Source organism: Daldinia vernicosa (assembly GCF_022497035.1).
Source record: "Daldinia vernicosa strain CBS 139.73 unplaced genomic scaffold F5Y00scaffold_9, whole genome shotgun sequence".
Lineage (NCBI taxonomy): Eukaryota > Fungi > Ascomycota > Sordariomycetes > Xylariales > Hypoxylaceae > Daldinia > Daldinia vernicosa.
In genome coordinates this window covers 585,498-704,111 of record NW_025953925.1, presented here as the reverse complement: position 1 = coordinate 704,111, position 118,614 = coordinate 585,498, and the positions used below count along the sequence as shown (strand labels likewise).

The 118,614-nt window shown below is 47.6% G+C and overlaps 31 protein-coding genes across 31 annotated transcripts; 12 read left to right on the top strand and 19 right to left on the bottom strand.

The window, feature by feature from the left end:
- Positions 1-9,075: 9,075 nt before the first annotated feature.
- Positions 9,076-13,327, top strand: F5Y00DRAFT_218267 (ras GEF). Its single transcript, XM_048005614.1, has 5 exons — positions 9,076-10,183; positions 10,242-12,551; positions 12,610-12,826; positions 12,883-13,153; positions 13,212-13,327. The coding sequence occupies exons 1-5, from the start codon at positions 9,353-9,355 to the stop codon at positions 13,237-13,239; spliced, it is 3,657 nt and encodes a 1,218-aa protein (XP_047867766.1). The 5' UTR covers positions 9,076-9,352; the 3' UTR covers positions 13,240-13,327.
- A 4,212-nt stretch (positions 13,328-17,539) lies between these two features.
- Positions 17,540-21,352, bottom strand: F5Y00DRAFT_229376 (DUF1740-domain-containing protein). The gene is made up of 3 exons (XM_048006762.1): positions 21,149-21,352; positions 18,278-21,096; positions 17,540-18,221 (listed from the first exon to the last, which is right to left on the bottom strand). The coding sequence occupies exons 2-3, from the start codon at positions 20,947-20,949 to the stop codon at positions 17,666-17,668; spliced, it is 3,228 nt and encodes a 1,075-aa protein (XP_047867765.1). The 5' UTR covers positions 20,950-21,096; positions 21,149-21,352; the 3' UTR covers positions 17,540-17,665.
- A 1,454-nt stretch (positions 21,353-22,806) lies between these two features.
- F5Y00DRAFT_259324 (chloride channel) lies at positions 22,807-25,284 on the top strand (the record flags this gene model as incomplete). The annotated part of the gene is made up of 3 exons (XM_048010854.1): positions 22,807-23,103; positions 23,200-25,164; positions 25,219-25,284. The coding sequence occupies 3 exons, from the start codon at positions 22,807-22,809 to the stop codon at positions 25,282-25,284; spliced, it is 2,328 nt and encodes a 775-aa protein (XP_047867764.1).
- A 643-nt stretch (positions 25,285-25,927) lies between these two features.
- On the bottom strand, positions 25,928-27,823 carry F5Y00DRAFT_229370 (uncharacterized protein). Its single transcript, XM_048006761.1, has 3 exons — positions 27,190-27,823; positions 26,986-27,019; positions 25,928-26,929 (listed from the first exon to the last, which is right to left on the bottom strand). Exons 1-3 carry the CDS (start codon positions 27,418-27,420, stop codon positions 26,289-26,291), a joined length of 906 nt encoding a protein of 301 aa, XP_047867763.1. The 5' UTR covers positions 27,421-27,823; the 3' UTR covers positions 25,928-26,288.
- Positions 27,824-28,380: 557 nt separating this feature from the next.
- Positions 28,381-30,310, top strand: F5Y00DRAFT_218188 (glycosyltransferase family 25 protein). The gene is made up of 3 exons (XM_048005613.1): positions 28,381-28,781; positions 28,835-29,049; positions 29,114-30,310. Exons 1-3 carry the CDS (start codon positions 28,584-28,586, stop codon positions 29,904-29,906), a joined length of 1,206 nt encoding a protein of 401 aa, XP_047867762.1. The 5' UTR covers positions 28,381-28,583; the 3' UTR covers positions 29,907-30,310.
- A 1,536-nt stretch (positions 30,311-31,846) lies between these two features.
- On the bottom strand, positions 31,847-33,364 carry F5Y00DRAFT_218164 (uncharacterized protein). The gene is made up of 2 exons (XM_048005612.1): positions 33,353-33,364; positions 31,847-33,289 (listed from the first exon to the last, which is right to left on the bottom strand). The coding sequence occupies exon 2, from the start codon at positions 33,106-33,108 to the stop codon at positions 31,987-31,989; it is 1,122 nt and encodes a 373-aa protein (XP_047867761.1). The 5' UTR covers positions 33,109-33,289; positions 33,353-33,364; the 3' UTR covers positions 31,847-31,986.
- Positions 33,365-35,239: 1,875 nt separating this feature from the next.
- Positions 35,240-39,921, bottom strand: F5Y00DRAFT_218152 (Urb2/Npa2 family-domain-containing protein). The gene is made up of 5 exons (XM_048005611.1): positions 39,800-39,921; positions 37,251-39,725; positions 37,101-37,201; positions 36,367-37,046; positions 35,240-36,310 (listed from the first exon to the last, which is right to left on the bottom strand). The coding sequence occupies exons 1-5, from the start codon at positions 39,821-39,823 to the stop codon at positions 35,511-35,513; spliced, it is 4,080 nt and encodes a 1,359-aa protein (XP_047867760.1). The 5' UTR covers positions 39,824-39,921; the 3' UTR covers positions 35,240-35,510.
- Positions 39,922-40,254: 333 nt separating this feature from the next.
- F5Y00DRAFT_259319 (uncharacterized protein) lies at positions 40,255-40,604 on the top strand (the record flags this gene model as incomplete). The annotated part of the gene is made up of 2 exons (XM_048010853.1): positions 40,255-40,335; positions 40,410-40,604. The coding sequence occupies 2 exons, from the start codon at positions 40,255-40,257 to the stop codon at positions 40,602-40,604; spliced, it is 276 nt and encodes a 91-aa protein (XP_047867759.1).
- A 221-nt stretch (positions 40,605-40,825) lies between these two features.
- F5Y00DRAFT_218119 (uncharacterized protein) lies at positions 40,826-41,928 on the bottom strand. Its single transcript, XM_048005610.1, has one exon. The coding sequence runs from the start codon at positions 41,755-41,757 to the stop codon at positions 41,047-41,049; it is 711 nt and encodes a 236-aa protein (XP_047867758.1). The 5' UTR covers positions 41,758-41,928; the 3' UTR covers positions 40,826-41,046.
- A 528-nt stretch (positions 41,929-42,456) lies between these two features.
- F5Y00DRAFT_274670 (Cryptochrome/photolyase FAD-binding domain-containing protein) lies at positions 42,457-44,951 on the bottom strand (the record flags this gene model as incomplete). Its single annotated transcript, XM_048013402.1, has 3 exons — positions 44,304-44,951; positions 43,407-44,248; positions 42,457-43,337 (listed from the first exon to the last, which is right to left on the bottom strand). The coding sequence occupies exons 1-3, from the start codon at positions 44,471-44,473 to the stop codon at positions 42,457-42,459; spliced, it is 1,893 nt and encodes a 630-aa protein (XP_047867757.1). The 5' UTR covers positions 44,474-44,951.
- A 1,769-nt stretch (positions 44,952-46,720) lies between these two features.
- F5Y00DRAFT_274667 (uncharacterized protein) lies at positions 46,721-50,231 on the top strand (the record flags this gene model as incomplete). The annotated part of the gene is made up of 6 exons (XM_048013401.1): positions 46,721-46,748; positions 46,956-47,558; positions 47,670-48,098; positions 48,154-48,227; positions 48,283-49,986; positions 50,070-50,231. The coding sequence occupies 6 exons, from the start codon at positions 46,721-46,723 to the stop codon at positions 50,130-50,132; spliced, it is 2,901 nt and encodes a 966-aa protein (XP_047867756.1). The 3' UTR covers positions 50,133-50,231.
- A 1,075-nt stretch (positions 50,232-51,306) lies between these two features.
- On the bottom strand, positions 51,307-52,432 carry F5Y00DRAFT_218068 (uncharacterized protein). The gene is made up of 3 exons (XM_048005609.1): positions 52,428-52,432; positions 51,672-52,338; positions 51,307-51,536 (listed from the first exon to the last, which is right to left on the bottom strand). Exons 2-3 carry the CDS (start codon positions 51,831-51,833, stop codon positions 51,471-51,473), a joined length of 228 nt encoding a protein of 75 aa, XP_047867755.1. The 5' UTR covers positions 51,834-52,338; positions 52,428-52,432; the 3' UTR covers positions 51,307-51,470.
- Positions 52,308-57,040, bottom strand: F5Y00DRAFT_218055 (TPR-like protein). Its single transcript, XM_048005608.1, has 7 exons — positions 55,081-57,040; positions 54,100-55,030; positions 53,826-54,050; positions 53,430-53,774; positions 52,812-53,362; positions 52,428-52,738; positions 52,308-52,338 (listed from the first exon to the last, which is right to left on the bottom strand). The coding sequence occupies exons 1-5, from the start codon at positions 56,737-56,739 to the stop codon at positions 52,944-52,946; spliced, it is 3,579 nt and encodes a 1,192-aa protein (XP_047867754.1). The 5' UTR covers positions 56,740-57,040; the 3' UTR covers positions 52,308-52,338; positions 52,428-52,738; positions 52,812-52,943.
- Positions 57,041-57,669: 629 nt separating this feature from the next.
- On the bottom strand, positions 57,670-59,892 carry F5Y00DRAFT_218049 (protein VTS1). The gene is made up of 3 exons (XM_048005607.1): positions 59,144-59,892; positions 57,771-59,078; positions 57,670-57,715 (listed from the first exon to the last, which is right to left on the bottom strand). Exons 1-3 carry the CDS (start codon positions 59,628-59,630, stop codon positions 57,687-57,689), a joined length of 1,824 nt encoding a protein of 607 aa, XP_047867753.1. The 5' UTR covers positions 59,631-59,892; the 3' UTR covers positions 57,670-57,686.
- A 1,906-nt stretch (positions 59,893-61,798) lies between these two features.
- F5Y00DRAFT_229348 (ribosomal L29e protein family-domain-containing protein) lies at positions 61,799-62,891 on the bottom strand. The gene is made up of 4 exons (XM_048006760.1): positions 62,743-62,891; positions 62,630-62,681; positions 62,433-62,535; positions 61,799-62,352 (listed from the first exon to the last, which is right to left on the bottom strand). Exons 1-4 carry the CDS (start codon positions 62,747-62,749, stop codon positions 62,317-62,319), a joined length of 198 nt encoding a protein of 65 aa, XP_047867752.1. The 5' UTR covers positions 62,750-62,891; the 3' UTR covers positions 61,799-62,316.
- A 187-nt stretch (positions 62,892-63,078) lies between these two features.
- Positions 63,079-65,019, bottom strand: F5Y00DRAFT_229346 (mitochondrial carrier). Its single transcript, XM_048006759.1, has 4 exons — positions 64,405-65,019; positions 63,802-64,346; positions 63,513-63,750; positions 63,079-63,439 (listed from the first exon to the last, which is right to left on the bottom strand). The coding sequence occupies exons 1-4, from the start codon at positions 64,506-64,508 to the stop codon at positions 63,307-63,309; spliced, it is 1,020 nt and encodes a 339-aa protein (XP_047867751.1). The 5' UTR covers positions 64,509-65,019; the 3' UTR covers positions 63,079-63,306.
- Positions 65,020-65,510: 491 nt separating this feature from the next.
- Positions 65,511-68,963, top strand: F5Y00DRAFT_217892 (cysteine proteinase). The gene is made up of 2 exons (XM_048005606.1): positions 65,511-65,767; positions 65,816-68,963. Exons 1-2 carry the CDS (start codon positions 65,750-65,752, stop codon positions 68,441-68,443), a joined length of 2,646 nt encoding a protein of 881 aa, XP_047867750.1. The 5' UTR covers positions 65,511-65,749; the 3' UTR covers positions 68,444-68,963.
- A 782-nt stretch (positions 68,964-69,745) lies between these two features.
- On the bottom strand, positions 69,746-71,413 carry F5Y00DRAFT_259309 (uncharacterized protein; the record flags this gene model as incomplete). Its single annotated transcript, XM_048010852.1, has 2 exons — positions 69,746-69,860; positions 69,921-71,413. The coding sequence occupies 2 exons, from the start codon at positions 71,411-71,413 to the stop codon at positions 69,746-69,748; spliced, it is 1,608 nt and encodes a 535-aa protein (XP_047867749.1).
- A 4,199-nt stretch (positions 71,414-75,612) lies between these two features.
- F5Y00DRAFT_229341 (uncharacterized protein) lies at positions 75,613-77,084 on the bottom strand. The gene is made up of 2 exons (XM_048006758.1): positions 76,206-77,084; positions 75,613-76,149 (listed from the first exon to the last, which is right to left on the bottom strand). The coding sequence occupies exons 1-2, from the start codon at positions 76,291-76,293 to the stop codon at positions 75,773-75,775; spliced, it is 465 nt and encodes a 154-aa protein (XP_047867748.1). The 5' UTR covers positions 76,294-77,084; the 3' UTR covers positions 75,613-75,772.
- A 1,138-nt stretch (positions 77,085-78,222) lies between these two features.
- On the top strand, positions 78,223-79,859 carry F5Y00DRAFT_217844 (putative alcohol dehydrogenase). Its single transcript, XM_048005604.1, has 7 exons — positions 78,223-78,375; positions 78,440-78,601; positions 78,666-78,812; positions 78,869-79,430; positions 79,488-79,516; positions 79,571-79,663; positions 79,732-79,859. The coding sequence occupies exons 2-7, from the start codon at positions 78,465-78,467 to the stop codon at positions 79,826-79,828; spliced, it is 1,065 nt and encodes a 354-aa protein (XP_047867747.1). The 5' UTR covers positions 78,223-78,375; positions 78,440-78,464; the 3' UTR covers positions 79,829-79,859.
- Positions 79,665-80,435, bottom strand: F5Y00DRAFT_217840 (tRNA-splicing endonuclease subunit Sen15). The gene has a single exon (XM_048005603.1). It carries the CDS (start codon positions 80,322-80,324, stop codon positions 79,890-79,892), a length of 435 nt encoding a protein of 144 aa, XP_047867746.1. The 5' UTR covers positions 80,325-80,435; the 3' UTR covers positions 79,665-79,889.
- An 869-nt stretch (positions 80,436-81,304) lies between these two features.
- F5Y00DRAFT_229335 (uncharacterized protein) lies at positions 81,305-83,484 on the top strand. The gene has a single exon (XM_048006757.1). It carries the CDS (start codon positions 81,823-81,825, stop codon positions 82,966-82,968), a length of 1,146 nt encoding a protein of 381 aa, XP_047867745.1. The 5' UTR covers positions 81,305-81,822; the 3' UTR covers positions 82,969-83,484.
- Positions 83,485-83,580: 96 nt separating this feature from the next.
- On the top strand, positions 83,581-85,526 carry F5Y00DRAFT_217813 (uncharacterized protein). Its single transcript, XM_048005602.1, has 3 exons — positions 83,581-83,832; positions 83,909-84,828; positions 84,887-85,526. The coding sequence occupies exons 1-3, from the start codon at positions 83,749-83,751 to the stop codon at positions 85,152-85,154; spliced, it is 1,272 nt and encodes a 423-aa protein (XP_047867744.1). The 5' UTR covers positions 83,581-83,748; the 3' UTR covers positions 85,155-85,526.
- Positions 85,527-85,733: 207 nt separating this feature from the next.
- F5Y00DRAFT_229332 (yippee) lies at positions 85,734-87,486 on the bottom strand. The gene is made up of 3 exons (XM_048006756.1): positions 87,348-87,486; positions 86,656-87,279; positions 85,734-86,437 (listed from the first exon to the last, which is right to left on the bottom strand). Exons 2-3 carry the CDS (start codon positions 86,752-86,754, stop codon positions 86,204-86,206), a joined length of 333 nt encoding a protein of 110 aa, XP_047867743.1. The 5' UTR covers positions 86,755-87,279; positions 87,348-87,486; the 3' UTR covers positions 85,734-86,203.
- A 789-nt stretch (positions 87,487-88,275) lies between these two features.
- Positions 88,276-90,082, bottom strand: F5Y00DRAFT_259303 (FAD-binding domain-containing protein; the record flags this gene model as incomplete). Its single annotated transcript, XM_048010851.1, has 2 exons — positions 88,276-89,337; positions 89,390-90,082. The coding sequence occupies 2 exons, from the start codon at positions 90,080-90,082 to the stop codon at positions 88,276-88,278; spliced, it is 1,755 nt and encodes a 584-aa protein (XP_047867742.1).
- Positions 90,083-92,923: 2,841 nt separating this feature from the next.
- Positions 92,924-95,425, bottom strand: F5Y00DRAFT_259302 (uncharacterized protein; the record flags this gene model as incomplete). The annotated part of the gene is made up of 1 exon (XM_048010850.1): positions 92,924-95,425. The coding sequence occupies one exon, from the start codon at positions 95,423-95,425 to the stop codon at positions 92,924-92,926; it is 2,502 nt and encodes an 833-aa protein (XP_047867741.1).
- Positions 95,426-96,197: 772 nt separating this feature from the next.
- On the top strand, positions 96,198-101,313 carry F5Y00DRAFT_229323 (clustered mitochondria-domain-containing protein). Its single transcript, XM_048006755.1, has 4 exons — positions 96,198-96,571; positions 96,664-96,771; positions 96,836-96,891; positions 96,970-101,313. Exons 1-4 carry the CDS (start codon positions 96,547-96,549, stop codon positions 100,687-100,689), a joined length of 3,909 nt encoding a protein of 1,302 aa, XP_047867740.1. The 5' UTR covers positions 96,198-96,546; the 3' UTR covers positions 100,690-101,313.
- Positions 101,314-102,267: 954 nt separating this feature from the next.
- F5Y00DRAFT_217720 (fork head domain-containing protein) lies at positions 102,268-104,933 on the bottom strand. Its single transcript, XM_048005601.1, has 4 exons — positions 104,559-104,933; positions 103,473-104,489; positions 102,571-103,415; positions 102,268-102,513 (listed from the first exon to the last, which is right to left on the bottom strand). Exons 1-4 carry the CDS (start codon positions 104,670-104,672, stop codon positions 102,429-102,431), a joined length of 2,061 nt encoding a protein of 686 aa, XP_047867739.1. The 5' UTR covers positions 104,673-104,933; the 3' UTR covers positions 102,268-102,428.
- A 4,311-nt stretch (positions 104,934-109,244) lies between these two features.
- F5Y00DRAFT_217698 (aminotransferase, class III) lies at positions 109,245-111,548 on the top strand. The gene is made up of 3 exons (XM_048005600.1): positions 109,245-109,679; positions 109,812-109,980; positions 110,042-111,548. The coding sequence occupies exons 1-3, from the start codon at positions 109,419-109,421 to the stop codon at positions 111,112-111,114; spliced, it is 1,503 nt and encodes a 500-aa protein (XP_047867738.1). The 5' UTR covers positions 109,245-109,418; the 3' UTR covers positions 111,115-111,548.
- Positions 111,549-112,804: 1,256 nt separating this feature from the next.
- F5Y00DRAFT_259298 (tubulin nucleotide-binding domain-like protein) lies at positions 112,805-114,574 on the bottom strand (the record flags this gene model as incomplete). The annotated part of the gene is made up of 3 exons (XM_048010849.1): positions 112,805-113,075; positions 113,164-113,807; positions 113,861-114,574. 3 exons carry the CDS (start codon positions 114,572-114,574, stop codon positions 112,805-112,807), a joined length of 1,629 nt encoding a protein of 542 aa, XP_047867737.1.
- A 278-nt stretch (positions 114,575-114,852) lies between these two features.
- Positions 114,853-116,076, top strand: F5Y00DRAFT_229314 (uncharacterized protein). The gene is made up of 2 exons (XM_048006754.1): positions 114,853-115,186; positions 115,267-116,076. Exons 1-2 carry the CDS (start codon positions 115,027-115,029, stop codon positions 115,722-115,724), a joined length of 618 nt encoding a protein of 205 aa, XP_047867736.1. The 5' UTR covers positions 114,853-115,026; the 3' UTR covers positions 115,725-116,076.
- Positions 116,077-118,614: the final 2,538 nt, after the last annotated feature.

The window sequence follows — 118,614 nt, the reverse complement described above, 5'->3', positions numbered from 1 at the left end:
GACGGGAGGAAAATGTTGAAGTTTGGGAATTTTAGAAGAAGGAGGGGGGGAAAGGGACGAGGGAGCGAGGAGGGACAATGCCGGGTCAAAATGAGGGAGGGAAAATTGGATGCGCTGTGCGGGAAGTTCTGCTCTTCTTTGCAGCGCTGCGTTGTGCTGTGCTATGCAAAAGTGGCTAGTGCAGCCAGGGAGGGGGAAACAGGAGCAGCTGGGTACCTAAGGTTAGGTACATGTAGGGTAGTTTGGCTGGAATTGAATTCTTGGAGACAAGACCCCACCTGATTGAGCGAAACAAAACAGTACGTACCTAATACCGCGTACCGACACGCTAAAATTTAGGCGGCTGGGTACGAGGAGATAGCTGGATGTCTAAGCTGATGATGCTGCGATGCTGCGATGCTAAGACGTTGCTAACGGGCGGGACCAGAAGCACGAGCCCCGATAGACTGCAAGGACCAGTCGGATTGGCAACAAGAATGTGGGTAGGGTTGGGGGGGGTGGTTACTAGGAAGGTGAGGCGGTTGTGGCTTTTTTTGTCAAAGTGGTGAGTTGCGAGTTGCGCCGTAGGCAAAGTAGGAATGAATATGGCCCGATCGAGTTAAACAAGTGGATGCGGGCCGGCTGCACGGGTTGCTAGGAGGTGGGTGCTCTGGTGTTGTAATTAGCGGTGTTATGCAGGGCTTTACGGGTACCTTGGCGGTGGGATTGCAGCAGCTCAGCAGCTTCACAGGGCAACCGGGGATGCGACTTTCTAGTGGGGATTTAACAGCTTTTTCGGAGTACCTTAACCTAGGCTCTTAGGACGCTATGTATGTACGTTTGTATTCTTTCTTTCTTTTATGACCTTTTTGGTAGGTACTTGTAAATCGATGCGGTGTGTAAACAAGGTTATTTATTCACACCGCTAATATACTATATGCTAGTTCTGCATTGAAGCGGTTCTTATGTGTTATGCGTTAGAAATATTAGACGTGTTCATGATGGCTCTAAATATGGGAGGTTGCCAATTCTGCGCTGCTTTTTCTACAGGCGTCGCCGGTGTCGAGAGGGGCATATTAATTAAAAAAAAAAAAAAAAAAAGTTCAAAGGTCTGGCAGAACAAAAAGAAAAGCAGGTGGGATGTTTTGGCGGGGGAGATGTACAAAGTTACAAAAGTTATAAAAGTTACACAAGATTACCAAGATTATCCAGGTTAAGCTTGAAATTCGAATGCAAAATCTCCAGCCACAAAAGGGGGGGCGGGGAATGAAAGGAACATTAGAAGAATGAAAGAATACATAGCGATGGAGCAATGGAAATCATGCATCGCCGAGGGGTCCGTGGACAGGGAAACCCGGACGTGTCTCCATCCATAAATCCATAAATCCATCCACATTTCCAGTTTCGTCTTGGCGTGCCACGTTCAATTTTGTGACCCGTGACCCGTTCGTGTCGTGTCAAAAAGAAGCATTCGCAGATTAGTTACATAATGCTCTACATAATGCTCCGTACCTAAGATGGTCAAAACTCCTAGGCCTGTTTCTTCCGTATGTACGGATTACTCGCTTGCTGCTCGGCAAAAGTAGCAAAAGCAGCAACATGTAGACATCCCTAATTTAGCTTAGCAAGCTATCTGGGTAAAGGTATCGCCATATTGTCTCTTTAGTATCGCTATTAGATATTTATTGCTTGCTAGTACCGGGGAAGAAATTAGCAATGTCTTACTTCTCATTCAGTCCATTATCTAGATGTAAGTAGACATACGGATTGCTACGTACTTAGGTATATATACCATATATAAGTGAAAAATAACAGCTACTCCTCCTTTTGCCCTTCTTTGCCCCTCCATCTATCACGGGTTTACTAATGCATTGCAGCGAATCAGTGCCGCCCTGGAGGTCACGGATCATGGGAAAGAATCCTTGATCTGATGGATCTGACCACTTCATTTCCGCATCGTTCCAACAAAAATTTAAGATTGGATGCTTTAAACGAGACTTATTACCTACTGAAAGGCTTGCATCTCATGGATTTTAAGTATCGCTATGTTTACATCAGTCTTATCAGCTATTCGTTTCTTCAGAGTTTGATATGATCTGCTCATCTTAAAGGTTAGGTACATTTCATGTGAGGTATCTATGTAACTAAGTAATATTTAGAATATGTAAAATAGTAAAATTTAACCCCTCCATCCCACTTTATCGCAATCAGCCTCCAAAGTTTCGCCATAAGCCCCTCCACAATGCCACTCAGTCATCTCAGTCCTTCTTATTAATCCAAGTTTACAGTTACACTATAGACCAACATCATCGTAATACGTGTCATCAGTTACGATCCGTAGTCCTTAAAACATCTTGGTAGTGTGCGATTGATAAAAAAATGGCCTGTGAAGGATCTAACATATTTTATTATAGCTGCCAATGCTGACGATGCACACACGGTAACTAAGATCCAGTTCAGATACGACGCGAAGCTATGCTGTCACGCATACATTAGGTAGATTCCCCAACATGAAAAGTAGGTGTGTGCAACAATATATTCAACGGCGGCTATGTTGATCAGCAAAGCAAACGCCGTCCTAAAATAGTGTCAACAAGCCTGAACGACTCGACGTATGTAGAGTAGTCAGCCGACTGTAAGCTGACCATCCGCCTCGCTTCCGATATGCACGAAACTGGAGTACCTAGCGAGGCTACATATGTAGTGTGCAGCGTGCTGCCGAAAAAAGGACCTCTTAAGTTTATAACCCTAAACTTACTACTGTGTATGTACAGCTTCGAAGGGTGTATATAGTGTAGATAACGACATACATATCGCATGTTTGTTAATGATCATGAATGAAACGTGGTAGAAGGCTGCTGGTAAGTTACGAGGACTTGTCCTTTGATGATTTATCCTTCTCATCATAATGACCTTACTGGACAAAAAGTCATCGTGATCATGAACATTTTCTACCATGTAGAGCCTCCAATATCGGATGCGTCTCCACGAAGGTGGTCCCAATTATCCTTTCATTGTGGTTTGCCGAATGCGAAATCCTACCTCACCGGTCCCTCTCACAAATGGTGAGGGGTTGAAAGTTGAGAGCGGGGCAGCCGACGGCTTTCATGAGGGGCTTGGGCTCGTCTGATAACGCAAATAGTTTAATGTATTTCGTACCTAGCGTAGGGAGGGGCCGAGGGCTAGATACATACATAGACACGAATCATGTACCTGGCGGAATGTATGTATGAGATGAATATGTGAGTATGTGAGTATGTATCGAGGTAAGTATGTGAGCAATCCTTTTCTTCCTTCTTATTCGTAATTATTTTTGCTGTCGCAAATGGTGCCCTACAACTTTAGTTCAGTAGTATATTGATAGGTATAGTACCTGTTATCAATATTTATTTTTGGCCTTTTCAACGTCGTAAGAAACCCTCTTATCTCGGCAATGCCCGATGTCACCTCTTAAAAGAACACTTCCCCTTTTTGTCACTAAATTTATGTAAGTTGCAGAAGTTCCCCGTAAATTGCCCTAACAAGACGGCCGCCCTTGCGAATTCCTGTAAAGCCGGAAGTCCGTTGGTCCACAAGCCCCACGGCGCTGGAAGGTTCCCCGATGCTGGATACCCTCGATATCACGGGACAAGTGTGAAGCCCCTAAGGCTTCTAGACGGAAATCTGCTCCGTTCGTCTTGATCGCGTGGCAGTTCATGAGAGGTCTATCGAGCACATCATGTCTGGATAGCGGAGATATAGAAGACAGCTTTGTTCTTTAATAAATCCATACTTCGCAAATAACCGAACCATCCAACATATTGACGAGTACTTATGGCCTGCCAAACTACACAAGCAGACAAGTCACAACAAAATTTCCTAACAGAAGCTCCGACGTTACACTCGACCTCAACCCCTGGGAATACGTAGGATTGGAAACCCGGCTTCGAGAATAAAGACTGACGATAGCCGACGGGTGGTTGACCATTGTGTTGGCGTCTTAGCATTTTCTAGACGGTATCGGCTGTTCTAGTGTAGCAGAAACGAGACGGGTAACAGGTTTGACACACTAGGAACATGAGTGGAGTTATATACCTATAAACTATCCACATCTACAACACTAAGGCACCGGGATGAAATAGTCCACCTGAGGTACATCTTTACTTTACATATTCTGGAGTACAGCAGATCTTCCGTACTTCGACGTCTTGATTAGCTCCCGCTCATGTAAACATGAAGTTGGAGAATGCGGCTGGTGCCGTTAATAGCAGCACCGCATTATCTAGAGATCTGCTGACCTGATCGATAAAGGAATATGGGGCAGCTGGAACCGAATGATATGCACCAGTCTTTGCACGGGCTTGGAGTTTAACAAAACTTATGACCCCTTGGAGTCTGGACTCATATAATACCTAATACGTCTTATATACATACACTACCTAGAGCAAGAATCGGAATACCTGGTCGAAACTAGAAAAGACGAGGTTCTGGGGGCTCGCGGGACTCTTCCGGTGATCTCCACGTGTGCTAACCTACATCGATCGTCAGGCCCAAGTAAGCCTAGTGTAGGTAATACCCGCCCTACAATTGTCAATAGGAGAGAACTAATTTCTTCCAGGATCCACTTGACGCGATTCCCGGGTCTCATATTTCATCATAAATGATACCTTCAAGGTCATTGCTTAGGAACAACATACTAACCTAGACAAATATGAGACAGGGACGATAATAGCAGCCCTTTAATGCTTCGGAAACAGGGGCGAGAGAAAATTCTTTAATGATTGGCGTCCCAATGATCTGGGAGAGTGACGGGCATTTTGAGGCACAAGCAGGAGAAAGACGGCAGTCTGTTCGCTATCTTGCCGCATCCATCGATCTCACCCCCTGAAGATCATTCGTGTGCGCTTCGCGCCGCATTTCATACCTCGGTTTATGCCCACGATGATACGACTTAGGTACTGGGTACCGGAACGTCTACATAACGTGAGAATACACGTAAGAATAATCATCTTACTCCTTGTACTAAGCGATATAAAACTTTTCCCTCGCGGTTGACATTACATGCCCGAAATATCTGTCAAGCCCCACCTGGGGAAGACATTTTTGTGGTATCATAAGTTCCAGATTTCTGCATTTGAAGTTGCTTGTTAATATGTATTTCGAGGGTAACCCCTCCCTTCCGACTGTCGCAAACAAGACGGACCGTTCACTAAAAGTGACTGAGCGGGTGGACGGGTAAACAAATCCATCCGGGTGGGCAAACCAGCAGAACATCCTGTCATTTGTCACAAGATGTGATGCTCCCTAAGCCGACAAATATACCCTAACAAGATTATGATAATTCGAGCACCTGAAAGTATTGTCCTCGGTGTTAGCTGATAGATAAGGTCGGAACCATGCCGTCGGTTCATAAGACGAGAACTCGCGGTTCACCCTTTGAGGTTTCGTCGAGGCCAGCGTGAATCTTGATATATCACTTGCGCTGTCGATGCGTTGAAAGGATAGTTCCGCAGTTTCCGCCGCCTGAACCCGAACTATTCTACGTTCCACGACCTGATTGTGCTACACAGTCCAGAAGTCAGAGGCTGACGTACACGAATACGTACAAGTACAACCGATGCGGTGCATAGTTAATCGCATAGACTATCTCGTAGGATTGCAGAGGCAATCCCATGTACAGCTACGGGAGACCAATTGGGGGCAACAAGTCTTAGAATTGTAAGAGCTCGCCCTCCCCAATCTTGTGTGGCAAGGGTTGCAGGATCGGACAGATGACAATGGTTTGACGACTATTTTCGTTCGTCATAGGGGAAAAGAGACTTGGAGGATTTTTGGGGGCAATAAATGCCTGCCCTTCTCGGCCAGCGTGGGGGTTGGCTGATGCTTTGCGACCTTATACTTGTACTTGGAAGACACTACTATACTAGACTCATGATGGGATCAAGGGCCTCTTCGTTTGCGCTCTCGGCCTGCTGTATAACTTGTCTGTCTCGCGACTGAATGTTGCTGGGAAGTTTGGCCGTCTAAGGGAAAGTACTTCAGTCCGTAGGAGTGAATGAGTGAGTGAGTGAGATGGGATTAACGGTTAGCAATAAGAGTGAATCTGCCCCTCATCATTCAATACACTATATTACATATTTTGCAACATGTCGCAACACCAATATGTAGTATCCAGGAATTTTCTACTATAAGTTGGACTTCCGCATTCCGACTAGTTTGAGATGCGGTAAAGGGAGTCCCCTTGAGGATTTAACCCCCTACCGTTTCTCTCCTAACGGTAGGACGAAAGGTTGTTGATTACTGTATTTGAAAATACTCATTTATGCCCTTATGCTCCCACGCCGATCGATAGGAACGTGATTTCTTCTATGGTCATTCTGATCGGATAGATCAGTCCCGCCTGGACTCTGGAGGGGCTACAAGGATACTCTTTATCTGGTAGATCTGTTCACCGTAGACATGGGCATGAGAAGTCGCCGAATCCAACTCGCTAGGTAGCGTAATTTAACGGGAGGGCCTGTCTAGCAAGTTTAGGTATTCTATCCTCAAATTTAGACACGGCAGGGCCGTGTAATTCAGGGATAAGTTCGGTGGTTGCTGCTGCTGGCATTAATATGAAAAGAGCAGGTCTCCGACTCGAGCCTGCAGTAGCGTCAATGCTCGGTGTTTCTTGAATAGTGTCTGTGGGCGAAAGCTTCCATCCATGGAAGTCTTCCATGCGTCTTCGAAATATTCCGACGGCTACTCCCAAGCTCCAAGCCACGCCATAAGGCGTAGGGACACATGAATCCTAGCATGCGATAGAGGTCCCATGTCTTCAGGGCCATTGCGAATGAACACGACTCCACGTGTATTTGATGCACGAGAGGAAACGTAGTGTACCTAATGTTATATAAAGGCAGTAATACCGCATCCGTAAATCATCGTTCTATACATACTAACGTACCTTAACTCTTCACCGAGACCCAACCTCTGGCGTTGTGTACATACTATACTGTATTCCGTATACGCAGTAGGTATTGCAACGTCGGTTCGCCAAGCGGTATGAGCACGAGGTTGCTGCAGCTTGCATGCATATACTCTACATTTCGTGAAAGCTATGTTACCCCCTCCTCCGCATGGAGTCCTATCATATACAGTCGTAGAGACGAATCAAGTTTCGGACTTAAGTACTTAAGATAACTACCTGTCATTTTAGCATCTTCTCTTCGATATAACCGATATGATCTTGTAACATGTGTCTTGGCTATTGGTTTACGTTCCGTCCCGGGACAAGGTGACTCTCGTGGTTGTTAGTCGGTTGATTCCATACTAGGGGATTTATCCGTCCTCGCAGACTGTCTAGGTATATATTAATACTTAACTTACCTTAGGTACCTAGGTATATGATATTGGAGCGTTGCAAAATCTCAAACAGATAATAGAGTAACATATTCAATCATAAGCGTTACCTACCTACGTGTAGCTCATTTCCGTGTAAGTACCTACCTATAAGCAAGCTTAATAACTTAATAATCTTAAAATAACTCTTAAAAATATGTACCTTTAAAGTATGTACCTACTCTCACAGTAATTATCGCATATCCGACACGGAGACCCTGTGAGAAATACAGTACTAATAGGAATATGCGGACTGTCATCTGGCCACTCTCGAAAGAACCCTTGCTCGATTCCTAGTCGACTCCCTCTGACCAAATTTCGCCAGATTTATTTTGTTTTCCTTTCCCTTGGGTCCGGCATATCAACCTGAATGAGCGGTCGGCCGAGACACTCACAAAAATTATTTACCTTGTGCATTTTGTATTGTGCATTGTACATTGTAGTACGAAGTATGGTAGTCGATATGTATTAGTTAGATGTCGAGTCAGCAAAAAATAATACAGTTTGACTTGGGAGGGGAAATTACATAGATTACACACTGAAGCATCTAATCGATAATCCTTCCCCGGCTGCATATATCCTAACTAATATGACATATTTCTTCTGTTCGTAGAAGGTATCGAGATCCGATACGTGATTATAGATGTAGATTTAAATTTTACGGCACATTCGTTAGGCACGCCAGCGGGGTGTCTTCATATCAACGTGCGTGTACGGTAGTATTGCCATTATCGTACTACCGTAAAATACGTTTGTACTACATTCAGATATGCATATTGATGCTATGTTTATACACATACATAAGACATCTACATGTGTACGCAAACAATCGAAAAGGGCATGACTAATGCATCAGCTAATTTACATCTAGAAGTCTAGGACGACAACTTGCGATTGCTCTTGGCAGGCGGGAAATTTTAAAAGGGGTCCAGTTCAAAAGAAGAAAGAGGGGTTTTTTACCTACTTTCCTTACAGACGCTAGGGTCATATACCATTGCTGTATAAGGATTAGCTCAATGTTATTAACCTTCCATAACGGTTACCTAAAGCGTATTACGACTAACTAGGTAGTGATTAATGCTACCTCTATGTACGAGGTACAGAGTACATTAAGTAGGTACTACCTACTTACACTATTACTACCATGAACGGCGGCAGGCGAATGGGGGGAAGATCAGAAAATTGATACGGTGGGAAACGAGCAGACCCCGACTCAGATCTCTAACCTAACTCACTCAGCCTACCAACCTACCCTACCTGCCTACCTACTACCTTACCTTAATTCCGGTCCTGTATGTATTATCGGCTGGGTGTCCAAAACCACACCCCCCCCTTTCGCCGATTAACCACCACAACTTCAACCACCCTCAAAGCAGCTCTGAATCCCATAGGCTGTAACCCAACTCGACCCTCGACATTCAATTGTCTAGGTCTGACTCTCGCTCAGCCTTCAGCTTAGCCTGGGCACACACCCCACGAACCCAGTACTGAGGTGACCCGACTAGCCCTTCTCGTCAGCGAATTGAACTCCTTACCTCACTTTCTTTACCCGCCCAACGAGAAGGTCTTCCACCATTCACATCTTTTCTAACCTTGGTCTACTCCAGCAGCAAGACCCTTAGCGCTTGTAGGCAAATTGAAACGAGAGCAAACAAGTTGCGATTGAGATTGAGAGATTGGGAGGACGGAAAATTCACTGCACCTAAATCTTCTACCTTTGTTTCATTATTTCTACTTCTCTTCTGAGTCTATCGTTCTAAACACGCGATCCTTCTTATCGTAACTGATTCCGACCACGGTAGCGACGACAGCCTCGGTATCAATCAACGCGTGCGTTTCTACTTTGGCCTTCATCTACTCTTAATCGCGAAGCGACTTTTAGCAGGCTACCTCCGCGGATTTGACCCCCCTGGTCTCGTTCGACTTCGCTTCCCCCTTTCCGTATAGGCACGGGCATGATTTAATAACCGTTTTCGAATTCTCTGTAATTACGCTTGGCGCTTCGCACGTCACGATGCTCATGACACAGTCCGCAGTGTCGGCAATAGTAACAAACCAAAAAGATAACACGTACAATTCGCGGAATAGGTCTCGATCTAACACCCTCGATAAGAATCCCGATTCTGCTATTGAGCTTAGGAACCCGGCATCGTTGGATCGTTCCAGCGGTGACCGTGCTTACTCATACAACATGAACGGCATACTAGGTACCGCGCCTCCTGGCACGTTATATGTACGAGCGCTCTACGATTACGAGGCCGATGATCGAACGAGCTTAAGTTTTCACGAGGGCGACATAATTCAGGTCATTACCCAGTTAGAAAGCGGATGGTGGGACGGTGTGATCAACGGGGTCCGCGGTTGGTTTCCAAGTAACTATTGTCAGATCATCGAGAACCCCGAAGAGATTCCCGAGCATATGCAGAATGTTGATGGAGACAATGGAGATGACGAGCTGGAGGACCAGGTAGCATATGACGAAGAGCTTGAGGATGATTTGGAGTCGGATCAAGATGAATTTAACGGGTTGCCCCTCGAAGGCACGAGGACTTCGGGAAAATCTGGCGCCGACTTTTGGATACCTCAAGCTACGCCCGACGGTAGACTATTCTATTATAACACTATGACCGGAGAGAGTAGCATGGAGCTTCCGTTAGAATCGCCAACTTCTTTCAATGAAAATGGGCCGCGGGATCGAATGAACGTAAATATGGTAGAGAAGACGCGGCTACCCCCAGAGGTAATGGCCAGGGGTTTAATGCAGGATGAAGATGAGGACTCGGAAGCAACATCCGCTTCAGAGCTCGAAGGTGAATTGCTCAGTAAAAGCTCTATGAGTTCTTTGGTAAGTACATTCCTATCACATACGTATGTTTATCGCAAACTCACACAGGGTTATGTAGCCTTCGCGACGTCGCGGCTACGACAGCGTCGGGGTCTCTCCTTCGCCATCCATGGACTCCATGAATGGTTCTCAGGGGGGGATACGATCACGGACTGATACCTACATCAACACCAACGTCCCAATGTCTACAGTAGGCGGTTTAGCACCGACATTGGCTTCTGCGACGTCTTTTACTGGCGCTAGTTTTAACCTACCTCAAGCAGCTACGATACCTCGTTCTTTCTTTGACGATGGCACCGCGCAGCCTTTATCGTGGAACCTCCTCATAGCAAATATGAAGCGCGCTATCGACCGCTATCGAGATGCGATCACGAGTAACAATCGGTCAGAATATGTTGCTCGTGCAGAGGATATATCTGATCATTTGCGATTGCTCTTGGCTGCTGGTTCTGGTACCACTGACAACCACTCTGGTCAGCCTTCTATTATTTCGACGAACAAGGCGCTTTATCCTCATTTCCGAGACATGATGTCCAAGTTTTCCAAACTTGTCATCTCTTCTCACATAGCCGCAGCTGATTGGCCGAACGCCGAGTCTGTGCAGAAGTGTATGCAAGAAGCCGATGGTGTACTAGGGGGAGTTTTCAGCTTTGTCGAAGTCGCGAGACAGCAGAGAGGCGAGGAAATCCCGCGATTGTTTCCCGGGTTCGTCATAGGCAGCACCACCGGAGGAAGTTGGCAAAACAATGGACTTGGTCCCCGTGACCCCATTACATCGAATTTCTTGGAGGATGATGAGGGTTATGCCGAGCCGACCGCAAATTTGGACGGGAAACATCTCGAAAGGCTCGATGAATATAAGAGGATGCTAGTTTCTAGCATTAGGGAGCTGGAAAAATACCTCGGTTTATCTGACAAGATAGTGTCACCATATAAGCATGAGCTCATCGGCAACAATGTCTGCATTGCAGGCGCGAAAGTTCTGGAGATGTTCAAGCCTTGGATTGCGATGATTGAGTCTATTGACCTTTCATCTCTAGAAAATACCTTTCAGACGCCCCAACTTGCCGACTTCAGCACCTATAAGCAAAGTCTCTACGACAATATATCCGACCTTATATTAGGATGTCAGGCAGTTGCTGGTCCTTTAGGTGATGAATGGTCTGAGGTTCGCGGCGAGTCATTAGAAGGCAGGCTTGAGTATGTCAAGCAATGCGCAAGGACTCTGGAAACGAATTCTTCCCATATCGGCTTTTCTCTTCAGCTCCTCTCTGAACAGGTTCAATTTAACCTACAGCAGCAGCATGAAGTTCGCATGCAGGAAGACGGCCTACAGAGAGGTCCACCTAGAAGAGATCCGTTATTCTCTTCCAACTCGATGCATATGCGCTCGGACTCGAACTACTTAGCAAATATCAGACCTCCTCTAATAACTTCAGCATCCTATTCCGACGAACCCACCAGTTTCCCCCGGAAGGCCGGTAACATGTCCAAAGCTGCGAAGCTCTTGGGAGAGAATTCTATTGCTGTAACTGCCCAACCAGTTGAGGAAACGCCACCATTCTTACGGCTTGACCTCGAGAATGACTTGTCCTGGGATCTCAAGGCAGCACAGCCAGCAGTCAAGGGTGGCTCATTGTTGGCGTTAGTCGAGCAACTCACAAGACACGACAAGTCTGACTTCAGCTTTAACAACACATTCCTTCTGACATACAGGTCTTTCACTACGGCACGAGAACTGTTCGAACTTTTGGTCAAACGCTTCAATATACAACCGCCAGAGGGATTGAGCAACAATGACTACGACATGTGGAGGGATCGAAAGCAGAAGCTGATCAGATTCCGTGTGGTGAACATTATTAAGAGTTGGTTCGAAAATTTCTGGATGGAGGAGCCGACCGACGAAACGAGGCAACTAATCCGCGACGTGTACGCATTCGCAAGGGACACCGTCAAATCCACAGAGACGCCCGGCGCCAATAATCTCATGGCTGTCTTAGATCAACGACTTAGCGGCAAAGAAATATCATCCAAACGCATGATACAGACATTTAACAACAATGTTCCGCCGCCAATCATGCCTAAGAATATGAAGAAGCTAAAATTCCTCGACATCGACGTTACCGAATTTGCCCGCCAGTTAACAATCATCGAGTCGAAGCTATATGGCAAGATCAAGCCAACAGAATGTCTCAACAAGACATGGCAGAAGAAGGTTGGCGAAAATGAACCGGAACCTGCACCAAATGTGAAAGCACTGATCCTGCACTCTAATCAAATGACAAACTGGGTTGCCGAGATGATTTTGGCTCAGATGGACATTAAGAAGCGAGTAATTGTCATAAAACATTTCGTCTCAGTCGCCGATGTAAGTTTGATACCCAAGTCTAAGTCTTTGCTGTAGTTTGCGATGCTAATGATTTTAGAAATGTCGGAGTCTTAATAACTTTTCCACGTTAACGTCAATCATCTCAGCCCTGGGCACCGCCCCTATTGCTCGCCTAAAGCGAACCTGGGATCAGGTACCAGCCCGAACTCAAGCCGTCCTCGAGACAATGCGACGCCTAATGGCGAGCACGAAGAATTTTGGCGAGTATAGAGAGGCTTTGCATGCCGCAAATCCGCCATGCATTCCTTTCTTTGGTATGCTCTTATACTCGCGTATTCCCTTCCATATATATATGCTAACTCACTTCTAGGCGTATATCTTACTGATCTTACCTTTATTGAGGACGGTATTCCTTCGATTATCAAAAAGACGAATATGATTAATTTCGCCAAGCGTGCGAAAACGGCGGAAGTCATCCGCGACATTCAGCAATACCAGAATGCGCCTTACTCACTTCAGCCCGTTCCAGAACTACAAGATTATATCTTAAGCAATATGCAAGCAGCCGGGGATGTGCATGAGATGTATGACAAGAGTTTAACCGTAGAACCACGTGAGCGTGAAGACGAAAAGATTGTGAGGTATGTCGATGACACAAACCTAGTATGAGTTATGCAGAGGCTTACGTTAATATCACAGGGTACTGGCCGAGTCTGGTTTCCTATGAGCCAGCTTGTCCCATGACAGGCTGTGCTCGGCAAATCCCCGTTTGACCTCTCAAACTGAGCTGTGTATAAAATAGCAGAAAGGCTTTCTCAAGCTACTTAGTTTACGGCATGGGCAAGGGAAGAGCATCTACCACGATGCTTTAGTTTACCTTTCTCGAGGATACATGAACCAATATGTCCGAGATTAAATTTGCGATCTGCTTGAGCACCCTCAAAGCACTTTCGCGTGGACGGGTTTTAAGCTCTAGGGAATCGTGGTCAACGCCAAAAAAAGATTTTGACAAGGCAAAAGGGTTGGTTGGTAAAAGGGGTCCTACATGGGAGCTGGCGAGCTGAGAACGTAATGAGGGGTAAATTACACAGTATCTTGACCTCGCTCTGCTCAACGCCAATCGTGGGATGAATACGGGACCAACATATACACATCTGGGAGTGCCTTCAGGCCGTGCTGAGTGCCCACGGGTAGATCAAGCAGAAGAGCCTATTAGCGGTGAAACTAAAATTGCCGCCGGGGTTTAGATGGCGGAAAACTATCGCAAAGGCAACAGTGACGAAGTATGTGATGACGAGAAACAAACAGAAAAAAGAAAAATACCAGAAGGACATAGGATACCCGTTAAGGAGTACGACGGGAGACCAAAAAAGGCAATCATTCGAGATGGCCCATGGTTTGAGACAAGATGCATCAGTGCCGCATAGGTAGACTTCATTCGCTGTTCAGACAAGTATTTAATCGGTTTCTTTATTTTTCTGTGCGCGGAAGGATGTACTTTACAAGATTCACGGGGAATATAGGGGCCTTTTACAGGGACGGCTTGCATAATGTCGAATCTACAGGCCTATTCAGGCGGTTGTTCTTTTGTTGCGGGCTATATACATAGATGGGTCAGTCGTAAGCGACACTCCCTATTGGGGCATATGGGGACATATGGGACATAAGAGACATAATTTGCATCATAAATTTTATCAAGTTTGCTATTTATGATGTTATTGTTGTTGTTGTTGATACGCTCAAGAGTGTCGATGTTGTCAGCCCCCTTTTTACTCCAGTGTGCTACAACCGGCATATACATGGATCAAGAAAAGTCCAGGTCAGTGAGCGAATAGAGAGTAACAAATTTCATCACATACTTGTACGCGTATTATTTTCTTATTCCCGAGGCTTTAGAGTTCCAGTCTACTCCAGAGGATATCACTTACCTACTCCAACCTGACTTGGTGTCAGCCCAACGCTGATTGATATACGGTTAGAATTGCCTACTCTAGTAGTTGAAGATATCGGCCAGACACGTGTTACCAATAACGTTTCTTTTGACGTCTTTATAATAAACTTGGACCCCCGGACCCCTGAGGCTCAAAGGCCACGCGATATGAGCGTCATGAACTGCTTAGGTTAGGTAGATATATACCTATAGTCGTTCTAGACCGTGGACTGGAACTAAATACAAACTGTATTGGGCTGTACCTAGTACTCGTATATACCTACGGTAGAGGTATGGTAGGTATGAGGTAGGGTACGGAATATTGCGTAGGTAGGTGGATATGTATGTGCAACATCCCGTCGCACAGCGATTCGGCCCGCCAGCGCGGAAGGATTTGGGTATGAGGTGCATTAGAGACGAATCCACCCGCCCGCATTACAGCTGGCTACGTAGGTGGTAGGTAGGTATGTATGTACATAAGCTGCGCGTGGCTACCTGCCGACAGCATAGCACATTGCATTGGGCTGGCTGGTTGGCTGGTTGGATGGCCGGTTTCTTTTTTCTTTTTTTTCTTTTTTTATAAGAGCATTAAGTATGATACGGTAAGGAATATTTTGTGTAGTGGCCCCGTTTCATAAAACAAAAGGTTTAATTTTTGCAAAGTTAAGTTTTGTTTTATATAAAACCCGAGGGTATTTTTAATACTTGACGTATAGTTACTTATATCGCGATGGACAACCCACATCAGATTAACCTAGATTTATGTCCCTCTTTTTTACTTTTTCGGATTTTATTTTACGGTATTATACCTTAAGTAGGTAAGTATATAGCATCTTTATGCGGTTTATATTAACAATTTACTTGACTATACTTTTTTATAACTAACCATCATTCAAATCCTTCACCCAGCTTCTCTCTCCTCGCAATCGCTATCGTTAACTACTACTCTACTCGAGATTATTCCGGCACCCAAACCCAACGTCCTCGTGGTATCCTCCCCCGTTTAGGACACACGACCCGTGCGTGCGTTGAGTAGGTCCCCAACTCCTTCGCATGCAAGCTCCAAACTCCCGCCAGTCGGGCGACTGCGCACTACACCCATTCGCTATGACTTACATGCATACATACCTACCTACCTACATACACTAGGTATGTATGTATACACAGAACCAGATCCAGGCGACCGGTGGGTCTACGGCACGTTTTAAAATGTCTCTAGCTCTGCGATCACCGTATGGGGTGCATAAGGTCGGGTCCGTTCTGTCAATATATAAGGCACACTACGTGATATACCTACCGGTACCTTATATATTACGGAGGAAGTACGAAATACTTGATCTCTCGCATGTGAATGCAAATGCATGTCTCACCGGTCCCGTGCTACCCCAGAAACATATGGTCGACCGCATGCCGAGCCCCCGCGCGATTGGCTGCTATACGCGGGTTGGCTTCCGTGCATGGTATCTATATATAATATAAATAATATAAGTATCGGGATAAAGAGAAGAGGGCGATGGCAGAACACATATCTTACGGCCGCAGCCGCCACCACTCGGTTCTCTTCTTGTTGCTGTTGCTGTTGCTAGCCCCTGAAAGATAGACAGAAAAGGATATTTCGTCTAGAAGACAGAATATAGTATATATAGGTTAGGTACTTGAGGGAATGGAGGATCGAGCTGCGATACCAAGGTTACATGATACCTACCTACCTACCTACCTAAAGTACCTACCTGTTTACTTACCCACGGCGCGGGAGTGGAATGCTTAAAGTAGATGCATAAAGTATACCTAGTACCTAATATACAACCACACCCTCCAATGACACAGACACTCGCACAGAAATGTCTTAGATTTGACGCTCCGTGCCGCGTGGTCGTACGTTACACGTCTACACATCCACACATCCATACCTCATCTATCTAATCTACCTACCTAAGTCGTATCGGGTAGGTAGGTATACCAGAAAAATCTCCCATATCTCGTGAACGGGGGGCGCGGGAACATTTGAGACGAGGGCTTTAGGGTACGGATGGGAGGAGGAGGGGTGTTCGTGATGCGACTCACAAAAGCAAAGTGGGCTTTTCTCACACCTGCGCGCCATATGTATGCCGTGGCCAGGGCGAGCCGCACGCTTGGGATGGATCATCTGGCTGGCTATCCGGGGGCTGGGCTGGGCTGGATTAGGTATTGTACTTTCGCGCGTTTTGGCCCCCCTCTGACGAGCAATATATGCGGTTGCTATGTATGCGTGTTTTGCTTTCCATCTAACTACGTAGTAGACCACTGAATTAGGCTATTTCTTTTCTGGGACGAGGCGGGTTTCTTTAATTGGTCTACCTACCTATCTATATGGCTGCTTCTTAGGTGCCATATATTACTGTAGAGATATACTTTATTAATTATTCGATTGGTGTGTCCTATTCCCAGAAGATGGACATCGGGATTCTCTCTGGGACCTTGGCGTTGGTCTATACATATATTGTTATGTTACTGTGGCATGCATATGTAAGGTGGTTCCCAACTATCTGAGAGTAACACTGGCTGGTAGGTATGTGCGAAGAACGCCGTAAGCTATCTGGCGCATTGGAGGTATCGAGATGTCTCTGGAGAAAGGAGGTGAAGTAACAAAATTAAGTGACTATCTCGATGTTTAATACGTACTCTTTTGTTCTATTTTAGCTCTGATGCTTATGATATGACAACAGCCGTTATGATTTAACGGAATTGCTATGGTGAAGTATCACGACTAACCTGTGCTAAGTTTAGCGATAGGTGGAATGAAATAGTAGACAGGGCACTATGATGAGGTTATGCCTGCGGTCCCTATATTTTAGATAACATATATGATATTGGCCGATCAACGTGGCACATCCTTGATGTTACTAAGACAGTGTTCTCTTCTCAATTAGATCTAGATTAGGCTGTTAGGACTGCAGTAGTTGGCGTATATCTACCTAGATGTACCGTGAACACAGAGACTTGCACAAAATATCTCTACAATCTTGAGATAAATCTTAGAAGCACGCAGGTAGGAGAGCTTCAATATTGGTAGGGTATAGATTATTGAATCTACAGTGAACGATAATCTAGGGGTGGTAAAATAAAGAATAGATGGCAGGCGCCTGGTTTAGGGATTATGTGCCTTTCACTTAGAGACTATTTAGTATTAAGGAATAACTAGGTATTATATTCGTATATATTAGTTCCAAGGACTTTGCACCTGTTACCGTCTTGCCTCGTCCTTCTCCTTCTGGTCCCTCCGCCATCCGTCCACGAACTCCTCCATTTCAACGTGGACACGCAGCCTCTTCTCGCACATCGTATTATACACCGACCTAAGCTCAGAGGAATCCATATCTCTAACCAGCGTGACGAACGCCTCCATGAACACTTCTTTCGACCAGGGACAGCACTGGAGTGCTCGATAGAACACGCTCTTGGCCTTGGCTCTCAGTTCCTTTCTGCCGTGACAGAACCTGATATACGATATCCAGAGACCCGGGTGGTTTCTGCACGTCTCGCTTTCCAAGGCGTGCTCGAATGCTGCCCGCGTAGAGTGCACGTTCCCTGTGCGGGACTCGTATTGAATGGCGAACATGCGGCTGCTGATGCAGTCATGTGGTTCGACGAGAACGACCTCGTCGAGGATTGAACGTACCCTATCGTCTATACTAAGGCGCGCTTCTCTCCATGCGTAAAGGCTGAGGAAGATCGTGTTCTGGGGGAAGAAATTGATGTACTTCGTTAGCTGCTCACGAAGGAACCCGGGTCTGAATGGCCTAAGGGCGAATTAGTCGGTGCGTAGGGACCTTGTATTTAGATGTGATTTACTTACCCTTGGCTAGCATGATAGTAAAGTAAACGAGCAGCAAACTGTAGCAATCTCTCATGATGTGGACTACTCCTAAGATCTCGAGATACCAGCTCATCAGAACAGGTAGAGATACTAGATATTGCGGACCAAATATCCCCTTGGCTTCCGCTAGAGGGTTCCTTATTACTCTGCCGTGTTAAATATTCAAGCAGCGCTAGACCCTCAGCATATATGATGGCATTCTCGGCATCGCCTGACGACAACAAATAGTCTCGGTTCGATGAGAGAAAATGTCTCGTCTTCAGTATCTGGGCCGTGGAAGCTGGCGGGTTTTCCGATATTGATCTCGTAGAAGAGGGGTCATCTGACAATATACATAATTGTAGGGTTGCCTTAACCAAGTTGCAATCTTCAAGCTCCATCCATGCGGCAGCAATGTTCAAGGAGAGCTTGCTATGAACTGTTATGGCTGGCAAGCTCATCGCAGCAGGGATCGTAATGCGAACGATATCCTTGTTGCCTTTTTTCCATTCGAGTATACAGTAACCCAAGTATAAGTCGACGTTTGTAGAATCTTGTTTCAGGAGTGCTTTTGCCGTTTTCTTTTCATGCCCGGGCTCGTTCATCGATTCAAAGGCGAGATAATATGGGCCTAGCTCACATATGCCAAATGTACGAACGAGCTGCTTTAATGTAGTCGAAATCCACATGTATTGATCCGTGGGAACGTCACCTCGAATTTTCTTCATACTTCTAAACCAATTAGGTACCGGAAAGAGAACCTCTGGTGTGATTTGCATTCGCTCGTAGTCATGTGAGAACTCCGGCGGTCTTTTGTTTTGCTCCTCAGTATTTATAATCAGATTAGACGAGCTCTCTACGGTGATTGGGTCCGCTGGACTACGAACGAGAAAACTATCCTGAAGCATATCCCGGACAATTTCGCTAGAAGCGAACGCTGGAGGTAGTTGGCAGAATATTAAAAATGCATCTAGCAGTTGACGTTGAAGACTAGGAATGGCCTCGTTCGGAAGATGTAAGAGTATATCCTGGATATCTGCGTACATGACGACACGGAATGGATCGTCCTCTTCTCCAACATCCATAGTACGAGCGGGATTTGCCGCCACCCGAGCTCGGTGTTGCTCCATGATTGACCAAGCTTTATAGCCATCCCGAGTACTTGGAGATACAAACTCATCTGGAGTTTTGGGGGGCTCGGGAAGTTCCGGTTCTCGGTCGCCTTGTTCGAAAGTCATCCACCCCAAAGCCCCATCCTCTCCTATCCGCGGTACCTCGCTTTCCCAAAAATCCAGGAAGCCAGATGGCGGAGCAATAGATATTTTCTCGGGAAAATTGGGTGGGCGCGCAAATGTTAATTCTAAGGCGGCCTGCCATGCTGCTATGCCAAGTTCTTTATACCCGGAATCTGCGATGAAACGTGTAGCTCTTAAGAAGACATATATCATTTGTTCGTAGATTCGAAAGACTCGAAGGTTTCGAAATTTTTTCGACTCGTCTTGTTTTATCAAAGCCTCCCTCGCTAACCGGTTCAAACGATTGGCATAGTGTTGTAGGAGTTCCTCATATTGAAATGTCGATAATCTTGTTTGCCGGAAGTTTGTATACTCTTTCCACAATTCAAAACTGGCCCCGTGCTCCTTTAGAGCCGATTCCCATCGTTTTGACATAGTTATGCTGTCCCATATCTTCGAACCTTCTTGCATGATTCTTAACTGTAGCCTCTCTCGCTGCGAGTCAGTGGTCGCATGAGAGTAGGCTTGCTCGAGCAAGGACAGTTTAATATCAGCAAAACTCTTAATCTCTGCTGCGGTGGGATGGCGACTGTCTTGCCCACTTATTCGCAGAAGAGTATCTTGATGTTTGACAAGCTCTAGCCAAGCATCAACGTCTTGCGGATGGTCACGGACTCTCCTAGACAGCTCAATCGTCTTTAAGCTCGTGGGCTCATCCGCACCTCGGTCCCTTGCGCCTGTAGATGTCTCACTGTCGTAGTCAACATCACTATCGGAATGCTCATGGCTTTTGCTTTTGCCATGAATTGACCTATAGGCTTGTCCTTCGTCGCTCGACGAATCTCCTGGTTCGGATCCATCCCGCTTTCGCTTTCTTGATGTCTTTAGGGATACAAAATCCTCTGAACCGGCCACAGTTTGGGACTGTTCTTGTCGAACCCTAATAGCCTGCGATTTAAAATGACCGCCCTTGGCTAGAAGGCTCTTCCTATCACTACCGAGTAGGGAACCGCTTTCACGGAAGCCTAGAAGAAAGAACTCATCACGGCTACCTGTATGGTCAATTCTCATGTAGCCATTGGCCCCTAAGATACGGCCGGACCCAAAACGGCGGTAGTTAGGGACATCACGGCGATCGTTACCGCCATATCTCCGAATCAAGGAGTCGCCTCGCTTATCGTATACGAAGAAAGTGTCTCTATCTTGTTCTTGTGAGGAAGGTCGCTGTGAGAGCTTATGATGACGGGCCTTCTCCGTATGACGTGATATAACTCCTGAAGAATCTTGGTGTTCGCGCCTTGAGATAGAAAGCGTACCGCGTTGTTTTAGTTCCTCAAGGTTGGTCTTGGTCTCATTTTGGGGTTGAGGCTTCTCAAGTGGAGGCTTAAATGAGGAAAACTTGGGCACGGTGGATGGTTTATCCTGTTTCGATGACATGATGGAGAAGTATATCTTACGGTATACTCATTCTGTTTGCACGTTTGGTGCAATAACGCAATCTTCCGCTCTGTGCCCCCCACATGCAGACTACTCAAGGATGCTATGCCGTTGACCATTCAGGGCGGGTATGCTAGATGGATCTACCTAGCTGCTAGGTTACCCTTGAGACTGAATCTCCTTGGGACCGAATATTTACCATATGTTAGATATCAAGTGAGTACTCCATATTAGAGCTTATCAAGCACTACAGCGTCAAATCCCAATGGTACCTACTAGGGCCTCTCCGGAAGCCGTATTCAGTAGTAATAGTTGAGATGAGTAATGCCCGACTTTTAGGAGGGTTATTATTCAAGATGGTTGGAAGTTTGGAAAAGGTTGTTCGGATGAAGTTGAATGGTGGCTTCATGTCGTGGCTTATGGCTAATAGATGCATGCAGAAAACACGTTTTGTGGACCTTGGTGATGTAATCTCTCACCTAAGGGACCTAAGTTTATTGGTCCTTTCATTAGCCGGGAATTTAGGGGATTTCTTTAGCTGCTGTTTCACACAGTTACAGCGGACTGTTACACCAACGATTATAGTTAAGCATCGCCTGTACTTTGCAGATCTCCTCCATACAGGTACCTACCCCTACCTACCTACACCTACCTAGGTACCTCCTAACGATGAGATAGTTCCACGTGCTTTCGGTTTCTCCAATGCGAACGAGCAATTAATGGATGGAGAAGCTTCCAAAACTGCAAGGCAGGTCCTTGTATTTGATCACACACCATCTCCGATCCCCCCACTAACATCTCCTTCTGACCTTTACTAGTAGCATACCATTACACTACGGCAGTACGGTAACTTCCAGATACTACGGTTTACTAGAAAGCGAAACTTGCTCTTCATTGGCTTGTCTGTCCTTGGCGAATCTGCAGAAAGACAGAAAGGCAAGAAAGAGCGAAATTGTATGACAATGAGGTGGAAGATAAGATAGTTCTTACTCGGTAGGTTACTCGGTAGGAGCGGAATTATTAGTTGCTGACGCTCTCGACGCCCCTCAGTGTTATTAGGTTAGGTATGTTAGAGGTATGTTAGGTAGGTGGTGTATACCCGTAACCAGGGTATGGGGACATACTACGCTATTAACAGTATCAACTATCGACTATCAACTAACTATCAACTATCACACAATACAACTTCCAACTTGGCAATTCCACTCGAACTTACTTACCCAACTTACCCAACTTGTCCGGTTTCATCTAAACCATCGTCCCTCTACTTGCTCACTATGAATTCACTATGAATTGTGCTCCATTCAAATCACCCTATAACCTCCGCGCGTAATCCTTGCTGAATACTTCACGCGCCTCATGTTGCTCCAGCTCAAGACGTAGTTCCCTGAGCTAGCTACTATCCACCTCCGATATCCTACACCACGTTGTACTACCTTTTACTACCTAAGGCTCTAACGCGCTCCTATTGCTTCGATACGCCATACTAGGCATGAGTACGTACGATACCTTACATCCCTCGCAGGACTCCTACGGGTCGGTTCCTACTTCTCCTACACATCACCGCCAGCATTCGAGAAGATCCAGGCCACCTTCGATATCGATAGACGAAGCCCCCGACGAAAATACCGCCCTCCTGCGATCCTCACGCTCTCGAGTGCGCATTCATAGTCCCGCTCTATCAAGGGCTCATAGCTTTGCCGGTTTGTTTACTGAAGCATCCCTCTCATCGAAAGTCGTTGCGTACTGATTTAATCCCTCTCTATATTAGCAACACCTCATGGGGCGCGATATCATAACCGGCATGAATCATGGGGACAGCGGCTAATACAAGCGCTTTCGGATCGGACCGATCCCATGTCCGAATCTAAGAGTTCTCTTCTTGCTGACGAACGTATCTGGTATGATCAATTTACTTCGACCGACTGGGTCCGCGATAGTATCGCCGATTCCTACCGAGTTAAACAGTTGCGGGGGAGAAAAGGCTTTTGGGGTAGACTCGTCGTCTTATTTGATGGCGCCCAAGGCTGGATACTGAGTGCTCTTGTTGGCGTTCTAGTCGCGCTAGTTGCTTATTGCGTGGATGTGGCTGAGACAACTATCTTTGACTACAAGGATGGCTATTGCGCGCGAGCATGGTATTTAAGAGAAAAGGTAACGACTACTCAGCCCTATATATACATTATTATTATTATTTTTACGATGGCGTCTTGTTTAGCTGAATGTGCGGGGAGCTGACAATGCGAACAGAGGTGTTGTCCCCACGGTCCATGTACCGATTGGCGATCTTGGTCCGAAGTTCTTGGAGGCCATCCCTTCGGCGAGGTTTGGACTCAATTTGGAATTTACGTCATCGCCGTCCTGTTACTCGCGGTGCTCTCATGTCTGCTCACCTTAACGACTAAGACGGTGGTTCCTTCAGCCTACCGAATGTCAACACTAGATGAGAACTTAGCTGCTGATTATTATCAGCAACAGGAAGATAACCATAACCATAACGATGAGAACGGAAGTATTAGTCCTAGGGCGGTACGGCCACCGCAAGCCGACCCGCCACCACCCATGGTGTACTATTCCGCAGCTGGCAGTGGCGTCGCCGAAGTTCGTGTCATTCTTAGCGGATTCGTTTTGCATGGCTTTCTCGGTTTCAAGACTCTCGTCGTCAAATCTGTGGGATTGATCTTGAGTGTGGCCTCTGGCCTAAGCTTAGGTAAAGAAGGTCCCTACGTCCATATTGCGGCTTGTATTGGCAATATTTGCTGTCGAATTTTCTCTAAGTACGATCATAACGACGGTAAGAGGCGCGAAGTATTATCTGCTGCAGCCGCGGCAGGTATAGTTGTTGCGTTTGGAGCTCCTCTCGGTGGCGTTCTATTCGGTCTCGAGGAGGTTGCCTATTACTTCCCAGCCAAGACGCTTTTTCGTACCTTCTTTTGCTGTATTGTCGCAGCTCTGTCCTTGAAGTTTCTTAACCCGTATGGCACTCACAAGATCGTCATGTTCGAAATCCGGTACAAAATCGACTGGGAGTGGTTTGAATTATTCGGCTTCATCTTAGTAGGAATTCTAGGCGGTGCTATCGGTGCTTTTTTTATCAAGGCTTCGCGTCGTTGGGCTCTATCCTTCCGTAAGATTCCAGTCATCAAGAAATACCCACTGTTCGAAGTTGTGCTGGTGGCGCTGGTAACAGGACTCATAGGATATTGGAACACCTTAACTAAGCTTCCGGTAGCGAAGCTCTTGCTGAATCTTGCTGCACCGTGCCAAGACGACAGCAGGGATTCTGAGTTAGGGCTATGTCCATCGAATATTGATGATATACCCGGGATTATTCGAAACATCCTTGCCGCTTTTATCATCAAGACGTTTTTGACAACCATCACGTTTGGTATTAAGGTTCCTGCCGGTATCTATGTCCCTTCTATGGTTATCGGTGGCCTCATGGGGAGGGTTGTAGGTCATCTTGTTCAATGGATAGTACTTCGGTTTCCACACTGGAGTATCTGGGGGACCTGCCCGCTTCTTCAAGAGTCTACGTGTGTTCAGCCCGGCGTGTATGCGCTCATTGCTGCGGGTTCAACAATGTGTGGCGTAACGAGACTATCCGTCACCCTCGCGGTCATCCTCTTCGAACTTACCGGAAGCTTGGACTACGTCCTGCCTTTCTCCTTAGCTATTCTCGTCGCTAAATGGACAGCGGATGCCCTGGAGCCGCTCAGTATCTACGACCTCCTTACTAACATGAATGCTTATCCATATCTGGATAACAAACATAAACCGGTCTTCACCTCTGAGTTCGCTGCTATAGTCCCCCGCGTTCGCCGGGAACGTGTCATTGACATAAGTGACTCACCGCTAGTCCCGGCCACACAACTCCGTGACCAACTCGAACTGCTTCATCTGGCCGGTGAGTTGGACGGAGGATTACCAATTGTTAGGGATGACATCCTTGTCGGCCTGATCCCGGCCCCTGACTTGGAATATGCCCTGGATAACCTCGATGACGAGAGCTCCAGCCTCTGTCTCATGGCGAATATACCAAGCATCGACGAAAATGAGTCTCCAGAGCGGGATCCTACCGATTTCACCCCCTACATAGACCCAGCTCCCTTTGCTCTAGATATTAATTCCCCCATGGACTTGGTGTACGAATGCTTTGCGAAGCTCGGCTTGCGATATATCTGCGCGTTAAGAGACGGATGCTATGCCGGAATGGTAAGTCTCTATGTCCATCACTATCTTGATAATATTAAATGCTGACCGGCACAGACTCACAAGAAGAGATTTGTGAAGTATATGCGCGAATTGGAGGAGAGGGAGTACAGTCACTATTAATTTGGGGACCATAGTTTCTTGGGAGTAATAGGTATATATCGCAGCGACACTACTTGAGGAGAGGGTATATAGGGGGTTACATTATCGCATCGTCATGGAATTATGACAGAATCTTTTCCTTTCGGCATTGTTGCATGAGCCTAGCGTTTGGAATGAATGGCATCGTCTCATTTTTTGATCAAAAATTTTTTTTTTTTTGATAATGCCGAAGGTACTTTGAACGTTTTTATGAACGGGTACGTGAAGTCTGCTATGTGACTAGAGTCGGAAGCTATACGAGATTTTATATGATGCTGCCCTTGGAAGGTATGTAGGTAGGTAGATATGCTAAAGTTTGGTTATGGCTTGGTTTGCCTAACGGTGAGTTAAAGCTCTTATAGAATTAATGGTCCCCATCTATTTGTTATAATATTTTCTATAGCTGCTTATGCCAAATACGACATTTCGAAAGAACCTCGCTGTCTACCCAAACGGCATTATTTATCTTAGCTATACCCCCCCGAGCCAGCCACATTGGAAACCGCATATATTTCTCGCCTCATCTTGACTTATACCTTAGGTAAGGATTCTGACCTGTGTCATCTATTAAACGTAATTCTTGGTAGCTGACGCGGAAGTCACGTGTCGCGAAGAGGAAGGGTATGAACAGTATATATGCGTTAGGTATGTAATCTTATATTGTATGTACATCATCCATAAATCAACTTCGAACCCGGATATCATAAAGTCAAGTAGATGTCTTAAATACAACCCAACCACTGGAAACCGCCTTGCCTGCAGATAGAAATGATAAGATTCCATAACAACATTTAGGGTATATAAAAGGGGGTATTGTAGAATCTGTAAATATTTACATTAGTATTCCAATCCGCTAATACATCGTCGCGTCTAGTCCGCACCATCTAGGATTACATTGTTGGTTCCAAGAACTTCTATCATACAACCCTTCGATTTTCGTTTTCGTGTTGCTAGTAAATTAACCAACCCAGCACGTAAAAGAGATTTTAGTTGCCTCCGTCGAGTTCAGAACGGCGGGTTCCGTCAAGTTCAACCCTCTCGGGTCTTTCGGGGTGGTAGTACTGGTACTGAGGGGGATATCCGCCACTTTCCAGTTCCACGGGGTACAACGGCGGTTTCTGCTGCGTTGAAAGTTGCGTCACCTCTGGCATCTCTGGCAGATCGTCGTTGTGATTAGGGCCCGTAGCAGCGGCGGCGGCTGCGGGCGTTTGGTAATTGTTACTATTCCTCCTCCGTCTCCTCCACAAAAAGAAGCCGCCTGCCACAAGGGCGATGACTGCAAAGGCGGCGCCGACACCGATACCAGCTGAAGCACCGGCACTTAAGCCATCGTCGGGGTTTGCCGTTGGTGACACCACAGCGGGTGATGAGGTGGTACTTTGAGTGGCGCTGCTGGATGGCGGACTAATAGTACTAGATGAACCAGAGGCACTAGTGCTAGATGAAGACGTGGTCGTACTAGCGGGCGCTCTTGTGATGTTAAAGTAACGCGAGGTGACGGACAGCGGGTTCGGGTCATCCGATTGTAAAGGGGACAGCCAAAGGAAAAATACGTCGAAATCCGATAAGTCAAACTCGAATGCCTGGACCGACCAGTCAAATTGAGTTACGGCACCAGACCGCGTCTCTGCTCAAGTCAGTCGTCACATGTTAGAAAAGGTTTTATTATGATATTTTCCTTACGAAATATGCTTGGTCCAGCTGTTGCAGAGCCACCCTGCAGCGACTGGAGTTAGCGATCATGCTTAACTACAAGAGATTTTTATAGATTTGAGACACGATTCAGGAAGAACTCGTCAATAAGCTTGGTTAGGAAGTTTACTATGTATGTACTTCTAACATGGGCCGAGACAGGAAACAGAAATGGGCCTTAACGTCGTGACTTACATCTCGGCTCTCTTGCCATAGATCAATGGTGTAATTCGAATATGTAGTAGTGTACTTGATGGTTTGGATCTCGCCCAGCGTCCAAACCGGGTTTGTCGAATAATCGGTTGGCCCGTCGAGAGCATTGGGAGGGTTGAAGAACTTGCCGACCTTGAGCGACTCTTGCTGCGCTCGTACGGTCGAGGTAGCGAACGCCGCTACGAAGGTGACGAGCGATGATAGTTTAATCATCTTTCTAGAGCCAAAGGGGGGAGGTTCGCGATGTTGACCCTTATAAACCCATAGCTTTTACGGTGTGGGATAAACAGAAGAAATTCCTACCTATCCCAGAGATCAGGGAGAGACGAACGAAGACGGGAGTTACTTGGGAGCGGAATGCCCACAAGCTTTTGTCAGCAAAAGGTCCAGGCTTGGGTGGGAAGGGTAGGTATGCGGGTAGCAGCAGGGAGAACATTATTCTGTAATCCGTAGGGCTTCGAGAACTCCGGCCACGTTCCTCATGGGTTAAAACATGTGCCGCAGTACTACATATGTAGAGAAGAAAAGTAATTTTGAAACGTGGAACTGAATCCTGGCGGCTATGTTGTAAATACTACTACCTAGTAGTAAATACATACAACCAACACTGGTTCGCGCGTATGTATGGAGTCTAGGACTATTCGGACTGGATCATCATCCAATGCACAGCATCGGGGCTTTTACACAACGACTTTTATTTTCGGCATTTTTAATTTTTAATAGTTTTTAATTTTCGTCTCGACCTTTTGAAATATTTCCATCTTGTTTAATCATATGAGTTTGAAGAATTGAGGCCGCGTTTGTTATACCATGACATACGGATGTGTTATCACATAGTACATCGTCTGATAGTATAATAATTTCGGCTAGTTATAGGTTAAGGTATCTAGGATGTAAAAGTGGCCACCATCGTACAGAAGCACAACAACAAAGTACCTAAAGGTTTAAAATGTGTTGATATGGTGGCTTCCACGCGAGTTCAATCCCGTCTATATCTACAAGAGGTAGTTACGATCGTACCGGCAGGCCCACAACTAGGCTACAAAGCGGCAAAGCAAAGTGCGCTAAACCCTTCCCAATTTTCGTTTACTCCCAATGTTACCAACATGCATAAAGAGAACAGCCAAGCAACTGCGGGCTGAGCGATTCATCATTTAACAGGTCGCCCTATTCGTCGAATGATCGCCCCCCTGAGTTTAAGTTTATTTTAAATTCTTTGCATGTATCTACCTAGGTACAATACCGTCGCACATACACTAGGTGCAGCAGCAGCAACTTACAGTTTTCGGGAAGCTGTAACTAACTGATTTCGCATTTAACTTTTTTTTTTTTTCTCATACTGATTAAAGACATAGGATGCTAACCTACCCTTTCCAATGTCTTTCCTCATGTCGTCGGCACGCCGACTTTCATATCCCGTCCTCATCGCCGTAAGCGCTCTTTTGGTCATTTCGGTATACCTTCTCTCCACCAGGGGAGAGGGAGTACCATACCTCAACTCCCCCGGAAGCACAACAACAACCCCACAGCCCGAGCTAGCAGATATCGATGATATTCGCAACAATACTCTTGGCGTTAGTTGAAGCCCAATTACCTACTGACTAATAAATCTAACATCACTGCGCAGTTCGAAAAGATATTCGTCATTGGTCTGCCGTCTCGCACAGATCGCCGCGATGGAATGATACTCCAGACAGCCCTCAGTAACTTCGAGTTCGAGTTCATAGACGGCGTCGATGGCAAAGATATACCTGACAAGGCCATCCCGACCAGTCATGAACTTAACCGTTTAGATAATCCCACCTTGGGAGCCTGGCGGGCGCACATTAATGCAATTCAAGAGTTCGTAAACGCCATCTTCCGAGTTGAGTTCGGGGACCCTCGTGTCTTATTGACTTTCCCTTAGAGTTGTTCGGAGAAATCTGTCGTCGGCGTTAATCATGGAAGACGATGCCGACTGGGATGTCAGGATTAGAGAGCAGATGCACGACTTCGCCTTGTCGGCACATGCTCTGACGCAGCCTTTAACAGGCTCGTCCAAGTTTACCGACCCAACCTTCCCCGAAGCCAAGAACGGTCCTTCGGCCGTTCCGGACCTTATATTCGGTAAATTACCCGCCACGGCGGCTCCGAAGAAATCCCCGTATGGTGATAATTGGGACGTGCTCTGGCTTGGCCACTGCGGAATGCATTTCCCATTCCCGGATAAGAAAATCGTACCCAAGGGCCGGGTGGTGCGCCCCAACGACGTTACCGTCCCTCAGCACAAGCATCTATGGTCTATCTACGAGCCAAGTGACCTAAGACAACAGTATCCGAGCCACACAAGGGTTGTCCACCACGTGCAAGACGGCGTCTGCTCTCTGGCATACGCGGTCACGCAACAAGGTGCGCGGAAACTTCTATACGAGCTCGGGTTGAAGGATATGAACTCGGCCTTCGATATCGAGCTGAGGTGGTTCTGTGAAGGGACTGGGGAGCCCGATCGAGGTCACCACAACTGCTTAACTGTAGAACCGTCACTGTTCCAGATTCATCTCCCAGCCGGCCCGAAGAAGAGCAACAGCGATATCTCAGATCACGGCGAGGGTCTCCAAGAGAAAATGACCAAGGTGCTAAGATATAGCGTGCGGATGAATGCCGAGGCGTTAATGGATGGACGGTTAGACCAGCTCGTGGACCAGTGGCCAGATTCATGAGCCCGCCAGATTACATTACTACAACTTACAAATCTCATCTGGTAAACTTCTAGATATGCCTCGTCGCGGCGAATAAACGAGAAAGGGGAAGCCACGCATCGACTTGAGTCCCCATTAGCCTTCAGGCTTCCGATACAATGGAAACTAGAATTCGCAACCCGCCCACGCCTCCGGAAGCCCACCTCTGGCGGTTCCTGCACGATAGCAACGACTCTTGAGAAACGGCAGTGCCCATAAGGTACTACTACACGGGTCGTTAAGATACCTGATAGAGTCGAACATCGGTTCTATGTTCTCGTCTTCTACATTTGTCACTGCGAATCTATTTAGATGGCAATTGTTGGCGACGGCGTCAGGCGGGGTGGAGAAAAGGGCATCAGAGAAAGTTTTACGTATACTTGGGCGGCGGCTGGATTAATCGTCGTCTGGAAAATATAGTGTTCCTCCGAAGAGCTTACTTCTTTCTATGCTTGCCATATCTGACTACCCAGAACCCTACATTCTGTAGGACGATTCCAGCGGTCGGCCAAGAAAGATACAACGCGTTAACGACCCCTTTTAGTTTAATCTAAGCCTATCATGAAATTGAAATGACAAAATGATCTAGCAGCTCCAATCAAAATTAGTATAAGATGATTACCGACGGGAACAAGGCGTGATTTAGGGGGTCTGGACGTAGGTAAATCTTGTTTGTTATAGCGCTTTTACCCCTTAAAGCGTAAGGTGTCGTTAGATTGTGCCCGTTAGCAAAGTACCTAATATAATCTAACCTAAGGGATGATGTGAAGCCCCATGTGATATTGTAAGTTAAGAGTTTATCCCCTTCCCCACCACCGAGGCTGGGATTTTTAATCGATATATTGATGCTTTCCCCTTTTTTCTATCTAAAGCCTATCGAGGACTCAGCGCATCTTTGACTCTTGCGAGAATGAGTTAGGAGAAGGCAGTCTTGCTTGCTAAGAGGGACTCAGCCGGGCAAGATGTCAAGTTGAATTTTCGGATTAATCAGCGTTCAATACGTGTCTCGAGAATATGACTAGTTAGTCCAGATAGATTCGTAGTTGAGCTCTCTTCTTGAAAGTCCTCCCTCGAAGCCTCTCGATTATCTAGCTCGGTATTAATTTATGAATACATATCACGTACTACGAAGATCTATCTATGTGAAAGATATTAGAAAACCCGCGTACATATTAGGGATTGTTGGTCAATAGACCATACAGCTTCAGGAGCTTTATTATGTAGGTACCTATGGTGACGCACAGCCTCATCAAAAAAGTATATGTACATATATATCCAAGTGAGAAGGCATCGTAGCCTATATACAACATCGCGCCATGCTTATCAGGGTCGAAGCCCGGCTTCGACAGGACTCCCCCGGAAAGCCGAGAGCTCCGTCATCTAGGTAAGTATCCACTCCCTATCTGACCATTAAGTCCGGCCGTCGTGTAGCTAGCTAGCTAGGTAGCTAGCTATACGACGCCCACGCTCACGGCGGCGTCGCCTCTTGGTATATATAGAAAGTATCGTACCCCACGATATCTTTGCTAGGCTCTAGGTAGTTAGGATATTTTGGCAAAACCCCGACTGACAAAGCCAGGACCAGTATCCTGCAAATATTGGATCGACGCAATAATAGGTAGATAGCAAGTCTATGCCACGTCCACCTCCACCTCCACCGTGAGCGAAGCGGGGAAGAGCACCGAGTGCATACATACTCCGCGTTATCCACCTACGACAAATAGAGACTTCGGCCCGATAGCCACGACCATCCCTCACAAGTCCGAGTATTTGATCAGACATAAATGAACCCGAGAGTTAGCCCGGCGGCTCGCGGTCGTAGAGAGTCCAACTCCAACTCCTATGTACATAGCTTCGCGGACGGGTTACGATTATACTATAAGAAAAGGGTTAGTTATTCCGTTCTTGGCCCGGTTCATGCGAAAAAAGTGGATGATGTTAGGTAGTCTCTTAATTCTCTCAAGGCATATACGAGGTTTATAACTTACCATTAGTTATACGTAGTAGTAGTAGATACTACCATATCCCCTAGCCCCCTAGGTAGCAGGGTCGTGGTGTCATGTCATGTCTTATACATAAACCATCCGACTTCGGGCTGTATCGTATCATTTCCGGCACTCCGGCGCATCTGCGGTTTGCCACCCGCGCCCGCGTTGTTGCTGATTACATCTTTGCACCGAAATGCTCGTATCGCCATCGACCCGGCCACCATCTCGGTCGGGATCTCGACGCCGTCCTTCAGCAGCGTCACCGGCACTCTGCTGAACCCGCTCGGCATCTGGCTCCTCGTCAATCTAACCTCCTGCCCCGGTTTTGCTCCGTGTAGACATCTGCCGCTCTCGTCCCAGAAGCAGAACGATGTAATCCATCCCGAGTAAGTCGTAGTGCCGCTGCCGTTAGGTACCTGTTCGTTGCAGATGCCCTGCCAGAACCTTCTTGTGGCCGAGCTCTCCGGGTCTCCGAAACTGGCAACAAAACCATCCAAGATAGGTCTAAGTAGTCGGAGCCACCGGGACGGTTCCGAGCCTAAAGTCTCCAGCCGTTCAACACGCTCCCGGATCTTGATCCAATCGCTCTCCTCACCAAGTAAGGTTACGGACGGTATTCCGCATCGCGTTCCCCAACTGTACGTGAAATACTTCTGCATCGTGCCCATGAAGATGATGCTGGCGACAGCCTGGTCTATCTTAGTCGTAGTCGTGAAAGCCGGGAGGATCCATTGTTGCAGGTTCTCGTCCCGCAGTCTTTCGCCTAACACTTTGGTCATTATATACGCCAATTTACCATGGTCGGCGCCGTCTAGATCGGCGTCGATATGTAACTCCTGTTGGCCCTCGTGGGTGCAGAATCGCTTGCGCAGCTCCTCCGCATGCCCGTTAACGTAGGAGCAAAACTGCGTTAGGATGGCGAACCAGACATCCTCCGGCCTTATCACCAGGCAGTGATGCTCATTATACGCATCCACGCACGCATGAACAAATCCATTCTTGGTAGCGAAGACGTTATCCTTCCTCTCAAGCCCCGCAAACGAACTCTGTACCAACTGTCTAGCCCGCGGCGGGCTGGTGCGCGTGTCGTCGGTCAGCGTGTAATGCAGCAAGATCTCGGGCGACGATGCGAGTCGATATTGGCGACCTGCCCAGGATGTCGACCCATGATTTGATGGCCTGACTGTGACGGGCATGTCAGGCAAAAAAGGCGTAGCTACATCTGAAATCTACACAATTAAAAAGAAAAAAAAAGAGGGAAAAGAAAGGGAAAAATATCAAAGCTGATATTTAGAACAGCAATAAATGACAACAGTTCATTATGCCCCCCCAAAAAAAGAAAAAAAAGGAGCAAATATACTGGCTGTTATACCAGGACTATCACCGAACCTCTAGTTAGTAGGTTTTTTTTTTCTTTCTTTCGTCAACACCTCTACATACGTTTCTAGGGAGAAATATCCCGATTAGGCAGCCGGTGGGAATAATGTGCAATCAGGGACTGGATGTATAATTGGCCCACATGCGATGTTCTGGTGACGCCAAGTAACGGCCTAAGCCGTCTAGGGCGACCGAGATGTGATGTGGGCTACACTGTAAACGGCACGGATTTGCCGCGGCATTGCCCCGAAGGCACCTCTCATGTCCACTCAAGCCACTCTCATCTGGTAGTCTTCTCTAGTCGACATTCGAGACAACTCGAACACCGAGGCAACCCGGAGCGACTTTCTCACGTCCGGGGGACGGAGGAGGGAACGAACGTAGGGCTCGGTAAAGGCCATGTTTACGCATCTTACGTTTTGATTTGTCCACTTCCTCATTGCCGACTACTACCAATCTGACGATGGCTGGATGGCTGGATGGGTCGACGAGGTAGCCGGCACTGGCGCAAAATCCAATAACTATACTATGTAAAATAACTGGTCGGAGTGCCGGGCTGATATCATCTGCTACTATGTTGACGCGGCCAACGTTAATGAACTGAGGAAACTTGCCGATCCTATCCTCAAACTAGTAGGTCCCGCGAGCTTTCTCGCCATCGACCAAGGATCTCGGTATATAGGTCTGCAACGTTTCTTCAAACCTAGACTCGGTTGGGCTATCCACCACGTGTCGACGAGACCCGCGAACGTTAGCTGCTATACTGCATTGGGCATATCAAGTTCGTCAAGTTCTCCCTTCGGAAGACTCGTCGCCGAAAAGAGGATCCCGCTTTAGCAACGATATAGTAAAATCAATCTTAAGCCTTCGCGATGCAGGCCCGATAATATCACCTTTGCCACGCGGCGGCATCGTCTCTTGGCCCGTCCGGACAATACGAATCGGGCCGGCTCTTATAAAAAGTCGAAGCTAGTACCTATAGTTCGGCCTATGCAAGCGAGTTTTCGGCGCGTCGCGAGACAGGTAGGTAGAGAGAAACTACAAATGACAAGACAGGGTCCTCCCCTGGACATCGCGCCCTTGGCGATCGCTCTAGTTCGTCATGGCCTCGGCGAGCTTTCCGGAACTCTTGGGATCTCGCAATGGGTTTTGAGCATTTATTTAATTGAGTCGGGCAACTTAACCCGAGTATAATTTGCAAGCCCTCGGGAACAGCATTTAATTGGTCCCGAGCTGTCGTCTCTAATAAAAACGCCCTGGCTTACTTCAAATTGGGCCATGGAGCTGGCTGCTGACGATGAACCATGCTAGGACTGACAGCTAGGTATGTATTCCAGTTCTTTTCTCCACGGACTAAGCGGCTGCCCGAGTACAATACGAAGAAAGAAATGACTCGGGATTTGACAAATGGAGATGTGCGTCCATCTTGACTAATTGAAATGCTAGTTTCGTTAATAGATTGGTCGGCGTAGGTAATTACGATGCGATGGCGGAGCAGCGGAGTGAGATGCCTGCAAGACAGAGCTATAAGCTGCTATAAGGCTGGAAAAATCGATCCACTAAGAGGCCGCCGGTCCGCCTCGGCTTGGTGCAGTAGTCCCGTTCCGGATCTCGGTGTAGACGTCTCCAGATCAGGTGTTTCAACTACGAGTTATCGAGTTATCCCTATAGCGCAATGATAAGCCGCATTGCACCAACATCATCATGTCTCGGCGGAACTCTCGTGCTTCGTCACTCGTGGTTGATAACTAAACTATGACCAACGTTGCGTCGTTGCCAAGCGGACAGTTGCCCGCAGCAATGGCGTTACGTACCGATTCTTAGGTTGTGGTACGTATTACGACCGACTAAAAGAATTAGAAAAACAGACCTCCGTTATAGCATCTCCGAGGATGTTGATGGTAAACTTGTACGAGTCCTGAACTGAACTGAACTTCCCCCAGGACTTTAAGATTATATGCTTACGCGGCGAATGTTATGCCGCAGCGTTATAACAGCCATTCTATAACAGCCATTCTCTTGACATGGCTGGATATGTTCAATAATATAGGTTAGGTAGGTAAGCAGATTAGTCTACGGTTGCGGTGTGTTTCCCGGTATCTTACTCCACCTGCGGGCACATCTCTTGGCTATTTGATTCTATATTCGGGCTGATGGTGTGAAGGGGGTATCTATAGTAACTGGCCACACCAATTATATCCTAAGGAGGGCGAGACTGGATTTAGACACCAGTCCACTTCCCAAACTTTTTGTAATTCGCAAACATCTCCCTAAAGATGGCGCGCCCGTTCGCATCTAGGGACTCATTTAATACCCTCCTGCATCCCTGTGGCGTGATGTCGAGGATTGAGTAGACGCCCGGCTCGAGAGCCTTTCTGATGTCTCGTGGCACATTCACCTCAAGCTGCAGTTTGATATATAACTCCAGTATAGTGAACATGTCCTGCCCCGCTGTCCGTTTTGCAATGTCTGTTGAGGAATCTAATTCGCTTGACCGCGTGCGGGCCACCGATGCCGCACTTGGCTCGCATATAAGCGTGAGGAGGCGAGTGAACCGTTCTGCGTGTCTCGACTGCAGGCGAGATCTAAGCCATGGTGGACGAGCTTGTGAGCATGTTGCATCTGCTTTATCGAGACCTGCATCAGCCAGTAAAGTAGCAAGGAGTGCTCGCAATGCGGCAAGCAGGATCGGGAAATGCCCCGTCAAGCGAAGTCGGTGTCGTTTGAGTATAAGGGCCACTAATCGGTATAACTTATCGTAAATATCTCCTGCTGCTTTATGATCCTGTATTCTAGGGCCTGCCTGTGAGCATACATGAACAACACTGCTTAGTGTTGCCTCGATATTGAACTGGGCCATAGAGTTAGCATGCTTATCAAGAAGCAGCAGTAAGACCTCAGACAACTGTTTGAAGTGTCGGAGAGATTCCACCCGGCTTAGTAGAGAGGCAAGCCGCTCATGTACGACGCCAAGGTCAATAGCATCTTGGGTCTCACCACCAGAGGATGAGGTAGCAGGTCCTAAAATGACGTTAGACGCAGCTCTGTTTGATAGTACTAATTGTAGGAAAACTCACCGTGACGCAGCTCGACAAGCCTCCTAACAGCTAGGAGAGGCCCAATAGCGCCACCGGCCAGCTTCCCACTGCCGATTAATTCACCAAGCAGCCGATCCCTTACGGGCTGACCGCGATTCTTCACAAAGGCATCGACCAAATCATATACTAAATCCTCATCAACCGCCGTAGATGCTTGTTCTAGCTGCGTAAATAAGCCTAACAAATCGTATCGATCCGGGTTGTTTCTAAAAAGGAACGCCCGCAGCTTCCAGCCAATGTGAAGTTTCTTAGACATGTATGATGTACTTATACTTTCCAATCGGTGGATAGTCTTCTCTGTGAGCTCAATTCGCCTCTCTTCATAAGCATCAGCAATACATGCCGCCCCGCTTAGCGTTATAGAAAGTGAGAGTATAGTGGACTCATCGTCCGCGGCTAAGTCCGTTTGTTTGTTCTCGGACGCAAATCTAGTCAAGCTAGTTTGTACCTGTCGTTCTAGTTTGCGTACGATTTCATCCACATTGATACTTGAGCTATATGACTTGCTAGAGGAATTGTGCAGTGCGGAAACTATGCTCTTTACCAGAAGTATTTGAGCAGCTGTGTTCTTCGATGCCTTTGGCTCAAGCCTCTTCACAAAGTTCGAGGCCTCGGTCAAGTAGGCTAGGGAAGGCCCATCGGCACTGGTAACCATTTGCCTAGAGTAAAGTTAGCTTCGCAAGAGATATACGTGAATGTACATTGCTGCTAACCGTAACGTCAGGTCGATGAGCTTCTCAATTAGAGCAACGATGTTTTTGTCATCCTGCCACATGTTGGAAGATATGTAAACAAGATCGTCAAATTCCATATCCTAATAAAATCATTAGTATTCGTGCTTCGACTTAAAAGCAGCTACTTACTTCGTAAAATGTTGGTTGCTGCATTACTTTGACCAACAACCTAAGCACAGTTACTGCGAATAGTGAATCCTGTGATGCACGATTGGCTATTTTCGATCTCCAAATTTTCCATGAAGACATGATGCGCTTTCGCCGCCCTTTCGTCAAGGCTTCGCGTGGAAAGTCTAAGAGAACCGAAAGCGTCGAGAGGCCCCGCGGTTGCGTCCAGCCTGATTCATTTTTCGTATCATCAAGGCTATTAAGTGACTTTGATATGAGAGATTCAATTAACGCTTCATCATCTTCGCAATCGAAGTTACGTAGGAGGGGCCGGAGAGCGTCGCTAAGTAGCGTGCCCTTCTCAACTATGAAATGCTGTTCGGTCTGCCAAAACATATCCGCAATGAGATCTCTGAGGTCAGCAACTTCTCTTTTCGGTATATCGGCAAGCCTTGGTAGGAATCGAAACACATAGTCTATGTAAGGCCGTGATACGGAGGGATCGATGTTGGTTTTCATTTCAGAGATGACTCTTCCAAGAAATGAATGTGCGAGTTTAGCCAGATCCGCGTGATGCTTGCCTCCAGGGTAGTTAGCCAGCCAGACATTGTAAGAATAGCCAAATGCTTCAAAGGTCTCAGGATCAGATAAAAGACCCTTCTTTAGAATGCGTTTAAGAGCCGATTTTAACTCAACCCAAAGCCGATCAACCTCTTCTGACGTCTCCCAAGAAGCCATACGGCCGGCTATACGCCATCTCAATGATAGGATCGAAGACGGAATATCCTTGCAATTCTTGTCTTCAAAAAGCGCGGCAAAAATCTTCGAATCAGCACTCATAGTGAAATCCTCTTCGGTGATTCCCGCTGAGATCCCATCAAGGACAACTAAGAGCGCCCCGCTAGGAGCGTCTGATGAGTCCAGGCGCTCTAAGACACGGAGAAGTTGTGTGCTAGTCAACGTGCTTTGCAAAATCCTAGCCAAATGTTGTCGAATTTCGGCATCAGCCCATATCGATTGGCCCAGCGAGTCGGCATCACTCTCACTAAGACATTCATACCATTTCTGGATAAAGCCTGAGAAGTTTCGCGCTTTTGCGAAGGCGTCTTCTAAGGGAAGGATAACCTCCTTGACAACAGTTTCTCTTGTGATAAGATCATGGCTTGAAATAGAACTTATCCTGTTGAAAACATTTTCGATTAGAGAATCATCTGTGAGGAACACATCGGCATCACAGGCGAGGGCCTTAGAAATTAGTTTCCAGTCAGTTTCATCCGTTCCAAGTGCATGTTCTCGACACACGGTCCGCAGAGCTGTAGTGTTTGGAACCGAGTTTGTCCGGATAGCCGTATCTAATAGTTGAATGATGACTTGATTCCGAACTAAAGGCTCCAAAGATTGGATAGCTTTGAGTAGGACAGTAAAGACGTTTTGAGCCCATAAGGTATGTTCAGCTTTCGATTTCGGATTACTCAAATCTCGGGGCGTCCTCGCTGCTACGTCCCATGTAACAATGGCAGAGCCGCCTAAGTTTCTATTTGCAAGGTCCAGAGCGGTCTCTAGTACCTCAACATTTTCATCTATCGCGAACGTATGCCTTACAGGGCGAACGAAGTATACATTCAAGAACCGCTCGAGCTGTCGAATCCAGAGTCTCCTAACTCCATCACTGGCCACTGTCACAGGCGTTGCCCCAACAAGGCCACGTAACCTCGTCAGAATAGAACTCATAGGCACATATATATGTCGGGCAAACTCAAGGCTGTCGTCCTTATTATGAAGGCGGAGATTCCAGAGAGTAGTAATAATACTGATCCATGATTCTTGATCTCCGGAAAGGCCATGTTCGAGAACGCTTAGTGAGCGGTCGCAGGTCAGAAGTAACCCTGCAGCGATATCCCTAGTTTCTTCGTTAGATGAAGAGAAGAGCGATTTGATATGCTCGGCTCCGACTCTTCGTTCTGAAGCATCAGATCCTATGCGATGAGCCCCCTGGTCAAGGAGACCACCCAAAGCCCTAAACAATTCGGTAGCCGACTTTATGCAACCTTTTGGAGTACGAAGCTCCTCTATATCGGAAAGGAACCCATCATCTCTCTTCCTCTTTTTCGTTTTATCTGAGGCAATTCCATTCGTCTGGGGTGGAGATAAAGGAGATGGTTTTCGAGCCGTGGTGATGTCGTTTATGGTTTGATGTAGGATAGAGACGAATCGAAGAGAGGCGAGCGACCTTCCTAGTGTCTGCGGCGGGATTTTGGAAAATACATGGCTCAAAAGGGACCAAGTGAGAGGGTACCGTCGAACCTGTTCAGCATCCTCGATCTTGCCGTTCATATTCTTAAATAGCCATCGTAATATATTTTCTTCTACACCATGGAATCTCGTACCCTTTGCTGCCGAAAGTAAAACCCAAAGTCTGCGGATTTTGTCGGGTAGCGCAATTGTTCCATCTTCGTCAAGAGATCTTACAGCTTTGATTAAAGCAAGCCGGCGCGACTAGATGTTCTGTATTAGTTCCAATTGTATTATGATTCTTGGATAAAAGCGCACGGCGTATGGATCCAGCTTACCCCTAAGTCACTATCCACCTCCATCTTGTAATTGAACCACTACTAGCATTGCCAGGTGCTTGAATGCTATATTATAAGCTGTTGCGACACTCGAGGTACGCAGTAAAGTTGAATTGAAGCTTCCAACTTTTTTTTGTGGAACTCCCCGCGAAATACAAAATATTATGAATTCTGCCGCTACAGATATTCGTACTAACCTAAAAAGGAATTCTACGTATTCACCGCTTTCGGGTACCAGGGAACACAAGCCGACAGGCTGATCAAGCAGCTGCGTCAATGACCTGATTGCTTTTGTGCCGAAAGAGAATATTTCTTGAAATAATAATTATAGTCCAGCCGTCACCTCTAAGAAACACCCAAGAAATCCTCAATTTCGAACGTATGAGCTCCCAAACTTTTCAATCTCATAATTGCATAATTGAAGCTAATTATTTCTTATCGTAGTCCTTGACACTATGTCAGACAGCTCGGCCCCCGTCCCCGCGCCGCCTAGCACGGTCTCTAGGCCTGTGAGCGAGGCACTTTTGAACGAGAAGGTATAATATTATTACTACTCCTAGTCTCAGTCTACCGTCGTCGCATAAGGGTCGCTAATACGAGGGTATCATAGTGGGACCGTTGCATTTCCAACATGCTCATAAAGTCATCGCTCGGTCTCGGATTCGGTGTCGTCTTCTCAGTTCTCTTATTCCGACGAAGAGCGTGGCCCGCATTTGTGGGAGTGGGTTTCGGTGCTGGTAGGGCCTACGAGGAATGCAATTGGAGCTTAAAGCAGGCATCACAAGAGCTAAAGAGGAAAGCATGAAGGGAAGCTAGATGATAGCTTTAGAGGGGATCATCTCGACGAAAGACACATTCGCGAGCATTACTACACCTGTACAACAGAAACAACACCAATAGACGGCCTGACTACCTTGAGACGGACGTAGTTGGAACGAGCTCGTTCGTCGAAAAAAAAAAGACTTACTTATTACGCATTTGTAAAGCAGGGGGCTAAACACGATTTTCGGGACTCTCTATACTCATATCAAACGCTTTTAAGGGGGGACGCATATAATGAATGATTGGAAACCCTGGCAGGCCGTAGGAGCGCTATTCTTCAACCAAGCCCCCGTCCTATGCATCCAAGATTTACTCATCGATATTACTAGCAGTGCTCGTCCCTCACAGCTCTTCAACATCCACCGACCGCTGAAACAGGCGTAGGATCCTACGATTTGTCCTACGTCGGACCTTCAGTTCCTCCTCTAGACAGACAGCACATCCGCTGTCCGGCATGTTTTGCGTAAAAAAGAACCACTACCCTTAGTTCCACTGCTTTCCACATTACCAAGAGCCGCCTCCTCGTCCAATCTGTGTCGGGGGTGCGTTGTCCTCCTAAGCTCGCATGCATCCCTCTCAATGCTAGTAGCAAGATCTGTGGTCTTGTGCCAGGCCGATTTGATGAGATCTTCCGCCGATACTTTTCTCAACTTAGATAAGAGCGATCTATCTTCTTTTAGGGGTCGTTCCTTCGGTATGTGGCAGCACTCTAGGTCCATATTATGGGTTGTCTTGCCTCCTTTCGTAGCTAAGGACCTAATGCCAAGTCGTATACCTACCAAGAGAAGCCATCCCATAAGCAAGACTAGGAAACATATTCCTAAAGCCAGGCCATAAATCTCGTTGAGAGAGGCAGGTCGTACGCCAGAGGGGTAAGAGAATGTAGTATGTTGGAAGGTATGTGACAGCGCTGGGATCTGAGGGAGCATCGTCTGCTGCAAGACCCGTGCAGGACCATCATCATAGTTCGAGTAATACGCCATAGTGGAGGCCGGGACCGATATATCGTCCCTTTCCTTTTGATATCGCCGGCTATGGCTAATAACTCTACGATAAAAGGTGCTAGTAGTTGTGTTTCGTCTTTTGGCTTGGCGACAAAACGCGCTGCGAAGTTGCCTAGATTGTTTAGTTGTCATCACGAGATGCCACCGCTATTAAAGGGTACTTTACTGTGGATGGGGTTTTCAATAACAATATCAAGAGGATATTTGCAGCAGAGCATCAGCTTTGTACAAATAGCCAAATGGATAAGACATTAATTTCTGCTTGGTTCGAGGCTAGGACAATGTCCAAAATACCCAAGTACGTCAGTAACAGCGTACGTCAGTAACAGCCTGTTTGTGGAAGTGTGACGATATTTTGACAACGGATGTTAATAAAATATTGCTCATTAGCTGACTATGCCGCAGGAGGTTGAACAAAAGTCAAACATACATAGTCATCGATCATTAACCTTCCTTACCTATTTTAGCAATTGCTAGGACAAACTCCCGTGTAAGCAGGACCTTACGTGGAAGGTAGAAAGGAAGAGCAACAATGCAGAGGTGTTAGTGGAACTTTCGGTCTGAACCGCAACTTACAGCACAACACATTTTCTATAACTAAGACTTTTAATTAGTTACCGCCTACAAGGAAACAACTAGGCAGCCAACGATATATTCATCATAAAAATCGATATATCAAACAATATTCTTACTCTACCCATCATGTAACCTTGGTAGTTAAATATAATCTATCTTATAAAACGTCTTACTAAATTGACGTACCTAATCCTAATATGAAGGCTTATACGATAATATGCGAAAAGTGACTTGAAAAAGAAGCTTCCGATAATTTCACCTCTTCAGTTTCTTAGCAAACCTGTCCATTGGTCCTTCCTTAACTACTACATCCTGATTTGTGTGCTTCAGCCCGCCCTTTCCACTTCCATCTTGGATGTCAGCATGGCGTGTATGCCTCCTATCGTTGCTACCGCCACTAAAACCTTCCATCTCTGTTTCACCAACCTTCTCAAATAATTCCTTCCATGTTCCATTCTTGACTTTATCATCGTTCCCATATAGCCCAATAGAATAGGCGCTCTTCATCGCAGAAATACACGCGCTTCTCCTTTGTCCGAAGTCAAACATCGCAGTTGGATAGTTTCCATCCGTTCTCTTATTGAGTCCATCTCCTTTAATTCCCACACCGGCTTCGTCCAGTGTTGCTCTACTAGCCTTCCACGGCTCATATATATACTTTTCGTCTAAGTTCTTCAGCTCGGGTACCCATTTTCTGATAAATTCACCTTTTTTATCCCACTTCTGCCCGAATGCCACTGGGCTATAGCAACGAAAGTACTGGGAGTAGAATGCAGTACAGCTCATCCATTGCCAGTTACCAGCATTGCTGGCCGGTTCGTGGTCGATCAGCCACTCTTCAAAAACGTCGGCTCCACGCTCCCAATGTACATAACATCCACCTCTAGTGAGGAAACACGCTACCATGTGACGCCCTAGGTGATGAATCCAGCCCTCAACGCGTAGCTGACGCATCAAAGCATCAACGAACGGAAACCCAGTCACGCCTTCTTTCCAACGTAGAAACCATTCCTCTGCTTGTGGAGAGTCAATATGATACTCGCCACTAATTGCGTTACTGCCAGTCTCAGTTCCCCCTACCTTTGAGGGCAAGTGCCAAGGAATAAACCGACAGTATGCATTATTCATAGTTTGGGCTATAACACTAGAGTCAGAAGCCTGCACGCATTTTGATGGGGTCAAGAGCTGCTTGGAAACATACTCACCGAAAGGAGATCCGATTGCTGCCTGAGCCGCGAAGTACATGTCCCGAAACAACAGCTGGCCGGTCAGACTTTCGGGCGGTGTGGATGCCCCCTTGCCGTACCTTTGAACCAGATCTTGCGCCCGCCAATAGAAAAGGCGTGGTGAGAGTGCACCGAAGTGTAGCATCGGTGATAAGAGGGTCGTTGATTGAGGCTCGAAAGCCGCAGGACTAGTCTTCGGTTTCTGGAAAGTGGCCGCATATTTCTCGTCTGAGAAGATTTCTTCCAGCTGCTTTAAAGCAATTGTCTCACCACCGCGGTGCGGCGTGGTGGCTGGGTCTGAGAACCCAAGCTCCCTAAGAGTTACAATAGCATAATCTCCATTAGGTCCTGCAATGTGTGAGTAGGTCTTATCAATCTCACTCCGGTGTGGGGCATTAAGATCCGGCTCCGGCTTCGGTTTCTCTTGTTTAAAGTCTAGGGACATATCTCCTGGATCTGGAAGATACTCTGGTGTGGGTACGGGCCGAGGTATCTCCCCAACTTTCCTCCCGGCAGCTTGAAGTTGGGTAATAGACATAGTTGGCTTTCCTCCATGTTTGGCAACAACCTCGTCACTATCCCAAAGCGTACGTCCATACCGATAGATTACTTTAACACCAGCCTTTTCTGCCAACGCCACTACGATTCCATCTCTTTCTCGGGCATAGACATCTGTATCCTTTTCAAATACTAAGTGCGTTACATTCCATGCTTTAAAAAGTTTAGGGAAGAGTGTTTGCGGTGCTTCGCGCAAAACAAAAAGCTTGGACTTTGGATTGAGGTTTTGAATGGACTTTGAAAGGTCAGTCTGACAGTCGAGTCTAGTAACATTAGTGATTGATTTCACGGATTCAACATTCGAAGCCTGAAGCTCACAAGAATTGCCACCTGTTCACCCCTCCTTTGACTCGATATACATAGTGAGGATCCCACGTAAAGATAGGCCACAAGATAACAGGATCTAAGTCAAGAGCGGCTCTTAAAGCAGGAGAATCGTGGAGCCGAAGGTCTGTTCGAAACCAGTATATTACGCGCGGCTTCCCCATTGTGAGGTTCCGGCTTTTATGACTGGCTTAGAGCTGGACTATAAGACCTATCCTTAACAGACAGATGCTTGCTAAAGCTTGAATTTGTTTCGTGGGTTTGAGTGAGTCCATGATGTCAAGACATCAGCCACAACCGGACTCTTTGGCGTAGGCCGGCCCGTGGCTACGGGAAAAGGATACTAAAAGCCAATATGTAAACTCTGTAATATCGAATGGATACCTGCTTTCAAACACAAGGTGTTGTCATAGTCATTTACGTCTTAGAGATGTCCCTTGATGCTATTACACGGCAAAGCCGACAATTGCCAACGAACTTGTTCGAAAACGTGGAATAACTGACAAATACCTTCATTTTTAATTCCATTTCTTTATAAACTTTATTGCATCTTTCTGCCAAATAAGGAAGAAAGTGTTTAACGAGATATGGTCGAGGATTCATTTATGCCTACGAAGCGTATTCCGTTCATACATGACCAAGTTGACGAAGCTTCGTAATAAAATGGGGCTTGTCTACGAGTTGTCTCCTATTTGGGAAACTCTTGGTCGCCGATTCGGCCTTCTCCACGATATAGGCCCATGCTCTGCACTAACGCAGGAACCGCTAAGCTATACCATAGTAGGTAGTGCTTTGGGACAGGGGCAAGAAGGTTGGAATATCTATATAGTAAGCAGAGACAGCGACATTACATAGGTGGTTGGCTGTCTATCGTATGGAGTAGACCTGTAGGCCTATTGTTTCACTCGTATGTAGCGAACGAATAGCTCATTGGAATGGATTGTCTAGTTTGCTGCTGGTAATAGCGTAATGATATGCATATGATCAAATTCACATGCCAGCATTACACTATTAGCGTACGGGAAAGACATACCTAACAAACAGTTCGGGTATGGTAAACCTGGTATTTGAAGCTTCAGCAGGGAGAGATATTAGACTATGTATAAGCATACCTTACCGCATTTTGGTTTTTAAAGTTGCAGGTAGTTCAAGATCTGCATTTATAAGTCACTTTATAAATAAGGAAAAAAAAAAACCAAAAAACTTAAAGTTGTGCATTAAGGTTAACTAATAGATTGCAGATCGTCTAATCATAGCTCTTCCTAGGCGTCTCTATGACGACTTCGAAGAAGTTAAGAGTGTATAGACATAAAAAACGGCTATAAAAATTCCAATACTAATATTCTTAGTCATGCTCACAAAGTATGAAGGCAATGACATGGCGAATGGTGGGGAGTGAAGCAAATGGGGCTATGACTGGCGTACCAGTTATGGATCTATGGAGTGACGTTTGCATGTTGAGTATCTTATGTATCTCATGCAGTTCATGGTAACGCGAATATGCAGGTATGGGGAATAAACTTATATTTAGCCCTCACGTCGACGATGTGGGGAGGACGGGAAGAGGACAAAGCTACTATTATTGTACTGTCTACTTGGGAATTAAGGAATACGCTAGGCCCTGTATTAGGTAGCCAGTACCTATCTCGGTTGTGTAGCCCCACCAAGTTACTAACTGTAAAAGCAGTGTAAAAGTATTTGTCGCCCTCATCTCAACGTCCGCCACACCTATTCGTTCAGAACCCCCCCCTTGCGGGGCCCTTGTCCAGTACCTTGTTTCAAACCAACCTGAATTGGACCGCAATCTGCAAGGCCTCCTTTCGCATTTTCGTTGTATCTGATCAGCGATTCCCCGAGTCTACCTAGTAAGTCAGACCTTACGTACTGATAACCAATATTTTTTTTTTCTCAATGGCATATGTAATCCGTAATACTCCCCATTTCATCTCACCACATCCGTTCATTTATGCCCCTTCAATGGTCATTACCATCTATTCTTAGAATCGAACACACGACACAATTCGACACAATTGGCCCGAGATTTGCATCAAATTCAATCCATCGCATGCCGATCTTTGTACTGATCTTTGTATATTAGGTACTGTCGACTTTGTAGGAAATAAAGTTAATAGGTGGGCACTGGATTGGTCTGTGGTCAAGGCGTTAAGGCGTTCCCGACCAGCTCTGACCCCCCCAACCCCTTGCGACAATCCACCACTTCGGCGCAAGACTTGTGGAAGAGGCTAGGGAAGAGGGAGACAAGGCAGTACAAGGCAGCACAAGGTTGGAATAAAAATTTAGGATAAGGCATTATCGATTGCTGTTATGAAAGGGCGGACCCATATCAAAGTTCATTTAACATTGATGATCCGTGGGAATTGATTCCGCGGACTCTTGGAAAAATAACAGCCATGACCAGACCCCAGATGATTCGCGCAGGTGAGTCGGATCTACATATCTACATACAAGCCTGCCTGCCCAGCTGCCTCTAAATGGGCTAAGGGGAGAAGGGGGAAATTTTGGGAAGATTATTACAATGCAACACCCAACTGACCCCTTGTCTACGGAATACTAAAAAAAAAAAATTATGAATTGTTTGTTCCTTGTGCTATTATGCTAATACTTTGGTCCTTTCGAATTCTACAGACACTATTGATCTACAAAGTCAAGACACGCCTTCTGCTAAAAAACACAAATCTCCTTCGTCGAACGCAGCGCCGAACGGGTCACTCGCGCCGCACCAGGCTGAGACTTTGCGCGAAGTTGAAGACGATAGGGCTGGCGAGGAAGCTCGAAGTCCTAGGATCTCGTGGACCGATGGTGATAACAGTAGCGATTTGCAGCAATACGCCGAACAACTCGCCAACTCCTTGAATGGCAACAAGATGCAATCAGAAGATGCGCTCGCAATCGCGCAGAATGGAGGAGCCGTAGCGAATGGCTCCGACGATGGCGACATGGACGCCGACGCGGATGATGGCATGGATGATGACATGATGGATAAGATTTCAAGCTCTCCTTCAATTGAAGATGGTGGGTACACCCTTCCGCCTCCTGCTTGGCCACGGCGCGTCGACTCGCTACGTCCTCTGGCTTTGCATTCCATTTTCCTCAGACTTTCAGCACCCAGCGAGATGAGACTACCTTCACCGTGTCTCGGATCCGTTGAACACCAATCTATACAACCCCCAGATCAGCAGGCAAGCAAGGCTTCTGCTTATAAGTCAAATCGTCATCATCCTTTTCCTGGTGAGTATAACGGATCGACCGACCGCACGAACCATAACGAAGACCCGGACGACCTGTCACTACCCGAATCCGAATCGAGCATGTAGGAAATATCTACGACGGCTCTGGTAGATGAAACAGGATGCTATATCGAAAAAGGGGGCATCGACCAACGCGTTGCCTCCGAGTCGCAATCAAAGACCGTGAATTTCTCTTTGAAACGTCAATCGGGTGCACAAACTATCGAGACCGAGCTAGACGAGGAGGAATTCGCCATTTCGCCATATTATCTACTACCTTACGATGCCTCCGAAGAGGATGATGATGATGATTACGACAATATTTCCTTAGCCACTGACCCTAGATTCCTTGATGTTGGTTGGGGTGGTAAAGACTTACAAGACTTAGAGGACATTGATTTCGAGTTCGTTTACGCTCTTCACACTTTCGTCGCTACGGTCGAAGGTCAGGCCAATGCTACGAAAGGCGACACCATGGTGCTACTAGACGATAGTAATAGTTACTGGTGGCTTGTAAGGGTGGTCAAGGATAGTAGCATAGGTACGAGCTATTGGTATATTCGAAGCTTAGCCCTAGACTCACGTTTGCTTTTCAGGATACTTACCAGCAGAGCACATCGAGACGCCTACCGAAAGGCTGGCACGTCTCAACAAGCACCGGAACATTGACGTATGTAATTATGTTCATTAAAGAGACCAAGGATTTAACTCTGACCGCGAATTAGCTATCGGCAACAATGCTTGGCGACCAAGCAGAGAAGACCAAGGGCACTGCTATAAAGACTGCCATAAGGAGAAGAAAGAAAACCGTCACCTTCACGGCCCCGACTTATGTTGATTATTCCGACCCCGAGTTTTCTAGCGACGAGGAGGACGATGATAGCGAAAAGGAGCCCGAAGAGCAGGGTTCGCAACAACAGAAGCAAGAGCAGAAAGGGTCTACCGATGATGTCTCGGATGACGACGAATCCGCAAAGGTGGAACCACTCAAGCCTAGGGGTCTACAGAAGCAGGTCAAATCGGACTCCACCAAGACCGATGATAAGGACAATACGCTGTCTCCTGTTCAAAATGATCGTAGGGATAGCAGCGAGATTTTCGATCATAAGGGCGATAGGGGTGATAAGGGCGGCGAGCGGGTTACAAGGAATGGTACTGTTAGGAACACGGATTCTTTCTTCAAGGATGAGACGATAGAGACTAAGAAGATCACGTTGACTCCTGGTCTGCTACGGGACGACAACGAGCCGCGGATCTCAAGCGACTCGAAGGAATCACTGCGGCTACGACCAAGTTTGGAGAAAGAGCTTACGCCTGACAGAAATAAGGACGATAAGAAGAAAAGAGAGAAGGAGAAGAAGGAGAAAGAAAAGAAGCCAAGCGCGATTCGGAGTTTCTTCTCGAGGAAGGATAAGAAGAAGTCCCTTGATGATGACGACGATTCATTTGGCAAGAGGTCCCTGGATGCCACCGCTGAAATGGCGGAGAAGGATGCGGAGGAAGCGCACGCAGCCGATGCGGACTCGTCGCCTGAAAAGGCCAACGGACCTCAGCGGAACACGAGCAAACTTCAGAAGCAGCGGCTCAGGGCCGATTCTTCACCTACTCGCAAACCTGCTATCGCGCCGTCACAGGCTGGTTCAGAGCGCGGTCCCATGCTGGCGTCAGAAGCCAGGAGTAACAATGTAGCAAACGTACCGCCAGCGACACTGAGGATAGTAGAGTCTGATCGGCTTGAAAGCCCAGACCGATCATCTCGGGAGAACGAGAAGGGTAGCTCGAGGTCGGCCGCCACGAAGGAAAGCAAGCCACAGAAGCCACAGAAGGTTACCAAAGCGAAGTCAAGAGTTGAACTCGACGACTTCGATTCGCCCGAGGAAGATGAAACTGCGTCGCAACCGTCGACCAAGACACCTCCGGAACCCGCACGACAGCCTCCTGAGAATAAGCAAACGCGACCAACTCTGCCGGGAGCGTATCCGGACAGTTACGTCAGCACTCAAACGTCAGCATCCGAGCTCAGCGACCAAACGATAAAGCCCCAACGCCCCGCCGGCGAAGAGCGGCTCTCAGAATCTCCTATTCAGGTCTCGCCTGTCATGTCATCCTCTAACCCGCCCGCTCTCATGGTTGATACTTCCAGCCAGGAGGGCCAATCGTCTCCTGCGTCGTCTCCGTCGCCAGAGCTGGTGGACACGGACAACAGGACTCATGGAAAGCAAGACTCGGTGACGACATCGGCGTCAACAGCGACTACGTCGACTTGGAACGACGCCAGCCTTCGCGCGTTCTTCGACTCGGGCTCTGATATCCGGGATCTGCTCGTCATCGTCTACGACAAGAACGACGTGGCGCCCGCGGGCCCCGAACATCCCGTTATCGGCTCTCTGTTCCGCGAGCAGAACGCGAGATTAGCTGAGATTACGACGGTGAGTTTCCACACGGTTTTTTTTTTTTTTTTTTTTTAATAGTGTCTGTCTGTTTGTTGACTTTGGACTAACAATTACCGTAGCAATTGGATAATATGCTCGGGGACTGGTTAGCCCGCAAGCAACGCCTTCGAGGCACGGTATAGACCGTTGCCGTATTATTCGTTTCGTTTCACAAGTATTCGCATGAGGCCGGCGTTTCTCTTATCGCGTTACTTTGTTGATTGTATAGGCTACAAATTGTGGTTTGGGGGCTTTTTTTTTTTCTTCTTCTCATCCTGATCCCATTCATATTCACTTCTCGGCCGACTTTTTTCTGTTTATTTTAGTTCTTTTTAGTTTTTTTAGCCCTCTTCTTTTGCGGCATCCCCCCAACTTTTAACAACGACATCATCATCATCGGTGTAGGGCGCTCGGAGTAAAGAAAGATTCGTTTGTGTACCTTTGGTTTTTTTGAAAATTTGTTTTTTTCGTCGCGTCTTATGTAACACCTCATCCCGGTGCGGGCGGTCCAGGGGGCGAAGAATGGGAGGCGCGAGGGCTTCTAAATACCATACCATCCATCGTTCATCTTCATCATGACGAAATACCATACCATACCATACCAATACCTATCTGGGAATCTTGGTTTTTTTTTGTTTTGTTTTTCTGATTAGGTCCATACCCATATCCCTCTCTTTTGTACGTCCGGGTCTTGTTCCAACACCAATGTCCGTCGTCCATCATCGTCTACGAAGTCTACTGCCCGAGCCGAGCCGACGACACACGGTGTGTTTTTGCGATCTTGCGATCTTGTTTCCTCCCGAGCGATGCGGCGAGGATGGGATGGGAGCAGAGTAAACCCGCGCTGCTGTATATATTCGCTGCTGCTGCTGCTGCTACTGCGCTTGCCGGACGAAGGACGTCGCTTGGAATTTAGAGAGCGCGGCCTTTGGTCGGGCGATGCGTGAAGGAGACGGCTAATTGTTACTTCTCAACATGAGCATGGTGATGTGAATACGATAAGATTTCTTGCTACTTGGCTGTTTTGCAGTATGTGGGCGATGTGCGTAAATAATATCGTTTTATGTCATGTTTTTTGCGTCCGCGTGACTAATGAGTATGAGGAAACGGAGTACGGCCGGGCTTGTTGTTTGACTCCCGGCTTGCTATGAAGAGTATATGTACATTGGTTTATTACCTCGGGTGTTTATGGCTAACAACCTCGACGTCCTTATAAGTCGACTTGGGTAAGGGGTTGTAAGTTCGCTGGCAGTGCAACTAGATGAGGTCACGCGAAGAGTCATGCACGAAGATATCCAGTTTTCTGAAACGGAATTCGTAAGTATTGGTCACTCTATAGCCGTCTAATCGCTAGTAGTAACGATACTCAAGACGATCGAACGCCATGCGAACACTAACAAGCACAAACAGGAACCCGTATCTAATATCCTATGTAACACATCAAATAACTAGAGAATATCATCTCAACAAGACCCTTTCGCTTAAGCAGGACCTAGAATGTTCTTCTCGTACACGGATGTGAATTTGCCCGTGTTGTCGTTCTGAATCTATACATACGCACGCACCAAACCAACCCGTTAGCACTAATATGAACCTATATGAACGTACGGAATACATGTAAAGAGAACAGCGGGATAAGGCAAAATAAATAAAGGGGTCCCCCTAAGAGGAGAACAACGTACCTCGTAGCGCGGGTCGTCAGAGCTAGCCTGGACGTTACGATCGGCCTGGACGCCTGGCTCCGTGATCACGTCGGTGATCTTGCCCGTGCTCTCCGGGGTGTCAGAATCAGGGCCGCCGATGGGCTTGTAGCGGACGGTCTGGCCGGTCTTGTACTGCGGCATGGTGGCTAACTATGTCGAATAATAAGTGCTGACAGAGAGTTGTTGGGTCGAGGACTGCTGCGATGATAGCTAGCCGTTTTCGGTGGATTGTTTGGTTTAGTTGCAATATCGATGTTATGTTGATGTTGATGTTGATGTGGATAGTGTGATGATTCTGATGAGGACTGAGAGAAGAAAAAGTCCGTTGAAGACGAAACCCGACTTCTTTATATCTTTGCCGGACTCCAGCGGGAAACAAAGCGGTGAGATATATCCGATATTCAGGAGTTCGCCCGTCATGAAGTCATAGACGTGCGTCGTGATGAGACTGATTTCGTAATCCTGATATCAAGACTCGGCTGGCATGTTCGCCGCGATGAAGGATCGTGGCTTACAGGGGCGTCGCGTGGGCCGGGTCCCAAGGGAGAATTGATCAAGGCCGTCTATATCGTAGCAAATACACACCGTGCTACGGTGTCGGCCGTAGGGCTGAGAAGGGGGGCACGGGCCCGGGCCGTTGCTGTTCCTGGAGAATAGATGTCGTCAGTCCGATGTCATCGCCATCATCAGCACCACTCTTCTACATATGTATAACTCTGAAACATAACTACATACCGTTGCGTTTCTCTTTCTGGTAGACTACCGCTGAAAGGGTAAAGGGTAAAAGAGCTCGTAGAACGATGATCAGATTTGACCTTTACACGTCTCGATCCCTGTTACTGTACCTTACATATTTTGCTAACAGTAACTCCATATTGCCTCGACAGATAACCAATGCATGCCGTGCAACCGGCAATAAAATGGGGAATGGGTCCGGGGTTATTCCCCTTATGTAGCATCTCGATCCGGGAATTCGGATCGTCTTCTTAGAGCTGTCATACAATGACGTTTTTCGAAGCTTGAGCCTCACCAGACGAGGTAGGTATCTGTCCCTTGCATTAGCTATTTGAACCAATACACAGTAAGAATCAAATTCCCCATTGATCGGTGGTGGAGTACCTAACAACTCTGGCCAGAAGGGGTACAAAGGTAGAATGTTCGGCGACAAAGCCGTGGGTATCAAATTAACATAAGCTACCAGGTAGCTATCTCGGGTAACTCCAAGGTATTCAATACAACGTATTATCATGCTTAAAGAACCAAATACTTCTCCCCAATCCCCTTAATAGCCCCCACGTCACCACCCGCCCAGTAAATCTGCTGGAGATTATACGCCGCCTCCTGGCTAAGGTCGTCCCTGCCCATGATACCGTTTCCCGAGTCGTCGGGCACGTCCTGGAGTACGCGCTGGTAGTACTCCACCGCAAGATGCGGGATGCCGATGGCGTGGTAGCTACGCGCGAGGTTGTAGTGTGCTTCTTGTCTCTGCGCCGCGCTCGGCGAGGCTACCTTGAGCTCATAGTACTGGTGTAGAAACAAGAAACCTTGGGTTAGGAGGAATTGCCGGTTCTCGGCTTGCCGCTTCAATGCGTAGTGGACATAGCAATGACCCACGCTAAGAATCACCATACTGTTGGTCGGATCTAAGGTATAGGCTCTCATGAAGTAGTCTATAACCGTGTTAGTGTCCCGGTAGCCTACAACTCGACACATCATCATGCATGTCTTTTTACTCACTTAATGCGTACGTAAAGCTGTTCGATATGAACAAAATGTGCCCGTAAAGCATTAGCAACGTGATGTCCAACTCCTTACTTGGGTAAACCCTGCCGCTGGGTACACCCTCTTCGTCCCCGCTGTCTTCAGCCCCTGCCGCCGCGGTAATAGCGCGGTCCATGAGCTTGATCTGACGTAGCATATACTTCTGGACGGGACCAGAGGCATACCACGATGCTGGCGATGGACATAATCTGGATAAGGTAGAGAACATCCGGAAAGGGTCTGTATCGTACTGATACTCCCTCATGAGCCAACGAGCTGTGGCTACACACGTCTCCTCGTCTCTACTACGTAATGCGCATGCTGCATTGTATTAGCCATGGTCCGTCTTACAATTTGAGAGGAGAATCATACCAGCCCATGTTACGTGTATCAAGAATACGTCCTCCTTGGACTTGGAGAATATCGTGGTATCGCGAGCAGATTCGCATACTTGATAAGCATCCTGAAATCTCCCGACTTGAGCCAGACCGATGGCATATTCGAGGAAAAGATCAAGCCACTCGGCAAACGAGACACCTCGATAGCTCACGGCTACCTTGACTTGCTTCTCGGCGCCAGAGTCCTCTGGATTTAGATCTATGTTTGGATTAGTATAGGCTCGTTGCTATTTGGACATACAACTTACTGTTGGATAGACGCTCTGCCATGGCTAGAAGGTTTGGATTCCCTTTTCGGGCTTCGACCTTCTCGCGGGCCTGATTTATGCCAAGATGCGCCAGATACTTGTCCCAACTATAGAAGTCCTTGTACGATCTGAAATCGTCAACAAGGAGTCGAGCTGCGGATAAAAATGCATTGGAAGGTCCATTAGCATCAGCTTCGGTCGAAACTCGTGAGTCACGCACGACTTTCCATGCCTCGGATAGTTCGTCCGCCCTTCTCCTCTCTTCCAACTGCATTTCGTCAGTGCGACCAAACACCTTGCGCCGTCTCCTTGATGGATCTGGTTGTGCTCGGGGTTTGCGTTCCTTCGGCCTTGACTTCGCTTTCAGCTTCGGTTTCTCGCCCTTTGGTTTGAGTAGACGCTTGACTCTCTTTGGGTTCGCACTTATATCTTCTCCAGTGACACGTCCCAATGCGGTTTCGAGTAGCGAAGTATCGTCGTCTGACGCCCGACCTTCATCATTATCCTCACCCAAGTCTTCTTCATCTCCACGGGCCTCTTCACGAGCTTGGTCGTGGGCCTCCTGTAGTTTTATGGCTTCATTTACGAGGATATAAGCCTCTCTTTCTTCTCTTGCGGCTTCGTACATCTTTGCTAATTCGTAGCGTGCATCGATGCAAGCCTCGCTATTGGCTTCATCCTGATCGATGGCAGTTGTAAAACATTCTTCGGCCTGTCTTTTATCTCCCGCGTCCAAATAACACTGGCCTGCCCGGATAAGAGACTCGGTATCAAGAAGGTCAGGTTCTCGGAGCGGTTCATAAAAACGTAAGGCCATGGGCAGGCGACCTGCCTCGTACAATGCTGAAGCTGCATCAATCATAAGATGCGAATGCTCTAGGAGTAGTTCAGGCGTGTTGAAAATATCCGGATCAATAAACGCTAAGTGACGCTGATCTATGTTAGCTTTCTTGATGACAGCACCAGAGGATGTAGTCTTACCATAGCCTCATCCTCTTGACCGACTTTGAGGCGATACACAGCAAGTTTTGCTCTTAGTTCTAGTGGAAGACCCTTTCCGTAAGATGAAGAAGGATGCTTTCCATCCTGATACTGTTCTACTTCTAATCGCCGCGTGCTATCTTCATCCCATTCGCAATCCTCCCCTTGGCTATCCCAAAACGTCTCATCCGATCGAGTGAGGAGCCACCTTGATAATGATCTTAGCTCATGAATGGCATCTTTGAACTGTTCAATGTACGCAAGAAGTTCGACGAAGATTTTGATGTCTTGCCAGTCAAAAGGATATTGAGGGTCGAAACCGTTTTCTCGAAAGTGGGCGATGCAGCGTCGATATGCCTCTATAGCCTTTCTAGGGCCATCTGCAAACCGGGGGTTCCCGGTGTCCGCGAGCAGAACATATATTTCGGCGTAACTACGGATGGCATATATATCGAATGGGCACTGCTCGACCAAGACGGCATAGTCTTTGACTGCTGACTTAAGGTGGCCCATTTCAAAACGTACCGCAGCCCTCCCATGACGTGCTCCGCTATGCTTGCTGTCGATTCTTAGGGCTCTCGAGTAAAGCTTGTCAGCGTTGTCGAGATACTCATCTGCCTGTTCTGGGGTTTCCTCTCGGAGAGCAATGGCTAGCTCTGCGCACTGAAGCCACTCGTCTATGATTTTTGGTTGTAGATGCGCGGCGAACAGTCGTGCATGGAAATGACCCTCTCTATCACCTTTCTCCTGGCGTAACGAAGCCAGGAGAACCCATGCCCGATAAGTCTCAGCATTTATACGAATAGCATCGTTTACAAATTCGATGGCTTCGTCAATACGCCCATCCATGTACGCATTTGATGCCATATTAAGGCGATATTTAATATCGCCAGTTGGCTCGGCAGCCTTCCGAGGTCCTCGCTTCTTAGCGCCTCGACCACCGTGGCCACCTCGAGGACGGTCTGGCTTGATATCAGCACGGAGGTACTTTCTGATGAGTCCACGCATAGGACGGAGTTTTGGCATGGGATTTTCCGAGTTGAGGTGATTCTGTCGCTCTAGAAGTGCGTCGGTAGCAGAATCCATTGGATCTGCTTCGTCTTCTACAGCCATTACTTGGATCGCCGTGTTGACTGGCATGCTGTGCGAGACACCCGCTGAGCTTTGCGACTGGGGAAGATTTCTCTCATTACGAGGAGCCCCTGGGGGCGGATAAGGGTTTGGTACATCTCTCGACACACTGCCCAAAGGAACCCCCCAGCCTTGTGAGTTAGCCGTATTGGGGTGAAGAGATGGATGCGGGTACATCATCGATGGTGTTTCTTTCCTTGGAAGAGGTCGAATCTCCCGGGGCGGATAAGGTTGAATTGCTGGATAGCTCGACCTAGGCATAGGGACGTTACTACTAAGCTGTGGCCGCAACGTTCCCGCAGCTGTATTTGGCAAAGGATGATAGGCATTTTGCATATGGCTTGGGCCAGTGCTGAACCTCCCGTACCGAGCTGCATCTGGGACAATTTGAGAAGAACTTGAGGGTTGCGTCTGTGGAGGCGGCGGGATTGTGCTTCCCGGATGAGAATTTGCTGAATTTGGCTTGTCTGCCTTCTGAGCAAAGTGCGCCTGGAGGGCGTCAAATGTAGACGAAAATGGGTGACTCATGGTGAAATAATAAAGTGCCACATAAGTTTCTTGTGAGGAAAAAGGAGAACGGGACGGAGTCCTGGTCTACCTAGATGGTCTGAACTAGAGGGAGGCCGATGGCACGCAGCGTATCTAGAGAAAGCTAGCCCCAATCAGTCAATATGAACAGCGGAGGCTTGACATTGACCATTCCGGATGAGTTGTGAAGAAAACCGCCGGGGTAAGTAATGGAAGGTATCGCAAACCGTGTTGAAAAAGCAGAGAAGGTCACCGCGTGTAAGTGAAGATTTAAAGTACCTACCTAATGTATGTAGTTAGCTCAAAATTCTAAGTGGCAAGTCCCATCCGTTGATTAAAAACCCGACTTATCTACATACTTGGATGCAATTAACCGAGGTGCAACTAATAATGGGAACGGGTAAATTCATAAGCTAAGCCATCACGGTGGCTCGCCAGAAAACAGCATATCAAGGTGTAAACTCACTGCAATCACTTAACTGAATACATTTCTAGGTTAATGGCTTTGAAGGCGTATTGTCTTGGCTTGCGCATTACGACACATCCAGCTGGAAGACCCTTATATTTCATTTCGGATAAAGATGATGTTTACGTCTTAATAGTGTTAATCTGTACTTTACAATAACAACAACCACCTCCTGCTATCAGAGGGCCGCCTTATAGATTTTGTCATGGCCATCAAATCTCAACCTGGGCTTGCTGTCCAAACCTTTATCCGATGCGAAAAGCAAAATATTTTCCTAACCGCTCATATAAACTCTATCCTCATATCTCGATTGAAGAAATCTCTCAATCCACGACTAGGATGCCGAGCGGATATCGAGGATCCTCAGTGTGATTCGTGCCAATGCTTTTTTTTTTCTTATTTTCGTTCTTTTAAATTCAATCTTCAAATTGCGACAATTCAGTCGTAGTGGGCGAATATCGTCATTATTAAGTTACAGCGGCTAGCCCAGCTTGCCCTCTGCCTTGGCCTCTGTGTATGTGTTAGCAATTCCGTATAAAAGGCACAGGGAACGAATTTTATTTACCTTTGACTTGCTCGAATACCTTCAACATCTTCCTGCGAGCTCCGAGGGCATTGACACCGCGTTCTTCTAGAGCCTTATCATCAAGTTCAATCAGATCCGTCCATTTCATGTCCTTCAAATTGTCGGTGTACTTGTGCAGTCTTAGACTTCGAAGCCAGGCTGGTATATCTTGCAGAAGGGTCGGGTCGGTAGGATCCTCTGGGGGCTTCGAGGTTCCACGGCGTCCACGGGGCGATCGGCCACGAACCATATCCGAGTGGTCAGATAGGTAACCCTCGGGAACACCCACACCAAGTTGACCCATGTTGATAGCACCAAGTCCGTTGTTCAAGAGCGGGTTCTGTGCGCTATCGTACGCGCTTAGGAAGCCGTTATTTTGCGGAGAAGCAAAAGGCACTTGTCCGAAACCCTGCATTGCTATGCCAGGAGAGTTTGGACGAGATCTGTGGGCTGCGAACCCGCCCATGACTTGCTGGTTCTGTAGGGCAAACATCTGATCTCTATTCAGAACCTGGCCATGCTCATTAACCATGATAATGTTTGCGCCGGGGATATTTGATGCATGGGGTCCAGATTGCATAGAGTTCTGGTTCTGACCATGTGCGTCGTTAGAACGGGCTCTTCGGTACTTGCGTACATCATCAAGGGCGAAACGATTGTTGACTGTAGATAAAGCCGCGAGCTTCATTGCCGTCGCATTGGCCACCATATCTGCCTGGTTGGCGGAATTGCCAGTGTTAAATGTCGGAACCATAGGAGTATTCACCATTGAAGCCCAATTTCCACTTCCAGCAGCATATGGAGAGAGAAGCGGCAAATCGTTAGCCGACTTATCTGGGGCATTAAGCGTGGTACTTTGGATATTACCGGCGCCGCCCATTTGGGGTCGAGGCGATCTCAAACCTGCCGAAGGTGGGGGCTGAACAAACTGACCCATGGGAGTTTGACCAGATGACGACTTAGGTCGCGAGCCGCTTTGGTCATGGCTGTTGACCCAAGGAGACGCGGGATTCTGCGCATTGGGATCAAGTCCTTCGGTTGGGGCGGAGATGGTTGGTGCACCTAAGGGGCTTCGGATATCTACGGCTGTACTGTTGCGGTTTGAAGGAGGCTGGTTTCCGGTCTGTTGGGTAAACTTGGCCTTTTCAGTGGCAATGGCCGCCGCGGCATCAGGAAACATAGCATTTATAGTTGATGGGTCAAGCCCGGAGTGTCTCTTAGTCGATGCTTGTGGTTGCGAAAGCGAGTTCCTAGCTGATCCAACGTTCAATTTATTCATAGCATCGCTTAGACGATTCGACATGGGATCTATGGAGAGCCAGGTAGTTAGTACTATATCACGATAAATGGGACGGAACTATCGTTCAACATACCTTTGTCAAAATTGGCCGGGGAGAGCACGCCAGACATGGGATGGTTTTTCCCCATTTGCTGAAGGACCTGGATGAAGAAACGAATTTGGACCTGGGTAGTCTGCTGAAGTAAGGCATACAAAGCAGCAGTACGCTCAGCCTCGGACAGGACCCGAAACCACTGTTCAATAGCACTGAGTTCGTCCTTGAAATCCTGATCCAGGGTGGCGGCGGCCATTTCTTCTAGAGTTGTCTCGTACTGATCAATATCAGCAATCCATTGCTGGGTCACTTTATCCTGTGGATCTGCATCAGCGGCTCCTTGACCTTGACCTTGCTGGCCATAGAAGTCCGAAGAGGGACGGATACGGTTTGACGTTGCGGGACCAGCAAGAGCGGCCATATCAGCAGATGCGCGAAGGTGGTGATTATTAGTAGCGGCTGTTCGAGACGACGGCGGACGGAGTGACGAAGCCGTCGAGGCCTCCGGAGTACTGTTTCGGTTCATTTTGATAGTATCGTTGAAGTTGTAGATTCTAAAGGGAGTTTCGAGAGATATCGTAGCAAATGTTCGGAGAACTGCGAATGGTCGTCGGTAGCTAAATTATGCAGCGAAAAGCTAATGTTCGTGAATTTGCCAAGTAAAAATGCTCAGGTCTTTGCACAATAGCAAATGAAGCAACGACGGCAAGAATATTCCTTGATGATATAATCTGAATCTTGAGGAATTGTAGTTATAGTTGTTATAATAGAATACTGGAGTGATAGCGATGTCGATTATATTGCTAAATAGCCCGGCGAGGATTCGTGGTCAACTTGTGACACTTTTTCAGGGCGAAGAGACCGATGGGAATTAAAACGTCGGCGAATCAATTTAACGGGAAGTATAGCGTGAAAACTTCCTGTTATGTGTCGTTCGTGATGTGATTGACTTGCAAGGCTCGAGCTCAACTCTCTAGCAGAGAACGATGGTAGAATACCTTTTTCTTTCTCTCGAGAACTCCTGCAGTAGCCTGCTGACCTCAAAGGAGTCTTTGAAAGGAGGCAGTTGGGAACGAAGTGATTATTGATAATGCAGAATATTAGATAGATGACTATGAGAAGTATATGTTAGTAAAAAATGCATCGTTGGTTGAAGATCAAAGCCACCTCGACAGAGGAAGCGGTATGCCGGATGACTGATCTAATCCGATGAGGAATCTGGGTAGATGTAGGTACAGAATGGGCCGCATGGCATATGACAGTTCTCACGACATAAGAGGCAACGAAAGGCCAGTCAAACTCGTCAAACTCGTCTGACATGGCGGTGATAGGTGCTAAATTTCCACGGCCGTAATATTGTCCATCCAAAGGAATTTTAATTCGGAATTGAATGCGACGGGTCACGAGATGCGTAAGAGAAAAAAAGCAAGCAGAACTTACCAAGCAATAACACTGAGATCGACTTCTACTCCAGGGCCAAAAAGAAAGGAACCAGCGGCAGGGTCACCCTCGAGCTGCTGAGGAAGAGGATGTGAAGGAAAGGGAAGGAGAAAAAGAAGCTGTAGAGAATTGACTGGAGACTCGAAACTAGAGCAAAGGACTGGCCAGATTCGGGCACAAAGCCTGCTCTCTTTTCGGAAAGACCCTTGGCATAAAGGCTGCACCTGCTGCACCGCTGCACTGTTGCAGAGGCTAAGGATCCTATGGATCGAAGCACCAGCTTTCCAACAGAAGGCCGACCGCCCCGTAAACCGTAACCCTTTTTTTTAGTGGGTACATCTACCTACAGCCCGCCAGCCCGCTACAGTCCGCTTCCCGGTCGTGCAATGTAGATGTTGCCTTGAGTTCCTAACATATGTACATGTATGTAGGTACATTAAGTGTGCACTGCGTAAAGTAACGTCCCCTATCTAAGGCAGGTACATTATTTTTGGTAAGGCGTTCTTAACCTTATTAGTCGAACGCAGCTCGTGCAGTCTGAGCCTTGAGGCAAGAAGTGTCGACTTGCATGCGTCTAGACGGCTCAGCGCTAAAATTCAATCTAAATGTGCAACAGTAGCATGGTATAACGTACAACGTTAGGTAGTTACGTAGGTACCTAGGACCACCAATTGCATCAATTGCACCAACTGAAATAACGGCAATGACGAAGCCTTTTTTTTGGCCCGGAAGGCTTACGATTACAGCCCCTATGTATTACGTCCATTGTAGGTAGACGTAGGTACCTGCTGGAGAGGAGTCGTTGCCTCGTATGAAGTACAGGTCCCCTATTAGTGCGGCTAGGCGAACTCGAAACGCCTAGCTTGTCGGCTAGGGCGTGATCATCCACACACACCCTTCATGTTCCATCTGTCGAAGAACTACCATGTTTGCACGGCGGCTGTGGACTTATACGAATGACGTTAAGAACACGTATACGTCTCAATTTATGTGTATTTTCATATCATAACTGGAGGCTATTTCTAACGATGGTAACTATCTAAAACAGAAGGGTATGAAGTATATAGTCGGAGGTTGTCTCAAGTCGGTCTGAATCTTCGACACTGATACTCTCGATTGCATACCAAACTTGTAACTCCAAGTACCTAACAGATCTTAAGACATCACACATCCATTAGGATATATCTTATCCAAGTCAAGAAGCATTTTTAAGACTCTTCGTATCACGTGACCACAATCATGATACTAAATATGGTTCAGAAACCCAAGACAATTAGCTTGTCTACATCTTGTCCTATTAAGCAGATATACTACGGTATATAGGGATGCAATGAGTCCATTGACAAAATAAAATAGACCATCTAGGAATGTTGCCTAGTCTCCATGCACTCTTGCCTTAGAGCAGGTCGAAGCACGAGTGTTTGGTAATTGACTGGCGAACTGCTCTTGGCACGAGAAGAAATATCCTTCAGTAGATAGGCATGGGGTAGGCCTAGAACTGTACACACATATGCCATTTTGTCATCACGTATTGGTCCAACTTACGGTTATACTGGGCGCAACGGAAGGGAGAAAATTGCAGAGGCGCAGGAAATTCGTTGGCGAATGTAACTCAGTTGGTTACCTCTTCTTCTACTTCATTGTAGAAGACTGTGCCTGGATACAAGCAGCAAATGCATAACCTTGACTCCTTGATCATGCCTGAATGACCCCAAATCGTGCCCTGATGCGCATTCGCGACGTCGTGTCTCGGAACCCATTTATCCACCACCTCATGCCGTCTCTCGCTTGCCCTCCTTGAACTCCTTCTGTATTAATCGTCAGTATATGTTTATTTACGCACGCCACATATTCAAGTTATGCGTGTGCGATAGGTCGAGTGACGTACCAGAGCCTTCATAGTGCCGTGAAGAGCATGTCGATGATTTCTTCGGAACTTGGGGTCGGTTCCCTTCAGGGAAGGGTATCTGTTGGTCTTGGGCTTCTTGATACTACACACCGCCAATTCATCAGCCAGGATTCGGCGGGCATAAGCCGTCTAGAATGCCTCATCTAAACAGCTCTATCGACTCGAAATGGACATACCCGTTACGGTGAGCCTTGCGCGACTGGTTGTGCTGAGACGAGTTCTTGGACTCTATGATAAAATTGTGAGCGGGCCATTCGCTGACAATTAGAGCACAGCATTCTTAACTTACTCGCCATTGTGACTGAGTTGACGTCGGTTTGTTTGGGGAAACACGGTAATCGACGAAGGTTGATGTTGTCAGTGAAAAGATGGAAGTTCAGTTCGTGCGTTTGCTATTACCAGTTGTGGGCAGAAAATTAAGCGAGGGGTTCAAGCCACAGTGTTTTAACAAAATGGATGGTAGTGGCTGAAGAATTTGTGCTAGGGTGCCACGACATTAATGTACCTAAGTACTTTTACCTAGGTTTCAAAGGTATATGGTACCTGGCCTGAAGACATTAAACACAGAATTCATGGAAGCTATCGGAAGAAACCCGTCTCTCATAGCGAGTATATAATACAGTAGTGCTTTAAATTGTTCCATTCAATTATTAACCCGCGCTAAAACTATCGACTTAGGTACCTATAAATATGATTCTAAAACATCCCTAAAAGACATTCTTATATACTTGCGCCTAGTCTGCCTGTACTCCTAACTCATAATCGATGATATAAATGCATTGTCTCTTGTTCGGTATATACTTGCGTATATGTATTTTCTTTCGCCTCTAAAATTCTTCTCTAAGAGACTCGGCTACTTGGTTGTAACGGGAACGGCAAGCTTCGCTCTTGAAGCAGTGGCTGCCGCCAACTCAGCTGCTTTAGCGAGGTGTTCTGACCGAATCTTACGAACGTATCTGAATAGGAGGATAAATAGAAATTCCATTCTATAAGCCGAAGTTAGTACGTAAGCGCCCACGACTGATATAATAACTGATATAATAGTGTATTAAAACTTACCGCTCTTTGGTCATCATGAGTATTCCCTGTACCAGGAACCCCTTTACAATCTGGGGCCCAATACCCTTAAAAAGGCCTAGCAGACCTTCATGCTTGATAATAAATTGCATCACTTCGATGAAACCCTTAAATGGCTTTCCCTGACGTTGCGGTGGGGGTTTCGATTGCAAGCCAACTTTCGCAACTATTAGAGGTTGTGTAACAATTGTGGCTAAGGCTTTCGACATAGCACCGAGGACTATAGATTATGGTCAGTCTACTCTTTCGAATCATAGCAGGATAAACTTACGGAAAGCTTCTCCTGCAGTCAAGCGGGCCTTTCCAGGGAAAAAAGCGCCTTTTAATCGCTCATATGCACCATACGTGATAGCCGGGTTGACTACCAGAACCAAGCTAGCTTTTAGCCCCCTCCAAAGACCAAAGAAGCCATCCTCGCTTTCAATAACCTCGCGAGCCGTATCGAGGAGGCCTTTCCTATCCGCCTTGCTCTGTGTTTGCTGTCTCGTCGTGACCACGGCCACCGGAATCGTAAATAACTGAGCTACGGCACCAGCTATAGCGCCCAGTACCAACTCAACGGCCGTGGACGGCGGCGCCGGAACTTTCTGCGATTTGAAGTAAAGCTCTCGCACGATCGAGTACCAATAAAAGTAGGCGAAATTAGTCGAGGCGACTCCCAATAATGCGCCATTCATGCCCGCATATAATCCTTGGACTCCATCCTCCGCGGTAATCTTAGTGATAGCATCCCACGTCGACGTGTAATGAGGGTCGGTGTGTTCGCTCGTATCTCCGGGTTTTCGCTTAACCTGAACCTGCAAACGTGTCTTTACTCTGTAGAAACATATATGTAATTAGTACCAATTCCGCGCAAGTCCGAAGAACAGCTTACATATCCAATGGATAAACTAAGGCATTGGCTAAAACGGCACCCGTAGCACCAGCTACGGCGTAACCCCATGACGGTAGCGGAGCAGGTTTTGACTGCACAGCCATAGCAGCCAGTCGATATCTCTTACAATTAGATGGAGTATAGATGGAGTATATTCGCCTCAATCGAAGGCTCGCACTCTGAGAATGTTTTGGTTGATGGCGCCGGCGTTTATGGAACAAGATCAAATCGCAATTGACAAATCGAAAGGTGGAAGTAAAACTACCTGCACGAGCACGGATAAAGCCCTATGGTTAAAAGGGCACTCGGTTGCTTTTTGTTTTCAGTTGCTACCGCACCATGGAATATAGAATGAGGGATGCGATTCAAATGTCTGTATACATTTCCGTAAAAGACTAGCCCAGACCACTAAAAGAAGTAACTATAAAGGATGGAGAAAAATACTAATCCCCCGGGTCTGCGCAGGACAATGAAGCTGTCCTGACGTCGTCACTCCGGTGATGCGAAAATCGGGGATCTAAAACGCAAAGCCGAGTTTAAAAAGAGTGCCCGTGAATAATGGACCTCGGCCATTAATGGCTGGCCCACCCCCCGTCGGCAACTACCTAGTGTAGCCTAGGTAGGAATGCGCACGAATCAAATTGAATGCGGGAAGAGAGTGTAACCATGGAAGTCAGCCAAGTAATTGTGTCATTACCTTATGTAATAATGTCTCCCTTATCCTTAAGGCAGGTGCTTATCTGTGCAACATGATAGAAAGTTAACATAACAACTAATAAATCCACAGCTGGCAGCAGCCCAATTCATAAAAAAAAAAAAAACTCCGAAGGCACCATCGTGAATCGTCACGCTAGAACTCACAAACATGTTTTCAATGTGGGTTGGTAGTAGGTAGGTCAATTATCTCACCAGTTACCTATACAAACTTCTAAATGAAGTAACGTATCGAATTGTCTCTTTTACTTCGTCTCTTTTATATATATATACCTCCTATCTATATATTGATGTCATTCGTATTCATTCGTATCATCCACCCAGTTGGAGCTTTGCCCATACGATGAGATGCGTTGTCTCCTTGGGCCATGCCAGTTATTTATAACGTAACACCGTCTTCTTCGACACCTACCTACATAACTGAATCCCGTTTTACATGTCCTGGAGAGGTCCAACAGACGGGTTTCCGAGGTATATGATGCTACTGTTGTTTGCCAGTAATAGTTGACGTGGAGCTTCTAAATTGTGTCCCCGGTCTCTCTGCCTACTAAACCCCCCCTGCTCACCTAGCGAGCGCGGTCGATTCAGAACCCAGATGCCACTATAATTAAACCGGTTAAACCTATCCTCCATGGAGGCAAAGGCAAAGGTAATTAGCAATATCAAAGGAAATCATTCTAAATCTAACCGTGTTTAGGAACAAGAGGCATTGTCCTCTAGGACTCAAGGCAGAGAAGCCCTCGATCATGCTACAGCGGCTGCAGAACTGTATATGAAAGCAGCCCAAGTAGCATCCAGCCCCGAGGATAAAAGCCGTCTAATTAAGAAATGCCAGTCGTTACTCTCCAAGGCCGAGAACCTCAAGAAGTTGTCTCAAGCCGGGGGTAGCGTCGCTATGGTGGAGAAGCGTCTGAGGCTGCCACGTTCAGTACGCCAAACTCCTACGAGCGAGCAAACTATCCTACTTCGTAACTCTCGGCTTTACGGAAGTATCTTTCCTCCATGGGACTCAGATCCCAACCCTAATGAATTCAGCGGCAATGTTTATAGCGATCCTTCGAATTTTTCTTTATCCGCCCGCCAGGAAACCGTTTTCTCGGGCTGGAAACGACCCTTGGAGATTTTGGGCCGAGAGACTCCGCCGAATTCTGCTGAACAAAATAACGACTTCCTAATGGAGGCCCAACACGACTATGACTTAGTTCAGGACATAACAACGGACTGCTCTGTCGTTGCGAGCCTCTGCGCCAGTATGCGTCACCTGCGTCCGGGCCCTACATCTATCCTACCAGCCCTAATGTTCCCCATAGACTCCGAGAGCGGACAGCCAAAGGTTTCTACCAGTGGGAAGTATGTGTTCCGCATGTTCTTCAACGGCTGCTTCCGGAAAGTTGTCATTGATGATCGTCTCCCTTCATCCTCGACGGACCGCACCCTATACGTTGTAGACCGCCAAAATCCGAATCTCATCTGGCCTGCCCTTATGGAGAAAGCCTACTTGAAGGTTCGGGGCGGGTATGACTTCCCGGGAAGTAACTCCGGTACCGACCTATACGTCTTGACAGGTTGGATACCGCAGCAACTGTTCCTGCAGAGCGATGAGGTAGACTGGGACCGCACATGGAAGCGTGTCAAGAAGGCTTACGATTATGGCGACGTAGTAGTGACGTTAGGGACAGGGCGGCTCTCGCCGGATGAGGAGGAGACGTTGGGGTTAGCAGGAGAGCACGACTACGCGGTCCTTGACATATCCGAGACATCAGAAAGTAGGAGGTTACTGGTCAAAAACCCATGGTGCGACGGTCTCAGCTGGAAAGGGGCAAGGTCGTTCGACGCATCACAGCAGGCAACAGATGATCATCCAGTCAAGTTGAAGCCAGGCTCCTTCTGGATTAGTTTTGATGATGTGACGCAGAACTTCGAATCTCTCTATCTGAATTGGAACCCGAGCCTCTTCACCGAGCGCCAGGACCACCACTTCACCTGGCAGCTCCCCGAGGCCACTATGACTGGCTCCTTCGCACACAACCCCCAGTACTCTATGTCTAGTGCGGTAGACGGCAGCACCTGGATCCTGCTAAGCCGTCATTTTCAAGACGAAGAGCTCGATATTATGCGCAAGTACCGTGCTACCGACGACGACGATGCCACCATCTCCTCTCTCGCCGAGGTGTCCAGCAGACTCGGCTTTATAAGTATATACATATTTGCCAATAGCGGAGGCAAGCGTGTGCAGCTAAGCACCCAGCCCATCTTCCGCGGTGACTTTATAGACTCCCCGCAAACGCTCGCACCCTTCGAAGCCAAGCGTGGTATCACTTACACCGTTGTTGTCGCCGCTCAAGAATTACCCCTCCCAAAGTACTCCTTTACCCTATCATTTTTCTCGCGCGCTCCTCTCGTTGTCGCCCCAGCCGAGCCCGCCTTGCGCCACTACGTGGATGTAAAGGGGTCCTGGACACGTCGCACCGCCGGTGGTAACGCTGCTTCCTCCAGTTACCTAGACAACCCCCAGTTCAGCCTTGTTCTTCCCCGAGCAGGACCTCTTTCGCTCCTATTATCCACTGCTCGCGATGACCTACCCGTGCACATTGACCTGGTGTGGGCTGGCGGTCGCCGCGTCACGGCCGTCGGAAATCGTGATCTGGTCGTCACGTCGGGCGACTACCGGCGCGGCTGCGCACTCGCAGAGGCACCCACCGTCGACGCCGGTACTTACACTGTCGTATGCTCGACTTTTGAACCGGGCTGCCTGGCCGACTTTACACTACGCGTCGGTTCCGATACTGCCTGCGCTGTGGCCCCAGTGCCAGCCGATGCCGCAGGTCGCTTGCGCACAAAATTGCCGGATCTCGTGTTTCACGGTCCGTCTTCGTCGTCTTCGTCTTCCGACAGCGAAGTCCACAAAAAGAAGCGCGCCACCATTTCAGCAGCGCGGCTCACGCGCGCAAGCGTTGTCGTAACAATGCGAGATAACTATCGCGCCACGCCCCGAGGAGGAGGCGCCAGCACGCCGCGATCGCACCCCACCGTGCGTGCGAGCATCGAATACGGCACGGGGCCCGACAGGCTGATCATCGCGTCTACGGACAGCACCACCACCAGCACAGGCGAGTTCAGAGAAGTCGGCGCTAACGGGCTGCGCACGGGCGAATTCGATATCGATCCCCGTGGCCGCGGGTTATGGCTTGTTATCGAACAGTTGGGTCTATATCACTCCCCACCATCGATAGGTGACGGTAACGGTAACGGAGGCGAGCTGCAAGTGGAGATCCTCAGCGAGGGACCAGTACAGGTTGGGACGTGGGAGACGGTGCATATGTGACCTGACCTGACCGGGCTAAGTTGATCATTACGTGGTTTATTATTATCCGTATATGAATATCTACCTACCTACCCGTATACCCTTAGCGGAGAATGAAAACGTCGGCAACGAGTAGCATACATAAAAAGCGAGACGGAGGAGGTTACGAGCGGGTGGTCTACGTTGTATAGACGGAACCGGAGAAATGGCGTAGTGTGGTGGGTAAGGAACACGGGAATAAAGGAACAGGGGCTTGCTATGGTGCCTAGCGTACACACCGAACTACCTAGCTACCCCTACATATTTACTTAGAGACTACAGCTACCTACCTAGGTTACTAGCTACCTACTTAAGTAGTTATACAGCGATATTGCTTTTTAAGATTTCGAGGCGTTTATCACAAGGCAAAAGAGGGAGGGGGAAAAAAAAGAAGAAAAAAAGGTACTATATATTGATCTACTCTTCGTTTTTCTTCAGTCCCCTTCATTTATCGGGTCTTCATTCAAAAGCCGGAGTTGTCGTGGACGTGGATAATTGATAATTTATATTCTACGCTACCTCGATGGAAGACCGTAGATCGCTAGCTAGCTATACCTGCCTAAGTAACCAGCAATCTTCCCATCTTATGGCTCGCTGACTGGCAGGAATTTCCGTAGTAGTCAGCGTAGGTACATACGTAGTACCTCCTGCTACGCAACTATGCTCGCCCCTCCGGGTCTGAACATGAACATGAACATGAACATGAACATGAATACGGACATGGTGAGCAGGGCTAGATAGGTAGGTGGATTTCTCGCCCGGCCAACCAACTTAGCTAGCCAGCTATGTGATGCGAAGCACTCCTCGGCTACCAACCATCGTATAAAGGTTACCTAGCCCTATTCGGATTTGCCCCGACTTCGAATAGTGCATGCGGTGGTGAGGGAAAAAGGGGGGATAAAATAAGCGAATGAGTAGGTATATGTAGTGTATGTAGAGCAAAACGTGTAGAGCAAAGCCCTCGCAAACATAAAAAAAAAAGCAAAAGAAAAATAATAAGCCCATCAATAAGCACTCCCCTATGTGGTATAATTGGCTACGCCCAGAACGCCAACTCCTCCCGTTTGGTCGAGGTATGATCCGTAGAAGCCTCCCCCGGTCCCTCAATCAAATATCGACGACGCGACAACCAGCGTCCAAAGCTTTAGAACCAGCCGCCTTCCGGGATATCATCTGCACCATATGTACATCTAAAATAGAATGGCAATATATCGTATCGTCAGAAGCATTCATTCTTCGCGTTCCTCGTTTTTTTTTTCTCGTTACCCCGCCCCTCCAAGATTTTCACGGACCGCCGCGGCGTCTCCGTCCTCTGTTGGGTCCGTCTGGGCGCTGCGAAAGCACGTCGCGAAGGGCCGGATCATCCTTATCTTTATCGACATGGTGAACCCGTACGTGCCTAACTCTACGATTAAAATCCGCTTAATTTGCTTTTGTTAGTCCTGAAGAAATATCTCACCTTTGCAGATTATCTGGCCTGGGGTACTTGTGCTCTCGATCTGGACAGAACGGACACACGTACCCAGGCGAATCATGGACGAGACCATGACGGATCATTTCATTTTTACGCTTAAAGCCTTTCCCACCCTCGCTCCGCGGACATCCTTTTACAGAACAATAATGAGGACGAGCGGAAGAATGCACATTTGCATGTGAGTTGAGCAGATACTGTGTCTGAAACGGAGGCGCAGTACAGCCTGGTACAGTACAAACGAATGCGCCAACTGCGGGATTTGTCATATTATCAATGCTCATCCGTTCCGTGATAGAAGTGGCGGGTGTCGAAGCGTCACCACCGCTACCACCTGGAGTGTCCGCATTGCTGCCACTACTATAATCCTGACCAGATCGATGATGGTTTGTGTTATTGCCGCCTGGATAGAAAAAAGGACTCATAGCAGGGAGCGTGTGCGCTGGAGAAGGCATGCCTGGGGGGCGATACGCATCATTAGGGGATATCGGAGGTGATGCATGAATTCCGCCCATGCGCGGTGGGCCACCTGGAGGGGAGTGAGGATACTGAGGTCCGCTACGCATCGCTAGTTCTTTCGGAGGACCTGTGAACTGATCGAGTAGCTGAGCCCTTATAGAGGGCAGCGGATCGTGGTTGGTCGAGTCGGATTTCGGAGACACCTCTTGGATCGGAGGCAACTCCCCACGATCGGTGGGGGTATTTAAACCAGGCGGCGATCGAACATTGTTTGGATGCATCAGGACCTGACTTGGGGTGTAATTCCGAGGGGAATACATCTCCTGTGGGCCCTGCGACGCATAAGGAGAGATAGGCGCCTGAAGAACGGGCCTGTTTGCATCTTTCATCGCGATATCATCTCGTGCGCCATTTGTCCTAAAGGCTGGAGCGGGCGTCGCTCTTTGCGCAACTCTAGAATCGTCATCAGCTATTTGCGAATCATCCGTATCTACTGGTTTCGATGCCGCTTTAGCAGCAGCGAGCGCGTTTGTCGCGAGAAATTGTAAATCTATAGACTTTGATACTGTCGACTCGGCAGCACGAAAAGCACGGCGATGTGCAGGACCTGGGGACATCTCGTGACTCTTAGTATCATCCTCGTCCCCCGACTCGTCGACCGTTTCTTCCGTGTCCCCTTTACTTTGTCCGTCGTCCTCGTCCTCGTCGTCGTAATGAGCGAGCGGCCGCGACCATGCCTCGGCGACGATTTCGGGCCGTTTTCCGCCGTCCAGATAATGGATCAGCACAGCATCGCCGAGGCTCGGACGAACCTTTTGTCGTCGATTAGAAGATATCCGACCCGAGCTAGAAGAAAGACTGACTTTAGGAATAGGTAACGCCGGCGGGGAGGGCGAGGGTTCGAGTTTGGGGCGGTGAGCCTTCATCAAGGGACTGTTCTGGGGTAAAACGTCATCCGGATCGTACACGTCGTCGCTAGCTGAAGGGTCGTGAGCGAGGGCCGAATCGACGGTCGCAGTCATGCTTTCACTCTCTAGCATGGAATGGCCGTTACTCACGCATTGGGCGACTCAAGTCATCATCAGAAAACCAAAATAAAGATTGCCGGTTGTCTTGTGGGAGTTTAGATCAAATTGCGCTAACGTGATTTAACACTATCGAAGTCGCGGTCGCCCTCCCATTCGCATATAAGTGAAGCTGCGAAGTTGTGAAATGTTATCCAGGCGCACACCGGGTTTACCAAGTCGATTGGGCAGACAGGTTCGACCGTTTAGTTGAGTAACACCGCGCACTGGGCTTGTCTGCCGCAACGAGCCGCACACGGATTGGTGGGTTGGTGGGTACTTGGACCCTATCGCTAAAATACGGGGTGGTTGTGCGCGGTATCCAGCTTAGAACTGAGCAGTTCCTTGGCCAGAATGCGCAAATTGGCAGAGCCGGAGGAAAAGAAAAAAAAAGGAAAATAATAGAAATGAAAAAAAAAAGCAAGGGGGGAGTTGAAAAATAAAGAAGGAGAGGGTTCGGTTAGAAACAGACCTTTGGAGAAGGATGCGGTTAATGATAGATTTGGGTTAGACGATAGAAAGTAGATACGGTACGGTGACAGTGGGTATAACGGCAAGTAGTGTATGTCCTGTCCTGGATGGGGGATGGTTATGGGGGGGTGAAGGGATGGGAAGGGAACACGGAGAGTAGCTTGCAATGTGGATTTGAAGTTGCTGCCAAGGACTCAAGCCAGTATATCAAGTATATCCTCGCTGCCTCGTGACCGCCGAAGATTCGACTTGAGATTGGAGTGGTACGGTAGTGCTGCGTAGGTAACGTCGTGGTAAGGCAGGTCAAGTCAGGTCAGGTAAGGTTTGGCGCAAATAATGTAAGGCGGGGGAGAGATGCTGCGGAGCCGCGTTTTCTTCGCTCTTGACTTTCTGTCCAGGTTGTCTAGGTTGTCTAGGTTGTCTGGGTAAGTGGGATGGGGTTGATGGGCGCAGAAACATAGGCTGGCCAAGACTTTAGCCCTTAAGTCTTGGCTAGACGGGACCAGATAGGTTAGTCTACCTGTTTGACTAGTGTAGGTAGACAGGTAGCAGGGCCAGCAGGGTAGAGACAAGCAGGTGAGGTCGTTATCCTTGGATTTGGCGCTGGTAACCCGATGGGATCGGATCAGTCAAATTGCCAGATTGCGCCGTGTGATAGGCAGGTCTTAAAGGCAAAACCCGCATTTAATAAGACCGGGGGTTTATAAGCTTTCTGCTTGGACGAAGTTGCAGGGGTCGGTAATCCAGAAGGGATCCTGACAGGAAAAATTCAGGTCAGAAACGATGTCTCTTCCGTCATGTCGCTTCTGGGACTTGATGGATGGTGGGGAACCCTTGGGAAGCGGGAAGGGGGGGAAAAGAAAATGAAGTGTGAGGAGTTAGACCTGAAAGGATAAAAAAAAAAAAAAAGGAAACGAAACGATTAATGCAAAGCCATGTTACAAGGGTCCAGGGAAAGAGAAGCGGGAGATACATAATAGTAGATTTTTTTGGACTTTTCCTGGAAAGTGGAATACGCCAACGTGAATGTGGTAAGGCATTGACCTAACCCAGTGGTACATATACAATATACATTATACAGCAAAACCAAAAACAAATACAAATACAGCAATTATACATAGGCAGGTAATATAAAATAAGATGTTAGAAGGGCACGCCTTTTCCAGGGTTTCCCGTGTCTAAGAGCCCAATTGAGGGATGAGTCTGGGGATGTTGTACGAATGACTCCACTGATGGTAAGAGGTTGAACGGACCAAGAAGGAAGAGGCGTGCGGCGAAGAATGCGGCTGCGAGTGGATGATCCAAGGACTGGACCTGCCCATCAAGTCCCAAGGAAAAGAAACATAAAACATAAATCACTTACCGCACTGGCTGACTGGTAGCACGAGGTATGTACAAGTACCTTCGTATATCTGCTCTTGTATTTAGGTATTCATGTACCGGCGTACCTATCGGGCAGCGTATCAGCGTACCCACGTAGTACTCCAAATCTTTTGTACCTATTGTACCTGCCGCCTTAACTGGGCTATCCCCGTTTCCGCCGTCTAGCGGCTTTTTTAGCGACTTTTCTTGCTTAGCGACTTTCCAAAGCCTCATCAACAACCCCGGCTTTCGATCCTGCTTCGGTGCGGCAGCGGCAGCCTCGGCAGCTAACCGTCCTTCCCAGAGCTCAGCAGAAGAGCAATACAATTGTGTAATTCACAATCCCACTGCACTGCAACTGCAGCAATCCAGCGATCACTCACTCTGCAAATTCGCTCAAGAGTCAAGTCCTGCGCTAGTTACTCCTCTGTTATATGCAGGTAGGCAATGTTTGTATTATACGTTGTTATGTTTGTATGTATGTGTGAATACAGGTGTACCTACATATACGTATCAGTCAGACGACGGGGAAAATCGACAAACGAGTAATAGCGCGGACGGACTTGATGGGCGAGAGATGCGTCCAACTGGGTGAGTGTACGAATAGAGTGGAAATTTGACGTCGAGTCGGGTGCGTCAGATGGGACTAGAATATCTAGGCCGGCTTTTTGCGGGGATAAAGGCACCGATCAGACAAATGCAGCGCTCGCTATGTATGTTGCTATGTAGCAGGTAGTATTGGAAAGATGCGGCGATCCAGATAACGATCCAATATTGATTACTGGGAGGGGGGCGTATGGCCGTATATCAGTAGAACTATTACCAATGCCCTTCATTCAGACGTATTTGGACGTCATATAGCACAACTCCCATAGGATAGTGGAGGTCCGAGAAAGAGGGCTTAGCAGAGCAGAGCAATGGTAGCGAGTCGAGAGAATCACAGAAAAGGGGAAAGAAAAGTATATGAGACAGAAGGGAAAGGTGTATTGCACCTCTACATTTCTACATAGTTATTCACAAGCGTGAATTTGCTCGTAACCGCGGCGAGAATTTATGACACATTATCTTAGGTAGGCAGGTTACGGGGTGGGTTTTGCGAATCTGGGGACTACCTACGGTCTGTGCCTCTTGGCTATCCATTCAATACGCACGAAGGTGAGCGGCAGTAGGTATCTATCTTCGTGCTGATACAAGGCGACTCGATCTATGTAGGATGAGGCGGGGTCGCTTCGCATATATTCACTCTCCATACATTACATATTATGTATGTTATGTGCAAGAATGCGGCACGACCGGATCTATGGGAAACTAATAGGTTTCAAATTCGACCTAAAGATAATCACTCAGGATATCTATTATACCTTAGGTAGTTAACTATTCAATTATCAATTATACTGTATTGTATAATGTATTATATCACATAGCTAGCAGAAATAGGGAGGGGGGAAAGGGTTCCAAGGGAAGGGGAAGAGGGGGGGGAATCCCATAAGAGCTGGAAACGCCAGAACAAACACATTAACTACCTACATAGGAATTAACATATTACGTACATCAGATAGCCAGTAGGATATTACATACCTAGTAGGAGACTCATAACGAACGAACAAACTAAATACTAAATGGGGGGATGTGCTTTCAGCTTCCGAGTCTGGATATGACGATTAATGGGGCCAATGTGTGTAAAAGAACGCATCTACTATGTATTATTTGTCTCTCTAACAACGTGCCGCCCACGCAAGAAAAGGGTGGGATTTGCACGATTCGGTAGCACTATAGAAAAAGCCACTCAGAACGGACCAGCTTGGAGTATATAAAAGGGTCTAGCCCAGTATATGTGACGTGGAGTGAATAAAGTACATATGGCACGATGATTGATACAGCCGCATCTGCAAGTCGCTGACCGCAAGACCCGGCAGCCCTCTTGATGCATGGATGCCTGCGGGAAAGGGTATTATTATTGATGTGTCTTATTTTTCTTATTAGCACATAGGTAGGAGGGTTGGGGATCAGGCACGCCTGCGACCTTTAGCTGCACTTTTTCTGTTTTAAAAAAAAAATAAAAAAATAAAAAATACCACCGAGACAATATAATTAGACGTTAAATGTCGGTAGACCGCAATGCGTCACTTATTACAATCTTGGGTTACGATCCCGGTAACAGAAAGAGGAGTTGTGCAGGGTCTTTGGCCGCTCACTCTGTGGGGACATATGGACATACCTACCTGTACATAGAATAGCATGGGAGGCCTCTTCGAAATCGACCTTAGACTACCTACTTGCCCAAAAAAGGTATGCCCGCGCGCGCACGAGAAAAACAAGAGAAGAAGAAAAAAAAAAAAAAAAAAAAAAGGATTCGACAGGACAGGACAGCTCCAAGTCTCTCTCTCTTTTTCTCGTTAGCCCGAGGCTCTCGCTTCACTTCAGCTCCAAGGTGACGAGTGGGCCGCAATTCCGGGCACACATACATACATTAGTAGACGAATACTAAGCTCGAACTATCCAATAGCTCGAAGAAGAAGAAGAAGGGAAAAAGGGATAAATACCTATGATGACGAAAATAGTCCGCGGTCTACATATTCGACTTGATGCCGAGGGATTGGCTGTGCGAGAGTAATTCGCTCCGAGAGGATCCCCGTATGAGTGAGAGATAGAGATAATTTTGTGGGGGGTGGGAAACATACATACTTGAAGGAGGGAAGAATGGAGGGTCCCGTACCACATACATAGCACATACAATACCCTACTACTCCATGTCGTCGCCAACAAATTAGATGCTTCAAACGCCAGACTCACCTGCATGATAAATGCCCTCATCCATGTACTCCGCCGCATATACGTAAGGTATATGTAGGTAGTCATAGGTATAACCCAGTCATAATATTTAATAAGAGATCGCAATGTGTCTGACCTAGTGTAGACTCAGACCAAGTCCCATGTATGACGGTTATTAAGGCTTCATGAGACTCCTCTTCTCTTGTTTCATCTTGGCTATTTATCTCACACATACACGTACAAGCTTACGGCTTCTACTCGTCTTCTATATATTATCCAAGAATATGCCAACCTATATATATCTATAGCATTAGCCTTTCATCATCCCATCATCCCCCCGCAGCTCCGAACCAGGATGTATATTCATGCGTCTCTCTCTCGCACGTCCTCGCGGACTCGCGTTTTCTCCAATGCTATCGCAAATAGTCCGGCCTATGTAGGGCCGGGAGGCAGGACGAAGATCGGCTATGCTCGTGCTCGACTTCTAACGTACTATGTATGTATGTAATTGGACCTCACAACGGTCATGACTGGTTGCCTATCAAGCCTATGACCTGCACGACCCAGAAAGAGAGTTATTTTTCCCACGCCGTCCGCGGCTGGCTGATTCATGTGGTGATCCATTGCCGTCAATGGGTAACGTTGCCGGTGCAGAGTCTGCGGACCCCAAAACCACCCTTTCTACATGCCTCCTGGCAGTTTGCATTAACTGCTCCATTTAAAAAGCTCTCCCATCACGACTTACCCCAAGCCCAACACCATGACTAATGCCATGGTGCGTGTGATAGTTGGTCTATAAACTACATAGTATATACTGTATATGCATGTATAATACGTATAGCGTACATAGTATGTAGAGTCGTACGCGCGACTAGTGAGGCGGTGTCCGATTAGGCTGGCGGCTCAGCGTACACGATGACGCCTTGCAAACACCTAGCTGTCACGATTGGTCCCTTCGGATCATGTCTCTAGAGACAAACCGCCATCGTCACATCGCATCATTACCTAGGCAATTCATCTTCTCCCTTTACTATACCTGTGGCTTCCCTTGTACGCCCTCTGTCGTCGGGAGCGGCATGGAAGAACCTTGCTTCAGATTCCTTGAAACCTTCATTCAGCCGCTTCGGTTGACCTGCATTGGGGGCCACCTCGCTGAGCCTCCTATGAGCCGCACCCAACTAACACATGTCTCCCGGATGTCCAATTAAATTGACACAAGAGGGTAGGACCAAAACTTTTTGTATAACCCTCAAGCCAACCAACCACTTGGGCTGGATGACTACCTAACCTACGTACTCCAGCAAGCGGATAGGGATATATGTATGTAGGTTACATGCTTTCGGGCTCCGCTCCGTAATCAGCAGCTTGACCACTCTGCACGATAGTGGCGCCCCGCGAAAATCGTCTCCACAGTGCATAAGTGATAACCTAGAGGAGTAGGGCTCTGATATGGTACGAGTTTCTTCGGAGCCTGGCGCTCGGCGCCTCGTCTAGCTAAGCCTTGAGAGGAGACAACTCCGGCTGTTTATGAGTACGTAGAACAAGACAGAACGCAAGGCGCCACACTGTTTTAGAGAGATAACTTGAGGTGAGATAATGTAAACGTGGTGGATAATAGCGTATCTCGGATACATCGTCGCTTACACGTGGAGACGTTTGTTGGCCGCGCTATATTGCACCGCAGGACACCGTCATATCTCTATTCATATTTCTAGGTCTTCATATCCACTTAGGCGTAGATTATAGCGACCGGTTGCTCTTATGCGTCAGTCATTACGACTTGATCTTGAGTGTTGCGCGTACACGATCGTGCTACTTATCGGGACTACTAGTCGAGTGTTTCCAAGTCCTTCTACATCGGTTAACCTGACGAACTGGAAAGGCTGTGTTGTGTTAGACGGTGTCTATCTCTGTATTAATATACTGGCCTTGGACTGTTTTGAAACCCCTTTGCGGGGTGCTGCCGAGAATATCATTGCTTAATTACGAACGTCAACTTTTGAAGAAAGTAGATGAGACAACGGAGAAACCCCAAGGGATCCTTAGAATCTGCAAACGCTAAGTGTCAGGTTTGGACATGTAGGTATGGCTAGGGATTTAATCAGAGGTCTCAAAACACCGAGCTGGAAGTAAACCAAAATTGGTGTTCGTGAAGATACCTACATATACTAGGGTTACCCCACTCGAGATAGTATATGTACGATCCCCCGCATTCTCTATCGAAATACATAGCGAACTGGTGACATCGAAGTGTCGTAAATAGGCCGAAAGAACACAACGGCTACACTGATACAGAATCAGTAGTAACAAGTCCAGTAAATAGATATCCTTACTAATCTAGACAGAAGTCGGAAATCCGTAACTAACGTGGGCTTCTAGTATCTTATTGCTAAGGCGTATCACGATGGAATTGCCCCTTACGATGAATGCTGTCGTGTTCGACGGTCCGTACAAGGTTTCGCTTCAGCAACGGCCGGTGCCCAAAATACAAGACGATGGAGACATCATAGTCAAAGTTGACGCAACGGCTCTCTGTGGATCGTGCGTATTATGTAGCATATTGCTTCCCTCCCTAAGCTAATTAACTAATTCTTAAACCCCTTAGTGAGCTTCATACGTTCAGAGGCCACCAACCCTCGAACACAGGATTTATTATGGGCCACGAGTTCGCCGGCACGGTTGTGGCAGCGGGTAGCGATGTTAAATCTGTCAAGATTGGAGATAAGGTGGTATCTCCTTTCACCGTGTCCTGGTAGGCTAGACTGTGCTCTACATGCGATTTGAATAATCCATTAATATGCTCCGTAGCATGAACTGCTTTTACTGCATAAATGGGTATTCGTCTCGGTGTGAACATAGCTTATTGTTTGGCTCGGAAAAGCTGGATGGCGCTCAAGCGGATTATGTGCGAGTACCCCTTGCAGACGGTACGGCTATGAAGGCGCCACCCGAGATCGACGACAATGCGTTGGTGCTCATGGCAGACATATTCCCGACAGGCTTCTTCGGCGCCAGGAATGCATTCAATAGCCTCGGTTCGCAAGATCCGTCCGAAGCCACAGTGGTGGTTATCGGTTGCGGACCGGTAGGACTGTGTGCCATAGTCTCTGCGCTGGAGTACAAGCCGAAACATCTATTTGCCATTGATAGCATCGATAGCCGTCTTGAGCTCGCAAAGGGCTTGGGTGCAGAACCCCTTAACTTTGCGACGGACAGGTCGGCTATGATTGCTCGAATCAAAGAAGCCACAGATAGCCGAGGAGCAGACGCAGTTATTGAAGTAGTTGGCTTAAGCCCTGCCCTGAAGACGGCGTTTGATGTCCTGAGACCTTTCGGTTTCATAAGCAGTATAGGCGTCCACAATGCCGAGGTAATCTAGCCCCTAAGGTATACCCGCTCACGTACTTCCAACTAACAATTCGCTCAGATCCCATTTAGTGGTACTGAAGGGTATAAGTACGCGGTATCTTAGCCCACATTTGAGTTTTCTTATGACTGACACTGGCGTAGCAAAAACGTGAGGTTACAGATGGGAAGATGCCCAGTTCGTTCGATATTCGCCGATGCACTCAGCGTCCTTGCAAGAAACCAACATAAGTTTGGGTAAGTTAGCTCTTCTTTGCCACGAAGCTTGAGTCGACAAGCTATCGGCACTGGCTAATCCCTAGCAGGTTCATGTTCGAGAAAATCATGCCCCTTTCTATGGCCGTATCCGGATACGATCTGTTTGATAAGATGAAAGTGCAAAAGGTGATTTTCAAGCCGTGACTGAAGGACAGTTTGGAGTCATTGCAGACCCTCGAGCGGAACAGAACTGCTCCTCCTAAATTTAGTTCTGCCGAGGCTTGACAATACCATCATGCATGAAGTAGTAAACGACGGTAGAATCATCATGTACTGTAGCGAGTAGTACTCTTTTAACACGATGCGGAGAAGCTGAGTTCTCTGGTGGCATGGAATCAAAAACGCTTGCGAATGCCTTCAGTGTCCATTTTTCGGCCAGGTGAACTGGTAGTACCCATTCGGTCACAGGTGTCTCCGGAATACTCCCTTCCGGGTTCGGGTGGGATTTAAGCATTTCAATCTGATCATCTGGATGTAAATAGAGTCGACGGGGAGGTAGTCCAGATATTAGGGGTCGCGGCAGAGGTAAGTCATCCACGGGGGAATGAGTCAATATTTGTAGCTCAGTCCAATCATGTTGATACCGAAGATTGTCAAGCACCGAAACCGCAAGATTCTCAACGCAATATTTCTCGGCCATGGCGAATATTTGTGTGTTAGAGTCGAAATTGTAGTTGCATGGCAATTCTCATACAAATTAAGGACCCTTTTGGCAAGTTGCAAGCTACAAACTACGACAGGAGCTTAGGACATAAAGGCGGTGTAAAGCGGCACTTATACCTTAGGTACGGATTAGATAACATTAGATAAGGTACTTTATCAATTTTAAGGTTTCGAATCTGGAGCTACATGTGCTCACCTGCCAGATTATTAGAACCACAAGTCAGGCATTCAAAATATAGATTTAAATGTTTCATCTCAATTTTCTGTTCGTGATGGTACACTGACGGCATTCCCCGACCCCAAATGGTGCCCAAATTGACATCACATGGGACCATACGTAAGGAGTAAACTGAGACCGTACGCGTATTATATCGCTACTTATTGGCCCTTAAAAGCCCAAACGCGTTCACAATATGGACTTGGACAGACTAGTAATAACGTATGGCAGCGTCTCGGCGAGGATCATATCCGAAATTCGCTCTTGCGTACGTATTTCAAGTGGCAGTCCGAGAGGAGAGCCACGCATATGGCTGTGCAACTTTCGAGGCGCAGACCTTCAAACCGTTACACAGTAGTTGGCTAGAGAGATCTAGACCTTTTCTATTTCTACAATCTTTGAAGGTGTCATCGAAATGCGGAATCTCGTTCTAGGTACGAATTACTTCGTACACGCCTAATGACGCATAACTCTATATCTCGACTTGCGCCTCTTTTCTTTAGGGTTTGGGACTGACATTCTATTGTATGTAATAATATGTTATAGGGTTGATTATATTATCTAACTAAATGTAGAACTAGTTGCAGAATCATTCATATTTACCTATATATTGTAGGATGAAATAGTATGAATTCTCCCATCTTTGATTACTGACTTGGCAGCTTGTGAGACCAGTAAGTATCTAAAAAGATGCATATACCCCTGTTCCCGATGTAAAGGAACAAGTTGCACTCGGAACAGTGACCAGTCATAACCAAGTATTTTAGGTGCCGAGGAAACCACTAAAGCCTAACTTACACTAGCATTGTACCTACCAAATTATTCGTATCGTTCGTATAGGTACCTATGTACATCGTACCTCTCCTTATAGTGCCCAGTACACCAAATCCTGTTATGTTACTTTTGACGTCTTTTTACTCGCCTTCAGCATTTCAGCATACTCATTCACCATTTCACTTCCCTTACTATATATTATTATAATCGATACTTTACCTTTATACCCTCCTTATTAACAAGGCAATCACGTCGAGCCCCGATACTACAAAACGAATCAATCGGACCGTGCCATCACTCTTCAGCTCTTCATTTCGCCTCCCTTTTCGCGGCTATACCTAGGTACAATTCAAAAAAGGCCGATTAATACCTACCACGTCTCACTCTCAATCAGATCGCAACGCCACCCTGCATCGTCTCGCGCTCGAAAGCAAAAATCGTATAACTTATCGGCTTCCGGAAGGAGCAGAGGCGTCTCTTGAAGATGTCACTAGATTCGCCCAGAATATCTAAAGAGGGACAAGAGGATACCGTTGATCGGGCTACGACAATCTCAACAGCGACGGACCAAAATGATTCTCTAAGTCAACGCACGCCAATCGTGTCGACGCAGGCACAGGAGAGGATAGGCAGCGCAATCGCATCTAATGTCGCCGCTGTTAACGTCCAGGTGCAAGAGTATGCGAATGGATATCACTTTCCGCCGAAATATCCAATAAAGGAGCAAATACGAATGGGTCTGGTTTCGTTCTGGGAATTCTACAACACTGGATTCGGCTTCTTTCTCACCATCTACTCCCTTAACGTCGTGGCTTGGGGTGGCATGCTCTTCCTTCTTCTATGCAATGCTGCGCCAGAGATGTGCTGGGTGGATGGCAGATTTGACTGCAATGATATTGATTCGCCGCGCAGAATATGGATTGAGACGGACTCTCAAATACTAAACGCGTTGTTCTGCGTAACTGGCTTCGGCTTGGCGCCGTGGCGCTTTCGCGATCTGTACTTCTTGTTACGGTATCGTCTTCAGGGTGATCACAAGGCCCTACGAAGCTTAGCAGGCGTTCATCGTGGTTGGTTCCGTCTTCCCGGTTCCGAACAGCTTCCTACGTCTCTTGGACCGAAGAATATCGAGGAGATGATCGGAAGCTACAACGTTGATAGCGTTCCGTATCCCCTAGAGACTATATCAGATGCTCCACCAACAAGCATCCGGGCACCTCCGACTAAGATGTGGAAACTGGATTTTATTATCTACTTCAATGTTGCCAACACGTTTCTACAGTGCGTTCTGTCAGGTTACATGTGGGCCTTAAATCGGTACGATCGACCTAGTTGGTCGACTGGTCTATTTGTTTGTCTTGCGTGTATCGCCTCCGCTATCGCAGGTATCATGATGGGCGTTGAAGGGAAACATGTTAAGGCTATCGAAGGTGTCCCTCTAACTAAGAAGGATATTGAGCGTCTAGCGCGTGATAAGCAACTGGGTATTCCTCATTATAATAACCTTGGCGACAAGAACCCCGAGGAAGAGAAAGAGAAGAAGATGAAGAAGAAGCAAAAGCAGCGATTTTGGAAGGCCAAGCAACCTAGCCTCGCGAGTGATAATGAAAGACAAGCATTCTGTGTTTAAATAAGGCGTTTTGGCAAGTTTTTTTTTTATACCTAGACGGCAGACTTGGTGTTTACTAGCATATTTATTTTTTGAATAATATACCCTCTGGCGTTGCAAAACGCAAATATGTTGTCGAGTAATTTACAGTTTACAGGCTATAATCGGGCATACGATATTCAAGCAGCAGTCTTTCTGCTTTGAGAATGGGCATAACTAAAGGATGGTACATGTAATGATAGCAAAGTGTTCACGAGATCGATTTGGTGAGCACCTGCCGGCTCCAAGATGGGAAATTCCGCAGCTTAGATCCGGGGGGTTTATAGCTAAGCCAATTAGAGCTGAAGTTGATATCGTAAGGCTAATCGGCTGACCAATGCGGGGGCAGTTTCTGGTCCCAGCTCTTGCATTATGTAGGGTATTGTACGTACAGCAGTACCCAGCAAGGTACACGCGCCTTCGCATTCGGCGACTTAGCCAAGGTACCTATGTAAATTACCTAAGACGGGTGCAGTTAAACGTTATCAGTCAGCTATCAGCTACGCGGTGGTCCCCTACTCTCTGACACAATCTTGGAACCTTTACACGTCCTTCCTCGCCGCCACCCCCGAGGAGCTTCGCCTATCTACCGTAGCTCATCAAAGCTGCCTCGAATTAATTTGGTGCATCTATCATATCTCATTCTTTTTCTTATCGTTGCAATTACATTACTCTCGTTTGCTCAATCGTAACATCCCCTGTCTGTCTCTTGCTGGCACAAGACCACTCCTTTGCGAAACCCTCTGTGAATAGCCAGTCATCATGGCGCCAAAGGCCCTTGTCCCTCTCCTGGTGGGCATGATGCTGCTCACCGGTGTCTGCAATACGCTATTTACCAAGTACCAAGTAAGTTCAACCTAACCTAACCTCGCCTCGGCCGTAGCTACCTAGACATTACGGTTCGCTAACCGCGATCGTGCAGGACAATCAATGCGTCCGGAACTGCGACGATCCCGATCCCAAGAAGCGGCAGCGGTTCGAGCAGCCCGTGCTCCAGACGGCGCAGATGTTCATAGGAGAAGTCGGATGCTGGATTGTCGTCGGGCTAAGGCTCCTGTATCAACGCTACGCGAACAGGAAGACTCCGGCTGCCAACGGATACCAGGCAATTCCAAGGGGGGACGCGGAAGTCGACGATAACGATGATGCTGCCAGCGTCAATTCGGAACAGGCGCTTATCCACCCTAATCCTCCGGATAAGAACAGTGTCGGTGTAGTCGATGGGCCCCTGAAGGGTTTTGGTATATTGCTCCTTGCGCTTCCGGCCATATCCGATATTCTCGGCACGACGCTTGTGAATGCAGGTCTGTTCATGGTAGCTGCCTCGATCTACCAGATGACTCGTGGTGCCTTGGTGCTATTTGTCGGTCTGTTCAGCGTTTTTTTCCTGCACCGCAAGCTGCACTTGTTCCAATGGGTTTCCCTCGTTGGCGTCATGATCGGCATTGCGCTGGTTGGACTTGCGGGTATTATCTGGCCTGATGCCAAAGCTGAGGCCACCAATGCCTTGTTCCAGGCCGCAGAGGATGTTGCTACCGAGGAGGGCCTTCGTGCTGCGTTGGGTGTCATGCTTATTGCCTTTGCGCAGATTTTTACCGCTACACAATTCGTCCTCGAGGAGTGGCTGCTAGAGCGTTCCAAAATCGACCCCATCGAGGTTGTTGGCTGGGAAGGTCTCTTCGGTCTTGCTTTTACTCTGATCGGCATGCTGGTACTACACCTCACCATCGGGAGATCCCCTGCTGGCCGCTACGGAATGTTCGATATGGTCGAGGGTTTCCGACAGATGACGGAGTACAGAGCTGTGTGGGTGTCCAGTTTACTAACCATGGTCTCTATTGGGTAAGTTGAGCCCTGCACTATCACATCTTGATAATAGAGATACTAACTTCGTTGCCAGTGGTTATAACTTCTTCGGTCTCTCAGTCACTCGCAACGTCAGCGCAACAGCGCGGTCGACTATTGATAGCTGCCGAACGCTGTTCATTTGGATGGTTTCCCTCGCTCTCGGGTGGGAAGCATTTAAGTGGTTACAAGTTGCAGGATTCGTCTTGCTAGTGTACTTCACTTTCTTGTTCAACGGCGTCGTACGTCCGCCGTTCAAATTCCTCGAGCCAAATGAGGAAATAGACGAGTTACTCCCCGAAGAACCTATCGAGCATAACTAGATTGCCCGCAAAACAAATTGGATTACTTGATGCTGTCTAGGAGCACGCTGGGCTGGACCTAATTATTGTGGATGGTTAAACAGTGGCTAGGGCTTGTGAAGATACATGTTTCTGCATTGAGATGGCGTTGGTTGGTATCAGCATGTTAGTGGGTTATTTTGCTTGTAATATGTGCTTCGGTTGGAGTACTTTGGTTTCGATCGGCGGATCTTTTTGTTTGATACAGTCTTCTAAATTAGAAAGCAGCGTAACCATCACTATACATTCTATTATTTAATTTTCTACTTCCGTTCGATGTCACTTGCTGAGAGGGTTAGGCTATTCGTTCTGCTAGTAGAGTTAAGAGGAGACGACTATAAACTATAAAGACACTTATCCATCCTAATCCGTACGTACTTCGTAAATACTCCTTATAGGGTTTCTCTGGGCTATAATTGCAGGTGGTCATACAATACACTCACTACCTATCTTTCAAGCATCAAAGTTCCCGGCCTACAATACAGATATGTTAGTAGATAGATATGCAGTGTCTATAGTATCGGGCTATTTCTACGCTCCATATCAACACATAACATTCAATGAGGTTCAACTTTAGGATAATAGTACCATCGCTATATAAGTACCTAACCTAGGTAATTATACCAGTTAGTTAATAGTAAACGGGGCCCAGGCATTCTAAAGCAAGCAACAATTTAAGATGCTGGACTATCTATCAACCTGTATAACGCCCCGTTAAAGAAGCTTTGTAACGTAAGGGGAAGAAGATCTCTGCCCAACCCCTCGAAGACCTCTACGGCGTTGATGCCGGGTTGCGCGTTGTACACACGTTCGCATGAGGCGGGACCCTTGCCTTGCCCGTCTAAAACCACCACGCAAACTAGACCACACCGGACCCGCCTGCGATAACCCACGAAAACGCCCAAGCAATGCATACCCATGTTGAAAATAGACTAGATCGCCCCTTTCTCTATCCTACCCGTCCTCACTCGTCATATTGCTGCTGCTGTATCCGACCAAGTTCGATCGAGGGAAGAAAGGCGACCAGATATCTAGCTGACATTGCACAGCAGCTCAGCCTCGAGGATGAACTTGCCCTCCTTGTACTTCTCGCTCGACTCGTAGGCGCGGTCGTACTTCCAGCCCACCGTCTCCTTGCACTGCTTGCACGTGATGTCCCGCACGATATGCCGGCCGGTCGTCATGCTGCGCTCCGACGGCTCGCCCGCGTCCACGTTGACGACCGTGTTGAAGAGGTAGGCTTTGCCGTGCTGCCCGCGGAAGTTCTGGTGGTTTGGGAGGACGAGTTAGCGAGATGGGCTTTTCCCCAAAAGTAAATAGGTGGGTGGGTGGGTGGAATGCTAGATGAGAAAGAAGGTTCTTGTGATATAAGGAAGTAGATAGATAGAAGGCTGGGATTGGGAATGGGATAAGGATAGGATGGGGTATGACATGATATGATATGATATAATATGATGACGTTACAAAGCGAGGGATATCATACCCGACTTATTATCTCTTCGTGATTCGCGAGGTGGGCTTTACAGTTCTTGCATCCATATATTTTGTTACTATCAAGATACGTGTTGTACGCAAGACCCATTGCGGCCGATATCTATCCACGCCGACCGCGTGTGTTCCGTTGGTTAGGTAGGTTACCTAGTTCTGTTTACCGATATATCCGATCCGACAAAGGATTCCGATAAAAGGTCCTTGATTTTCGATCGATGTGTAGGTAGGTACCTAGGTAGCTAAACGAGCTGATCGAGTAAGTATCGCGAGTTTTCGAGGTTGACTGACGATGGCACTGGGCGAAGATATACAATAATAGTGTATTGTATATACGAGGGGCGGACGTCTGTATCCGAGAGGAGCGATAAACGTAACGTAATGCCTAACGGTGAGCGCAAGGACCAAATCCGAAGGCCAGATAGATCGATCTTATTGGCTCTATTTCTTTGTTTGTTTACTCCAGTTAGTTACAAAAGATGTTGGCAGCCGAAATGCATAGTAGCTTGTACAGTGGAAGAATTACGAAAAGACCAAAGCGTTTATGTAGGAACAAACCAGCCTCATGATGCAGGCGTGATGTGGAGTCTTTCGGGGTTGAGGTCGTCATCTGGAGAGGCTTGATGTATGTAAGCTGCTACCTAACAGCTGGAATTGCTTATCTTACGTACGTAGAGTGGTACTTACTTACGTAGGTAGGTCCTTACCCCGCTAACGTGGTATTGTAATGCGGCATGGGCTGCAACTTTCGTATGGGGTAGTTTATCTTACCGCGTAACTACCTGTTTTGATTTATCTTTGTGGAACTGGTCTAGGTTGTATTGCGAAAGCGTTGTTGAATCTAAAAGGACTACGGGACCTCGTCTGTTTATATAATCGGCCCTGTGGGCCCTGGGGGCCTCGTTCCTTCGCTTGATGCTTTACCCGTGACTCACGATCGTGACGTGGACCACCTGCCAACAATCTTCAACACTCAACATCACTACATTCACTCGGCAAACATTCCCATATAAATTCGTACCACCTTCCTTCTCATACCTGAGTTGTCTCTTCTTCACACCAAACATTTGTGATATTCTAGCTCGCATTTTATTTCGTAGCAGCAGACTAATGTTTCTTTAGAAAGCATGAGTAGGCACCTTTAAAATATACCTGCTTAAGTGGTAATGAACTAGTTATTTCCCTCTTAAATCTTATCTTGGTCGAACCCAATAGTCATGTCCAGTTGTAGTTAACTCTATCCATCTCTTAAACATCTTAAGTCACATGTCTTACTAAACTTAAAGAAACCGTACTCATTCGTTAGTCTTATATGAGTCTTTAAAGAAATCTCATTGTTCACCAGGCAGATTGCAATATATCTCCCAACCGATATTAAACAAATCATATATTCTCGATCTCTCCGGCCATAGCCACCGGTTGGCGTCAGGCCGTCATATCTATTAACGAAAGAACTATCTACAAGAAACTGTGAGGGCGGTCCTAGGAAAAAGATCAAATATGCGTAACCCAATAAAGCAATCGTACAACTACAAGAATAGACCAGGACGCCCTCCCCACTCGGCTCACTCGATTTCCAAGTAACCCGGGCAATAGTGGTAACCTATTTTACTGTCTACCACGAGAAGGCCTCCTCGATAAAGTCGATCGACGAGTTGTACTGCTTGCGACGAATCGCTTGTCTGACCTCATCGCTGAGGGCACCAGGTCCGCAAACCGTTACGCCCATTGTCCCAACTTGCTGCTCTGCCTCCATACCGATTAGGGTCTCGATGTTGGGTCTGCCAGGGAACATTTGGACTGTTGACGAAGGGCTGTGTATTTCCTTCGTCGAGCGTGGCCTACTGACGAATAGCATGATCCGCAACACGTCACGCCGTCTATCCATAGCCAGAATCTCTGTCATCCACGGTCGAATCCATTCGAGATGCTCGGGGCTCTGAATAATCCATACCAACACCACTTTTCGCGTAGCTACCGTGCCATTTGCGAAACCCGTAACAAGGTCTCGGACGTGGGGGACTGCGTGAGTAATACCTACGCCACCAGCAAAAAGCATCACTGTGCCGTAGGAGTGCATCATATGCTCGCCACCATACGGTCCCTCGACGAGACATGTTGTCATAAGTCGGCCATCGGGTTGCGCTGCAGCCCTTTGGTATAAAGTGTGTGTCATTCCTGACCGTCCTCGAATGATGAAGGACATGCTGGTCTTACGCATGGCAAGCACGTCTTGTCGGTTCATAGCCAACTTATCCGAAGTCAACTCCTCAGCCTCCTCGCTCCAAGCCAAAGAGAATGGATGAGACTGCCAGAAACTGATGCTTGGCATATATAGGTATGCATGCTGGCCGGGTTTGAAAGTCCAAGGTCGAGCCATCGTCACCGTCAGACGGACAGCATTGCCAGGGAGCGCCTCAACGAGCGTCTTGGTTCCTCCCCGACCGAGGTTGTGGTAAACAAGGCGCATAACACGGATCAACCTGTCGCCAATCCACAAGGGAATAACCGGAATCAACCACTTGATTGCGGAGAGTTGCTTCAAGTCAAGGTGGTACCAAAGGCCCGCAATCGCAAGCGCAGCGAGACCGATGTGCAGAAGCTTAAAGGTTTCGTAGTACGCGTGTCTAGCAATGCTCGAGGCTTGGAATAATATCACGACGAAAGCAATGGTGGCCTAAGCAATATTAGTAAAGGGATCGCCTCGAACACAAACAGATATAACTTACAAGGAAGCCGTATAGCAGGAACGGCACTGTAACAGTAGTATTCAGTGCCGCTGACCATCCACCAGTTGCAGCCGACGCAGCCAAGAAAGCGAACGTATGGCACACTGCTTCCAACGCTACGATACGGCCAAACCAACGATGCATTAGGTTAAAAGTGTCAAACGACATCCCGAGTAGGGCGATGAGAGGGTTGTTCCTGCTGGCCATAAGAAACAAGGGGATCATGTTGGCAGTAGCTAACGTTCCACTTCGGTTCCTCAGCTGCTTACACGCATCCGTAAAGCTGTCGGCGAAGGGAATGTTAATGACACAAAAGGCAACGTTGGTCGCGAAGTATCCCAGTAAAAAGAGGAATTGGAACCGAGTAGGTAGGGTACCAACATTGATGGCGCTGCTCAGCTGAAATTCTCGGTTATGTCGTTTTCTAAACATGGGAGCATAAAAGAGATTCTTCTTGATCCAGGCGAATTTCGTAGACGGGCGTGCAAAATATCGCTGCGTGTCGTTTGTTAAACTCGTAACGGTTCGGACATACTTTTGTAACCCCGTCGTAATGCGCCATATTATGAGACCCAAAGAGAGAGCGGCACAGACGATTAGTAGATAGTTAGATAAAGATTCGTTTTCCATCGCCGGCGTCCATCCCGCTGCCTGCCCCTCACCAGCTTCTGCATTTCCTTCTCCTCCAGCCATGATGAAAACTGTATTGTTGTTGTTGTTATCGAAAATATACCAGCTAAACTAATCAAAGTTTAGAGTTGAATTGAAATGGGAACCTCGATTCAGAAAATCGGCACCAGTAAAGTAAGGAATGTTGAATGGTCTCAAGAGGTTGGTTAATGAGACCTAGTTGGAGTATGTAATGGCTAAACAAGATCAACTTGAATAACCCGAAGAGGAATAGTGAAGGGCAATAACAGCCTGCTGTCAGTGAGTTTTGTTGAAGGCGGCCTAAGTCGTCTCCAAAGCTGTAGTCTAGGTGACTCAAGGTGAAAAGTCTACCACTTGCCAAGGTCGAGCGGGAAGACGAATACTTAAATGGGTGTGTCTTCAGGGTTGGCCCCCAAGGCGGAAAACAATTGACTAAGAGCCTCGAAGAATGCGACCTAGAAGAATGCCTGTAGAAGGCTTACAAGGGCACTGTTGTAAATGAACGAAGTAGATGACGACGTTACACCCGCCCAGATCTGGTTAAAGAACCAAAAAACTTGTGATGTAGTATGGGTCTATGAAGAAGAAAGGACCAAAAGGATTGAGGCCACGGGGTGTGGAAGAGCTAGAGAGCAGTGCCCATTTGCATGAAATATATGAATGAGGAAGAATAAGGAGGTCAGGGTCAGTCTAATTGAAGGTAAGAATTACTCGTGCAGGGCCTATGTGAACCTAGAATATTCAGGTACGTAGGTACCGACGGAGTACCCGCCCCGGGGCGTTGCTGGATTACGTCGACTAATGCTGGTCTGTTTGCCCTCTAACTATGCGCCAATCATCGCGTCTATCCCCCTGAAAATTAAGCATGGGGAGCGGGAATGGAATGGTGTACATAATTAGGTACAATGGACCCAGATGTTCTTTTCACGACTCAGTTGAAACGTTCAAAATTTTCTCTGCATACAACACACGCGTCCGTATGATATCTCTCAAAGTAATTTCGTACCCCTCTGCTAAGCCCAGATTACATATAAGCAAGTCTTGCCTGGGTAAATGTGGGGTATGGGCCGATAAAGTGCCACCAATGTAAGGTACACACAGAAGGAAAACAGCAGGATTGGCCGAGGACCTGAGCCGATCGAGCAAGGGTTACCCAACCCCGGTACATTAGAACCACATCCCTGCTTTATTTCATCCAGAGATCCAACCGTTTGGCCCATCTATCGCACCTATCTAATCTATCTTCGTTATTTGTTGAAACTGTATATTACGCATGCAGGGTTTAGCTCCCGCTCATACTTTAATTTTGAGGCACGAAAGCTTCTATCACAAATTTGGTGTGCCTCCTCATTCGTTATCCGATCTTAATTCTGCATCGCGGTGGGGAGCATCATGAATCGACAGAACAGTTTTGAAACGAGGCCAGCGCACATTACGGATTAGATGACAGGGATCTACGTGATCGCACCACCAATGACGATTCATAATAGCCTGGCACTGGCCCTTGAATGGGACGGCAAGCGGCTACATACTATGTACCATGTACTATGTAATACATAGTGCATCCGAAAAGCATCTTGGCATCCTAAATTTTCGACACCTTCTCGACTTGTGTGTGCGAGTCAAATCAAACGACTGGCTGTGGCGCATACTAGATTCATCATCATCAAACTCTTCCTCCGAGGACGATCACCACGATTGAATTATCACATCTTTTTGCAGAACATTGCGACATTGTTGCTATGGAATGCGATAACTGAAGAATCACAAAACCCCATCGAGACACCATGTAAAACGGTAGGATACAACAACGGGTGCTTGCGTCATCTGGGCTCACCTCCACTGTGAGAAGTGTAGGTAATACGAAATCTCGATCAAGAAACGCTCTCAATCAAGCCGTTTACGACCTGGTCTGCATCAAAATGCTTAATTCTGACGATGATGATAGGGTCTCACTTGGAATAATTTTGGAATAATTACTTCCAAATCATATTCTTGGACCCACTTCAACATAAAAGTCCGACACACAGTGAGCCTCAAAATGCTTACGCGATTATTAGGTGAAATACATATTTCCCACGTATCTAATAACTAATCTAAGAATAACTACACGACTCTTTCAACCATCACGATACCCAGGAAATATTCCACTAAAGGAACGTCAATTATTCATCCTACATTCCTCGGTATATACCAAATGCCATTTATAGGATCATAGCAGGTACTGAATCTCTGCCTTATCGAAAACGGCGGCGTGGTCCAAGCGATGCCCACTTTCCATCCAAGGTTCAACATATTTAGAAGATATGATACATGGAAGTGGGATGTTTTGCATAAAGACGGAGGGTTCTAGTAAAAAATCGAACAATTCCAGATATAGCAGAGGCCGTGTTTGAGTGTAGTCAAGTTGATACGAGTTGCCCAGTTCAGCCGTTTCAAGTTTCAACAGGCCTCCACCGCATGCCGCAAATGCTGTATTAATCACCCTCGTCGCCTAATCTCTACTATGTAAGGATTACCACATGGGTTATTCCCAGTCGTCCATGGCGTCAATCACTTTACAACGTTATGTACCGCTTGGGACCGGTGGCTTTTACCTATTGCAGCTTTATTAATCTCGAAAATAGGTATTTACAATTATATAGGTATTTATCGATATCATGATTTCTATACCTACTCTCTAACCAAATGCCATCCAGTGGCGCAGCTCCCATTGGAAATGCACGCTCAACCGTAGAATCCTCCGCATCCGCTGGACATAACGCTCATATATTATATTCCCGGGCCTGAAACTCAGTGTATCCAAAGATAGGTTTACAAGATCTACCAGTGGGCTCATACTAGGAATATGATGCTATCTCGTGGTTAATAAAATAGCGAGCCTCACATGCAAAGCTCGTCATCGCTACAATCGTCCCCAGGAATGCCGGAGCTCACTGAACTTGCGAGGCTGGATCTAGATTTTAGCTTGGTGCCAAGCAGGGTCTTTTTGTCAATGCTCCTCCTTGGTTTTTTGCGAACGACATAACCGCTATTTTCCTTATCGGAGCCGAGCTCGTCGTCTAGTGAGAAGTAAGCTGGTTTTGCGGACTGTAATAGAGCGACGATGCTTTTGCTTCGGCGGGGTCCCGTAGCCGCTGGTGGCTTGTCACCCTGGGAACAAGAGTGCGCACGTTTTTTGGTGTTGACGCGTTCGGGACCGGGGTGCTTAGGGCCCTGCACCTCATTATTGCTCTCCGCCCCTGCTATTTCCGGGCCTGGAACACTATCTGCTTCACCATAGGTGTCCACCCCGGGCTGAGTGGCTCTCTGCTCAGCACCGTGTGCTATATGATCTCCATCTAACCTTGACGACGATCGAAGCTGCCTTGCCCTCGGCTGGGGCAGACGTCTAGGGCTGACCGTAACCCACTCGCCTATAGTTTCCTCCCACCGGTAGCCCGTGAAGAGAGGTCGCGCACGAGCGTCATCCCCTGCGGCCGCGTGTTGGTTGCAGGCAAGCTTCTCCGCGTAGATAAAGTCTTTGACGTTATTGGTCTGTTGTGCAAGAGAAAAGGCCGCTATCGTCTTCATGCTATCCAGGATTTCTTGATCGAGTTCGAGGCCCGTAAGTTGTCTGAATAACATGTCTAAACAGTTGTGAGACGCCAGGTTCATTCCTCGACCGCAACTGCGAGCTACTGATGACACAAATGAGGCTATATCGGTAAGACGATGTCTCGTGTGGTTGCTTCTCGCGGAATTATGGTCCGCGTGCTGTCGCCATGCTTGTCCGATACTGTACTTGAGATGAGAACTGATATTATTATCGACTCGAGCATCTCTCGATGAGATGTAGTACGCCAAATGCAACAGGTCATTTCCTAGGCCACACCGCGTATTCTTTGACGGCTCTAGACCAGCCATACACGACCTGAGGATATATCTAAGCCTATTGCCGATGAAGCTTATCTTCACGATTTCAACTTCTGAAACGCTTGCTGTATGGAGTTCTATCTCGCCTAACGAACTCATCGCAGTTAGCATTGTTAAAGCACTAATTAGTGTCTGCTTATTGGCCATGGCAATATCTTTTTCCAGGCGAGTTGTGTCATTTCCTCTTGTAAGGATTTTTCTCCGGCGACACAACAGCGAAACGGAATAATTCATGAAAGCCACGGCTTCGTCAGCTGCCTCCACCACAGACAAGTGCCGAGCAGCCAACGCCCATACGCGTTCGAACTCTTGCGTCGCAAGCCAGTCTTGAGGGAGGCTGCCATCAGATAACAATAGCAGATATTGTCGAAGGAGGAATGAAGTACGGCCATGTTTATTAGCAAAAGTCCATAGAATCGAGAGAGGCCGAAAGCATCCTAGCTCAGCAAAGGAGCTGTCCGCCATAGTTGGTTGAGAGTATCGGCGATAAATTAGCGCTGCGATGAGCTCCTCGGCCTCGGATAACGCGCCGGACCGGATGCATAGATCAATAAGTAATTCTGAGAAGTCGTCACTAAATAGTCCCTCCGAAACTCCTTGCTTCACCGCATTAAGGCCGTCTGCTCGAACTACTATCCGGAGATGTTTCCATCCAAGGGCCTGATTTGATCCAATTGACTCTAGGTAGTTGTATATCTCTGTTGAAGTGCTGACGCCGTCAAGCGTGGAGATACTCCCGCTCTGCTCGGCTTCCATCCTCTCCCAGGCCTCGAGTTCCTCAATATATGAGGGTACTTTTCTAAGACACATGTCGAGGAATGAACGTGGCCCTCGACCTCGACTAGTGACATGCCGCGTTGCCTTCAAGAGCGCTTCTAGACTCTTATAAATTGCCTCCAGGTCATTGTGCCTGTTCGAAGTTGACTGAGCCCGTAAACCTGCGAGGCGTTTCTCAAGGTCCTTATACTGATCTCGTTTGCATCCGACTATGTGCTGTTCAGGTTGCTCCTTGGGGTGATGAAGAATTGTGGGTGATGGGACAACATGGCCTCGTGCGCGTCGTAATAAAGGCGTAGCCGGTACTATCTCACCGGGAACTACGGTTCTTCCCTCGCCGCCCTGGGGACATTTTGTCGTACTCGTTCCCCTTGAATCCTTACCAAGTGTAGATTGTCCATCTTGATTGGGAGATCGCCTCTGAGAATAGGTAAGGCGGATTCTCTTACGCGGTCTTAACCATTCGCAATTAGAACTTTGCTGCTCAGTAGCAACCCTCCTTTCCTGCTCGAGCTCATCGTCCCTGGTGCTTAGTAATGATGCCGCAGCGTCCTTTCTTAGAGAAGCGATCCGCGAAAGTAACGGCCGAAGTAAGCGTTGACAGCGCGCCGCGGTCCAAGGCTGTGATGTCCCTCCTAGCTTTTCTGGCTTAGGCCTTGTCTTATACGGGATCTTGAACTCGTTAAGTGACATGGAGGAAGCTCTAGAAATATTACTAAGCAGATATGTATATGTATGCTTAGTTATGGATGTTTGTTTAAGAGCTCCGGTTTATTGATGGTGATATGAAGCCAGCAGCAGTTCCATGCTCCGCGAACGTTGTCGCCAAAACAATAGCAGTAGACAGAGCAAAAGATATTATCGTGATATTTAATTCATAGAGATGCGATCCAAAAATGTAGCTTTGAGAATGGGACTGTTTAATACGACCAAACGACAAGAATACCAATGCTTTGTCCAATAAGGATGAGATGAAAGAGACTTATAACGGTTTAACGGTTTGTAACCAAACATTGATTTGTTTACTTGATTTCCTAATCAGGAAATACAATACCCACTTTAACTTTCACACAACATTTTGGTGTATTTCTAGAAATAGAATTAAAACTCACAACTCTGATACATGTAGTTTTTGGGATGACCAGACATTTGCCACGACATTTATTAGCAGCTTGGTCCATGGAAAAATAATATTTTTTTAATGGGGAAAAGGGAATGAGATGTTTGCTTTAAATAAAATCAGAGTAATACAGTACATACAGTACAGAGGTACCTTACTTCCCAACGTGCGGGCTTTTTAGTCCCCTAAGACTCAAATTCTAAGCCAATCAAAATGGAGATGGTTACCGTAACACCGCACCCTTTTTTTATTTTATGCGGTGTTACGTGCTAAGAGCATCATGATTAGGGCGGACGGGGAAGCCCCAAATGACCTAACTATCGCCGCAGCTCCGACTTGCCGGGAACAGCCGGGGTTTTTCGAGCCGTCGAAAGAAAAAAAAAATTGAAATCTCTAAATGTTGCTTTGCTTAGCTGCAATAATGCTTCGGCGATTCTTCCTACCTTCTTCAACACATAGTCACCTTTACGGTCTTTGCAAAGTTCAATTGATTTGCGGTTCCCTTTATTAGACCTGTATAATATTTCTCGGACCTTGTTCATTAATACTTTTACAGTTCCCGCGCCGGATTTTCCAAGCTGTGCGTGGGATCTCGTTTGCTATTCTTGTACAAGTAAGAGGATATTATAGATTTGCATCGCAAAACTTCGACGACCCCTCCAACCCCTCTTAATCCTGTTACTGTTGGCCCACAATGTCTGAGAAGCCAGAGGTTGCCGGTGAGTTAAGCGTTTTTTTTTATTCTTTATTTTTTTATGTTAATATATACGTCTGATCTGTGCGAATATAAGTTAACTTTGGTCTCGCGCAGCTCAACCTTCCAACCAGGAAGCCGAAACCCAAAATGGCCAAGCTGAAAATGCTAAAGTTAACTCCAACGACCAGAAAGTTGAGGAGGATGCGGAAGAAGTTGCAGATGGTATGGCTAGAAACTTACCTCCCAGGTAGACGTTGTCATACTAATGCTAATACACGGCATATAGCAATGTATCCTCTGACTATTCATCTGCCCCACGAGCCCGGCAAGATCCATGTGGTGGTAAGTAGATACCCCTGTCTACTATATATGTCTACTATATATGGATTCTATGGCCGGTAATGGCTAATTTTGGTACAGGTCTCGCCTCAAGAGCAAATCCACGAGCTACGACAGTCTATTCTCGAGCTGCCATCTGCTTTCCAATACTCGTGTTTCCACCTCGAGCATGCCGGCGAGCGCATAAATGACTTTGTGCAAATCTCTGACGTGAAGGGACTTGGCCCAGAAGCCGAGATCCGCTTGGTAGAGGACCCCTACACCGAAAAGGAGGCTAGAATACATGTCATCCGAATTCGTGATCTGGTCGGTGCTGCCGGGGATCGGACTGACACCCTACAAGGGGTTCTACCCGGCATCTCCCTCTTCGATTCCGTCACTACTGGTGCCCAGGATACCGACAATGTCCAAGCTAGTGCCTACGACTTCGAAGCTCCCGCGAAGCCTTCAACTCTAATACCAAAAGAGGAAGAGCCCGCCCCTAAGACAGTGAAGTCGATTGCCTTGTCGCCATGGAACCCTCCACCTTACCATCTCAGACAGAAAGGCCATTTGCTGTACCTACTCGTCACTACGAACGAAGGAGAGCAACACCAGATCACCTCGCATGTTGGCGGGTTCTACGTAAACAAGTCGTCAAATAGCAAATTCGACCCCTCGCCCCGCGCTGCTCCTAAGGGTCATTCTGCGCACTCACTATTAACGCTTCTAACTCAGATCTCTCCCTCATTCTCAGAGTCGTTCGAGCAACTACTACAGTACAACAACCGTAAGGACCCTCTCGCCACATTCCAGATGACGAATGCTATCCCTGCGGCACCGTGGCTGGTTCCTTCACCATCCTCGCCTTTATGTGCTCACAGTCCGGATATCACGAGAACTCAGGAGGGCTATCTTATCTCTGGTGTTGATAACACTGATACCCTAAGAGATTGGAACGAAGAATTCCAGTCAGCCCGCGAATTGCCAAAAGAGACGGTTCAAGACCGTGTCTTCCGAGAGCGATTTATTTCTAAGCTCTTTGCTGACTATTCCGATGCTGCTGCCCGAGGTGCTATCTTGGTCGCCCGTGGTGAAGTCACTCCTCTCAACCCGACGGAAGGCCGCGATGCCCAGATCTTTGTCTACAACAACGTGTTCTTCTCTTTTGGAGCTGATGGCGTGGGTACCTTTACTTCTGAGGGTGGCGACGATGCTGCCAGAGTTGCCACAGGAAAGGATGTCAACGGCGTGCGTTTAGTCAACCAGCTTGACATCGATGGGCTGTACAGCCCTGCGACTGTGGTGGTCGACTACCTCGGAAAGAGAATCGTTGGCCAGACTGTCGTCCCAGGTATTTTCAAGCAGAGAGAACCTGGCGAGAATTCCATCGAGTATGGAGCAGTAGAGGGAAAGGAGATCGTTGCGGCCGATGAACGGTTTGCGCCGACTTTTGAAAAGCTTTCGAAGGCCTTAAAAGTGAAGAAGCATCCTGTCTGGGACAAGGATGGCAAGCGATTCGATCTGGAGGCCAGCGTCGAAACCAAGGGGTTGATGGGAACAGACGGCCGTAAATACGTCCTTGACTTGTACCGCATTACGCCCCTAGATGTGTTATGGCTCGAAGAAAATAGCAGCAGCACCGAAGGAGAGAAGAACGAGCTCGAGTATCCCCATCGCATGACTGTCTTGCGACCAGAACTCGTGGAACTGATCCGGAATCAAAAATGGACTGAGTGGGTTAACAAGGAGATGGCTCGTTTAAAGCAACAGTCCCGGTCCGCAGAAGATAAGGCCCAGGAGAAATCCGAGGAGAAGGCTGAGGAGAAGGCTAAGGAGAAGGCTGAGGAGAAGGCTGAGGAGAAGGCTGATGAGACGACTGAAGAGAAGCCTGAGGAGACTGAGAAGAAGAGCACAGACGAAGACAAGGCTAGTGAGTCTAATGATAGCCTTGCAGTAGAACCCGAAGACCCCGAAGACCGAGAACCCGAAGACCGCATTGACGGTTCTGAATTCTACTTCGCACTTAACCCAGATGTCTGCAGCGGACAAGTGCCGCAGACCGAAGCTGAAAAGGAGGAGATGGCTGCCGACGAAGAGGATGTTCGAAATGCCTGCAAATATCTACGCGAGTCAGCAATTCCCGACTTCGTCAACGATATCAAGGCTGCGGATTTGCCTTTCCCCATGGATGGGTTGTCGCTGACCAAGATGATGCATAAGCGCGGAATCAACATGCGATACCTTGGCCAGATTGTCTCTCTCTGCGAAGGACCGAGGCTTTCGCGCCTTCGGGACTTGGCTTTACAGGAGATAATATCGAGAGCATTCAAGCACGTTGCGAGCAAGTACCTGCGGTATTTGCCAATTCCTCTTAGCTCGGCTGGCATTGCCCATCTTCTCAACTGCCTCCTCGGATTTGGCTTTAATAGCAAGCCTACTGCTGAGATAGATGAATCCCTAAAGGCACTTTACCCCGAAGCTGACCTTGCGTTCGCGGATCTTACCCCGGAGAGTCTCCGACAGGAAATTGAAGCGCAGGCCATTCGTCGATTCAAATTCACTTTGGACCCAGACTGGCATAGCCAAATCAAGCACCTGCAGCTCCTCCGCGACGTATCCTTGAAGCTCGGTCTTCAACTTCAGGTGAAGGACTACAAATTCACCAACGAGCCTAGCGCTGCGCCCACTACAAATGGCGTCAACGGCCACGCAACCGGCGACAACAAGAATGACAGTAAGAAGAAAAAGAAGAAGACGAGGGATGGATCCCCGGCTTCCGTTGCTTCCTCTAACAGCACGCCAACCACCTTTACTCCGGATGATATTGTCAACGTCGTCCCGATTATTAAGGACTCCGCGCCGAAGAGTGCAATTTCTGAGGAGGCCTTGGAAGGTGGCCGCCATTCCATTATGCAAAATAACAGGAAGATCGGCCAGGAGTTGTTATTAGAGAGTCTGACTCTTCACGAACAAATCTACGGAGTCCTCCACCCCGAAGTTGCGCGAGCATACTCCACCCTTGCACAGATCTACTATCAGCTCGAGGAGAAGGAGGCTGCTGTCGATTTAGCGAGGAAAGCTGTCGTCGTATCAGAGCGCACTATCGGTGTCGACTCTGCGGAGACGTTGCTCTACTACCTAAACCTTGGGCTCTATGTACATGGATCTGGCGACAGCAAGACAGCTCTTGCATATGTTAAGCATGCGCTTGACCTATGGAAGATCATCTACGGGCCCGACCACCCGGATTCAATCACAACCCTGAATAACGCAGCAGTCATGCTTCAGCATATGCAAGCGTATCACGAATCTCGCATCTGGTTCGAGCAAGCTCTTGCTGTCTGCGAGCGTGTGATGGGTAAGCAGTCTCTCCCAGCTGCTAGTCTCCTCTTCCAGCTTGCGCAGGCGCTCGCGTTGGATAACGAATCCAAGGCTGCCCTCGTTAAGATGCGCGATTGTTACAATATCTTCTTGCAGCAGCTCGGGCCAGAGAATAACAACACCAAGGAGGCAGAGACTTGGTTGGAGCAGCTAACGCAGAACGCCGTCGCAATCGCAAAGAGGGACAAGGACGCTCAGTCAAGGCGTCTACGGGCTGGAATCCGCTTCCCGGCTCGCAATGTCGCGTTAGGAGGTGGCGCCGGCGCTACGGCAGAGCCTACAGCACTGAACCAGCCCAGATCGGATAAGCCAGATGCTCGAAGCATCGACGATCTCATCAAGTTTATTGAGGGTAACACGGCTCAAAAGAAGAGCACCAAGAAACGCGCAGGTCGCAGCGGTCCCAAAACCCGAGTGGGCGCGTCCGCTGCCTCATAAAATGTTAAGGACAATAAGACACATGAACGGGATGCGGATCACGGGGAACGAAGCTTGACATGAACGGGTATGAGGGGGACTCTAAAACACGGACCGGGAAGGGGCATGAAAAGGAAAGAATGAAGAGTTACGTCTATCTGGCATGAATGACATTTTTTTTTCCTCGGCTGAGGCGTCTCTGGAACGGGGTCAAAAATCTGTCTGTTTGTTTTTCTTTTCTTTACCCTCTCCCTAGGGACTGGTTGCATAGATCTAAGAAAGGGGTTTTGCATCGCGTTGTTCCCTCCCCCCTCATCTTCATCACCTCACCTTTACCGCCTATACGGTGGTAAACTCCTTACTCTCTCCATCTACCGTAGCACGTCGGCACTCAACAAGGTACATGGTATGGTGGTACTTGAGCTGTATATATTGGGTAGTTGACGAGGGTAAGGGGGATAAAAGCTAGTCGGACTTGGTCTAAGGTACAAACAAAACAGCAAGCAGTATAGCATCTTGAGGGGGGGGATCTATTCCCACTCTCAGACGTACATAGGTACTTACTATGCGGGACACGGCGCACACAATTCCGTTATAGGTATTTGTTCGTCGCGCATGTGTTAATAGACATCATCTTCACTCTTGCCTGCGAGGTTGCTTGACTTGGCTATGTACATAAGCACCTATCTAAATGTATTGTACAGTACCTATGTTAGGTATAACTAACTAGAGTTACTTAGCCCAAGTACATATGTACGCCCGTACGCAAGTATGTAACTGTTGGAACTGTATACTATGTAGAAACCAAGTGCACGCGTGCATTAATTACATACGTTTTTGCGAGGAACTACAACTAATTAATTGACCGAGAACTTTGTATGCATTGCATGATGGTTATTGGTATAAATTGTAGTTTCTGAAGTTCGTACGGATTTTATTTGAAAATCACCTACAAGCTAAGCTGGCTTACCCAGGCCTTGAACGACATATTGTCCGTTGGTTGGAGAGGGTGTATATATGGGTGTTTGGAGTACCTGTAGGAAAAACAACAACCATAGCCAGCCTAATAAAAGACGTACGCGAAAGAGAAATAAAAACAAAATGAGCTATAAAAAATACAACAACGCCGCAAAAGCAAGGACTCCCCGACTCCTCTTCTCGACTAGCTGACGGTCCCGATGCGTGAATTTGTGTAGACCGACCTTCAGCGGTAATGCATAGCTCACATCCACCCCCCCAGTCAGTCCTTTTTGTCCAGCCCAGCCCTACCCCTGAAACGCCGATTTTTGTATCGTGGGTGCCGTATGCGTTAATAATACATGATATGCCCCTACCTACCTACCCTCCCATCCAGTCCAGTCCGGTCCCGACCACCCGCCTGACCGGACCATCCGAATCGCTTGCCTCGTGTCGCCTTCCAGAAGTCAATGATGAATAATGGTACCGCCAACTCCTGTTGATATAAAAAGAGAAACCCACTGAAGCCGCCAGAATCCGAGATCCAGTTACCCGTACAAAGCCATATAGTATAGCAGCGTCCGGGGCAAGAAGACGTATTCGCTTCTCAGATCGACTTGATCGAAGGCACAAGTTGACAGCCCCAGTCCAAAGGAATGCAAGGTTCGTAGAATAATAATACAACGCGGGGAATAAAAGCCATGAAACCCTTTCACAGCTATTTTCACTTAATGAGACAATCAAAAGGCTGACTAGTCGTAGCCCGAAATGTGTCTTATGGAGTTAGTATATGACACTATTCCTTAGGTCCGTCTGCCGTTTGCACGGGGTCCGAGACCACCGCCAAAGTGAAGATTGGCGTGATAAGAACCGATGCTCTGGAACCCCCTATAAAAGCTATTAGTAAATGTCCTAGATACTAGCCTATGGAAAGCGGTAACGTACTTGGTAAGGTCGAAACCACCTTCTCCTTCGCCTTCGCCTTCTCCTTCTTCTTCGTCTTCCGGCGCGGCTGTTTTCTCTCTGTCTTGGGTCTCCGTGCGGGCTGATCGGGTCGATCTGCTAGGGCTAGCAACAGGTGACCCATCACCTGCGGCGGGAGGGGGGCTGCTGCTGTTTGTCAGACGGCGCATGGGCTTCGAAGGACTGACGTCAAACTGCGGCGGTTTCAGGGGCGTGCTGCCGATATCGGCATACTTCCAGAAAGGGGCGGGTGAGCTGGTCGGCATGTGCTGGCTGGGCCGTTGGGCGGTACTGGGAGGCGCAAGCCTAGGGTGGACGCGGTGAGGCGCTGGGGTAACGAAAGAGGCACTCTCATCCTGAAGAAAAGAAGAAGAGAGAGTCGGAGGCGATTGCGGAAGCGCCTGCGCAGCATCAAAGGAGGTGGAGCCGTCTAGGGCCCGCCGCCGCGGAAGAGGGCTGCCATCTTGGAAGCTCGCCGGCCCTGTCGGTAAATACTTGCGATCTGGTGTAACCTGGGACAGGTTGAAAGATGACTTCGGGGGTGGCGATGCGAGTGGGGATGCCTTGCGCTTTCGGGTCGACGCCGGCTCTCGGTTCGTGATCTCTCTAGGTCCATGAGTGATGTAACTCAGCTGGCTAGGCTGACTGGGAGACGAGGGCGCAGAAGAGCCTCGGTGCCCACCACGTCCGCCCTTGTACGCAACACGGATCATTTCTTCGCGGGTCTCGGGAACAATCTCCCACTTCATTCCTTTGCCTGGTTCGTCTGTGGTTCGAGGTGCTTTCATAAAGGACTTGTTCAACGACAGATTGTGCCTTATTGAATTCTGCGATTTGGTTAGCGCGGTTGTTGTAAAGGGGGGAAATATATATATTAAACTTGCCTGCCATCCGGAAGGGGGTTGATGCCGATAATAAGCATAATTCTTCGTGATATACTGATAAATCCCGGCAAGGTTTAACTTCTCCTCCGGCGTGCTGATGATTGCCTGCGTGATCATTTGAGCATAGCTGAAATGAGGCTTGATGTGCTTGTTTTCATCTTTGCTTAGGTCTACATCACTCTGACTCATTATCACCGTACCGGAAGAGGCTTGTGCAGGTGTCTTCTGTTGAGAAGTAGTAGGGCGACTCCTGGCCGAGGGCGGTGTGCCTGGCCGTTTGTAATCGGGGGGTGCGGGCGCAATTGGTTGCTGGAAGAGCTGGCCGCGGGAGGAAGAGGGTCGCGCAGGCTGCGAAGATGGATGATCCGCCGGAGGTGCCGTTGGGAGAGCCGTCCGTCCCGTTTCGCGCGCAGGGGTCGACTGCGAAGGTTTGATGCCAGCTTGTTCAAGGTACATAGGGTGTATATCGAGGGGTCCTAGGCTAGCAGGCAAAACGAACATCATTTCGATACCACCAATCTCAATGACCTCGCCGCTGGAAAGTGGATGTGGAGTGTCCGTTTTTTTCATGGGGATATTGTTGACCTTGATGCCATTGCGCCCCTTCGCCTGAATGAACCATCTTCCAGGGTCCGAGTCGTAGTAGATGACAGCCGTCTGGCGTGAGAACGTCTTGGAGGGACCAAGGTCGATATGAACAAACTCTTCATTCTCACGGTCTTGTCGAGGGGGGTGGGCATGGGAAGGCTCGGAAGTCCTACCGATGTTGATAGACAGCGACTTGATGTAATATGTCCAGTCGTGTGCGGATATTTTGGCATAAGCCTCTATATCCTCGGTTTTGGCTTCGTGTATAGCATTGGCGTGGTCTTTGCTGGCCTGGGTTTGAATACTTCGCAAATGTTGGGTCACCTGAGTAATGAGTCGATCGTCGTCGCTAGACCCTTCGGGCGCCGAGTTATCGAGGGTGAGACTTGAACCCTCATCCTCGACGGTTTCCGAGATTGGTTCGTCCCCCTGTATTGAAAAAAACGTGGTTAGTAGACATAAGCGATGAGGTAAAGCGCTGGAAAGGGTATTATTCACTTTTCTTCTGCGTTTAGATGGGCGCGACGGCGAGGATTGCTCGGGCGGGGCGGGGCTCGGACTAATATCGCGATGCCGGCGCGTCCTCTGTGATCGCTTCGATGACGGAGGCATACTATAAGCCCATTACAAGACAAAACCACAAGGTATTGGCGGGGTTTCCCAGATGACGCGGGCCGTAAATAAAATGACGGCGGGTTTATGCTAATTTATAGACCTCAAACTGGTGGGACGTGCGACGGGGTAGGTTCAAGGTATAGCGCAAGTAGGCGATAGATTTGGCGACAGAGTTGACAAATGGTCTTACCCTATTAATACGAGATTCGCGGTCGTTTCAATCGCAAGGCGGGATCGCAACTCTCCTGCGTATTTCGACCAAGTAGTTGCAGCTTGGTATAGATAAACGCAAACGCAAGTGGGGTATGTTAAGTCAAGGACGTCAAGGGTTCGTTGAGGCTCAAGGGCTGGAAAATGTCGCGGTGATGGCAACGTAGTATTCGACGCGGCAAGTGGGAAATGAAGCGCGCTGGTTAAGCAAAGGGAAAAAAAAGGTCGCAGAGGGTTTACAGCGCAAAGTATAAATATTTGGAAAGTATGATAGCAACCAGGCTCGTCACTCCAGATATGGTCGCCGGGGTTATAGAAGTGGACGTAGAAGCTCAGAGAGGGGGCCAACACAATTTGGTTGTGTTGCGATGCGATGCGATTTGATGCGATTAGTTTTCAAATATTGACTTGGTGATGTGGTTTGTTTAAAAAAATGTCGATCGGTCGCGCCTCCCTCTTTCGTTACGCAACTTAAGAACATCCCTGTCACTTTGTCACCCACTTTCCCACCAAGGCGCGTCACAGACTCATAGTCACCCTTTTAAGATATTAAAATACTTATCTTCAGCACCTCCCCGCCGGAATTATATTTTAATGTGCCCCAAGCTCCTCTTTCCCTCCTTTACGTACATAAGACATAAGATAAGATATCTAGATGTAGTTACCTCATATATTGAGGCCATGCTGTTATGCAGACGCAGACCTATTTTTATTGCTTCACGTTAGCAAGTATGTAAGGCCAGCGGCTAGCGGCTAGCCTGCGCATTACTTCTATTATCATTATTTCTATTATCAACATAATACATCATAGACTTCTAACTATACTGACTACGAATGTTTACTTTTTTATAGCAAACTCCTTAGCGCCCACTGTTTCTGTTTGCTGATTGAAAGTTCTGCATCGCATCCCGCATCCCGCATCCCGCATCTCAAAAATACCTCTATTGACGCAGTGATCCCCGCAGTTCCGTCGAGATGCTTCCAATTCGCTATATTCAGATTCTTCATCCACTCACCCGCCCTCACCCACTGTAATTGGCCTAGGCTGAATCCAGAACTGCCAGAGTCTGCACATCATTGCGGAGACCATCTTGACAGCCTGTGCGGCCTGGTTAGTGCAGCCTGCCTCTTCTATTCTTTTCATATCTCATACCTCGGCGCAAACGTCTAAAACCGTCCCAGGTCGGCTTATTCTTCAACCACTCACAACACTGCCACTTTTTATGGCTTAGTTGTCTTATACTATTACTGACCTACTAGCCTTGTCAATCAGCGTCTTACAAGATATGAGTTTTTACCCCAGGGGCTCTCAGTTTCACCATTGTGTTTTCGTCCAGTATAGATGACTCCGCCTCACCTTGATTACTACAAGCCAATTGAGGACTACATACCTTCGTAATGCTCTTGAACATACTGTATATCTATTAAGCGGGATTCCATTTTACGATGCATACCTAAGGTAGGTAGCTATATTAATCCTCGGTGGAATATTGTTTAGCCTCGGTTAGTCAATCTATATAGGTATTGACTATTAGGGAGATGGGTGTAAGTGGTTCGTTAGTTCACTAGCCGCTGTCGAATCAACTCCAATAGGGCTATTAATTATAAGTATACTTGTCGGTCTAAGTAACACTAGTATTACAATAATAGTCATTCATCTCGTACAGTATTGGTGAACAAAAGATCGGATGTTGTTCCTTCATAAAGCGCACATACAGTCCCAGCACAATTAGTGAAGCTCTTCCCCTCTGCCCCTCCAGCAACATCGTATGATCCACAGTGAGCAGATCTTATTTTGTTTCCAATCTGGCTGAGATCATCACGTTAGACTATCTCAATCTCACGCAGATCCTTAACCTTCATATTTCAAATTTCCTAGTTAACCGTGACCAATTAGACAACTATTTCTTTATAAAAACAGACCGATGTAGCTTACTAAATTATAATGGCTAAGCGGGTTAATTACACATTAATTTTTGAAAGATACATTTTATTTACTTCTATTAGATCACTAGCTAATGACATATATACTTGCACTATGGGCGAAAAGTCCCAGACAACGCCTAAGGCTTCCAGCTCGGTGGAACGCCAGACAACCCATTTATATTTCTAAAGAAGACAAGGTTCCCCTAGATAATCGGAAGGGGAGATAGGAGGTAAGCCTCGGTTCTTAGGGTTGACGGGATATGATCCCGGCTCCAAGCAAGTCTGAGTCTTACAGCAGGCTACGACGATATTTCCACCGCCGCCATCACGGCTATGAAGTCTATTTCGGTATAGCTTAGCCGAACCGTGAGGTTGTTGCCATAATTGGGGTCAATCAAGCCACCACAAGGTAACACCTGGACTCCTGGAGGGTTTCATTCAAAAGTCATTATCCTAGGCCGTAAGAGTGAAGATGCAACATGAGTATGCAGAGAGCCCAAAGATATAGGCTGGGTGTGTATCAGCCTCGTTCTCGAGCAAATAGCAAATCTTAGCCTATGTATTGATAGAAAAGAAAGAGCTGTAGCGCTGGAAGGTCGTAGCGCATATTAGCGCACATCGCAGTACCTAACCCCAAAGGCATGGCGCCGGATCTCTCAAGGAAAGCATCCCCCGCATTATTGGTTGTTTTGGGTAATCCGTAATAACTGAGACAAGTACATGGGTACCTATGGTAGTCCTTGCTTTAAGTATAACCGAGGGGACCTTCCAAGAAGTGAAAGTTATAGGTTATAGCTTCCTAGATTGATAGGTGCATGCCTCTATATATTACCTAGGTAGGTAGTATCTACTTTGTGTGACTGGCGAACCAATCGCGCGGTGGTTACTAGAAACTACAACAACAGCTCTAATCTAACTAAACCCACCAAAACCTAACCGCTCACCAAACATTATGCACTTTAAAATTGAGCATTCCTACAAACCTCCAATCAAAGAGCGATCATCACTCAACATGTTTTTGAAATCCACTCCGTCTACATATAATGTTGTCTGCCATATACTACAACGCTGATATGTCATACACCGCCATAAGCCATATCTAATCCATACATCGATAAACGACAACCCAAGCGTCGAATTCTCTTACCGGAGCATGGCATGATTCGTGCTAGGGGTGTAACAACCGGGAATTAGGAATGTCAGTGACACATCTCCAGCATTAGCACCAAACGTTCGCATGTGGGTGGCATGGCTAGTTGCATTGCCGAATGCCTTATCCAGGACTCTCGCTCCTCGGCCCGTATTACACCCATGTCATAGACCCGGGAGGATAAGGACGGCTATTCAAAGCTGGCCACTCGGCCCGGTTCTGGTAATCTAACAACGTCGGTACCGGGTGCTTCAGCAATACCGGGCTGTCTGGCTGTCTGCATATTTAAGCTTGACAACTAAAACCGACGGGGATTGGCCCATTCAATAGTCTTGTCTTAGTCGTACGGCAGCCTAGGAACCTATCGGGTCTTCTGTAAATGCACGACTAGTCAAGTACTTGTTTCCGAATGGGTGCCTCTTTATGCGAGCTTCTTTACCGCGGGTTATTTTACCAGCACTCGGGCTAAGCTCCGAGTCGTGGTCCGAGTCGTGGCGTTGTTTATCAAAATTTCCTCAACGCCATGTTGAAGATGTTGCCCTCATCCTCCTAGCCCCGTTACGAGTCGCATATCTACATAGTAAAGATGAGGTGGCGTTACTTTAAGGTCGGATATCTAAAAGGTCGGGTATCTAACCTACAAATAATATCCGCGATTTCGGCTTCCCTGCAATTAGACCGTTGTGATGTGCAGCTGACAGGGATCTGCTGAAGAATTCAGTCCAGCCCTGCCGACAAATCTCGCCGGTTTCAGTGTTACGCTAACCCGCAGGAGGTGTGGGTGTTTACGATAGCCAAAGGAATCGGGAGGGCTGGAGGGTTGCTTCGAATTCAGCCAATCACGCATCGACTATAAGATAAGTCTATATTGGCGGTGAGGTGTCGCAACATGATCGAGTTAGTGCTCGAAGACCTTCCTCTTGCTACTGGTTCCGAAACGCTTAGTAGTTCCTTGACTGGACATATCAACTGGGCTTCCATGATTCCTCCTGGGCAGCAAAGCTATCTACCTATTCTAGCCATTAGATCTCGTGTGGTTCCCGTGTACTCCATACTCTACAAGATATCGTCTAGTCGCCAGGGATCCACGTCTTCGGGGAAAGTATGAAGGCCACCACCTGCCGGCTGTTTGCTTTTGATTCGCTTGGACTATGCACTCTAGCAGAATGATGAATCGAGTTGACCAGCATCTCCATGCGGTGCGTACACCCGGCAATACTTCCTTGGGTGCATAACTACCTCTCTTTGTGATTGGACACAGTCAGCCTAGTCGGGCGTAGCCTAGCGTTACTCGTATACCATGCCATTAACGCTTACCAGATGGAATAAAGGACGATCACCCGATGATCCTAGGAATGCAGGTATAAAGCACCCATGGAGGCCGAGTCCATTCCCCGGAAACAAAGGCAGATAATCAGGACTGTCTTACTCTAGCATATTCAATCACAGCTGACACCATGCTCGTAGAACAACCCAGAGATATCACTCAAGGCCATCTAGAGAAGAGCAGTCTACTATGGCGGTCGATAGAAACCGAAGCCGTGAAACCGGTGCTTAGCCACGACATCGTCTCTACGTCTAGTACTTCGTCGTCCCCATCAATACCAAGGGATGTGGATGAGCCCTGTCTGCGTCTTGCCGTGAGAGGACAGGGGAATTATATATATTTAGCAGATGGGCGTGAAATACTGGATGCCTGTGGAGGGGCGGCTGTTGCTGTGAGTAGGCTGGCTATTTAACTTTAGAGACTCTCAGCCTTGAACCCAGGAGCCAAAGTCTCTGGATATTAAGAGGCATTATTGCTATCAAGTTATCTCTTAACGAGAAGTTCACTAACTTCTACCGAACAGTGCCTCGGACATGGCGTTAAGGAGGTCGCTGATGCAATTATCACCCAGACTGCTTCTATCGCCTACGTTCCTTGGGGTTTCATGGATAGCCAGAGCCGGCGAGATCTGAACAGATGGCTATCGCAAAATTCTAACGGGCACTTCACGAAGACATGGGTTACATCATCTGGTATGTTGTATTCCCGTCGCTCTATCGTGCGGACCCCTACTAAATCTCGCTTGTCTTCCAGGCTCCGAAGCGATGGAAGGCGCAATAAAGCTTGCCCGCGAGTACTTTACGTGGATTGGACAGCCGCAACGCGTGAACTATATCGCTCGGGATGAGTCGTACCATGGGATTACGCTGGGCGTGCTGTCTGTGGGAGGCCACGTAACCAGAAGAACCCCGTTTGAACCACTTCTAGCATCCAACGTCTATCATATACCGGCATGTAACCCTTACCGCCAAAGGTTTCCCGGGGAGTCCGACGACGAGTTTGTCTCCCGCAAGGCAGAAGAGCTCGAACAGGCGTTCCTCCGAGCTGGCCCAGACACTGTAGTAGCATTTGTCGCTGAGCCGGTTGTCGGAGCAGCAGCTGGCTGTTTGCCACCCGTCAGTGGCTATTTTAAGGCTATGAAGGCTGTGTGTGATAAATACGGAGCTCTACTTATACTCGACGAAGTCATGTGCGGCATGGGAAGAACAGGCACCCTCCACGCCTGGGAGCAGGAGGGCGTCACTCCCGATATACAAGCGGTTGGGAAGGGCCTTGGAGGTGGTTACCAACCCGTCTCGGCCATATTAGCTAGCAGCAAGATCACACAAGTAATGGAAGCCAAGGGCGTCGCTTTTACACACGGGCACACGTATATGAATCACCCAGTCACCTGCGCCACTGCCCTGCGGGTTCAGCAGATTATACAACGCGATAACCTCCTTCCCAACGTCCAGGCCCAGGGTCAATACCTAGAGAAGCTACTCCGCAACAAACTACAGAACTATCCCAACGTCGGCGACATCCGGGGCCGCGGCTTATTCTGGGGTATTGAGCTCGTCCGGGATAAAGAGACTAAAGAACCGTTTGACCCTGAACTTCAGATCGCGCGCCGCGTCCACGAGACGGCTATGGACGCACCGCATAACTTGTCAGTATATTTCGGCCAAGGGTGTGCCGGCCAGGGCAAGGGCGACCACATCATGATCATGCCCGCATATAACGTCACTCGGGACGTTATAGAGACGATCGTCGATAAGTTCGCGGCTGTCCTCGACGATTTCTTCAGCCAGTTGGAGAAAGAGCATGATGGGGCTGGGCAAGACTAGGTGTCTCCGCATCCTAAGCCCGAGTCTGCGAGTCATACAATATGTATCTAAGAATCTTACTCCTACTTTTTGTTAGTTTCTACCTCGTAGCATCGATTAGCTCTACGCGTAGCTTATTGGTCTATCGTCAATCACGAGTAACTTCTAACGGGAGCAAGAGGTGGAATATAACGCGGATGCTGCGTGCTTGCTAACCCCCGTTCTATGTTCATTATATCTGACATTATCGCTAGTTACTATTTTCATATAACACAATTACATACAATGTCTGTTATCTGTTGCTTTAGCAACTGGGACTAGCTGGTTATATATCTATGAGAGCAGTTGTCTCGGCTGGATTTCTAGGGATATATGAATATAACTACAATATGAAATAGTTCGCGGTTCAGATTATATCAGGTAGTCATTATAAACACTCTTTTCTTTACACAACACGACCGGCTTCGGCCTCGAAATACGTCGGAATGCAAGCTCGGGAATAGGGGGTTTCTTACGGTTTCGTTACGCATCTACTGTGTTTGCTAGCACTAAATAAATTAGGACAACGAAACCTGTCGGGATGAATAGGTAGTATATATTGCCCTAGATAAATGGCCTCTTAAGTAAGTATTAGATTTTACCTGGACGGTCTACGAGCGTATATACTGATATAGTAGTAAACACCCAATATTCACTATTCACAATCTCTCTTTTCCACCTCGTGGGTAAGTACCTAGGCACCTAAGATACGTCCAAGTCCTAGGTCGGAGTAATAAAATCCGGGGGTCTTCGGACCAGGTCTCGCACTTATTATCTGTGTCTGTGTCTTAGCTGTTTGCCACAGGCGGGCAGAGAACGCAGCAAGCAAGCACCAAATCCGCCTCGTGACGTCCCTACATGCCGCTTATGCGTTACATCGCATATCTAGCATGATGAGAGTGGGTCTGTAGCTAGGTATTATGCCTCAGCGCAAAGCGGTGATCGTGGCCGTTAAGTAGATTTGACCGGTTTCGGGTTCGTCGGGATGTGGCCCAGTGGGTAGGTGGTAGGTAGTAGCGGGTCGTAAAGGATGCCGACGATCGGGCCGTATTGGTAAACGTGCGTATGACTTTTCTCGGCCCGTGGGTGTGGCTGGTGGGAGGGTAGGAGGTAGTGTGCGGTGAGCGAGTTTACTATGTGAGAGGTCCTCTGGACAAGGATGGCCCGCGTGTGTGTGTCGGTGATCTCGTTGCTAATGAAGCAAGTTGTCGCTTAGATTATGAATGACCTCGGATGGGCGTATTCCGACGGAAGAGTCCAATAGGAGTGTTGACGGCTAAGGAGTCATCTTTGCTTCTAGATGTCTTGGATTCTGGACAAAGCTCTGGTAGTAACGTAACGTATAAGCGTTACGGTAGGCTTCCATTAAACCGCCGTTAAACTGGATCTCTGCAACTGTGATCGCTTCTTCGAAGAGGGTGGCACGATACTGCAACTCAGGCTTTCGATACCGGTGGCTACCTTCCTAGGCGGGACGGGAGTGATCCCCGAGCTCCGCTTGTGTGGGTAAGAGGAGGTGAGAGTACCCCTGACGGATATTGGTGTAGAGAAATGTAAAGAAATGCTGAGACGAGCTCCTCGGGTCTAGGAAGTTACAGGTGTGATGAAATTTCGTTTGCGTGTAAAACGAGACCGTTTTCTTACCCATAACTAATAGTGGGATATTGAGTTTTCACTCGTCGTCATCTTCATCGCTATCACTGGACCAGCCCTCTTTGTAGCTGTCGGCGATCTCAGCGAGTTCGTTGCCTATCATCTCACGATCTTCTAGACTGATGGAGCGGATAACAGCACTGCGTAAAGCTTTCACTTTGTCCGTGACGGTTGAATCCGTAGACAAAGCCGTCTGAACAGATACGCGGTCTTTCACTGGATGGCCATTGCTATCCCGAAAAATTTTAGGGTAACTGTCAATGATTGGGAAAGCCACTGACAACCGATAGCTGTGACACTAGTTAGCCTCAGAAGAAGAAAAAAGGGGGGGTTTCAAGGACGATTCCAGGGGGCTTGTTATCGACCGGCTAGACATACTTGTGGACTTTCGGGCGGTGTCGCATGCCATTCCTGTCCCTCATCTCCAGATCGCCGTCGCGATCGGTCAGCTCTAGGCTCTCTGGCCCTCTGTCAGCTAAAATTTGGCTGAAAATACGCCGTCGTCGCCGTCTCCTATAAGCTTGGTTAATATTAAGGTCCTGAGGAGAGGATAAGTCTATATCCAGAGTTGCGATCCCTTTCTGCGAGCCGGACTCGGAGTCAGCGTCGAGATCCATGTCGGTGCCATATGAGTTTCGCACACGTTCATCCCGTCCATTCATAGCATCGGCGTTTCCGTTTACGCCGTTTGTGCCATTTACATTCTGTTGAGACTTTTGTGGCTCGAATATACTTATCTCTAAGTTTGCGATAGTTTGCTTTCCAAACACGTTGAGAAGGTCAGTCATATTTCCAAGGTTACTTGAATGGACGTGATCGGAGGTCTTCAGGCGTGTGGGTAGAGTTATGCTCTCCAAAGCTGCGGCGAACAAAGCAGTTACATGCCAGGTTGACGTAGGGTCCAGCCGCACAGACGGGGGCAGAGGGGTCTCTGGCAGTGCAAGTGGGATGGTTAGAGATGCATGTGAGTTAAATTCCGCAAGAGCTCGCGCTTTGTTGGCAAGTCTTAGTAATCTCTTTTCCTGGTTGGGTATAAGTAATAAACGCCAGCATAAGTGTTGAAGTAGAAACGTACTCCTGATAAACCTCTATTAGGCTCTTGAGACCCCCAAACCCAAATAGGGGTTTTACCATATTCGTCCCGAAGTCGCTCGATATACTTGGCCGCAAACCCAGCCCAGGCGTCATCAATACCTGTCATGACCTGGAGGCCTTGCATCTGGTCAGCCTCCTCGACGAAGGAGCGCAGATCTCGGTCTAAGAGGTCGTGCTCCTTGTCCAGCGTAGCAAAAAGCTCTTCCCCCATATGCCACTTCTCAAAGGGCATGACCGTGGAGTTGAGTTCGTATTCACTCAGCTGGATAATAGACTTGGGGTGGAAGAAGACACGGTTGAAGTCAGACCAATACCTAACAGTACTCGTGGTAAGTTCTGGCGGTTCTTGGCCAGCGTCGAGGCTCTGTTGATATGAACTCGCCTCTATGGGTTGTTGTCTTTGCACTATAGTCTGACCAGACCATAGACTATTTGAGGCTGCATCATTGTCGATATCATATAGAGCATTGATCTTCCGTAAGGTTCCAAAGCCTCCTTTTAGGTCGTAGATGACTGTTCTAGGCATATAAGTCTCAGAGCCATCAGACCCGATACCCGGCCTGAAATGGACGTCATGATCAATAGGTGACTCCTCTTCGGCGCTATATGTGAAGTATGATTCCTGGGCATTCCAGAAATGGGTTGCCAGATAGTTGCTCTGCTGGCCGAGCTGCAAGGTAATGATCTCACGCATCGTAGAAAGACGTGATTTACCTAGGTACCTAGATAATTAGAGAAGAGCCTCAGAATAGAAGAGTAGATGAAAAGAGGGATAACTAGCAACTCATACAATGAGATCTTTTATGCAATATTCATAAGACATTAATAAAAGATGATGGAATGATGAGAGATGGAAATTACAACTGGCGCCAGCTGCCAAAGCCGATAAGCTATATTATTTAAGGCCGTCAATTGCCGCCGATAAAAGTTTCATGTTCTTATCGCAACCAATGTATTTGCATAATTTAACTACTAATAGTTTAGAGTTCAAGTATTTACTTACCTAAGTACATAATTCAACAGGTCCCTTTCAAAAATTACACCTACCTACGCAGTTTTTCCATCATTCTCCAAATAATTTGTATATATCGGTGCACCTAACATACTACCACATACTACTACATACTACATACCTACATATCAACAATGTCCCTAGCTCAGGAGTGGGAATCCTTCAAGACACCTCCCGCCAAGGAAGTAGCACCAGTTCCGCAAGTCGGCTCTCCGGCTCCCGTACACGACAATCTCACCCTCCCAACAGACAAGCCCACCGTCATCGTATTCCTACGCCATTGCGGCTGTCCATGTAAGCCATAGCTCATACCCGAGATCCTAGAAGCCGTCATCGATTATACGCATACGTCTAACCGTGTAAACTCCTCATAGTTGCAGAAAAAGCCTTTAGGAACCTAACCGCGATATCGACGCAATACAAGGACGTGCATTTCATCGCGGTTTCACATTCCTCGCCCGAGACCACGGAGCGCTGGGTCATAGAGGTCGGCGGCAACTGGGAGGTACAAGTGGTCGTCGACTACGAGCGAGAGCTGTACGCGCGTTGGGGTCTAGGCATCGGGACGACGTGGCAGATCATGGGCCCCATGTCCCTGTATAAGACATTCCGCCTAGGCAAGGACGAGAACATCTGGAACCGCGCCACCGAGAGCGGAAACAGGTGGCAGACCAGCGGCGCTTTCGCCATCGATCAGGACGGCATTGTGAAATACAGCAGGGCCGCTGCGTCTTCTAGTGAACTCCCGGACCTGGAGGCTGCCCTGACGAGTCTTGGTGTAAAGCTTAAGCCGAAACCGCCGCCGGAGCCGAGGACGGACGGGTTTTTATGAGCGGGGAGCTAGGCATGATACTCGTGAGGAAGAAGATACCTAGTACCCTACGCCCGGCAGTCTAGGGCTGGGGTGTATTGGATGCTTGCTATGAGCAATACTACGGGTTGTTGTTGATAAGAGGTAGATTGCGTTTGACATGTGGCGGAACGATTTATGTGGCGCTTGATAGACTCTGGGTTCTAAGACTGGAATTAATGATGACGAATAATATGAATATGATTAAGGATAACTTCATTTACTACGTGTCCATCACCGGGTTCACTTGTTAAAGATTGCAATTTGGCCTTTCGGTCCAGCCTTATGATTACAAATATAAGTATTATAGTTAAGTCCCCTACTAGATTATAAGTCAGTATTGTTAGTAACAAACTATAGTTACAGTTATCATCAGTGCAAGACATTTTACAAGTTGATATATCAATAATCTACAAATGAGATGGCATACATGCATCCCGACTCACCCCCGAACCTGCAGGTCGTCTACTTTGTTACTACCTATACTGAATAGAGATTTGGAGACTCTACATGTCATTTTAAATATATAAATCATGTAAACTGGTCAATTGGTTGAAAAGTGCGTTGATTATTCGTAAGTCTGGTAGCTCGTAAGTTACCTTCTAACAAATCATAATTTAAGATTATACTCATTATAGTTATTCCCCAACAGGATATACCCGCTGAGCTTTAACTCTATCTGTGATATAAGCTTAAGATTTAGTGCCCGCTTCGTCACCTCGACGACTCGATCGACCTCACAAGCCAGCGTTCTATCGCCCGACATATGTGGTTTGTCATACGCCAAAGATTATCGAGATAACTCTATTCACGACAATCCTTCTACATATAAGAGTGATACTAATTACAGATATGATTTTCATTATTTTAAAAAAAGATTCAAGGTTATTTATGCTTAAAAAAAAGCATAATTTAAATAGTATATGCATTATATAGCCGATAAGTGCGGTTAAGCCTTGTTGAAGTTGGTTAAAGCTGACAAGGGCTGGCCTATGGACAAAACTTTTGATAGGGACTTCCGTAGGAGCTTAATGGTGTACTTGAAGCTGGGCACTTAACCGCCATCGGAACAATATCAATTATCCAAGCTAAAAGACACAATAGTGGTAGTTAATAATAGGTACCTAACAACAAACAATTACATTGATAATCACCAACAAGAACGCCGTTAGGATTTAATCTGTTATATTATCGTAGCTATCAACAAATGCATATTCTTGTGATCATTTAACTCGATAATTAAAGCCCTTGCCAAATATAGCTCGTATATACGCCACTGGCTAGATTTCTTTACCTTCGTGACTCTAATATTATTCTTGCGTAACTCAATGAACCTATAAGCAACAATTTACGTAGAGAACACCTACCGCAAGGAGTTAAACCCCGTCCAGCTCGATCCTCGGATCCGATCGGAACATGCCATGTGGTTTTCTGGTGCCGTCTACGACGCTAGTCAACCAACAATCGTGAAATATTACCGACGGAGGCGGGTTGTGTAAAGAACAAAAAAAAAAAAAAAAAACCCACCGCTCGAAATAATATCCATAGGGCAATCCTGTGCTCGATATAGTAGTTGCTAGGTCGTTAATGTTCCTCTAGCTGCGCTTTATGGAATAGTCTTTCAGCCGTCAAGGCTGAGGATCTAGGTATTCCTTCGTTCTTTATTAGGCGGGTCTTCCACGTGCTTCGCGGACGGAAGAGGTTCGCCTTCCGAATCGGTCAATAACTTCAACTTTCTATTGGATCCTCCACTCGGCACAAATCTCATATCAATCTTTGCAGTGGCGGAGCTGGGTATCACGGCACATAAATTTGGGTTTGTGGCGTTCATCATCTCCAATGGCAAATGCTCCAGATATTCCGTCTAGCCTAGACCCCGATCCGATCCCGAAATAGCATTCTTGGTCTGGACGTCCGCATATACGGGGCTGGTCATACCCAACTCCCCGGGTTGAGCTTACTATTGGAAGGATTCGACCTTTTGTTTGCATCTGCATAGAGTATCAAGTAATAGTATCAAGTAATGATGAGGCGAGGGGCTTGTGATCTTCGCAATTATCGGCCCGGACAGAAACATTCGAGATTTGCGAAGATATCGCCGCTAGTCGGCATATCGTTGAACCCTGGTCCTAGTCAAGAACGCTTCTGGATGTTTTAACATTTATGCCGCGGTGGACTGCCAAGCAGAACATTCAGGGTTCGCGCAAGGCGAGAGCCAAGCAGGGCCCCCGCGACGAGTTTCAAAAGATGACCTCTCCCCGCCGGCGGGGCCGGCAGAGTCCCGACTACCTAGCTTATTCGACTACGCATTAGTCTGGGCTCGAGAGGTCTTCGAGATCCCTAGGCGGCATATTTCGTGAATGTGTAGTAACACTCGCCTATGAGTGTCCGGAACTGCCAGTAAGCATAGTGAACTAGAGCTCCTAAGTTTCATATGCGACCTTGAGTTAAAGTAGTGGCGCTTATTGGATCTGGAGGAGGGGCGAGTAGTAGTACGGCGGATAGGTAGACGGGGGTGGGTGGTTCGCGATCCTACAAGTCATAGCTTGGGCATATGACGCCGTTGAAGATGCGAATTGCCTGTCGGCCAGATGAGATTGTACATAGTATGGTGGACGCTACGATTATCTAGCGCCCATACGGCGTCCATACTCCGATATGGCCGGCGCCAGGTAGGTACTGCAGAGTAGACTTTAAGAAGGCTGAAACAGGAATCACTTAGCTACCAGCGTTTCAGAAATAAACGGTAGCAGGGGAGCTTAGACCAAATGCACTAACGACCCACGAGGAATGGCACTTTGGTAGCTCAACAGCGTCGTATCGTAGGCAGGGGCTCGTAATTCAGAACTCTCTGACTGCAGATAAAATACAA

What these genes read in the sequence shown, in the direction of transcription:
- F5Y00DRAFT_218267 (XM_048005614.1), top strand. Translation starts at nt 9,353, where the DNA reads ATGCTCATGACACAGTCCGCAGTGTCGGCAATAGTAACAAACCAAAAA. An exon ending in GCCATGCATTCCTTTCTTTG is followed by an intron (nt 12,827 to 12,882) that starts GTATGCTCTTAT and finishes ACTCACTTCTAG; the next exon opens with GCGTATATCTTACTGATCTT. An exon ending in GAAGACGAAAAGATTGTGAG is followed by an intron (nt 13,154 to 13,211) that starts GTATGTCGATGA and finishes TTAATATCACAG; the next exon opens with GGTACTGGCCGAGTCTGGTT.
- F5Y00DRAFT_229376 (XM_048006762.1), bottom strand. Translation starts at nt 20,949, where the DNA reads ATGTCATCGAAACAGGATAAACCATCCACCGTGCCCAAGTTTTCCTCA. An exon ending in TACTATCATGCTAGCCAAGG is followed by an intron (nt 18,222 to 18,277) that starts GTAAGTAAATCA and finishes ATTCGCCCTTAG; the next exon opens with GCCATTCAGACCCGGGTTCC.
- F5Y00DRAFT_229370 (XM_048006761.1), bottom strand. Translation starts at nt 27,420, where the DNA reads ATGATTAAACTATCATCGCTCGTCACCTTCGTAGCGGCGTTCGCTACC. An exon ending in TATGGCAAGAGAGCCGAGAT is followed by an intron (nt 27,020 to 27,189) that starts GTAAGTCACGAC and finishes CAGTCGCTGCAG; the next exon opens with GGTGGCTCTGCAACAGCTGG. An exon ending in AGCTGGACCAAGCATATTTC is followed by an intron (nt 26,930 to 26,985) that starts GTAAGGAAAATA and finishes TGACTTGAGCAG; the next exon opens with AGACGCGGTCTGGTGCCGTA.
- F5Y00DRAFT_218188 (XM_048005613.1), top strand. Translation starts at nt 28,584, where the DNA reads ATGTCTTTCCTCATGTCGTCGGCACGCCGACTTTCATATCCCGTCCTC. An exon ending in TTCGCAACAATACTCTTGGC is followed by an intron (nt 28,782 to 28,834) that starts GTTAGTTGAAGC and finishes ATCACTGCGCAG; the next exon opens with TTCGAAAAGATATTCGTCAT. An exon ending in CACATTAATGCAATTCAAGA is followed by an intron (nt 29,050 to 29,113) that starts GTTCGTAAACGC and finishes ACTTTCCCTTAG; the next exon opens with AGTTGTTCGGAGAAATCTGT.
- F5Y00DRAFT_218164 (XM_048005612.1), bottom strand. Translation starts at nt 33,108, where the DNA reads ATGCCCGTCACAGTCAGGCCATCAAATCATGGGTCGACATCCTGGGCA.
- F5Y00DRAFT_218152 (XM_048005611.1), bottom strand. Translation starts at nt 39,823, where the DNA reads ATGGAGGTGGATAGTGACTTAGGG. An exon ending in AGGTGGATAGTGACTTAGGG is followed by an intron (nt 39,726 to 39,799) that starts GTAAGCTGGATC and finishes CAGAACATCTAG; the next exon opens with TCGCGCCGGCTTGCTTTAAT. An exon ending in CTCATCGACCTGACGTTACG is followed by an intron (nt 37,047 to 37,100) that starts GTTAGCAGCAAT and finishes ACTTTACTCTAG; the next exon opens with GCAAATGGTTACCAGTGCCG.
- F5Y00DRAFT_218119 (XM_048005610.1), bottom strand. Translation starts at nt 41,757, where the DNA reads ATGACAACTAAACAATCTAGGCAACTTCGCAGCGCGTTTTGTCGCCAA.
- F5Y00DRAFT_218068 (XM_048005609.1), bottom strand. Translation starts at nt 51,833, where the DNA reads ATGCCGCAGTACAAGACCGGCCAGACCGTCCGCTACAAGCCCATCGGC. An exon ending in CTGACGACCCGCGCTACGAG is followed by an intron (nt 51,537 to 51,671) that starts GTACGTTGTTCT and finishes GCGTATGTATAG; the next exon opens with ATTCAGAACGACAACACGGG.
- F5Y00DRAFT_218055 (XM_048005608.1), bottom strand. Translation starts at nt 56,739, where the DNA reads ATGAGTCACCCATTTTCGTCTACATTTGACGCCCTCCAGGCGCACTTT. An exon ending in GATACACGTAACATGGGCTG is followed by an intron (nt 53,775 to 53,825) that starts GTATGATTCTCC and finishes AATACAATGCAG; the next exon opens with CATGCGCATTACGTAGTAGA. An exon ending in CAGCTTTACGTACGCATTAA is followed by an intron (nt 53,363 to 53,429) that starts GTGAGTAAAAAG and finishes ACACGGTTATAG; the next exon opens with ACTACTTCATGAGAGCCTAT.
- F5Y00DRAFT_218049 (XM_048005607.1), bottom strand. Translation starts at nt 59,630, where the DNA reads ATGAACCGAAACAGTACTCCGGAGGCCTCGACGGCTTCGTCACTCCGT. An exon ending in CCCGGCCAATTTTGACAAAG is followed by an intron (nt 59,079 to 59,143) that starts GTATGTTGAACG and finishes GGCTCTCCATAG; the next exon opens with ATCCCATGTCGAATCGTCTA. An exon ending in GGTATTCGAGCAAGTCAAAG is followed by an intron (nt 57,716 to 57,770) that starts GTAAATAAAATT and finishes ACACATACACAG; the next exon opens with AGGCCAAGGCAGAGGGCAAG.
- F5Y00DRAFT_229348 (XM_048006760.1), bottom strand. An exon ending in CGCAAGGCTCACCGTAACGG is followed by an intron (nt 62,536 to 62,629) that starts GTATGTCCATTT and finishes GGCGGTGTGTAG; the next exon opens with TATCAAGAAGCCCAAGACCA. An exon ending in ACGGCACTATGAAGGCTCTG is followed by an intron (nt 62,353 to 62,432) that starts GTACGTCACTCG and finishes CGATTAATACAG; the next exon opens with AAGGAGTTCAAGGAGGGCAA.
- F5Y00DRAFT_229346 (XM_048006759.1), bottom strand. Translation starts at nt 64,508, where the DNA reads ATGGCTGTGCAGTCAAAACCTGCTCCGCTACCGTCATGGGGTTACGCC. An exon ending in TTAGTTTATCCATTGGATAT is followed by an intron (nt 64,347 to 64,404) that starts GTAAGCTGTTCT and finishes ATGTTTCTACAG; the next exon opens with AGTAAAGACACGTTTGCAGG. An exon ending in CTCATGATGACCAAAGAGCG is followed by an intron (nt 63,440 to 63,512) that starts GTAAGTTTTAAT and finishes TTCGGCTTATAG; the next exon opens with AATGGAATTTCTATTTATCC.
- F5Y00DRAFT_229341 (XM_048006758.1), bottom strand. Translation starts at nt 76,293, where the DNA reads ATGTGTGAGATAAATAGCCAAGATGAAACAAGAGAAGAGGAGTCTCAT. An exon ending in ACATGGGACTTGGTCTGAGT is followed by an intron (nt 76,150 to 76,205) that starts CTACACTAGGTC and finishes ACTGGGTTATAC; the next exon opens with CTATGACTACCTACATATAC.
- F5Y00DRAFT_217844 (XM_048005604.1), top strand. Translation starts at nt 78,465, where the DNA reads ATGGAATTGCCCCTTACGATGAATGCTGTCGTGTTCGACGGTCCGTAC. An exon ending in AGTGGTACTGAAGGGTATAA is followed by an intron (nt 79,517 to 79,570) that starts GTACGCGGTATC and finishes ACACTGGCGTAG; the next exon opens with CAAAAACGTGAGGTTACAGA. An exon ending in AGAAACCAACATAAGTTTGG is followed by an intron (nt 79,664 to 79,731) that starts GTAAGTTAGCTC and finishes AATCCCTAGCAG; the next exon opens with GTTCATGTTCGAGAAAATCA.
- F5Y00DRAFT_217840 (XM_048005603.1), bottom strand. Translation starts at nt 80,324, where the DNA reads ATGGCCGAGAAATATTGCGTTGAGAATCTTGCGGTTTCGGTGCTTGAC.
- F5Y00DRAFT_229335 (XM_048006757.1), top strand. Translation starts at nt 81,823, where the DNA reads ATGTCACTAGATTCGCCCAGAATATCTAAAGAGGGACAAGAGGATACC.
- F5Y00DRAFT_217813 (XM_048005602.1), top strand. Translation starts at nt 83,749, where the DNA reads ATGGCGCCAAAGGCCCTTGTCCCTCTCCTGGTGGGCATGATGCTGCTC. An exon ending in CGCTATTTACCAAGTACCAA is followed by an intron (nt 83,833 to 83,908) that starts GTAAGTTCAACC and finishes GCGATCGTGCAG; the next exon opens with GACAATCAATGCGTCCGGAA. An exon ending in CTAACCATGGTCTCTATTGG is followed by an intron (nt 84,829 to 84,886) that starts GTAAGTTGAGCC and finishes CTTCGTTGCCAG; the next exon opens with TGGTTATAACTTCTTCGGTC.
- F5Y00DRAFT_229332 (XM_048006756.1), bottom strand. Translation starts at nt 86,754, where the DNA reads ATGGGTCTTGCGTACAACACGTATCTTGATAGTAACAAAATATATGGA. An exon ending in ACGAAGAGATAATAAGTCGG is followed by an intron (nt 86,438 to 86,655) that starts GTATGATATCCC and finishes CCAAACCACCAG; the next exon opens with AACTTCCGCGGGCAGCACGG.
- F5Y00DRAFT_229323 (XM_048006755.1), top strand. Translation starts at nt 96,547, where the DNA reads ATGTCTGAGAAGCCAGAGGTTGCCG. An exon ending in TGAGAAGCCAGAGGTTGCCG is followed by an intron (nt 96,572 to 96,663) that starts GTGAGTTAAGCG and finishes GGTCTCGCGCAG; the next exon opens with CTCAACCTTCCAACCAGGAA. An exon ending in TGCGGAAGAAGTTGCAGATG is followed by an intron (nt 96,772 to 96,835) that starts GTATGGCTAGAA and finishes CACGGCATATAG; the next exon opens with CAATGTATCCTCTGACTATT.
- F5Y00DRAFT_217720 (XM_048005601.1), bottom strand. Translation starts at nt 104,672, where the DNA reads ATGCCTCCGTCATCGAAGCGATCACAGAGGACGCGCCGGCATCGCGAT. An exon ending in CATCTAAACGCAGAAGAAAA is followed by an intron (nt 104,490 to 104,558) that starts GTGAATAATACC and finishes TTTTCAATACAG; the next exon opens with GGGGACGAACCAATCTCGGA. An exon ending in GGTGGTTTCGACCTTACCAA is followed by an intron (nt 102,514 to 102,570) that starts GTACGTTACCGC and finishes TAGCTTTTATAG; the next exon opens with GGGGTTCCAGAGCATCGGTT.
- F5Y00DRAFT_217698 (XM_048005600.1), top strand. Translation starts at nt 109,419, where the DNA reads ATGCTCGTAGAACAACCCAGAGATATCACTCAAGGCCATCTAGAGAAG. An exon ending in GTGGAGGGGCGGCTGTTGCT is followed by an intron (nt 109,680 to 109,811) that starts GTGAGTAGGCTG and finishes TCTACCGAACAG; the next exon opens with TGCCTCGGACATGGCGTTAA. An exon ending in GACATGGGTTACATCATCTG is followed by an intron (nt 109,981 to 110,041) that starts GTATGTTGTATT and finishes CTTGTCTTCCAG; the next exon opens with GCTCCGAAGCGATGGAAGGC.
- F5Y00DRAFT_229314 (XM_048006754.1), top strand. Translation starts at nt 115,027, where the DNA reads ATGTCCCTAGCTCAGGAGTGGGAATCCTTCAAGACACCTCCCGCCAAG. An exon ending in ACGCCATTGCGGCTGTCCAT is followed by an intron (nt 115,187 to 115,266) that starts GTAAGCCATAGC and finishes AACTCCTCATAG; the next exon opens with TTGCAGAAAAAGCCTTTAGG.